This window comes from Panthera pardus, unplaced genomic scaffold, assembly GCF_024362965.1.
Source record: "Panthera pardus isolate Hobbes unplaced genomic scaffold, ASM2436296v1 HiC_scaffold_18, whole genome shotgun sequence".
Classification (NCBI taxonomy): domain Eukaryota; kingdom Metazoa; phylum Chordata; class Mammalia; order Carnivora; family Felidae; genus Panthera; species Panthera pardus.
This window is the reverse complement of record NW_026526743.1, coordinates 18,320,372-18,452,198: the sequence shown is the minus strand read 5'-3', so window position 1 is coordinate 18,452,198 and position 131,827 is coordinate 18,320,372. Positions and strand designations below refer to the sequence as shown.

At 51.4% G+C, this 131,827-nt stretch overlaps 8 protein-coding genes and 1 long non-coding RNA gene across 17 annotated transcripts; 8 read left to right on the top strand and 1 right to left on the bottom strand.

Moving 5' to 3' along the window:
- The first annotated feature begins 6,859 nt into the window (after positions 1-6,859).
- LOC109251515 (uncharacterized) lies at positions 6,860-9,053 on the top strand. 3 transcript variants are annotated; one of them, XR_002073553.2, is made up of 4 exons: positions 6,860-7,149; positions 7,852-8,011; positions 8,091-8,625; positions 8,857-9,053. It is a non-coding gene; the product is annotated as an uncharacterized LOC109251515 (long non-coding RNA). The 3 variants fall into 3 exon arrangements; XR_008423469.1 differs by having other exon boundaries at positions 6,860-8,011; positions 8,091-8,400; positions 8,501-8,625; XR_008423470.1 differs by having other exon boundaries at positions 6,860-7,978.
- Positions 9,054-19,228: 10,175 nt separating this feature from the next.
- Positions 19,229-26,185, bottom strand: FAM187B (family with sequence similarity 187 member B). The gene is made up of 2 exons (XM_019423180.2): positions 22,390-26,185; positions 19,229-19,638 (listed from the first exon to the last, which is right to left on the bottom strand). Exons 1-2 carry the CDS (start codon positions 23,157-23,159, stop codon positions 19,251-19,253), a joined length of 1,158 nt encoding a protein of 385 aa, XP_019278725.2. The 5' UTR covers positions 23,160-26,185; the 3' UTR covers positions 19,229-19,250.
- Positions 26,186-49,995: 23,810 nt separating this feature from the next.
- Positions 49,996-63,568, top strand: LSR (lipolysis stimulated lipoprotein receptor). 2 transcript variants are annotated; one of them, XM_019423067.2, is made up of 10 exons: positions 49,996-50,263; positions 51,458-51,802; positions 57,038-57,157; positions 58,845-58,901; positions 59,471-59,617; positions 61,802-61,963; positions 62,123-62,182; positions 62,282-62,413; positions 62,706-63,331; positions 63,422-63,568. In XM_019423067.2, exons 1-10 carry the CDS (start codon positions 50,155-50,157, stop codon positions 63,455-63,457), a joined length of 1,794 nt encoding a protein of 597 aa, XP_019278612.2. In that variant the 5' UTR covers positions 49,996-50,154; the 3' UTR covers positions 63,458-63,568. The 2 variants fall into 2 exon arrangements, with proteins under 2 accessions (XP_019278612.2, XP_019278613.2); XM_019423068.2 differs by lacking the exon at positions 58,845-58,901.
- Positions 63,569-64,660: 1,092 nt separating this feature from the next.
- USF2 (upstream transcription factor 2, c-fos interacting) lies at positions 64,661-73,979 on the top strand. 2 transcript variants are annotated; one of them, XM_053906421.1, is made up of 10 exons: positions 64,661-64,813; positions 65,078-65,124; positions 65,236-65,354; positions 65,490-65,609; positions 66,112-66,262; positions 66,387-66,474; positions 66,766-66,824; positions 72,836-72,930; positions 73,109-73,237; positions 73,329-73,979. In XM_053906421.1, the coding sequence occupies exons 1-10, from the start codon at positions 64,752-64,754 to the stop codon at positions 73,416-73,418; spliced, it is 960 nt and encodes a 319-aa protein (XP_053762396.1). In that variant the 5' UTR covers positions 64,661-64,751; the 3' UTR covers positions 73,419-73,979. The 2 variants fall into 2 exon arrangements, with proteins under 2 accessions (XP_053762396.1, XP_053762395.1); XM_053906420.1 differs by having other exon boundaries at positions 65,490-65,690.
- Positions 73,980-76,063: 2,084 nt separating this feature from the next.
- Positions 76,064-77,734, top strand: HAMP (hepcidin antimicrobial peptide). The gene is made up of 3 exons (XM_019423254.2): positions 76,064-76,311; positions 77,372-77,431; positions 77,516-77,734. Exons 1-3 carry the CDS (start codon positions 76,225-76,227, stop codon positions 77,618-77,620), a joined length of 252 nt encoding a protein of 83 aa, XP_019278799.1. The 5' UTR covers positions 76,064-76,224; the 3' UTR covers positions 77,621-77,734.
- A 3,746-nt stretch (positions 77,735-81,480) lies between these two features.
- Positions 81,481-95,166, top strand: MAG (myelin associated glycoprotein). Of its 3 annotated transcripts, XM_019423061.2 has the most exons (12): positions 81,481-81,590; positions 83,475-83,534; positions 83,993-84,061; positions 84,226-84,594; positions 86,071-86,367; positions 86,477-86,734; positions 87,859-88,119; positions 92,326-92,613; positions 92,951-93,047; positions 93,608-93,707; positions 93,964-94,002; positions 94,649-94,761. In XM_019423061.2, the coding sequence occupies exons 3-11, from the start codon at positions 84,016-84,018 to the stop codon at positions 93,988-93,990; spliced, it is 1,743 nt and encodes a 580-aa protein (XP_019278606.1). In that variant the 5' UTR covers positions 81,481-81,590; positions 83,475-83,534; positions 83,993-84,015; the 3' UTR covers positions 93,991-94,002; positions 94,649-94,761. The 3 variants fall into 3 exon arrangements, with proteins under 3 accessions (XP_019278606.1, XP_053762346.1, XP_053762347.1); XM_053906371.1 differs by lacking the exon at positions 93,964-94,002 and having other exon boundaries at positions 81,482-81,590; positions 94,649-95,166; XM_053906372.1 differs by lacking the exons at positions 81,481-81,590; positions 93,964-94,002 and adding an exon at positions 81,608-81,736 and having other exon boundaries at positions 94,649-95,166.
- A 14,753-nt stretch (positions 95,167-109,919) lies between these two features.
- On the top strand, positions 109,920-121,539 carry CD22 (CD22 molecule). 3 transcript variants are annotated; one of them, XM_019422960.2, is made up of 15 exons: positions 109,922-110,020; positions 110,196-110,237; positions 112,562-112,617; positions 112,840-113,217; positions 114,159-114,452; positions 115,559-115,825; positions 115,954-116,217; positions 117,246-117,503; positions 117,713-117,976; positions 118,054-118,317; positions 119,579-119,675; positions 119,820-119,895; positions 120,066-120,190; positions 120,369-120,453; positions 120,751-121,539. In XM_019422960.2, exons 3-15 carry the CDS (start codon positions 112,584-112,586, stop codon positions 120,880-120,882), a joined length of 2,538 nt encoding a protein of 845 aa, XP_019278505.2. In that variant the 5' UTR covers positions 109,922-110,020; positions 110,196-110,237; positions 112,562-112,583; the 3' UTR covers positions 120,883-121,539. The 3 variants fall into 3 exon arrangements, with proteins under 3 accessions (XP_019278507.2, XP_019278508.2, XP_019278505.2); XM_019422962.2 differs by lacking the exon at positions 115,559-115,825 and having other exon boundaries at positions 109,920-110,020; XM_019422963.2 differs by lacking the exons at positions 115,559-115,825; positions 115,954-116,217 and having other exon boundaries at positions 109,920-110,020.
- A 3,441-nt stretch (positions 121,540-124,980) lies between these two features.
- On the top strand, positions 124,981-126,746 carry FFAR1 (free fatty acid receptor 1). Its single transcript, XM_019423191.2, has one exon. The coding sequence runs from the start codon at positions 125,364-125,366 to the stop codon at positions 126,324-126,326; it is 963 nt and encodes a 320-aa protein (XP_019278736.1). The 5' UTR covers positions 124,981-125,363; the 3' UTR covers positions 126,327-126,746.
- A 2,460-nt stretch (positions 126,747-129,206) lies between these two features.
- Positions 129,207-131,440, top strand: FFAR3 (free fatty acid receptor 3). Its single transcript, XM_019423184.2, is given in 3 exon segments — positions 129,207-129,742; positions 129,985-130,925; positions 130,928-131,440. Coding segments are annotated over 2 exon segments (1,080 nt in total). The 5' UTR covers positions 129,207-129,742; positions 129,985-129,995; the 3' UTR covers positions 131,078-131,440.
- Positions 131,441-131,827: the final 387 nt, after the last annotated feature.

The window sequence follows — 131,827 nt, the reverse complement described above, 5'->3', positions numbered from 1 at the left end:
AGCTGAAGTCGGACGCTCAACCGACTGAGCCACCCAGGAGCCCCTAGTTGACCTCTTCTAAGTGCCCCTGTATGGTTGTTTTAATCGTTATCACGATAATGTTATGAGTGACATGCCTCACTCGGCCCTGGACCCTCCCAGGTAAGCTGATTCTATCTGTCCCACGCCAAGACCAGCGGCGCTAAAGCAGCTCCCCGGGCCCTGTGTTTTCTCTGTCATCAACCCCTGGTTTCTTCCACCGGTGCCTGTGGGCTGTTCCAGCTGCTCTCAAAATATATTCCGTGTGTGGGCTGATGAACTCCTTGCTTCATGGTTTGTAAGGAACATCAGTCCAGGGAAACGCTGAGCTCTACAGGTCTGTTTTTTCTTAGCGTGGTCGCATCTGACCCGCCAGGGGTTGTGGTTGTTGTTGTTGTTGTTTTTAAGTTTATTTGTTTATTTGGAGGGAGACAGACAGACCGTGAGCGGGGGACGGGCAGAGGGAGAGAGGAAGAGAGAGAATCCCACGCAAGCTCCATGCTCAATGCAGATCTTGTTTCGAGGCTCAGTCTCGTGACTGTGAGATCATGACCTGAGCCGAAATCAAGAATCAGAGGCGTGGGGCGCCTGAGTGGCTCAGTTGGTTAAGTGTCTGACTCTTGATTTCAGGTCAGGTCATGATCTCACGGCGTTCGTGAGTTCCAGCCCCGCGTCAGTCTCTGCTGATGGTGCGGAGCCTGCTTGGGATTCTCTCTCTCTCCCTCACTCTCTCGCTCTCTCTGACCGTCCCCAACTTGCACTGTCTCTGTCTCTCTCAAAAATAAATAAATAAACTTAAAAAAAAAAAAAAGAGTCAGAGGCTTAACTGACTGAGCCACCCAGCCACCCCCAGAAGTTGACTTTTAAACCCAGTCTATGGGGTGCCTGGGTGGCTTAGTTGGCTAAGCATTTAAGTCTCAGACTTGGCTCAGGTCATGATCTCATAGTTTGTGGGTTCGAGCCCCATGTAGGGTTCTGTGCTGACAGCTCAGAGCCTGGAGCTGCTTCAGATTCTGTGTCTCCCTCTCTCTCTCAAAAATAAGCACTAAAAAAATTTTTGAAAGACAACAGTTTTCATTAACAAAAGGCACTTCCGGAAGGGGCGGAGTCCTCTTCTGTGCCCCGCAGCTGTGTGCAATCTGTATCCTAAACCTAGTTGCCAGGATCCGATGGGAGAAAGTGTGAAAGAGGTCATTTACAAGAACATCTCCCTTGCACCGGGGTGGTAGCCTTGTGTGACTCGTGCTTAGGATAAAACCCAAACGCCCCGCCCTGCTGCAGGCCCTGCCTGGCCTGGGCGCCCGCACCCGCAGCCCCGTGTCCGCGGCTCCCGCCCTGCTTCCACTTGCTCTGCACTCCAGCTTCAGGCTCGGACTCACCTTCTCTCTCGGCACAAGGCTTTTGCACACGCTATGCCTTCTCCCTGAAACACTCTTCCCTGCATTCCTTATCTAGTTGAATCCTCACATCCTTCAAGTTTCTGCTCAAATTTCATGTCCCCAGAAAAGCCTTCTGGGAGCCCCTATATGATACGCTCTCGTGAATTCCTGTACTTTTCCTTCACAGCATTTACATGTTTATATGTGTGTGTGGTTATTTCAGTAAACTGTTCACTCCCTTTGAGAACATAAGCTCGGAGCACCTGGTGGTTCAGTGAGTTGAGCATCTGATTGACTCTTGATTTCAGCTCAGGTCATGATCCCAGGGTTGTGGGATTGAGCCCCACGTTGGGCTCTGCACTGAGCATGGAGCCTGCTTAAGATTCTCTCTCTCTCTCTCTCTCTCTCTCTCTCTCCCCCACCCCTCATCTACCCCCTCCCCTGCTCATGATCTCTCTAGCGCGTGCGCGCGCTCTCTAAAAAAAAAAAAAAAAAGAACGTAAGCTCCGTCCATGCGGGGAACTGACCAGTAGTGTGGTCACAAATGTTTAACGAGCAGCTATATAGGGTGTTCACCTTAAAAGTCAATTATTTTGCCAGCAAAATTGGATTTCTTTGGGAATGGCATAGATTGCAATTTGGAACGTGCAAACAATGGCAGAACCATAGGCAAGTCCAGAGAACAAAGGAGAGGAGTATTATTTTATGGAGAAAAAGGAGGAAGTCGGGAGCCATTGTTCTGAATGGAAGTCCATCGGAGAAAAGCAAGAGTGATAGTGGTTTCTCATTGGCTGAGCTTCCGAGCGGTCCATTTTTTAGGGCCTTTAGTTGATCATTCTTTCCTGTTGGGGATTCTTCCTTGGGGTCTGTAGGAATTGACAATTCTTCCTGCAATCGACATAGAGCAGTACGGCCCCCTTCCAGCCTCCCACTGGACTTTAGTAAGGTTTCCTTTTATTGATTTCCAAAGGGGTAAGGTGTGTGTGTAGGGGGACACTGATTGATAGCTTTTGATGACTGGTGTGGCCTGTCTCAAGCCACCCGTGTGATTTCAACCAAAATTCCTGAAAATTTTAATGATTCCCGCCAACTTGTATCAACCAGCTCCAGCACGCCACTGCAGCTGAAACCCCAGCACCCAACACACGTTTGTAGAATGAGTGAGTGAATGAATGAATGAATGAATGAATTTAATCCCACAGAAATAGCTTCCCCTATTTGTACCTATCCATGGCACATTCTCATCTGTCCACTGTAGATTTTTTAAAAAGGAAAACTGTGATGTTTTTATCAAGCAAAGTGTATTCAGCATAAAGGAATATTCTTTGGGTACAACCTTACCATTTTTTCCTGATGTTAAAACATCCTTTCTTGCACGTAATTAAAGCTTTGCAGACTGTGAGTAGTGACTCATTAGTGGTTCATGACATCAATTTAGAAGGTCATGACAAGCATTTTTAAAATGAAATTGAGTAGAAGAGAAGAGAAATTCCAAAGTATCAGAATTTGTCTTGGGCTATTAGGAAGTATTGTTTTGGGAAACTTCCGTTGTGAGCATATGTTCATCCTGACTTGTGATGTAAAGTGACTCTTTAGAGTCAAGAAAGTTTGAAAGCCACTGGGATTGAGAGCAATACTTTTTTAAAAAAAATTGATAAACTTTATTTTTAAAGCAATTTTAGGTTTGCAGCAAAATTGGGTGAAAAGTACAGAGATTTCCCATAAAACTCCTATGCCCACAGCCCATGCAGGCACAGCCTCCTTCCTGTTATTAACACCTCCCGCCAGAGTGGTCCATTTGTTACGATCAAACCCACAATGACACATCATCACCCAAAGTACATAGTTAACATTACAATTCACTCTTGGTTGTGTACATCCTATGGGTTTGGTCAAATGTATGACACGCCAATCATTGTCTTATCGTACAGAGTAGTTTGACTGCCCTAAAAATCCCCTGTGCTCTGCCATTTCTTTTTATTTTTTTATTTTTTATTTAAAAAAAAAATTTTTTTAACGTTTATTTTTGAGACAGAGAGAGACAGAGCATGAACGGGGGAGGGGCAGAGAGAGAGGGAGACACAGAATCGGAAGCAGGCTCCAGGCTCTGAGCCATCAGCCCAGGGCCCGATGCAGGGCTCGAACCCATGGACCGCGAGATCGTGACCTGAGCTGAAGTCGGACGCCCAACCGACTGAGCCACCCAGGCGCCCCTGCCATTTCTTTTTAGTGCTGCTCGATGTTTCATTGTCTGGATGGATATACCACAGTTTCCTGATCCATTCACCTGCTTAACAACATCTTAGTCACTCCCAAGTTTGGGTAATTGCAAATAGAGCTGTGATGAACATTGGCTGCGGGTGTTTGTGTGGACCCAAGTTTTGACCTCCTTGGGTTAATCACCAAGAAGTGCTCTTCCTGGGTCACATGGTAAGAGTAGGTTTAGATTTGTTAGAAACTGAAAAACTGTCTTCCAAAGTGGCTGGACCATTTTGCACTCCCGCCAGCAATGAGAGTTCCTGGTGCTCCACATCCTCGCCAGTATTTAGTGATGTCAGTGTTTTGGATTTTGGCCATTCTGAAAGGTATGTAGTGGTATCTTGTTTGGATTTACATTTCCCTGATGACACATAATGGTGCACATGTTTTTATATGCTTATTTGCCATCTGTATATTTTCTTTGCAGAAGTGTCTGTTCAGATCTTTTGCCCATTTTTTTTTTATCAGAGCAGTGTTTTTAATTTACTAGTTTTGTTTTATTTTCCATGTCCTTACTTGCAAAATTTTTCAAAAACAAGAACACTATATCAATATATCTATATCTATCGATAGATAGATAGATAGATAGATTGATATATATATCAATATCGGACTTCATATTTTTGTGGCACGTTTTACCAGTGTCTAAAAAAACAAAACAAAACAAAACAAAAAACCACCAAAGTCTAAACAAAACCACCCAGCTTTCCCGAGACCCTGTCTCCCATCCCTCAGTGACCTAAAGGGTTAAGCCCACTGAGCTCTGAGAGATGATAGAGATAATTGGTAGATAGATAACAGGTTGATAGATGAGAGAGAGAGAGAGAGGGAGGAAGGTGTCTGGCTTGGGGGCCAGGGAACTTCCTGTTCTAGACTACCCCCCTCCCACTCTTTCCCAATGCCCCTAGTTATAAGTGTTAATCCCAGAGTTGTGGGACCCTTTTTAGTCTAGCTGCCCCCACCTGGTGACAGCATGAGCAGGGCAGGGAGCATCATAGGGCTGACGCTTGCTGTTCCCATCCATCCTACATGCAGGGGACGGCCCTTAGCTGGCCCTTAAGAGCTAAGGTAAGGGTTGGAGGAGGGTTGGAGGTGAAGCTTGACTCAGGCCACTGGCAGTCACATGTCCTGCCAAGAAACCTCTCCAGATTGTAGCTGGCTGAACAAATGACGTTCTGAATCAGTTTTCCATCTGCTGCCTGGAGCCCTGCACTAGACACTTTTATCTGCGTGAGTTCATTACGTCTGCACCCCTGCTGTGTGAGCTGCGCCAGCACGCGCATCCATGATGGGGAGGAGTGATGGGGGGGGGGGGAGAAGCGTGGAGGTACTACGGTGAGCCTCAGTTTTCAGAGAACAAGGTCACACAGCCAGGAAGCCACCGTCACGGCTGGAATCTGAGCACTGGGGAGTCGTGTACAGGTGACCGCCGTGCCAGCCCTCTCCCAGAGATTTCACGACAGCCCTAAGGTGGTAATGATAGTCCTATAGTGGCTGACCCTTAGGGGGCACCTGTATGAGCCAAGCTCCATGCGCTCTGAGTGTCTCGGATACGTTGTCTTCAGAGGACGTGTCTACTGTTACGCCCGCTTTACCGAAGAGGAAATTGAGGCACAGAGAAGGCACAGTCACCTTGAAAAGAGCAGACAGGGAGTGCAGCTGAACCTTGAGCCCTCTGAGCACCTAGCCTGTGCCAGGGTGTGTGCTGGGCACCGGGGTGACAGCTGTGACCACAGCAGCCCCACCAACATGAAAGCCTCAGGGAAAAGGAAGTAAAGCTGGTCCCCGTGACCGGGAAGGAGCTGTGGGGCAGGGGGGCTGGTCCCTCAGTTGGGGTGGTCAGGGAGGGCTGCTTGGAGGAGGGGACCTGGCCGAGACCTGAGGGCTAAGAAGGAGCCAGCCTCGCAAAGTTCTTGGGGAAGGGTGTCTCAGGCAGAGGGAACAGCAAGCACAAACAAATGTCTCGAGACGGGAACAAAAATTTGGTGTGTTTGAGGAACAGAAAAAAAGGAAGTGAGAATGAGAAGGGAGAGCAGGAGGGAAGGGTGGGAGGGTGGGGAGGGGAGGGGCAGGGAGAGGGAGAGGAAAACAAGCTTTGGACAGGGGGAGGGTTTCTGGGTGGCCCCAGCAGCCTCAGAAGGGGAGGGAGGGCTGTGGGACGTGGTCTCCAAGGTAGGGTTCACTGTCACCCTCTCCTCCTGGCTCTTGAGGAGTGCATACACCTCTCCCCCTTCCCCACTCAGGCTGTCTGCCCTGTCCACTTCCCCTGCAGTATCTACAGTCTGACCCCAGCTCCCCCGTTGCTACAGAGCTCATGGCTTCCTTCTGAGCGGGAAGCCAGGGCTCTTGTATATAGTTCCTGCCTGTAGGCATTCATTCATTAATTCATTTATCCACTCACCCATAGAGTGTTGATTTGTCTCAGGTCTTTTGCTTTTGCAGGTCCCTGTGCCTGGCACATTGTCTTGTATTCCTCAGGGCTCTGCTTCCCATGGTGCCTCTTCCAAGATGCCTTCCCTGACTACCCCCAGCCAATTTAGCCCGTTATACCCTGTTAGCAACTGTACTGCTCTTCATGATAAAACAGGATAGGCTGGTGCTCCCAGGGGCTCTCTCTATATGTAAGAGATATATTAGCCCACTGGGCATTCATTTCCCTTCTCGTTTTCTTTTGGGAACCATCCTTTCCTTCTCTTTGTGCAATTTGTTGATGTCAGCCCCATTGCCCAGCTCCACGAATGAGCACATCACCCAGGGAAAGCCAATGAGAGACGGCTGCGGGACTTTTGCTGGAGCTACTGGAACGCTGAGTTTTGTGCTGCCGTGGTTGCTTACCTGGTAGGCTGGCAGGCTGGCACTGCCGGGGGAGGAGAGGGCCTGCCTGAAAACGAAATCAATACCGGGGGAAGAAAAGGTGAAAGAAGGAGAGATGTACAGTCCTGAGATTGTTGGAGCACCTGGATCCAGCCATACCTGAAACCCAAACTCCCTCCCGCTGGACTTTTTCACTGTAAGAATCAGTAAGTTCCCTTGGTGCTTAAGCTAGTTTGGGTTTCCGTAGCCTCCAAGATAACAAAGCCTCAAAGATATGCAGGCAGCCAAGCTTAGGTACTTTCCCCTTGAGGCATGTGGGCAGGTGTTTCCCTCGCTCAGAAGTCACGTCCCCTCTAGAGGCTCCTTTTCTACAAGGCCTGACTGTTTGGGGTTCGCTCCACCTGAGGCAAAAAAGCAGAAGCAAAGTGCGAGGCCAGAGGTGGGGTGCCTACAGAAACAGCCATGCGACCAGCAGCAGGAAGTGGGGATCTGCATTATTACTGTGCTAACCCATTTCCCCGCTTCTTGGTAGGCTGAGCCCTGATTGTCTTAGCTTGTTTATTAGCTCTGTCCATGTGTTTCGGGGAGGTGTCTAAGCCAGTCATAGTTCCCCAGTCTCCCGGTCAGTGACTGGTTCTGGAAGGAGCCATGACTCACAACTAGACAAGAACACGTGAGGGTAAGTCTGCTGGGAAGTGGTTAGGGGAGGTTTCTGGAGGAAAATGGTTTTGCTCTTAAAAAATAATGCGAGGGAAAGACGCTTCCCTTTTCCGCCTCCCACAGAAAGTACGGCGGCGTGGGGAAACACCAACTGATGGTGGGATTTTGTTTTCTCGAACTCTTAGTCTAAAGCAGAATCACGACAGAGTCTGTGTTTGGTTTTGCCCTCCCACCACGTGGGAGAAAAGGGGGGGGGTGCTAATAACACTCCCCTGGTTTAACAACAACAAAAAAACACCTCACAAATATTTAGCCTTTTCAAAATCTACATGCCCACTTAAGTATTATTCCCAGGGCAATAAGTTATTAAGTAAGACAAATCAGAATTACAGATTTTGGAAGGTTGGAGCTGCCTTTCACAAGACGTAGCAATCTCTGAAGTCTGTATGGCCTCCGAAAAGTATTTGCAAGGGGAGTTTTACGTTGCCGAGGAGTGTCTGATTTTCTGCAGCTGCAAAGAAAGATCATTTTTCTGCTTCTCTTTCTGCAGTTTCTTTCACCAGCACTTTGAAGAGCCTATAATCCTCAAAGCCAAGAGCAGGATTTGCACTAAGTCCCAAGAGCAAACCCGGAGAGGCTAAACACTTAAAATGTAGGGGGGAGACGGGCAGAGTAGGATTTTAGCAAAAGGAAGTATAAGGCTGTTGTGTTCTGCCTCTAGAGGAAATGAGGGCTGGCACAGTGGCAGCTATGTTGCCACCTTAAGGGAAGACACTGCCCACGTGCCGAGGAATCTTCGTTCGACACTGTTGAACGTGAACACCGTTCGCAAGAACACCGTTCAACAGGTGGGCTGACCGTTGTACAACCTCCCTACCTTGGTGAGATTAGCTGTTTGGGAAAATAATAAAGGCCTTTAGTTTTTAAGGTATTTGGAATCTCTTGTTCCCTTACCTGCAGCCAGCAGCAGCCTACGTGATACACCCAGAGTGCGTGGTGCACACGGGACGGCATGGGAACGTCAACAGTATGGCCCGTTCGGTGCCCAGAGCACTGCCCTCACCAGACACGGTCCTGGCTGTCAGCGTGAGAGCCCCCCCATTCCCTCCCGGCCCAGCCACTGCTGGCATCATAGTGTTGATTATGCTTTCCATAGTCTTCAGAGGGGAAGAGTCGTTATGTTTTAAACTCTAGCCACCAACCCATAAAGTTTGGTGAAGGTCACTCCCAGAACGTACGTGTCATCGACCCTGATAATTTGACAGTGAAGGTAAAAAAATATCAGAGCCATGACTGCCTTTGGGGGTGGGGTGGGGATGACCCAAGCAGGTAACTTTGTGGGGTGATGGAACTGTCGTTTGTGTCAATAGGGGTTGGTATGACCCGTCTATGTGCCAATCAAAACCCAGTAACCTGCGTTGAAGATCTGCGCATTTCATTGTATGCAAATTTCACCTCACAAAAGAACCGTGGGGAGCCTGGGTGGGGTGGCTCAGTGGGTTAAGCAGCTGACTTCAAAATTTTTTTTTTTTAACGTTTATTTATTTTTGAGACAGAGAGAGACAGAGCATGAATGGGGGAGGGTCAGAGAGAGGGAGACACAGAATCTGAAACAGGCTCCAGGCTCTGAGCTGTCAGCACAGAGCCTGACGCGGGGCTCGAACTCACGGACCGCGAGATCATGACCTGAGCCGAAGTCGGACGCTTAACTGACTGAGCCACCCAGGGGCCCCAAGCAGCTGACTTCAGCTCAAGTCATGATCTGAGCCAGTTCGAGCCCCTCGTTGGGCTCTGGGCTGACAGCTCAGAACCTGGAGCCTACTTTACATTCTGTGTCTCCCTCTCTCTGCCCCTCCCCTGCTCATGCACTGTCTCTCTTTCTCTCCCAAATATAAATAAACATTAAAAAAAATTTTTTTTAAAAACCGTAAGGATTGAATTCTAATTAGTGATATGGATGCTAAGATATTTAGAAGTTAAAAGTGCAGATGTCTGCTTGAAAATACTTCACTTTAACTCATTTAAAAATCCAGCAAAGAAATCATGTGGTTGAATAAATAGAGGATGGACAGATAGGTACGTGATAAAGCACATGTAGAAAATTGTTAACAAGGGGCCCCTGGGTGGCTCAGTCAGTTAAGCGTCTGATTTCGGCTCAGGTCACCATCTCGCGGTTTGTGGGTTGGAGCCCCACGTCGGGATCTGTGCTGACAGCTCGGAGCCTGGAGCCTGCTTTGGACTCTCTCTCTCTCTACCTCTCCCCCACTCGTGTTCTGTCCCTCTCTCTCTCTCAAAAATAAATAACATTAAAAAATTTTTTTTAACGTTAACAAGTGTAGAATCCAGATAGGTGCATGGGAGTCATGGTAAAATTCATTCACCTTCTCTGTAGGTTTGAAAATTCTCGTAATTCATTGTTGGGGGGGGGGTACAGGGAAAGCCTACGGAGAGTCAGGAAATTGAGTCCACTGCTGTGGAAGATGCTCAAATCAATGGTGGCTCGGGGCATCTGGGTGGCCCAGTCCGTCAAGAGTCCCATTCCTGTTACTGGCTCAGGTCGTGATCCTGCCGTTCTGTGTCAGGCTCTTGATTTCAGCTCAGATCATGATCTCAGGGTTCCTGAGATCGAGTCCCACAGCGGCTCTGAGCTGACAAGTGCGGAGCCTGCTTGGGATTCTCTCTCTTCCTCTCGCTCTGCCCCTGCCCCACCTCAAAATAAAGAAATAAACATTTAAAAAAATAATGTCGGCTCAAATCGGGCAGAAGCCTGGATCTTTCTTGGTGACGGCGCCCTTCTCTCCTGCTGGGGGGCCAGCCGAGGGTGTTGTCCTCAGTGGCTCAGAGTCGCCAGGTCCAGGGAGGAAAGGCAGGAAGGGGAAATGGAGATCTGTCTGTGGTTGGGACTTACAAAGCTAAGGGATGACAATTATAATAACGACAATAGCCAGCATACCCCCTTACGGGAGGCGCGGCCCTCTTCCAAGGGCGTTACGGGGTTCATCCCTGTGACCCTCACGACCTTGTGAGGTAGGTACCTGCTGTTGTTCTCATTTCCGGATGTGGAAGCTGAGGCCCAGGGACGGTGAGCCGAGTCATTTTGTCAGGAAGGACACGGCATGAAACGAATCCTCATCCCCCGGGGCAGGAAGTCAATGGCTTTGCGGGTGACACTGACGAATCAAAACCCAGAGGCATAAACATCTTAAGAGATGGGGAGATGGTGATGGAAGGGTGACAGGCCGCCGTGACTACTGCTTGTGTCTGGAGGGAGGAAGTGGTGGATGGTGGGTGAGGGAGGGGGTGGCAGGCACAGAGGCCACAGCTGCTATGTCAGGAAATGAGGGCGGGGGGCGCCTGGGTGGCTCAGTCGGTTGCACATTCCAACTTGGTCTCAGGTCATGATCTCACGGCTCATGAGTTCGAGCCCCGCGTCGGGCGCTGTGCTGACAGCTCGGAGCCTGGAGCCTGCTTCGGATTCTGTGTCTCCCTCTCTCTCTGCCCCTCCCCTGCTTGCGCTCTGTCTCTCTCTCTCTCTCTCTCTCAAATATAAACATTAAGTAAATAAATAAATATTTTACAAATTAAAAAAAAAAAAAGGAAATGAGGCCCGAAGGCGTGAATCTGGGAGCCGGCAGTTTCTGCTCGTGGGCTCCCCAGTGTCTGCCCGGCTCATTCACGTCAGCATCCACACCCACTGTTGGTATCCGGGATGGGGGTCAGCAAAATCAGCACCGATGAGCGAGGCCGGTGGAGCCGGACAGCCTGCCTGCAGGGAAGACCCCGGCTGGACGCACCAGACGAGGAGCGGCCCACAGGGGCACAGCCACAGGGGCCTCTCCCAGCATCAGGCCGGTTCTGCAAAAACCGCCAGTGAAGACAGCAGCACCAGCTGCCGCCACCAACACTCGGAAGCACATTTCTAGCCAGGCGCTGCTCTAAGTGTTACAGGGCCGAGAACTGATTCCAAACTCGGGTTCGGCTGCTCGCCGCTCTAAAGCCAGTACTCGAGACCCAAGTGAGGGTGGGAAGGCAAGGTTGCTTTATTCAGGAAGCGGGCAACCCGGGAAGATGGTGGACTGATGTCTCAAAACCACCTGCCCTGTCCAGGGGGAGCCGGAGGGTTTTAACGCGGAAGGCACAGGAAGAGGGCAGGGGCTTGCGTGCGGGAGAAGCTGGCGGCCAAGGCCATTCGTCGTAGGTCCACGCGGCCCAGAACGGACTCGGCATCAGGGACGGCTGTTTTCAAATGTGGTCATGCCTTCTCTTCTGGGGAGGTGTGGGCCTTCACTTCCCAAGGCCAGCGGTCTGCAAATCTCGAGGAAAGTTCTTAGTTCTTCTACAGAACAAGGGACTTACGTCCGCAAGCCAGGGGCTCGTGGACTTGAAGCAGGTTATCCCTTAAGACCTGCTGGGGCGCTGTTACGTAAGCACTACACGTGCATTAACTCACTCGATCCTCCTGGCGACAGGGACGGGGAGGGGACCCGCAGGCACAGGGCGGGATCCCATGAAAGGCCGTGGCACCGGGGATCCCCCGTGGGAACCTGCGGCCACGAAGGGTCACTGCAGCGTAACGTTAGTCAAACATCAGCTTGCCCGAAGGTGGACAGTTACGTGGCTCACTTCCAGTGCCCTCGGCTTGAATCTCAGCCGCAGGAGCCACATCTGCGCACAAGTGCAGAGCAAACCGCCACGGAGGAGCCACTGGGCACGCGCCTGCATCGGTAAAATGGCAATAGTAGGAGCACTTCGCAGAGAGTCCGCTGAGGCCGGCGAGCTCCTCGTGTGGGGAACTCAGGGCCCAGCTGGCCCTCTCTAAGGCCAGTTAGCGTTAGCGCTGTGATTCTTGCCTTGATAGAAGGTCAGCGAAGGAAGAAGGAAGGAGGGGAAGAAGGCAGGAAAGAGAGACGAGAGAAGAGCACATCTTCACACTGAAGGGGAAAGAAGGCAGTGAGGAGGGAGGGGTGGGATGAGAGACAGAAGAAGAAACGTAAAGCAGGTGGAATGTTCCCGAAGGTTCCCACGAACAGCTAAGCTTTGTCCTCAGTGGGGTAGATGGGTCCCGACCACACAGCCGAACAGGTTTTCTGAGCGGGTTAAGAGTCTTCCTGGATCCATTTCCAGCTCTGCCATGTCCCAGCTGAGGCGACGAGCAAGTGACCTTCTCTCTCTGAGCCTCAGTTTCCCCGTGCCAGCAGGTTGGGAACCTGAGGAGCCCATGTAGCCAAGCATGCTTGCTGTCTTTGTTAAGGGGCGGGCGGTGACGCCCACATTCTGCTCATGAGATGTCATTATATTCACCCAGTTCTCGGTTGACAAATCAAAAGGATATAAATAGCCACGTTCGGTTTCTCATAAATGCATTAAAAAATGACTTGGCGTCTTGCCCAGGCTCCCCGTCGGGGCGGTGGGCAAAGACTGTTTTGCAGAGATCTAGCTGGTGTCAAGGTCACGGGCTCAGAAGGAACTGCGGCTGCCCGGTGGCACCAGGTGTCGTCCCTCTCAGCCCGTGCCCTCTTTGGCACAGGCTCACGCCGCCACTCCGGGCCCTGGCAAGCCCTGCCCGGTGACTCAGGCCCGGCCACTGCCCGTTTGCCAGGACTCAGCCCTCTGGCCCAGCCTGCATTAGGTCAGTCTGTTCACAAGCGGGTTCTGGGAAGGCTGTGCCAGGCTGTGGGTGGAGGGGAGAGCAGGGAGACACAGACACGGTGAGGGGAAAGACTGGGCTGTCCTGGGGCCCCCCTCCACCTCCCTTCCTAAAGTTCTCAGAGGCTGACCTCACCCCTGGCTCAGAAGAGGGACGCTGGGGACAGCAGATACGGCTTCTGGACTCCACTGTCTGGATTCAGTTCCTCGCTGCCCCACCCGTGACCTCAGGCTTATTCACCCTATCAGTGCCTCACCTTCCCCATCTGCAAAATGGACGTAATAGCAGTGCTACCCCATAGGGTTGCTGGAAGGTTTAAATGGTTCAATGGATATTATTACCGTTATGTCCTGGTGCTCCCAACAATGTCAGGCACAGAGTATCTTCTCTGAATAAGGCTTGCTATTATGACTACTTTTCTGTGAAGTGGTTAAGAGCAAGGACTCTGGAGCAGCCTCGTTGGGTTCAGCTCCCGGCCTGGCCACTCATTACCTGTGAACCCTTAGACATGGATCTTAATCTCTGTGCCTCAGTTCCCTCATCTGTAAACTGGAGATGATGATAACCTCATGGGGTGTGAGGACTAAATAAGTTACCACCTGCCCAGTGCTTAGAACAGTGCCTGGCACACAGTGAGCTCTCTGCCGTTGTTTCTGTCGTTGTGAGAGGTATGCTCTCCTTCCACTGCGATGTAATCCTGGAGCTGCCCTCATCTCTTGGGAAGCATCTGCCTGAGGATTAAGGCAGTGCAGAAAACAGTGGAGTGAAGACAACGTGGGAGGACACTGTTTGAGCACCTGGATCTAACTGTGCCTGAAGCAGAACTGCTCTTGGACTTCTCCACTCCAAGAGCCAACACACTCCTTCTGAGCTTGAACCACTTTGCCTGGATTTCTGGTACTTGCAGCCAAAGGTGTTCTGACTGATACAGAAGGCTATTGGAGGCTCAAACAACACAGAGGGGGAACACATGGGGTGGTGCGGAAGCTAAGGAAAGGAACACGAGCGATACAGCTGGGAAGAGTTAGTTTCCTCCTCCTGGGTTAGAAGCCCAGCCGTGTTCCTTGCTGCCTACGTAAAGCGATTACAGAAAGGATGCAGCCCATCACTCCTCCCTGTATGCATTCTGCCAGTGTGACTTTGCTCCTCTTCCCATCAAAAGATGGAGTCTATTTTCTCACGCTTACAATCTGGGCTGACCTTGTAACTTGCCGTGGCCAATAAAACACAGAGAAAGGGATGCTGTGCTACTTCTAAGCTTAGCCTGTGCAGCTTCCGCTCGCTCTCCTGCAGCCTTGCCATGACCTCGTGAACGTGTCCAGGCTAGCCTGCTGCGGGTAGGAGACCGAAGGCTCCCCAGCCAACTGCCACCCAGCCCCTGAAGCAGAGCCATCTAGCTCCCGGTAGACCAGAAGAACTACCCAGCTGAGCCCAGCCTGTTACCGACCTACAGAATGGAGAGGTAAAGAAATAATCGTATCAAACCACTGCATTTTGAATGGTTTCTCCTGCAGCAGTAGATAACAGATCTTATTTAATCCAGCCTCGCCCTGGGGTCTTCCCCAAGCCTAACCTTCAAGGCACATGGATGGCAAGCCAAGGCCACTCTGCCCAAGTCCCTGGTCAAATGCTACCTCTGAGCTTGGGCCTCAAAAGGCCCTGCAGCTTCTGTCCACTTTCTTGGACCCTTCCCACCGCCTTGTGGACAAGCCTGGCTCTCTGCCTGCTGGAGGATGAGACCACGTGGAGAGCCCAGCCGCCCCAGCCCACTGTCGGCACCTGGTCCAGCCTGGACGGCCGACTCCTGCACACGTAAGGCACCTCAGCCAAGACTGGAGGGCCAACCCCAGGCCGCTGTTGATCAGAGAAGCACGAATAATCCCAGCTGAGACCCGAACTACCCAGCTGGTCGCTAGACTTGTAAGCAATCATAGACTCTTACTATTTTAAATCCCTGATTTGGGCGGATGTTTTTATTTTGCAGCCGTAATTGATACACTAAGTGTGTACCCGTAGGCAAGTAGATTTACCTTTCTAGCCCTCAGTTTCCTCCTGTGGGAAAAAAAATCACTTGGGATGGTCGTGAGGATGCTGTGAGCTCATGATCCTAAAGCTTTTGGCACAGTGCCTGGCAGAGACTAAGCACTCAACTAAGGGAAGTTGTTTTAAAAAGAGGTAAAACGAAGGGCAGACAGCTGACAAACACCCCCTCACTTTGCATCTCCCTGCCTTGTCTGGCCAGCTGTGGCTCATTCCAGAGATGACCAGTGGTCCATAGATTCCCAAGCCTTTTGTCCTTTTTTTTTTTTTAATTTTTTTTTAACGTTTATTTATTTTTGAGACAGAGAGAGACAGAGCATGAACAGGGGAGGGGCAGAGAGAGAGGGAGACACAGAATCTGAAACAGGCTCCAGGCTCTGAGCGGTCAGCACAGAGCCCGACGCGGGGCTCGAACTCACAGACCGCGAGATCATGACCTGAGCCGAAGTTGGCCGCCCAACCGACTGAGCCACCCAGGCGCCCCAAGCCTTTTGTCCTTCAATGTCACCAATGCAGAGATATTGGAGGTAGGGCTGAAAACCCTTGAGAAGGTAGTTTAACACCTAGCACCCCAAGGCCTTCCTGTCCAGGAAAGTACACAGTACTCAGAACAAGTTTTGAACGGAGACCTAGGTTCTGATCCAATCGCTGCCATTTTCCTGCCATGTGTCATTGAGCAACCAATGCAACCATTCTGAGCTTCCATTTCATCCCTGTAAAATAGCGATAATTATACTGACCTCCTAGGATTATGGCTCATTGATTTCTTCCTTCAGTCAGTTGACACTCTTGCTATGTTCCAGCTGTTTCAGGAGTAGGAGATACAGTGGGGAAACAACAACAAAAAATATCCCTGACCTCATGGAGCTCTCAGTTCAGTGGGTAAAGAAAAATATTAGCCCAACGGCGACAAAAGCAAGTGAAAAATCGCAGAAGTGACAAGTGTTTTGGAAGGAGAGTGTGTCAGTCAGGATAGGCTGCTTATGCTGTGGTAACAAACATCCCCCAAGCCTTACGGCTTATAATAACAAAAGTTTATTTCTAACTTATGTGCCATGTGTATTGTGGGTCAGCTGGAACTCTGCTCATACCTCGACCCGGGCTGGCAGAACACCCTCCATCTCAAGGGCTATGGGTTCTGCACAGACGAAAGAGGACTCCAGAGTATTTTGCTCTGGAATTAAGTGCTCTAGCTTAGAAGTGACTTGGATTACTTCTGCCATGATCTCATCGTTCGTGGGTTCGAGCCCCACGTCGGGCTCTGTACTGACAGCTTGGAGTCCGGAGCCTGCTTCAATTCTCTGTCTCCCTCTCTCTCTCTGCCCCTCCCCTGCTCATGCTCTGTCTCTCTCTCAAAAGCAAACATTAAAAAAGAAATTCTTGTTAAAAAGAAAGTATCAGCAAGGAGCTAGGAGGTCTGAACAACTAGATGGAAATTTGAGAACCAAAAAATACTTTAGCCAAAGGAAAAGGCTCACTGGACGGACGGAAGAACCCAGCAGAGAGGACCCAGGGAGGTGACAGCAAACTTGATCAACAGACGTTCTCCGACCTGAAGAGACGAGACGATGTGGGGGGGGGGGGCGGTGGGGAATCAACAGCCTCAGGGACCCGTGGGACAGCAGCAGGTCTAACATCCATGTCCCAGGAGACAAGAGGGGAACATGTGGCTGAGAAAATACTTGCCGAATCTAATCTGGGGATGCGGAAGTGAGGGAGAGCAAGGCCCGAGAGGGGCCCACCTGATGAACAGGCGTAGATGGGCCGGTTGCCGCTGTGCCCACCTGAAGGTCGGTGTCACTGAAGAGCCTGAGGGAAGGTGTTGGATGCGCCCCGGACTTGTGGCTCCCACCGCCATCCCTCTTGGGTAAGGATTGCTCCCGGGGGCACCAGCTGCCCAGCTGCCGGCCTGGCTCCTGAGGGGAGGCAACTGTCTGCGTCACCGCTGAAGCTGCAGGGGACCTCAGGGGGACCGGGGTTTATGGGGGGGGGGGGGGGCGTTTGTTGCCTACCGCTGCATAACAAATGGCGGTACACGAAGTGGCTTAAAACCACACACTTGATGGGGCGCCTGGGTGGCGCAGTCGGTTAAGCGTCCGACTTCAGCCAGGTCACGATCTCGCGGTCCGTGGGTTCGAGCCCCGCGTCAGGCTCTGGGTTGATGGCTCGGAGCCTGGAGCCTGTTTCCGATTCTGTGTCTCCCTCTCTCTCTGCTCCTCCCCCGTTCATGCTCTGTCTCTCTCTGTCCCAAAAATAAATTAAAAACGTTGAAAAAAAAAAAAATTAAAAAAAAAAAAAACAAAAAACCACACACGTGCATGATAGCCCAGTGTCCAGGGGTCAGGAGTCTGGATGCGGCTCCCTGGGGTCCTCTGCTCAGTCCAAGTGTTGGTCAGGCTGTGTTCTCATCAGGATGCTCGACGGAAGAACCTGCCTCCGGCCTTACTCAAATTGTTGGCAGAGTTTATTTCCTGGGGACCGTGTGACTGAGGCCCGGGCTGTCACCTCAGGTCCTAAAGACTACTTGTGGCTCCTAGAGGCCGCTCACGGTTCGCACCAAGCGGGCTTCCGCGCCATGGCTGCTGACCTCATCCGGCCAGCGAGCCTCTCTGCATCCGGGAGGCTAAGACAGAGTCTCATACAACGTAACCTCATCCAGGGGTGACATTCTGACCCCTTAACAGTAAGAATATGAATATGAATGTGGTTAGAAGCAAGTCACCGGTGCCATCCACACTGGACGGGAAGGGGAACCCCACAAAGCGTGGACACCAGGAGGTGAAAATCACGGGGGTCACCTTAGTGTCTGCCTGCCGCCGGGGGACGTGGACTGCCTTGGCTGTGGACTGTGGTCCTCAGGCCTGGGGGCAGCCTGTGCTTGGCGTTGGCTGTTCCACCCCCGGCTACCGCGCTATGTGCTGCCGCGGGTGCAGGAAACCGGGGGTTCTGGGGAGCTGGTCGGAGGGCCCCAAGGTCTTCCTTCACTCTCCCGTTGCTGGCCCCATCTCAAGTTTGCTGTGTGACCTCAGGCAGGGTGCTTGAGCCCTCTGTGCCTTGATGTCTTCAACTACAAAACAAGGTTTGGAGGCGCCTGGGTGGCTCCGTGGGTTAAGCGTCCGACTTCGGCTCAGGTCATGCTCTCACAGTTCGTGGGTTCGAGCCCCGTGTGGGGCTCTGTGCTGACAGCTCGGGGCCTGGAGCCTGCCTCGGATTCTGGGTCTCCCTCTCTCTCTGCCCCTCCCCCGCTCGAACTCGGTCTCTCTCTGTCTCTCAAAAATAAATAAATGTTAAAAAACTATTTCAAAACAAGGTTCGGAGGAACCCCAGCCTCATGGGTGGCTGTGAGGACATAAAGTTCATGAAGGGTGTGAGTTCTGATCATGCCAGGAAGTTCACAAATATTTGCCATTACTGTCATCATTATTCTCTGCCTCCGTTTCCCAACGGACCCTGTTTAGTTCTCCACGAATGTCCTCCCGATTCTGCAGGAACCTTTGCGTCTGTGGGCACCGTGTGAAGCCTTAAGTGTTTTGGCAACAGTGTCTGGTAAGCGAGGAGTGAGCTCTGCCCTCTGCTCAGGGGCAGAAGCTCTGTTCTAGAAGTTTCAGATCTGTCCAGTGGGATATCAGGGCAACGAGTTTTACGAGGCATTAATATTTTATTTCTCACTCTTGCACTCTGCGGAACAGTGTATATAATTTCTGGGAACAACTAGGCTTGGTGACTCCCGTGGGTCAGCTGGGCCAGGCCTGGCGCCTTGTCCTGGTAGAACGGGTCTGTCTCTCCTTCTTGGGGCTCTCTCTCCACTGCAAGAGCCAGGAGGGGTGACACAGGTCCGGCGGCCCGGGGCTACGACCCTGGGAACACCCTCTGCCTCGGACAGATATGGCTAAGCCTGAAAGCCCTCAGCACATCTGAGGGAGTGCGGGGCAAGGACGACCAAGGAAAGGCAGAGCCCAGTGCGGATCTGCAGGTCGGGGTGTGACCCCCCCCCCGCCACCCCCTCCCATCCTGTCTCAGCCCTTGTCCTCGGGGGAATGCAATAAGCTGCCTAAGGTGGCTACAGTTTACCAACTCCCAGAGACTCGCCCTGAAAATGGTGAGTTCCATCTCTCCCGTCCTCCCCGTGAAGAACACAAGACTTGAGCCAGGCAACCTGAGCTCAAACTGGAGCGCCCCCACCCCCCACCTTCCAATTACTGGACAGTAGTTGCCTCAGTTTCCTCATCTGCGGGACGGGGATTGCTAAGGGGTTAACAGAGCAGGACCTGGAACAGGGAAGAGCTCATCAGCCTTCGCTGCGGCCATGGGCCTGTTCTGCACCTGCTGGCACCGCCTCCGCCGCCCCCCCCCTCCCCGGAAGTGCCTTGGGAAGGACAGTTAAAGTGATGGAGACACAGGAGGCCAAGTGTCCTGGGCACAGAGGGCTTGCTTCATTTCACCAGCAGCACCTGGTCACTGCTTTTGCCCTGGGAAGGGTGGAAGATCTTGAGCAGCACCCCCAGCAGGCCCAGGACCATGCCCAGCAGCAGCAGCAACTTGAGCCCCTTGAGGATGGAGCTGGCCTTCCCCTCCTGGGTCTTCCCTTTCCCCCGGTGTGGCCCGCCTTCCTCTTCCCTGAGAGTCTCCGCCGTGCCTAGAAAGGGCACGGGGTTGAACCGGGCCATGAGCTCCTGCTGCACGAAGCACTTGTAAATGGCCGGCTGGAAGACCCGCAGTTGCTTGCCGCCGTTGGAAGGTTCCAGAATGGTGTCCAAGTCCTGGCTGGAGAGCTGGCTCTGCCAGGTCAGGGGGATGTTGTCGGCTTCCCAGAGGATGGGCCTGCAAAGGAGGACAAGGTCAGCTGCTGTGGCCCCGGGGGGTACGTGGGGGACTGGTGTCTGAGAGGAGATGGGGACAGCGGCGCCCTCCTCCCTGGGGAACAGCGCACAGGGCATGCCCTCCAAGAGTGCTACAGAGCAGGGGGAAGGTGGGGACGGGTGTCGGGGAGCTCAGAGCCCCACCCCCACTCAATCTGCGACAGGAAAATGCCTCTAGCTCTTCAAGCCTCCCATTGCTCATCTGAAAACCGGGGGGTGTGACTATACCTGCCTCTGAGGGTTACTTGGAGGAATCAGCAAGAACGCACCCCCCACTGCCCCCCCCCCCCCCCCGCTTTCCTGGCCGGGCCTCATTTTCCCCACTCTGTCTCTCACTTAGGCTGCCCCAGCCACATTGGCCTCCTAGGTGGTCCTCCAGCATGCACCTTCCTGCCTCAGGGCCATTGCCCTGGCTGTTCCCTCTGCCTGGAGGGCTGTGCCTCGGCACACAGGGCTGGCTCCCTCATCTCCTTTCAGTGCTGGCAACTTCTCAGCCCGTCGTGACCGAGGAACAGAAAGGAGACCCAACAGACGGCATTGACAGGGCCAGTCATCATGCAAGCGAAAACGAACACCCACTAGAGGGTGGGGCTTTGCGTCTGGACAGGCAGTTGCCCCGTAGACATCACAATGAGCCCGAGAGGCCGGGCCCACCAAGACCTCTGCACTGAGTTGGATCGTGTCCTCCCCAAATTCGTGTTCTAAACCTCAGGACGTGACCTTCTTTGGAAATTGGGGTGTTGCAGATGTAATTAGTGAAGACGAGGTCAGACTGGAGTAAATCCCTGGACCCTAAATGCAATACAACCTGTGTCCTTTTGAGAAAGGGAGAAGAGGGGCGCCTGGGTGGCTCAGTGGGGTAAGCGTCCGACTTTGGCTCAGGTCATGATCTTGCAGTTCATGAGTTCGGGCCCTGCGTTGGGCTCTCTGCCGACTGACAGCCTGGAGCCTGCTTCGGATTCTGCGTCCCCCTCTCTCTCTGTCTCTCCCCCACTCACGCTCTGTCTCTCTCTCTCAAAAATAAACATTAAATAAATTTTAAAAAAAGAAAGGGAGAAGAGACACAGACCCAAACACACAGGGAAAATGCCGAGTGATGACAGGGACAGATGGGGGGGTGCGGGGGGCTGCAGCAACAAGCCAAGGAAGGCCAAGGATTGCCTGCCACTCCCAGGAGCTAGGCAGAGGCAGGACAGATTCCACCCAGCATCTCATAGGGCACGTGGCCCTGGTGACGCCTTGGCTTTGGACTTCTGGCCTCCAGAACTGCAAGAGAATACATTTACATTGTTGTAAGCCACCCAGTGTGTGGTACTGTGTTGTGACAGCCTTAGGAAATGAATGCAACCCGCATTCTACAGACAGGGAGACTGAGGCCCAGAGCGACACCACAGGCCCAAAGTCACACAGCTGGAAAAGCGGCAGAGCTGGGATTGGAGCCCAGGTCTGGATGAATCCAGAGGCCAAGATGTAAACCTCACAGGAAATGCCACTCTACTCGGCTCCCTTGAGACCCGGCAACTCCTAAAGCCTCTGGGGATCTCCCTTGATTCTTATCTCAGGTCCCCAGTGACTGGCAGCCAGGAACCCCTTGTCTGGCAAGCGGCGTGGAGTGGGTGGCCCAGTCCAGGTAAGAGGAGAGGCTCCTGTGCCCTTTCCTGCACTTCTGAACTGGGTGGCGGGAGAGGGTTGTAGGGAGTAGCTGTTACTTTTATACTTAAAGGAGGAGGGGAAAAGGAGGAAGGGACACCATGGAGACAGGGTGAGAAGGAGAAGAGGTCAGAGGTCACAGCTGGAACAAGGGAAAGCAAACCAGATGGAGGTGGCAGGGTTCACACTGACAGAGCCTGTGGCTACAGAGGCCCCAAGGGGTTGCTGGGGCCCCCACCTTTCAAGGGAGGGGCCATCCCTGGCACGCGGGGCTGGAGGGCACAGGGACTCTACAGCCAAGCTTGCAGGATTTAGGGCCACCGTGGATACCCCCCCGGGCAAGGACTGTGCCTTCTGAGAGCTGCAGCTTCCTCATCTGTAAATGGCCCCTCTGGGGCCCACGGCTCTGGCTCTGGGGCTGGGATGCAGCCCGTGGCCAAAGTGCAGGGCTGTGAGTGGTTGTAATTCTTCTCACTGGGGTCATCAGCGCGGGCGGCTTAGGGAAGACAGGCCAAGGGGAGATTTCCCAGGGGCTCCAGGCAGGAATACAAGAACATGAGTGTGCGTTCTGCGAGGCAGACCCTGATGGGTACCCTCCCGGGGCAGCCTCCTCTCCTCGGGGCTCTCTGATCCTCCCCAATGAGCAGAGGTCTCAGGGTCCCACAGTGTTCTGAGCTTCCCCCGGCATAGCCTCATTAGTCACGTGGGCTTCTCCCATCCCAGCCCTGACCACCCCAGGCTGTCCACCCCCCACCCCCACCCCCAGGCTGGGGGCTTCCGCAGGGGTGTCTGATGAGTGCCACATCCACAGCATGGCCGACCACAGGAGCGGCCACAGAATCGGCCAAGCCCTCCCGAAGGGTCAGCGGTCCTGTTCTACCTGTGTGACTCAATTGTGTGTGGGCGCCAGGGGGCTCTTACCAAAGGCACATCTGAAGAGGCCAGCAGAGAGCAAGCTGACCATGTGGGCCCCCTCCCCTCTGCAGGAATTCATCATGAAGGCTCCCAGCCTGGGGCACCCTGGCTAGGAGCCAAGGGCAGGGCTGGTGCCTGTCTCCATCACCTGTAGACAGATCCCAGGGGGCAGGTGAGCCACACGGATCCCGACTCCTCAGTGATCTCAAAGTTGTCAAAGGGGACATAATCCGACATCAGTGCCGTGCACGGGACGTGGCAGGCGTCCACCTGCATCTCGGGCCGCATGCGGCTGGACCACACCTTCCTACCTCCCAGATACAGCCAGCAGGGCATGGGTTCCTGCAGGGGCTCCTCGATGTAGCAGTACCCCAGGCGTTTCCGCTCGCCCAGCCCCCCACAGCGGTTACAGTCCTGCCAGGGCTCCCAGCGGGTGAAGACGATCCCTTTGCCACCCAGACTCAGGCTCTCGTTCCGCAGGGGCTTCTGACCCAGTCCCTTGTGTGTTATGTGCAGGGTGCTGACATCCTGGAAGTCAATCTCATACTGTACCACTTGGAGGCCGTCCTTGTCCTGGCAGTGGTAGAAACCCGTCTGGGAGGGCAACGGACTCCGAATGAGAATGCCGCTGTCAGGTATGATTTCTATGTTGGAAGCACTGGAGAGTGTGTGGGACCAGCTGGTCCCGTCTTGCAGGAAGAAGTACCACTGTGACCCAGAAGAGTTGCAGGGCAAGAAGACGTCATTGTCCGAGAGGAGGGCTCTTTGGCATTGTTTCTCGTTGGGACAGCTGAAGGAGACATAGAACCCTGGCAAGGGGACAGCAAAGCTGAGCAGCAGCCACAGGGTGGTTAGCATGGTGGACTGGGACTGTGGCGGTGGGCAGGGCACCACGCTGGCCATTGTGAAGTCACCCATGAAACCCAGGCCGGCCCTGGGCAGCAGGCTGAATCGTAGCTCACCTCATGGCTATGTGAGGTCACAATCCCCATTTGACTGGTGACAGTTTAACAACTCTATCTAATATCTATTCCAAGCCCTCCACTCTGCTGGGATAGGAGGAAACTTAATTTGTCTATTCAGGATTTTCTCTACCATTCCCTGCTTTGGCATTAACGTGTCACATGTGAACGTTCAACACATTTTTCCTGAACACCTACTATGTTCTGTACACAATTCTTAGTGCAGGGGGTGGAGAGGTGAATAAATTCTGTCTGGTTACCATTCTCATTTCCTACCCCTCTCCCCCAGCCTCTCCTCCCCAGACATGCTGGCCTCCCTGCCACCTTCTGAAAACATCAGGCAAGCAAAGGGCTCCTGCCTCGGGACCTTTGCATGTGCTGGTCCCAGACTCTTGCCACAGATATCTGCATGATTCAACTCATCTTAAACAAGCAAATATTTTTCTCAGTGGTCTCCTTTCCAAACCCTTTCCTAAACTCCTTCTCAGCACTGAAATTAAAAACAATTATCGTGCAGGCTTGATATGCCATTGCTCACTCATTTCACAAGTTTCCTGAATGCCTCCCATGTGCCTTATTCTAATCACAGCCCCAAACAGGTTAGACAAAGCCTCTTCCCTCTTGGACTTACCTTCTAGTGGAACAGACAGATAATAAACAAATATATAATACACAATACCAGATACAGTAGATTCTCTTATTCATGGCGGTTATGTTCTATAAAGTTGCTGAATTCGCAAATACTGAACATTGTTTGTAGGAGACATACAGACTTAAGCAAGGTCCTACGAGCCTTTGGTCATAACATTTTCTGTCAACTGCTCAACATATAACTTTGCTATATGTATATTTTGGTTTAACGGCCTCTTAGTTAATATATATTGTTAATTAATTAACAATGAACTTGTACACAACAGCACTATTAACTCATGCCTGAACAATGCTTCTCTAACACACGTGTTTTCTTGACAAGACATGTCACAGCCTTCTTGTGCTTAGGGACACTGGCTGACATGTCAGCACTGCCTGGGAGCCATTTTAAATAGTGAAATCATCAACAAAAAGTACAAAAATGCAACAACAACAAAAAAAGTGGCACTAAGCAGACCATGAAAAGGATACTTGTTAATAGTATGATAGCTGAAACCAGAAGGCAGTGTCTCCCTGTTCAACCTCAGCTGGGAATGTGCAGTAAGTGATTCAACTGTTTCACTCCTCTTTGCATGTCCACAAATGACTTTGGAACCACTGTGGGGGTTGACCTGGGGCTACAAATAAATTTTAGCGAGCAGGTGGATTCACAATTATGGAACCCTCAGATAATGAGGACTAATAATCACTAAAGATAAGAGTAAAGCAGGGGATCGCTTCTCGGCCTTTTGGCTGAGATCAAGTGAAGAGTAAAGCAGGGAAATGGGCATAGAAAGTGAGGAGATGGACGTGAGCGCGAGCTCAAGGAGGTTGGTCAGGCCTGTCTGAACACTCACCGAGGAGGTGAAGGTGCACAAACACCTGAATAAATTGACATAAAGGGCCATGTGGATATCTGAAGGAAGAATATTCCCAAGAGATGGCTAGACCCTGACATGGCTGCCATATTTAAAGGGTGTAGAGGCCAGAGCGGCTAAGGAGCAGTGGACAAGGAGGAGAGTGGTGAGTGGGTGAGGTCAAAGTTTCATCCAAGTCTTTGCTAAGACATCCTGCCTTCCTCTACCTGGCTCCTTATGACCGGGGGCTCTCTCAGTCATGTCCCTGTCCCATGTGGAGACCTCTACAGGCTGTGTTTGGCATAAGCTGTACGCTTCGACTCTGGAACTGCTGCTTCTATACCCATCTCACCACCACCTTCACCACAGGAGTGGGCCACACATCTCCTCTGTTCTCAGATCTATAAAACCATTCAGAGTTTCTGTCTGCTCCCCAGGACCTTCTAAAATCCCTCTATCTGAGACACATTAACAGTCATACTTGTGTTGTTTCCCCTCCAGCTCTCTCCCTCTCTGTCTCCTCAGCCCAGGGGATCTTTTCTAAACACGTAAGCGGGGATATGGGGCCACCGTGAGATAGCCCACTTCCGATTTTCGCATGGTCTAGGTGAGAAGTAACAGACTGGCCGGATACAGCCTGAATAAATGTTTTAATTGGCCTCCCCGGTGGAGGGGGTTGGGTATTTAAATCAGTGGCCAACATGTAAAAGCCAAGAGATTTCGCATGAGAATCCAGATTCCCTGCGATTCTTTAATAATGTGGGTGGGGTTTCCGCTTACTACTACAACCGAGAAGCTTAGATCAACACTCTTACTAATAACAACTATAGATTTTAAGATAACCATGATTAATATGTTCAGGAGAGGACAAGAAGAGGATTTTGAACCGGTAGAAAAGAATCAAATGGAAATATTAGAACTAAAAAATGAAATTTGTGAAACTGAGGATTCTCTAGAAAGGTTAGCAATCTATTAAACACAACAGAAAAGAAGATCAGGGAAATGAAAGATGGGACCACAGAAAAATATCTATACTGAAGTATACAAAAAAAAAAAGTGCAAGACATATATAAGACATAGCGAAAAGTTCTAACATTCATGTAAATGGAGACTCAGAAGCAAAGGAGTGACAGGCACGTAAGTAATATTTTAAGGTACTGAATGAAAACTTTCCAAAACTGGCAAAAAACATCAAGCAACAAATTCAAGATGGCCTTCAAATCCCATACAGGATAAATATAAACGGAGCCACACCCAGGAACTTTATAGGAAAACACTGCTGAAAAGCAAAGAAGAAATAATAAAGATGGCCAGAGAAATGGCGCCTGGGTGGCTCAGTCGGCCGGGCGTCTGATTTCGGCTCAGGTCATGATCTCACAGCTCATGAGTTCGAGCCCCACGTTGGGCTCTGTTCTGACAGCCCGGAGCCTGGAGCCTGGAGCCTGGATCCTGCTTCGGATTCTGTGTCTCTGTCTCTCTCTCTGCCCCTCCCTGGCTCATGCTCTCTCTCTCTCTCTCTCTCTCTCTCTCTCTCTCCCTCTCAAAAATAAATTTAAAAAAATAAAAAAAATGTTTTTAAATGGCCAGAGAAGAAAAAGATACAAAATTTGAAAGTGATAATCCTAAGACCCTACACTGACTTTTAAAAAGAAATGATAGAAAAAAAAAAAAAAGAAATGATGGAAGCTAGAAGACAATGCAATGCCACCTTCAAAGCACTAAAAGTAAACGATTGCCAATCTAGAATTCTATATATAGATTTCTATAGACCACAATTAAAATATCTTCTAAAGATGGAGGCAAAAAATAATATTTTCAGGTGAAAACTGAGAGGATTTACCACAGCAGAGCACACTAAAAGTAATACCAAAGAGAATTCTCCAGGCAGCAGGAAACTGATCCCAAATGAAAGCAAGGCAACACAGGAATAAAAACTACCAGAAGAGTAAATATGTGGGCAAAATTAAATTAATATTTAGAGTATTTAAAAATAATGTCTTATGGGGTTTAAAATATATTTAAAATAAAAAATACTAAGCACAGGGGCGCCTGGGTGGCTCAGTCAGTTGGGCGACCGACTTCGACTCAGGTCATGATCTCGCGGTCTGTGGGTTCGAGCCCCACGTCGGGCTCTGTGCTGACAGCTCAGAGCCTGGAGCCTGTTTCAGATTCTGTGTCTCCCTCTTTCTCTGACCCTCCCCTGTTCATGCTCTCTCTCTCTGTCTCAAAAATAAATAAATGTTAAAAAAAAAAAATACTAAGCACAACAGATGGAAGCATAAATGGAGCTAAAAAGTTATAAGGTCTCCACATTGTTGAGGTAATGGTACAAGTACAAATTTATATTATATTATATTCTAATGAGTGAGAATTAATTTTGTAATCTCTAGCGAAATCATAAAAGAATGCATATCTAATAAGCTAATAGATGGGGAAATGGAATAATTAAAAAATACTGGGCAAAAAAAAAAAAATACTTGGTGAATCCAGTACTATGTTGAATAAAAGTGGCAAGAATGGACATCCTTATCTTTTGCTTGACCTTAAGGGGAAAGCTCTCAATTTTTCCCCATTGAATATAATGTTCACTGTGGGTTTTTCATATGTGGCCTTTGTTGAGGGCTTTTATCATGATTGGATGTTGTACTTTGTCAAATGCTTTTTCTGCATCTATTGAAAAGATCATATGGTTTTTATTATTTCTCTAACTGATGTAATGTACCATGTTGATTGATTTACAAATATTGAGCCACCTTTGTATACAAGGAATGAATCCCACCTGATTGTGGCGAACAGGATAGAAAACCCAGAAAAAACCCTACAATTATATGATCACTTAATCATCAAAAAAACAGGAAAGAAAATCCAATAGGAAAAAGACACTCTCTTCGATAAATGGTGTTGGGAAAACTGGTCAGCGACATGCAAAAGAATAAAACTGGACCACTTTCTTACACCATACACAAAAATAAACTCGAAATGGATTAAAGACCTAAGGGTAAGACTGAAACCATAAAAATCCGAGAAGAGAGAACAGGCAATAGTGCCTCTGACATTGGCCTTAGAACGTTTTTCTAGATATGTCTCCTAAAGCAAGGGAAATAAAAGCAAAAATAAACTATTGAGACTACCTCAAAACAAAAAGCTTCTACACAACAAAGGAAACAGTCAACAAAACTGAAAGGCAACCTACTGAATAGAAGAAGATATTTGTAAATGACATATCCAATAAAGGGTTAGTATCCAAAATATATAAATAACTGATACAACTCAACACCCCAAAAACAAATAATCCAATTAAAAATGGCAAAAAGACATGAATGGACATTTCTCCAAAGAAGTCATCGGGATAACCAACAGACACATGAAAAGATGCTAATATCACTCATCATCAGGGAAATGCAAATCACAACTGCAATAAGATATCACCTCACACCCATCAGAATGGCTAAAATAAAAAACCCAAGAAACAGCAAGTGTTGGCAAGGATATGGAGAAGATGAACACCCTTGCACTGTTGGTAGGAATACAAACTGGTGCAGCCACTGTGCAAAATGGTATGGAGGTTCCTCAAAATGTTAAAAATAGAACTTCCCTATGATCCAGTAATTGCACTATTGGGTATTCACCCTCAAAATACAAAAACCCTCATTCAAAAAGATATATGCACCCATATGTTTATAACAGCATTATTTAAAACAGTCAAATTATGGAAGCAGCCCAAGTGTCCACCAATAGATGAATGCATAAGGAAGATATGATATCTATACAATGGGATGTTATTCAGCCATAAAGAAGAATGAAAGTTTGCCATTTGCAACAACATGGATGGAGCTAGACAGTATAATGCTAAATGAAATAAGTCAGAGAGAGACAAATTATTTCATTCATATGTGAAATTTAAGAAACAAAACAAACGAGTAAAGGAAAAAAAAGGAGAGAAAGAGAGAGGAAAACCAAGAAACAGAATCTTAACTATAGAGAACTGATGGTTACCAGAGGGGAGGTAGGTGGGGGGATGAGTTAAATAGGTGATGGAGGTTAAGGAATGCATTTGTTGTGATAAGCACTGGGTGATGTATAGAACTGTTGAATCACTATATTGTACACCTGAAACTAATATAACATTGTATGTTAACTATATTGGAATTAAAATTTTTAAAAATACTTGGTAAATCCAAAAGTAAAACAAGACAAAAGGGCCAAAGAAGGGACAGAACATGTAACAAGCAAAGAGGAAGATGGTAAACTTAAACCCAACTATATCAGTAATTACATTAAATGTAAATGAACTAAATACTGCAATTAAAAGACAAAGATTTTCACACTGAATACCAAAACAAAAATCTAAATATATATTTCTTTTTTTTAATGTTTATTTTTTTTTTAGAGAGAGAGAGGCAGAGCACAAGCTGTCGGGGCGTGGGGGGTAGAGAGAGAGGGAGACACAGAATCCGAAGCAGGCTCCAGTCTCTGAGCTGTCAGCACATCACCTGATGCAGGGCTCGAACTCATGAGCCGTGAGATCATACCCGAGCCAAAGTCAGACACTCAACCGAGTCACCCAGGTGCCCCTAAATATCTACTTCTTAAGAGATTCATTTTAAGTAAAAAGATATAGAAAAGTTGAAAGTAAAGACATGGAAAAATATCATGCAAACACTAAATAACAGAAAACTGGTATAGTGGCTATACTAATAACAGAAAGTAAACGTTAAGGCCAAAAGTATTAATAGAGATTACAAGAGCCATTGTATAAGATGGTCAGTTCGATAGGAAGTTATAATGATCCTAAATTTGTGTGAAACTAAAAATATATGAAGCAAAACCTTCTAGCACTAAATGTTGAAATAGACAAATCCACAAGGCAATATGCAAACAAAAATTTAGTAACAATAAAGAATATTTGAGCTATATGATATAAACTTGACTTAATCATATATGTAATGTAGAACGCTGCACTCAACTTCAGATCACATATTTTTTCTAATTACATGAAATAGTTGGCAAAATCGACCGTATTTTAGATCATAAAACAAGTCTCAATAAATGTTAAAGGAACAGAATCACATTTTTGGTCAGTAGAAGTAAGTTAGACTCAAATGACAAAAAGATAACAAGAACATCACTAGATATTCGAAATTTGTACAGTGAAATGTCTAAACAACTAATGGATCAAAAGAGAAACCACAATTGAAAATATAAAGTATTTTTAAGTGAATGAAGATAAAAATATAACATTAAAACTTGTAAGATGCAAGTAAGTTATACCTAGGGGGAAATTTCCAGCCTAAATACATATTTTCAGGGGGTGGGGGATAAAAACTAGAGATCTAGGTAAGTATCTCAAACACCAGAAATCAATTAGATAGAAAACAAAACCAACAAACCAAAAGTTGGTTCTTTAAAAGATGAATGAGATTGATAAAGCCCTAGCAAGACTGATCAAGAAAAAAACAGGAAGAAGGCCTAAATAACAAATACTAGTAATGAAAAAAGAGATATTACTGCTTTCAGGCATAAAAAGATAATCAGATGATATTAAAAACAACTTTTGGCCAAAACTTACACAAAAATTTAGATAAAATGGATAAATTCATTGAAAAGCTTAATGACACTGTCACAAGAAAAATTCTGAACTGTTCTGTTTTCTATGAAAGAAATTGAATTTGTAATTAAAAACCTATGCACAAAATCCTTCTAATCCCAGAAAGCTTTACCACTGAATTCTTGCAAACATTTCTTAATGATTATGAAATGGCATCAATCTTTCAAAATCGCTCCAAAAATATAAAAAGATGAAACACTTTCAAACTTCTATGAGGCCTGCATCACCTTGACACCAAAACCTTATGAGGATATCACAACTAAGGAAAATATCAGGCCAATCTCTTTCATGAACAAGGACACAATATCCTAAACAAAATATTAGCAAATTTCTTCCAATGATAAGTAAAAAGAATAAACATCATGACCACACTGGGTTTATCCCAGGAAGGCAAGCTTGGGTTTACATATGAACATCAATCAATGTAATTCACCATAATAACACAACAAAGGAGAAAACCATATTATCCCCTTATTAGATGCAGAAAAAGCATTTGATAAAATTCAACACTCATTCATGGCTCAAAACTCTTGGAAAACTAGGAATAAAAGGGAATTTTATTAATTTGATAGTATTTCTACTAAAAACCTAGAGCAGTATTATATTTAATAGCAATAAGCATGTCTGTCATCAACCTCTCCACTCTGCATTTTACTAGAGGTAAGTGAATTTAGCAAAACAATTTGATACAAAGTCATATACAAATACCAAGTATATTTTTATATACCAACAACAAACAATTAGAAGGTGAAACTTAGAAGATATAATTTGTCTCTTTAGCTGCCCCTCCAAAGTTGACAGGCATGTGTTTCAGCCCTCCACTCACCTGCACGCCTGCCAAAGCTAATGGATGCACCCAGGCCCTGTGCTCTCCTTCTGTCTCATGAAAGCTGGCCGGTATGCCAACAAACCAGTTGACACAGGGGATTCCCCTTAATTGCCTGGTTCTGGTAGTTGGTTGTGGGGAGGGGGTGTAGGGCTTGTGTTTCTAGGCCCCAGTGGGACTGAAACAATTAGAGAGACAGTGCGGGTAGGCTACTATCCCTAGGGCACTCTACAGAAGACTGAAACACATCCCAGTCTTCCTGTGAAAAAGACCTATCTACCCATCCTAGAGTTTTGCCACACATCTAGAGGCTATGAAGGAGCTCTCAGAGAATGTAGGCCATGGGGCACCACCTCTGTGTTCTCCCTTGGCCTTACTACAGTTCACTGTTAACTTCCAGAATGGAGCTTATAAACTCATCTGGAGCCCTAATTTTCACATCTGTCACACAAGGGACACCTACAGATCAACTAGTTTAGAAGCCAGCAGGGTTTATAACTGTTGTCTCATAGGACTGTAAAAATTGGCATAATTTAAAAGCTGCTGCCAATCAGCCTGAAACTAGGTGTCGACTGAGATTCCTCCCTTTGAAACACTGAAAATTCTTGGCACACCCTCACCAAATGGGACCAAGCAAGAATAAGTCAGGCTGCTTGGACAATCAAAAAGGTATGAGAGAAAATCAAGAACTAGGGCACAGTTGAATGATAAAGGTTCATCTCCTACACAAAGTCACAAAGTCATTTCTTCAAGACTGGGAGAGGTAGCTATTTCACCTAAGATCTAGAAACAAACACATAAAGTTGAGCAAGTTGAGGAAACAGAGGAGTTTTTTTTTCCAAATGAAGGAACAAGATAAAATTTAGAAAAAAAAATTAATAAAATGGAGATAAGTAACTTACCCAAGAGAGTAAGTTCAAAGTAATGGTCACAAAACGATACTCAGGAGAAAAATGAATGAACACAGTGAGAACTTCAACAAAAACAAATAAATAAAATCTAAGAAAGTACCAAACAGAAGCCACAGAACTGGAAACAATAACTGAGCTGAAAATGCACAACAGGAGTTCAACAGCAGACTAGATGAAACAGAATAAAGGATCACTGATCTGGAAGACAGGGCAGTGGAACTCACACAAACAGAGCAGCAAAAAGAGGAAAAAAGAATTTTAAAAAGTAAAGATAGCTTAAGGGACCTAAAATACAACATCAAGCAGGATAACATTCACATTATAGGAGACTCAGAAGGAGAAGAGAGAGAGAGAAGGGAGAAGAAAACTTATTTGAATAAATAATGGCTGAAAAATTCCCTAAACTGAAGAAGGAAACATACATCCAGATCCAGGAATCCCAGAGGGTTCCAAAAAAGATGAACTCAAAGAGATCCGTACACCAAGACACATATATAACTAAAATGTCAAGAGATAGAGATAAAGATAATGAGAGAATCTTAAAAGCAGTGAGAGAAAAGCAACTTATTACATACAAGGGAACCCCCATAAGACTATCAGTAGAGTTTTCAGCAGACATGTTGCAGGAAGAAGGAAGTTGGCATAATATATTCAAAATGCTGAAATGAAAAACTTCCAACCAAAATACTCTACCTGGAAAGGTTATCATTTAGAATTGAAAGAGAAAAAGAATTTTCCAGACAAACAGAAGCTAAAGAAGTTCATCATCACTAAACCAGCCTTATGAGAAATGTTAAAGGAACTTACATATGCCAAAAAGAAAGGACACTAATTAGTAACAAGAAGTGTATGAAAGTAAAAATATCACTGGTAAAGATAAATATACAGTAAAGATAATGGATTAATCACAAAGCTAGTGTGAAGGTAAAAGACAAAATTAGGGGCACCTGGGTGCTCAGTCTGTTAAGCATCTGATTCTGGATTTTGGCCCAGGTCATGATCTCACAGTCATGAGATCAGCCCTGTGTTGGGCTCTGCACTGGCTGTGGAGCCTGCTTGGAATTCTCTCCCTCCCTCTCCCTCCACTCCTGGTGCTGCTGCTCATGCACATGCTTGCAATCAATCAATCAATCAATCAATAAAAACTATACCCACAATAATTAGTTAAGGGATACACAAAAATAAAAAGATGTAAAATGTGACATCAAAAACATAAAACAGAAGGGTGGAAGTAAAAATGTAGAGTTTTAGAATGTGCTCAAACTCAGCTGGCTATCAATTTAAAATAGACTATTATATATAAGGCCATTATATGTGAGACTCATGGTAACCACAAAACAAAAACCTATAGCAGATACACAAAAGATGAGAAAGGAATCTAATCATAAAGCTAAAGAAAGTCACCAAACAACAAGGGAAAAGAGCAAGAGAAGAATAAAGGAACAAAGAGAAACTACAAAACAGCCAGAAACCAATTAATAAAATGGGAATAAGTATATACTTATTAATAATTACTTTAAATGTAAATGAACTAAATTCTCCAATCAAAAGACATAGAGTGGCTGCATGGATTTAAAAACAAAAAACAAAAAACAAAACCCAGGTCCATTAATATGCTGCCTAAAAGAGAGTCACTTCAGATGTAAAATTACACAGAAACTGAAAATGCTAGAAAAAGATGTTTCATGCAAATGAAAACAAACAAACAAAAGGCTGAAACCTTACTTATATCAGGTAAAATAGACTTTAAAATAAATTCTGTAATTAAAGGCAAAGATGGGCATTACATAAAGAATTCAACCCAACAAGCTATAACATCTGTAAACATTAATGCACCCAACACAGAAGCACCTAAATATGTAAAGGAAATATTAACAGGGAAAAACTGATAGCAAAACAATAGTAGGGGACTTTAGTACACTACTTACATCAATGGATAGATCATCCAGACAGAAAATCAATAAGGAAATAACAGCATTAAATGACACATTAGGTAAGATGGACTTAATAAGTATACACAGAACATCCTATCCAAAGCAGTAGATGCACATTATTCTCAAGTGCACATGGAACATTCTCTAAGATAGATCATATGTTAGGCCACAAAACAAGTCTCAATAAATTAAAGAAGATTGAAATCATATCGGGCATCTTTTCCAACCCCAATAGTATGAAACTAGAAATCAATTACAAGAAGAAAACTGGAAAAATCACAAATATGTGGAGATTAAACAACATGGTCCTGAACAGCCGATGTGTCAGTAAAGAAATGAAAGGAGAAATCAAAGGATACCTGAGACAAATGAAAATGGAAATACAACATACCATATTCTATGATATAGAAAAAGTAGTTCTAAGAGGGAAGTCCATAGTGATACAGACCTCAAGAAACCAGAAAATCTCAAATAAGCAATCTAACTTTACACCCAAAGAAACTAAAAAAAGAAGAACAAATGAAACCCAAAGTTAGTAGAAGGAAAGAAATAATAAAGGTCAGAGCGGAAATAAATGAAATGGAAACTAAAATGACAATGGAAAAGATCAACATAACTAAGAGTTGGTTCCTTGAAAAGATAAACAAAGTTGGCAAACCTTTAGCTAGACTCACTAAAGGAGAAAGAGAGAGAGGTGGGGAGAAAGGGCCCAAATAAATAAAATCAGACATGAATGAGGAGAAGTTACAATCGATATCACAAAAATATAAAGGATCATAAGAGACTACTGTGAATAATTATACATCAACAAATTGGACAACCAAAAAGAAATAGATAAATTTCTAGAAATATAAAATCTTCCAAGACTGAATCATAAAGAAACAGAAAACCCCAAAAGACATTATTAGTATAGAGACTGAATCAGTAATCTAAAACCTCCCAACAAACAAAAGTCCAGGACCAGACAGTTTCACTGGTGAATTCCACCAAACATTCAAAGAAGATTTAATACTTATCCTTCTCAAACTCTTCCAAAAAAATTCAAGAGGAGGCAAACTCATCTTTTTAGATCAGCATTACCCTGATGCCAAAACTAGACAAGGATGCAGAAGAAGAAGAAGGGGAAGAGGAAGAGGAAGAGGAAGGAGGAAGAGAAGGAAGAGAAGGGGAAAGAGGAGGAGGAGGGGGAAGAGGGAAGGAAGGGGGGGGTAGAAGAAGAAGAAGGAGAAATAGGGGGCAGAGGGAAGGGAAGAAGGAAGGAAGGGAGGGAGGAAGAAAGAAGGAAGGAAGGAGGGAGGAGAGAGAAGGAAAAAGGAAAGGAAAGAAGGAAGGAAGGTGGAGAGGGAGGGAGGGATGAAAAGAGGAAGGAAGGGAGGGAGGGAGGGAGGAAGGGAGGGAGAGAAAGGAGGAAAGGAAAGGAAAGGAAAGGAAAGGAAAGGAAAGGAAAGGAAAGGAAAGGAAAGGAAAGGAAAGGAAAATAATTACAGGCCAACATCCCCAATGAACACAGATGCAGAAATCCTCAAGAAAATATTAGCAAAACAAATTCAACAATACATTAAAAGGCTCATAAGCCATGACCAAATGAGAGTTATTCCAAGAATGCAAGAATGATTCAACATCCACAAATCAACCAATGAATGTGATACACCATGTCAACAAAATGAAGGATAAAAGTCATATGATTATCTCAGTAGATATAGAAAAAGCATTTGACAAAATTCAACATCCATTTATAACAAAAATTCTCAAAAGTAGTTATAGAGGGAATGTACCTCAACATAACAAAGACCATACATGACAAGCCCACAGTTAATGTTATACTTAATGGTGAAAACCTGGAAGCTTTTCATCTAATGTCAGGAACAAGACAAAGATGCCCACTCTCACCACTTTTATTCAACATAGTACTGGAAATCCTAGACATAGCAATTAGACAAGACAAAGAAATAAGACATCCAACTTGGAAAGGAAGTAGTAAAACGATCACTATTTGTGGACAATATGGTTTTATATGTAGAAAACCCTAAGGACTTCACCAAAAAATTGTTTAAATAAACAAATTCAATAAAGTGGTAGGGTACAAAATCAATGTACAAAACTAAGTTGCCTTTCCATACATCAACTATAGTTAGAAAGAGAAATTAAGATAATAATCTCATTTACAATTACATCAAAAAGAATAAAATACCTAGGAATAAATTTAACCCACAAGGTGAAAGACTTATATACTGAAAACTGTAGTCAATGATGAAAGAAATTGAAGGAGACACCAACAAATAGAAAGATATTCTGTGCTCATGAATTGGAAGAATTAATATTATTAAAGTGTCCATATTACCCATATTACCTATAGATTCAAGACAATCCCTATCAAAACTCTGATAGCATTCTTTACAGAAATAGAACAAATAATCCTAAAATTTGTATGGAACCCCAAAGACTCCAAATAACCAAAGCAATTTTGAGAAATAACAAAGCTGGAGGCATCACACCCCAAGATTTCAAACTATATTACATAGCTATAATAATCAAAATAGTGTGGAATTAGCATAAAAATAGACACATAGATCAATAGAACAGAACAGAGAACCCAGAAGTAAATTCACACATATATGGTCAATTTATGACAAAGTATCCAAGAATATATAATTAGGAAAGGACAGTCTCTTTAATAAATGGTGTTGGGAAAAACTGGGCAGCTACATGCAAAGGAATGAAACTAGACCTTCATGTTACATTATACACAAAAATTAACTCAAATGGATTAAATGCTTAAATATAAGACCTGAAACCATAAAACTCCTAGAAGAAAACATAAGCAGTTAGCTCTTTGACATTGGTCTTGGCAACATATCTTTGGATTTGACCCCAAAAGCAATGCCAACAAAAGTAAAAATAAACAAATGGGACTACATTAAACTAAAAAGATTCTACACAGCAAAGAAAATCATCAACAAAATGAAAAGGAAACCTACTGAATGGGAGAAAACATTTGAAAATTATTTTCCCAAGAAGGGGTTAATATCCAAAATACATGAAGAACTTATACAACTCAATAGCAAAAACCCAAATAATCGAATTTAAAAATGGACAGAGCATCTGAATACCTATTTTTCCAAAGAAGACATATAGCTAACAGGCACATGAACAGGCACAGGCTCAACATCACTCATCATCAGGGAAATTTAAATCAAAACCACAATGAGATATCACATCACACCTGTTAGAACGGCTATTATTTAAAAGATAAGAAATAACAAGTGTTGGTGAGAATGTGGAGAAAAATGAACCCTCATGTACTGATGGTGGGAATGTAAATTTGTACAGCGACAATGGAAAACGGTTTGGAGGTTCCTCCAAAAATTAAACATAGAGCTACTACCTGATCCAGCAAGTCCATTTCTGGGAACTTGCCTCAAGAAAATGAAAACGCTGATTTGAAATGATATACACACCCTTATGTTCACTGAAGCATTATTTACAATGACCAAGATACAGAAACAATCTAAATGTCCATCAGTGGATGAATGGCTAAAGAAGATGTAGCGTAAATTCACGGTGGAATACTACTCAGCCATAAAAAAGAATGGAATATTGACATTTACGACAATATGGGTGGACCTTGAAGGCATTATACTGGGTGAAATAAGTCAGACAGAGAAAGACAAATACCATGATTTTACTTGTATGTGGAATCTAAAAAACTCAACAAACTAAAATTTAGAGAAATAAAACACAGATTGGTTTTAGAGGGGAGGAATGTTGAGGAGTGGGTGGAATTAGTGATGGGAGTCAAGAAGTACAAACTTCCAGTTATAAAATAAATAAATCATGGAGATGTAATGTACAACATGGTGACAATGGTCAATAATATTTTATTGCATATTTGAAAGTTATTAAGAGAATAAATCTTAAAAATTCTTATTACAAGAAAAAAATTTTGTAATTTTGTATGATGATGGATGGTAATTAGATTTATCGTGGTGATCATTTCAGTGTATACAAATATCGAATCACTATGTTGTACACCTGAAACTCATATAACATTATATTTCAGTTATACCTGTCTCTGTATAGAGGGATGATAATTGAAGAGGGGTTTGAAGAGGGATAATTAAAATAGAAGGTTATATTAGTTTCAGGTGTACAACATAATATACTACTGTATATAATATATATTTTATGTATGTTGTACATTATAATAATATGTATAATATATTTGTTATGTGTATGTATATATATAATATATGCCTGTGACTTGAATCAGATCTTAATATCAGGTATATTAAAATTTTGTCAACAGTCAAAACACTGTTTACAACCTTGGATTATTTTATTTCATGCACCAACTTATTAAATCATGCCTTATAAATCCATAAAAAAGACACATTTGTAATTGCATGAAAATCAAGTATTTAGAAATAAATATAATAAAACATGTAAAATCTCTACATTAATAACTGTACATTACTGGGAGAAATTTAACAAACCCTAAATAAAAGAAATATTTATGATGTTAATGGATCAGAAGTCTAAATATTGTAATATACTGATTCTACCCAAATTTATCTTTCAATTCAATGAAGTCCCCATTTATTAAAACATAGGGTTTTGGCGGGGATGGAAACTACAAGCTGATTCCAAAATTTTTATACAAATGGCTAAGACTAATCAAGACAGTCTTGAAGGACGAAGTTGGAAAATCTATACTACCAGATATCATGACTTATTACAAAGGGATAGTAATAAAAATACCACGGCATTGATGCAAGGATGCGTAAACAGACTGTATTCATCAGAGTTCAGTGAGGAGACGGAAACAACACTGGTGATGATGTTGACATGAATATGGGCCAAGGTGCTTGGTCTCTAGGTTTTACATTTGGTCACTCCTGAATATCAGGAGCCTATGAAGGCAGGGACTAAACTTTTTTGGTCACCCCTGTGTCCCCAGTAGCACCCTACCCAGGGCCTGGCTCAGAAGGGGCAAAAGTAGTTCCTACTGAATGAACATCTACCTGAACAAGCCAGTGAAGAGACCCCTTCCTGGACAGACTGACCATGAAGGCTTATGGGTGGGAGACAGAGCCTGCTTTTCCACTGGAAGGCAAACCCCTGGCCCAGGTGGGCTTAGGAAACAAAGCCTAGGTGAGGGTCAGATGCAGGGCTGATGCCCTGGTCCAGTCACCTGTAGATGGAGGCCATGGGGCAGGTAAGCCACATGTTGTTGGTCAACTTGCCCAACTGATATATGTCAAAGATGAAGTATGGCTGGTTGATTTCCTTAACGTGGTCACAGGGTACAAGACAGGCTTCCACCTGCAATTCGGGCCGCATACGGCTGTGTCGTGCCTTCTCCGCTCTCAGATAGAGCCAACAGGGCATGGGTTTTTCCTGGGGCTCCCCAATGTAGCAATACCCCAGGCGTTTCTGCTCACCAGGCCCCCCACAGCGGTTACAGTCCTGCCGGGGCTCCCAGTGGGTGAAGACGAGTACGTGGCCACCCAGTCTCAGGGTCTCATTTTGCAGGGGCTTTTGGCCCAGGCTTTTGTGCGTAACATGCAAGGCGGTGGGTGGCATCTTGGAAATCAATCTCATACTCTACCACGAGGGCGTTGTCATTGTCCTGGCAGTGATAGAGGCCTGTCTGGGAGGGCTGAGGGTTGGTCAGTTGAAGGCTGCCCCCAGGCAGTTTCTTTATGTGAGGCATTGAGGAGAGCAGGAAGGGATCTTCCCCTAGAAAGGAAGAGAAGCACCAGAGTGCTTTGGGATAGTCACACTGCAGGACGACATCATTGCCTGAGACTAGGGCCTGCTGGCAGAGACTCTTGTAGGCACAACTGATTCATATCTGGGCCCACAGAGTGGGGAGAGAAAGGCTAAGCAGCCACAGGGTGGCCAACACGGTAGCCTGAGACTACAAAAGGGTGCTGGGAACCATCCTGGGCATTGTGAAGTCACCCACAGAACCCGGGCATCAGCCCTGGGCAGTGGAATGAAACTGGGTCTGCTGCACTTCTAGGAGTACACAGACATCACTGGTCTGTGCCATTTCTAAAATCCACTGAGGAAACACTGCAAGGGCCTCCTGTCTTGCAAGTGGGGAGGACCGCTTAATTAGCACCAGATCTGCTAATTGAGGTGGGGTGGGGGTGCTTTCTAAATCTTTGTTCCCTGGGCTCCTGTCTCCACTCTCCAGAGAACTATCTTCTTTGCCATTATCATCCTTGGTTACATCTGAGGTGCCATTGAAAGAGGTGCCCTCCTTTCCACATGAACGGTTTCCTTGGCCTGCTTCCTGCCTTCCAAAGTTTGGGACCTAAGGATTCTCAGAGGCTCCAGCCAACTCCATTTGCAAAAAAAACCCACACCCACAGTTCTGTGCAAGGTGTGCCCCATCTCTTTCCCACGCTCTCCCTCTCTGTCTGTCACTGCAGAGGCACCGCATCAGGCACGCATCGGGAGCCATATTCTTCATTTCTCTTTCACTGAGCACTTTTGCCTACCTGGGGGTATCTTAAGGATTTTCTGGGAGTATCTGAATTCATTCAGAGTCTTTAACAATGGGTAATCAAGATTTAATTAGTGCTGCGCCTTTGATTCTATCTTTCACAAAATCTGAGTGCTAATTGGATTTTGCCTCTCAAGGGCCTTCCCAGATTTTGGCCAACTTTTGTGAACTTTCACGCATGCTCTTCTGTATTCCAGCTGCTTCCACCAAAGCTGCAAGTTCATGACGTAAATCATTTGCCTTTAGAAGTATCTCAGGCAGGGGTGCCTTGCCTGGGTGGCTCAGTCCGTTAAGCATCCGGCTTCTGGTTTCGGCTCAGGTCATGATCTCAAGGTTCATGAGTTTGATCCCTGCCTTGGGCTCTACGCTGACAGTGCAGAGCCTTCTTGGGATTCTTTCTCTCCCTCTCTCTGCCCCTCCCATGTGCTCTCTCTCTCTCTCTCTCAAAATAAATAAATAAACCTAAAAAAAAAAAAACTAGCTCAGCCAACAGCCTCCATCCTGCTGGTTTCAAATACATTTCTTGTTCCTTTTGTTGTGTTTGAAGCCAGTGCCATGTGTTTTTCTTTTTGGTTACAGCAACACCTCACTCCTGATACTAATTTCTGTATCACTCAAGATAGGCTATTTGCTTGTACAGCAAATGTAGCAATACCTCAGGCTTACACATCTCAATGACTTACAAAAACAAAGGTTTATTTCTCACTCAAGCTCCGCATCCATTGTGGGTTGGTATTATAATCACTCAGGGACCCAGGATGATGGAGCAAAGCCACCTCAAACATTTCCAGTTTCATACCAGAGGAGGAAAAAAGAGAGCTCTGTCGGATTTCACATCCATAATTAAATGCTCTGGACTGAAATGACACCTGTCACTTGCTCACAAACCACTGGCCAGAAATGGTTACATGGTACCACCAGTTCACCAATCCAACAAAGGAAATGGAATTCTACTATGCCCAGAAAACATTTAGTAGAAGGAAGTCAGTTTAGTAGAAGGAAGTCAGTTAAAACATTTAGTAGAAGGAAGTCAGATTACCACAGTTGATAGTTACCACAAGCAGTGTTCTTTTACATCAGAGAGTTAAAATCATTTGCAAAATCATCCCATCAGATCTCCTAAGGTTCCATTAGCCAAGATTAGGTCCCATGTGCAGACCCAAACCAATCCCTGAGAGAAAAGAGAATTCCCATGATTGGCTTAAGACAATCAGAATTTGTTTTCTAGGACTGGGGAAGTATAACCCTCTCTGACTACAGAAGTCATTGAAGACAAACAAAATCTGGGCGTTGTATACAGAAGAGACGTAGAAGAGAATGCTTATTTGGGGGGAGTAATTTTGTATACAGAAGAGATGTAGAAGAGAATGCTTATTTGGGGGGAGTAATTCTATACTATCTAGAAGATCAGAAGAATGCAGTGTAGCTAAAGTGGCAGTCACTCATATGACCTGGGAGAGGGGGAGGACATTTGGTATTTTGTGGCTTGGACAATGTCCCTGTCATGTCTGTTCAGACATGATTATAGCGTGATCTTGTTTTTGTCTTGGTTCATCACAGTCACAGAGAGGCTTTGTGTGATATTAGTATTCTGTTAGGTTGTTTCTGTTCAATAGCATACCATGACTTAGCTGTGAGTTACAGGCCACCTCCTAATGACACCAACACTGTGATTAGTGTCAGGTCAGCTACCAGCTATCAGGGGCTGCTTTTTCTCTTTCTTACAATTTAAGGAACTGCAATGAAGTCTCTTCCTGCAATGGAGGCCTGATCAAATGGCTTTCTCTTTGTAAACCTGTTTCCTCATTTTCAAACAGGGATTTTAATGGTACTGGCAATAAAGGGCACTTATGAAGATTTGATGAGATGTTGTAAATAAAGTGCTCAGCCACTGTTGTTATTGGCGAATGTGCAACAAGGACTTTGCCCTCTAAATATCAAGGTTCTGTGTTCTGACTGCAGATTACTGCTTCTGATCACAGAAGTGCAGACACAGAGGCAGGCCACCATTGTTTTGACCCCCGCTGGCTGAAGCAGCTTCTGGGAAATTTAAAAGGGCAGCCTCTGGGCTTTCTCCCCTTTTACCCCTTTTGGAAGCCAGACATTTATGGATTAGGACATTTGCAAGCAACCATACACACAGAATGTAGGGGAATTCAGAAAGTCATTGCATAAGTCCAGGGGAAAATGCAAACTCAGAAAAGATCTGAGATGACCCTAAACTTACACTTTGGGCTGATCCCCAGCACAGAGATACCTTAAAACAACAACAACTACCAGCAAGCCCTGGGGAGAGGGGGATATATGATATCCAGAGTTACCACATTATAAGATTCAAATGTCCATTTGAAACAAAAAAAAAAAAAAGTCATAAGGCATTAAAGAAACAGAAAAGTATAGCCCATTCAAAGAAAAAATTATCCCCAAGGAAGCCCAGGTGGCAGACGACTAGACAAAGACTTTAACAATAGTCTTAAAATGTTAAAAGAGCTTAAGAAGACATGGTGAAAAACAGGACAATGATGTATGAACAAAATGAGAATATCAATAGGGAGATCGAAAATATTAAAAATAGACATTCTGGAGCTGAATAATACAATTACTGAGATGAAAAATTCATTCGAGGAGTTCAAAACAGATGCGAGGAGGCAGAAGACAAAATCAGTGAACTTGAAGATAGGACAACCGACAGTATTGAGTCTGAGGAATAGAAGGGAAGAAGATTGAAGAAGAGTGAACAGAACCTCAGGGACCTATGAAACACCATCAGGCAGACCAACATACGTATTGTTGGAGTCCCAGAAGAAGACAGAGAGAAAGCTACTACAAAACTACATTTGAAGAAATATTGGCCAGAAACCTCCCAAGTTTTAAGAAAGACATGAATCTATAAATCAAAGAAGCTCACCAAACTTCAACAGCATTAACCTCAAAAGATGCATGCCAAGACACATTGTAACCAAACTGGTAAAAGCCAAAGAGAAAGGGACAATCTTGAAAGTAGCAAAAGAGAAGCAACTTGTTACATAAAGTGGTTCCCAGTAAGAGTTTTAGCTGATTTCTTGTCAGAAACCCTGGAGGCCAGAAGGCAATTGGTTGAAATATTCAAAGTTCTGAGAGAAAAGAATTTTTTTCAACCAGGAATTCTTTTTTTTTTTTTTTAATTTTTTTTTTCAACGTTTTTTATTTATTTTTGGGACAGAGAGAGACAGACCATGAACGGGGGAGGGGCAGAGAGAGAGGGAGACACAGAATCGGAAACAGGCTCCAGGCTCCGAGCCATCAGCCCAGAGCCTGACGCGGGGCTCGAACTCACGGACCGCGAGATCGTGACCTGGCTGAAGTCGGACGCTTAACCGACTGCGCCATCCAGGCGCCCCTCAACCAGGAATTCTATAAGTAGCAAAATCATCCTTCAACAATGAGAGGAAAATTAAAGCATGCCCAGATAAGCAAAAGCTGAGAGATGTTGTTGCCATTAGATCTGCCCTGAAAGAAATGATAAAGGGAGTCCTCCTAATTGAAATGAAAGGATGCTGGACAGTAACCAGAAGCTATAGGAAGAAATAAAGCTCTGCAGCAGAGGTAAATACATGGGCAATTATTAAAGCTGATATTATTATATTAAAATCCACTTTTAATTGTCTACATGACTTAGAAGAAAATCCATAAAAATAATTATTAATCTTTGCTATTGGGAAAACATTTTATGAAGATGTAATTTGAGACACCAATAATGGAAGGAGGTGATAGAGATGTACAGGAGCCCAGTTTTTATATGATATTGAAGTTAATTAAGCTGGTATAAATTCAAACTGAAGTGTTATAACTTCAGGAGCTTTTATATGTAATGTAATTCCCAGGGTTACCACAAAGAAAATTGCCATAGGATATATATATAATTGGAAATGAGAAGGGAGTCAAAACATTTTACTGTAAAAACATGAACTAAACACAGAATAAGGCAGTAATGGAGTAAATGAAAGGCACAAAGAGAAGGCTTTGAGGCATACAGAAAATAAATAGCAAAGTGGCAAAAATAAGTCCCTTCTCATCAGTAATTACTTTAAGTCAAAAGATGGAGATTGGTGGAATAGATAAAGAAAACATGATCCAACCATAGGCTGTCTACAAGAGACTCACTTTAGACTCAAAGACACAAACAGGATGAAAGTGAAAGGATAGAAAAGAATATTCCATGCAAATCATAACCAAAAGAGAGCCGGAATGGCTATGTTAATATCAGACAAATTGAAAATAGGTTTCAAGAGACAAAGAAAGACAGTATCTATTAATAACAGTTTCAGCACAGCAAGAAACCATACCCTATACATTTATGTACCTTAAAATATGAAGCAAATGTGAACAGAACTGCACAGAGAAATAGACAGTTCTACAATAATTGTTGGAGGCTTCAATATTCCACTTTCAATAATGGATAGAACAAACAAGTAGTAAGTAAGGAATAAAAGACTTGAACAACACAATAAAACAACTAGCACTGACAGACATATACAGAACACTCTACCCAACAACAAATACAAGTATGCATGAGTCATTTTCCGGGATATACCATGTGTTAGACCACCAACTAAATCTCAGTAGATTTGAAAAAAAAAAAAAATAGGTATCATACAAACCATCTTCTCTGGTCACAGTGAGCTTAAGTAAGAAATCAATAACAGAAAGAAAAACAGAAAATTTACAACTGTGGAAAATAAACACTCTAAAATAGTGAGTCAAAAGAAATCACAAGGGAAATTAGAAAATACTTAGAGATAAATTAAAATGCAATATACCAAAACTTAAACTAGCAGAAGGAAGGAAATAATGAAAAGTAGACCAGAATGAAATAAAATAGAGACGTGGGGGGAAGAGAAACAATGAAACCAAAAGGTTTTTTTTTTTTTTTTTAATATCAACAAAAATGAGAAAGCTTTGGCTAGACTGATAAAACAAAAGATAGAAGACACAAATAACTGAAATCAGAAATGAAAGTGAGGACACTACTACTGGCCCTACAGAAATAAAAAGAATTACAAGAGAATACTAGGAATAACTATCTGCCAAGAAATTAGATAACCTAGAAGAAATGGACAAGTTCCTTGAAACATACATCTACCTAAACTAACCCAAAAAGAAACAGAAAATCTCAACAGACCTATAATAAGTAAAGAGACTGAATCAGTAACCTAAAACCTCCCAGCAAAGAAAAGCCAGGGACAGATGATTTCACAGATTAACAAAACATTTAAAGAAGAATTAACATCAATCCTTCTCAAATTCTTCCAAAAAATTGAAGGGGGGGGGGATACACTTCATAACTCATTCTATGTAGCCAACATTACCCTGATACCAAAGCCAGACAAAGACATGACAAGAAAAGAAAATTACAGTTCATTGTCCCTTATGAATATAGATGCAAAATCACAAGAAAATATTAGCAATGCAAAACCAACAGCATATTAAAAGATACTAACTAGAATTTATCCAAGAATGTAAGGGGGGTGGTTCAACATAAGAAAACTAATCAAAGTAATATATCACATTAATAGAATGAAAGGAAAAGAAACACATGATTATCTCGATGGAGAAAAGGCATTTGACAAAATCAAATAAACTCTATTGACAAAAACCCTCTGAAAACTAAGAATAGAGGGAAAATTCTCAACCTGATAAAGAGTATTATGGAAATCCACAGCTACATCATACTCCATGGTGAAAGATTGAATATTTTCCTTCTAAGGTCAAGAACAAGACAAGCATGCCTACTTTCACTGCTTCTATTCAATACTAGAAATCCTAACATAGCAATCAGACAAGAAAAAGAAGTAAAAAGCATTCAAATTGGAGAGAGATAAAATTACCCCTAGTCACAAATGACATGATCCTGTATAGAAAAAGTCCAAGAGAATGCACAAGAAAGCCACCAGAGTTAATAAATAAATGAATTCAAGAAACTTTCAAGGTATAAGACTAACATAAAAGTCAGTTGTGTTTCAATACAACAGCATTAAACAACCAAAGAGGAAATAAAAAAACAATTCCATTTAATTTACAGTAGCATCTAAAAGAATTGAATACTTAAGATAAATCTAATCAAGGAAGTGAGAGGTACCTGGGTGGCTTACTTAGTTGAGCGTCTGACTCTTGTTTCAGTTCAGGTCATGACCCCAGGGTCGTGGGATCGAGCCCCATGTTGGGCTCTGCACCGAACATGGAGCCTGCTTAAGATCCTCTCTCTCTTCTCTCTCTGCTCCTCTCCTCCACTTGTGTGCAGCACACCTGCTCTCTCTATCAGATTAAAAAAAAAAAGAAAAAGGAGGTGAAAGACTTGGAAGCTGAAACTATAAAAGATTGTTGAAAGAAGTTAAAGAATATCTAAAGAAATGGAAAGACATTCAGTGTTCATAGATGGGAAGACTTAACATGTCAATACTCCCCAGAGTGATCTACAGATTCAATGCAATGCCTATCGAAGTTCCAACAGCCTATTTCAAAGAAATAGAAGCAAATCTTCAAATTCATATGGAATTGCCCTGAACGTGAATAGCCAAAACAACCTTGGGGAGAAAAAGAACAAAGTCAGAGGACTCACACTTCAAATCTTACTACAAAGCTACAGAAATTGAAACAGTATGGTACTGTCATAAGGGCAGATATAGAGACCAATGGAATAGAACAGAGAACCCAGAAATAAACCCTCATATATGTGGTCAACTGAGTTTTGACAAAGGTGCCCAAATCATTCAACGGTTAAAGGACAGTCTTTTCCACAAATGGTGCTGGGAAAACCGGATGACCACATGCAGAAGAATGAAGTTGGGACTCTTGTACCATGTACAAAAATTAATTCAAAATATATCAAAGATCTAACTTAAGATCTCTATAAAACTCTTAGAAGAAAATATTGGGGAAAATATTCATGACCTTGGATTTGGCAACAATTTCATGGATATGACACCAAAAGCGTAGGCAACAAAAGAAAAAAAAAAAAACAGATAAACAGAACTGCATCAAATTAAGAACCTTTGTTAAGAACTTAATAGTGTCAAAGACCACTGTTAAGAAAGTGAAAAGACAACCTACAGAATGGGGAAAATACTTGCAGATTATATATCTGACGAGGGATTGATACTTAGAATGTAGAAAGAATTTCAACTCCACAACAACACAACCCAATTCAAAAATGGGTAAATATTTGAACAGACATTTCTCCAAAGAAGATGTACAAATGGCCAGTAAGTACATGAAAAGGTGCTCACCATCCTTAGCCATTAGGGAAATGTAAAGCAAAACTATGATGAGATGCTACTTCGCGCCAACTAGTATGGCTATAATCGGGAAGATGGGAAATAATAAATGTCAGTGAGGCCGTGGAGAGGTTGGAACCATCCTGGGTTAGTGGTGGGAATGTAAAAGGTGCAGCTGATGTGATCTTGGCAGTTACTCAAGATTAGGAACTACCATATGACCTAGCAATCCTACTCCTGGATATATACCCTAATGAACTGAAAGCAGGTATCTATACACCAATGTTCACAGCAGCATTAGGTACAATAATCAAAAGGTGGAAAAGAACACAAGGGTCTAACAATAGACAAGTGGACACACAAAATGTGGCATACATTGAATACTTTAAATGGAAGCCATAAAATGGAAGGAAATTTTCGGTGTGATATATCCTACGACATCGACAGACCTTGAAAAACATTATGCTTAGTGAATAAGCCAGACATAGAAGGACAAATGTTGTATGATTCCACTTACATGAGTTACTCAGAATAGGCGAGTTTGACAAAGAAAGTAGAGAAAAGGTTACCAGGGGTTGGGGGGCAGGTAGGAATGGGGAGTTATGGTTGAATTGATAGAGTTTATCGGGGATGATGAAAAAAGGGTATAGATAGTGGCGATGAGAAGGTAACGCTATGAATGTAATTAATGCCACTGAACTGGACACTTACAAACAGGTTGGGGCACCTCGGTGGCTCTTGATTTTGGCTCAGGTCATGGTCTCTCCATTGGTGGGATCGAGACCTATGTCAGGCTCCTTGCTGACAGCAAAGGAGCCTGCTTGGGATTCTCTCCCTCTCTCTCTCTCTCAAAATAAACAACTAAACTTTAAAAAATAAATGCAAACGGCTAAAATGGTATGTATATTTTATCACAGATACACAAAAAACAAAGAGGCGAGGGAGGGTTGAAATTTTATAAGAAATGACCTTTCTGTAGAGCCGTAAAGGAGGCGGAAAGTCAAGTGGCCATCTGCAGGAAGGGGGTTCGGCCAGAGGGAGTAGTACAACAGGTCTGAGTGGGAGTGGGAGAGACACATTCCAGTATCGGGCGGGAGCCCGTGTGGCTGGAGTTGAGTGAGCCTGGAGGAGAGTGGAAGGAGGGGAAGCCAGAGAGAGCTCAGGCCGCGGTAAGTATTTTGGTTTCTTCTGGCAAGGGGAGCCACAGCAAGTTTTTGAAGAGCTGTACGTGATCCGACTTGAATTTTAACAGGATGCAGTGGGACAAAACATCCGAGGCCACTGCACCGGCCACCGGCCAGCCAGTGGCCAGTTCGCTACCTCCAGGGAGTCTGTCGAGTAAGCGCCTAGTGCTCGCCAGGAGGCGCTTCCCCGAGCCGCCTTCGGGGGGCAGAAGAGCCGCGCTGAACGCCTCGCGTTCGGGTGCCTCGACACACCCCACCCTCGGGCGCAGGTGGCCCAGACCCTGGGAGTCCTTACGCCGAAACCTATCCGTAGTTGCGCGCTTCCGCTCGGCCCTTTAAGAGCGAGCGTGTCCGGAGGCCTAACCTGGGGCGATGGCTGCCCGGGGACTGAACCGCGACTTGGGAAGGGAGGCGGAGAAAACTTCCCAAAAAGAATTCCAACTTTTCCTGGGCCTGATTCCCCTCGGGCGTCCCTAAGAGCGCAGAGCTTCCTTTCCGGAAACTTCACTCGGTTCTTTCAATTATCTAAGTGGAGGGCACAACAGGCCCGCAACGCCTCCGTTCTCCCTGGACGGGAGCCTCCCCCAGCCCAAAGCTCGCTAAGACTCGCCCCTCCCCGCAGGGTGTACCTAGGCGGGTCCATCGCCAGCCGGGCAGAGGGGTGTGCGCCGAGAGGGAACAGGTGCAGGGAGGGACCCGCCCCCCTCAACAGGTGAATCACCCCAGTTAAGCGTCGGTTCTCGTGAGTTACACTCTGCGCGGCTTCGCCAGGGCAGGAGAGGGCCGGACAGGACCCCCAGTCCGCAGGCGCCCTCCCGGCGGGCTGGTCACTTGGTTCCGACCCTCGGGGCCGGAGCGTACCTGGGTCAGCCCACTTCCGGGGAGGGAGGTGGAGGAGCCCCTCCCCACCGCCCACCCCCTGGCCCAGCCCTCTGCTCTCACCCAGTGTACCTGGGCTGATCCATTCCCCAGAGCGCGCAGGGGGTGGAGTGGCTCGGGGAGCCACAGTGGGTCCGGCGAGTTTCTCCCCGAAAGCTGAAGCGTGCTCCTCATCCACGTTATTTACGCTAATTAAAGTCCTGGAACAGGGCAGGGTGGGCTTGGAATAGGGACAAGGAACGGAAGCGGGAAGGGGAGGAGCAAGCACCCCTCCCAGGCTTGGTGCGCGCCGCGCCCCCTACCCTCTCGGTACCAAGTAGGGGACGCGCGGGCCAGACGCGCCCAGACGGCCGCGATGGCGCCAGTGGCTCGCGGGCTCTCCTGGGGGATGGGCCCTCACCTAGCCTTTCGGGGCTGGGGCGCGGTCGTCTTCGTGTGGCTTTTTCTCAACACCTTGTGCACAGGTATGGAGAGCGGGGCCTCTGGTCGGCGGAGCGGCGGGACGGCACTGTAGAAGGGGGATGGATGGAGTTCTACACAGCCGAGCGGGCTGGAGAGCTGGGGGAGGGGGAGCGCCGAGACTAGGATCTCTGGATCCCCAGGGTCTCGGGAAATCTGGGTGCCAGGGTGAAGGGAATTCCCCATTCGAGCCAAGGAACTCTCCCCCGCCCTAGTTCAGAGATAGCAGGAAGTGAAACTCCCCGGACCGCGAATCCTGGAGCGGCAAGGAGAAGGGGACCTTTTGTGATGTCGGGATGAAAGGACCACCCGATCACTGGCAAAGGCCGGGATGGGGATTTGGGCGCACCCCAAGATTTCTAAGACCTGGGGTAACGGAGAGCGGACACTCGAGGGCTGGATCAGACGCCGCCTGGAGAAGGAGTTCAAGAAACAGAGCCCAGGCTTTGGGTGGATGTAGGATTGGGACTCCCCAGGCCCCAGCCCCGTCCATGTTGCAAAGTATCTGCTTAAGGGTCTGGTGGGATGGACTTAACGGACTTGGTGTGAAACCATCTTCTGCTGGCAAGCTTTCACCTGGATCAGATGTTTGGGTGGGGATGTGGAGGGGACTTTATCCTTACCCAAGCACTTTTGGTGTGTTCACTTTTGAGATGGATTAGGGTCGGGTGAGGTGGGAGGCTGATGGAGACACTATGGGGGCTTTAGCTACTCCATGGCAAAAGAGTTCAGTGAAACAAGTCCAAAATTCCACTCCCCTCCCTCGCCCCCCAGTCACAAGACCCCATGGAACTTGGAACCTTTAGTGGTTGTTTTTGCAGTAGGGCCTTGAGTGCAGTGGCCTTGGGGTGGTCTTTGCGCCTTCCTGCTTAGGCCACAGAGAGAGGTCCTTCTCATGAGAGAATGGCTAAGGGAAGAGGGAGCCAAGGCCACACTCTAGGAAGAGGGATGGACAGGACGTGCCAAGAAATCTGGCTGTGTGACCTTGCACTTGCCACTTTAGCCCCACGGATCTAGGAAATGGGCATGATTATCTGAGCAGCCTCTCCGGTCCCAGGGATTAAGGAACAATGTGTGCTAGGCATTCTGTAAAACCATTACACTTGCAAGTGTCCCACTGGTGACCAGTGATGTTGCTCACTCCTGAGGCACTTCCCTGAGCTCACAGAAGCCCTTGCTGACTCTTCCCTTGCCCTCAGCTCCTGCCAGCGCCATCCAGGTGACTGTGTCAGACCCCTACCACGTGGTGATCCTCTTCCAGCCCGTGACCCTGCCCTGCACCTACCAAGCCACCACGACTCCCACGGCACCCATTGTGATCTGGAAGTACAAGTCTTTCTGCCGGGACCGCATCGCCGATGCCTTCTCCCCAGCCAGTGTGGACAACCAGCTCAATGCCCAACTGGCAGCCGGTAACCCAGGCTACAATCCCTACGTGGAGTGCCAGGACAGCATGCGCACTGTCAGGGTTGTAGCCACCAAGCAGGGCAATGCCGTGACCCTGGGAGACTACTACCAGGGCCGAAGGATCACCATCACAGGAAGTATGTTGGGCTGGGCAGGGCAGGGGACGGGGCGGGGCTTGCTTGGGTGGCGGTGTTGGCTCCCTTGTGCCCAACCTCGTGTCGCCCCCCTTGGAAGCTCTTGAGTACCAGTGTCTAAAAGGCTTGATGAAGGGAGGGATCCTTCCTTCCATCCATCCATTCATTCATCCGTCTGTGCTTTATTTAACAACAAAGATTTATTGAGCACCTAACGTATACAGGTGCCGTTTGATGCTGGAAGTTCATCAAATCCTTTCCCTTGTGGAGACCACATTCCAGTGAGGGAGACCAATGAGATAACATGTAGTGTCAAGTGCTTGGAACATAAAATTGGGTAATGAAGAGAAGCAGCGGTTCTAGAATGATACTAATACCAGCAACAATATGTAAAAATGTATATAAGTATGTGCCAAGGCCCTCATCCGGGTTCGTATGGATTAACTCATTTAGACCACACAGTAATTGTGTGAGATTCTATTGTCATTGTATAGAGGTCCAGAGAGGTAAAGCAGCTTACACGGGGTCACAGAGCTGCGATTCTAAGGCGCCCACTTTGGGTCTCATCTCCAAGCTTGTAATCCCTTTACTTGCCCAGGGTGGTCAGCAAAGGGCTCACCAAGGTGGTAACATGAGTAAGCTGACGGGGTGAGAGATTTTCATGGGTAAAGCCTATGACTTGCCAGGCACCTTACATACTTTCTCCTATGCAGTCCTCATGACCACATTTTACACTCTTGGCTTTGGGGCTCAGAGAGGTTAGAGTGGCTGTCTAGACACACAGCTAAGAAGGAGCTGGAGCTGGGATTTGAACCCCGGCAGACTTCAGAAGCCTGGTCTGTAACCATAATGCTGCCAGCTAATAGGAAATGCCTTTTGGGACTAAGTAAGGAGCAGGTAGGAAGTCATCCATTCATTCTTCCGGTATTTATCGAGCATCTGCTAAATGTTAGGTGCTGTGGATGTAAGTGGCGATCAGGACAGCCAAGGTCTCTGTGCTCAAGGAGGTGACATTCTAGTGGGGTGAGACTGGCAGTAAACAAGCAGAGAAAGCGAATTTCAGGGAGTACTAAGTGCTACAGAGCAAGCCAGCTAGGGCCACCTACTATATGGAATGAGTCAGGGCGCACCCCTTAAGACGTTTAGTGAATATGATTTTTGAAGGACCAGACCCTAGGGGTGCCCGGGTGGCTCAGTCGGTTAAGCGTCCGACTTGGCCAGGTCATGATCTCACAGTTTGTGAGTTGGAGCCCCCCGCGTCGGGCTCTGTGCTGACAGCTTAGAGCCTGGGGCCTGCTTCGCATTCTGTCTCCCTCTCTCTCTGCCCCTCCCCAGTCTCTGTCTCTCAAAAATAAATAAACATTAAAATAAGAGATAGAAGGACCAGACCCTAAAGAATCTCGGGGAAGGTGATGGGGCTGTAGTGGGCGAGGGATGAACGCTCAACCCATGTAATGGATTTACCCTTTCACTGTCTTAAATAAGGATTAGAGTTTTAATCTTGGGCATGGGGACAGAGCAGGGAAGGGAGCGTCCCTTTGCAGACCCCGAGAGACCAGGCAGGTGGTGGAGCACACTCCCTCGCTCTGTCTAGACCATGGACAGAAGGCAGGGTTCCAGAGACCCAGTCTGTCAGTCGTGCTTGGGGGAGGGACCCGAACAGCTTGCCCTGACTTTTCATGAGCAGCTCAGCCCAAAGCATCCTGCTGTTCTTGAGGTCAGAGAGCTTCTTGGGGGTTCAACCTGTACAGGCCCCTCCCCTATAACCCAGAGCCGTCTCTGGCCTGGACCAGGCGTGACTACCCAGCAGCCCTGTCCGGATACCGCCAAACTGAGAGTGTCCTTGAAGGCTGGCTGGAATCACGCCTCCTCTGCTGAGGCTAAAACTCCAGAGTGACCCTCAGGCTCTCCTGGGGTAGACTCTTCTTGTTCCAGAGGCCTAAGGTGCCTTGATGCGGGGGTTTCAAGCTGCCTTGACGCGCTCTGTGTCGTGTTTGATACAGGCAGTAATGTGTAAATATCCATTGTGTGTATGTCCTCTCAGGAAATCTGGGAGCCGCGGGAGCTTCCTCCATTTCAGCTTTGAGGATGGAGAAAAGCAGACCCCCTTTTGGTGTTCCTAGGGCCACCAGCTGTCCAGGTTTTAACTGGAAGTTGTCCTTGGCAAACCATAATGGTGTGTCCCTCAGCTCAGGGTGCCTCTGGCTACCCCTCCATTCCTCCTTGCTTTGGGTGACGTGGAGCGCAGGGATGGGAGCCTTGTTTCTACCTCGCCAGGCTGCCTGGGCACGTGTGCCCTCCCCCCCCCCCCCCCCCAGTAGCACTAGAAAGCCCATGGGACCCCTGGGGTGAGGGCTGCTTCTGCCTGATGCAGATAAGGAACCAGAGGCCCAGAGATGTGGAGGAGGCCCTGCTCTGTTCTCAACTGGAGACCCAGCACCTCCTCCTGGCACCTAAAACAATGAGGGCAATGCCCAGCCCGAGTGATGTCAGGACCACACATAGACCGGGAACAGGGTGCGCCTTGCAGGAAGGAGGTGGGCCCGGGCCTTAGAATTGATCAAAAGCAGCTGGAAAGCCATATTTTGTGTGGGTTTTGAAAACGTTATACAGCCTCAAAGAAAACATTGAGCCTGGGATCCGGCCCAGAGGAGCCAGGGGATTTCAACTCCTGGCCTGTGAACTTTGGCTGTAGCCGGGGGTTCCCATCCACCTCTGCAGCACAGGGTAGGGACCCGCCCCTCAGCTCTGGTTTTGGAGACTTGGTTGGAGTCTGATTTAAGGACACAGGTGGAAAAATGATGGGCCGAGAGGGTGTTCCGGAGAATCAGGAAGATTTGGGAGCACGTAGTTCAGCGTTTTATGAGGATTCAGTGAGAATACATGGAAAGGGACCCAGCACAGAGGAAGAGCTCAATAATCAGTGGCTAGATGTGTGATTGTGGAGGGGAGTTGTGTCCTCTACTCCCTCACAGCTGCTCGGAAGGTCACCTTACGTGTAAGGCTTCCCTGGCCACCCCTTAAATTTACACAACTCCCACCTCTGGCACTTTCCGTCTGCCTTCTCTGGTCGGGTTTCTCCGTACTCCTTATCACCGTCTGATACGTGGTATATTTAAGTTTATTTGTCTTTCTTTCCCAGTTAGGATCTGAGCTCCGTCAGAGCCGGGATTTATATCTGCTGTATGTAGCAGTGGTTCTCAAACTTGTCGGTTGTAGGGCCTCTCCACTCTTAAATACTTCAGAGAACTTTGCTTTTATGACTAGCAAACAGAGGAGTTTAAAAAATATTTAAAATGACAATAACCAATTTGTTATAGGTTAATATAAATAACATGCTTTCTTATGGAAAAAGAACCATATTTTCCAAACCCAAGCAAAAACCTTTAACGAAGAGTATGGCATTGCTTTAGTTTTGTATTTTTGCACATCTCCTGCAAGTCTGCCCGAGCAGGAGAAGCTGGCTTCTCAGAGCCGCTGCTGCATTCAGTATACTGTGACAGCACAGGCTTTATAGCCTCTGGAAAACTTCCTGGCAACGCACGAGAGATTGAGTGAGAAAGGCAGATAACACCTTAGTATTATTATGATGATAACTTTGACCTCAAGGACACCTCTGAAAAGATCTGGGGGAACCCCGGGGTCTGTAGATCACACTTGGAGGACTGCCTTTCTAGCACGCCAGTTGCCTCAGGTATGTCCGGAACATAGGGTGCATTTGGTGATTATGTGTTGAATATTGAATGAGTGTATCAAGTGCCTATTTGAATACAGCCATGTGCCCACAATGCTGGAACAGACAGCAGGTGCTAAGGAAGGTGGGCACGAAGAGGGAAGGGGTTCATTTCCAGGTCCTGGCCAAGGCCCCGTGCCAAGCACTGGGGACTCAGTAGTGGCCGAGACAGGCCGGGTTCTGCCTGCATGGAGCCCACATTCCCTTGGGCATGGGGTCACGGAGGGTCAGCCCCTGAGCTGGCTGATACAATTCAGCAGTCAGGTGGAGGTTACGCTTGCAGGATGGACCCGGCCCTGTGAGCGTCTGGGAACCCAGTGCCAGGCAGGTATGGGCCCAGCATCTTGGGCGACGGTGAGGAGGCCAGTGTGTCTGGAGTCTAGTGAGCAAAGGAGAACAGTGGGTTTGAGGCTGGTGTGGTAACCAGTGGCCAGATCTTGCCAAGGGCCTTGTGGGCTGGGGTAAGGTGCTTGGAGCGGCGTAGGAGGACCTCGGCAGGAGGGTTTCCTATAGGCGCGAGGTCTTTTGAAAAAGGAAGAGGGATCAGCTCTTTCATTACTTCATCAGTGGACTGATGCCCTGCTGGGTCTCAGGTGGTGCAGACTGGGGCACACACTTCGTGCCCTCGGGGCCCACATGGGGAAGGGCATTGGGTGTGCGGGTCAGGGAGGTAGGCAGGTCAGCAGGAGCCAGAGAGCCAGAGCAGCTGCGGTGAAAGCGGCCTGGACTCCTGGGGTGGGAGAGGGGGGTGCTCATTTCTGGCCTGTTCCTGTCTTCCATCCTTCAAAGGCCTCCTGGGGAGTCGCCTGGGGTCCCACCCCATCCCACGTGGGTGAATGGCCGAAGGGGTTTAACTAATTAGGGTCTGAGGAGTAGGGAGGAAACCGGATGTGCTGAAAGACTTTCATTACCGCCGTAATTGACAGGCTCCTGGCCCGTGTGAGCGTCCCAAGCCCTGGGCCTGACCTGGAATGTGGGGCTGGCGACTCGGGAACTGGGGGCGGCCCTAGTGTCTCTCACAGCCACTCTTTCCCAGGCCTGGGCGGCTCCCAATTCCTGGAATCTGGCCTATTTCTCTGCCTCGCCACCCCAGCCCCCTGCCCCTGGGTCTATCCCAGGCACTATGGTGGTTCTTGTCGGGGGAGTCCCCTTTGCTGTGAGAGGTGGTAAGACAATGGCTATAAATCTGCAGCCCAGGCTCTGGAATCAGACCATCCAGCTCCACCGCTGACGACTCTTATGACCTGGGTCAGATTAGGTGATCTCGCCAGACCTCTTTTCTCATCTACCGAACAGGAAAGGTAACAGGACCCACCTCACAGACTAGTTGAAACACCCCATGTTAGGTAGTTACAACAGAGCCTAAAAAGCACACCCTTGGTACGAGTCATTTACTGTTCCCGTGGTCCGTGTGTAGGCCTGCTCTCTTACCCTCTTCCCTGACATGCTCTCGGGGAGGCCCTGATGCCCTCCCCCGAGGCTCCCTCACCTGTCTCCTGTTGCAGATGCTGACCTGACCTTTGACCAGACGGGTTGGGGGGACAGCGGTGTATATTACTGCTCCGTGGTCTCAGCGCAGGACCTCCAGGGGAACAACGAGGCCTATGCAGAGCTCATCGTTCTGGGTGAGTGGGCTTGGGCCCTGCGGGCCCGGGAAGGGGGTGGGAACCGGGACCGGGGCCCCTTCTTCAGCCACTTGTGTATGTCTGCCGTCTGCCCTCCGCCTTCCAGCTCGCTCTCTGGACTCTGTCGCCTGCTTCGCTCTCCCCTCATGGCACCACCAGTCACTGGGGCTTCTCTTTGCCCTGCACCCCAGGCAGGGACCCCTCCCCCCAACAATTCAGATAAGCCAGAGCCACACTGAGAGTGGAGAGCGCTGGGGATTCTACCTCTTCCTGGTCTCTGTTTTTAAAAATCTCGAAATTCTCAGAGTTAATTGGCAGGGAGTGAGGAGGGAAGGCTGGATCCTGCTGCCATGCGTGGAAGGGATGCTGCCATTAGCCAGATGCTCTGTTACCGGCCAACACATATAGTCATGTGTGGCGCGTGCTATATGTGAGGCGTGTGCTATACGCGTGGCGCTGCTGGGCTGGGCGTTGCCATCATCACACGTGTGATGCAAGGAAACGCATGTGTGAATGAGCACACACATGATGGGGGACGTGCTCCAGGGTGTTCAGATCACAGCAGAGCTCACGTGTGGGTGACCCAGAGAACGCTGGCCTTTGGTCACATGCACATTCTACATCAGCATTTCCCAAAATGTAGTGTTAGGACCTGCTTAACGCATTAAACAACTATCGAGGCTCGCGAAGAGTTTTCGTGGACGGTTTTGCGGATTATTACAAACTGAAAGCAGGAGGTTTTTTTAAGCACGAGGCACGTGGGCACTCGATCCATTATCCTCAGAGCGATGAGGTCATCGCCCGGCACGGAGCCTCTGGAAAACCCCTGCGCACCTGCGGGAGATGGGGTGCGAAAAAGGCGAATGATGGCGTGGTGTCATTCTGAGAGTTGTAGCCTCGTGGACAGGACCACACTTTGGGAACCGCTGGCTTGCGTGCTAGAACCTCCTCATCGGGGCAGGTGGCACGGAGTATGTGAGGTCTGTGGGGGAGAGCTTTGTTGACGCACAGCTGGTGTGTGGGTGCCCCGGCGGTACGATGCTAGTGGGACACAGAGCAACCGGCGGCACCAGCTGGGCCATGGAATGTGCGTATGGGACAGAGTGTGAAATGAGACGGAACTCAAGGCCACGCTATGATTTTGATGGCCTGTTGGCACTTTTGCCTTCATGGGCCTCTTCCTTCGTATCAAAAATATGTGTTTTATGATTGCATTGCTGTAAATTCATTATTATATATTCAGTGTTACTATATTTTTTTCTTCAGATTTTAAAATAAAATTAAAACATTTTCATGGGCCCTCGGGCACTGTGCCTCCTCTGCCTGATGGAACAGGACTGTCCCTGTCACATGACATGGAGCCCTTTGGGGCGATAGGACCCGTGTATGTGGAAAAGATGGAGTGCCCACACGGAGGTTGAACCTTCAGAACCACGGGACCCTTTGGGGCAAGAGAATTCCCCATGGCATGAGAGAGTGGATAAATTATGTGGTGGAAGCCTTCTGGAAAATAGCACTCAACTGGTGGGGGGCGCGCGGCAGGAACTGTGTGCCAGGACCCTCCTGGGCTACCAGCCCGTCTGCTTCAGGACACCTTCACCCTGATGAGCCTGGAGCTTGGCTTCAGGGTAGGGGCAGGCTGGGCTGGCCCCTGCCAGCATAATCTGTCTTTCTTTTGTCCCTCCAGGCAGGACCTCGGGGGTGGCAGAGCTCTTACCTGGTTTTCAGGCGGGGCCCATGGAAGGTACGGGGTGGCGTCCCCCCCCCCCGCCCCCGACACCACTTACCGCTGCTAAGTATTCTCCCCCACCCTAAACACTGCTCTCTGTGGACCCCCACTAACCTCACCTGACTCCAACTCCGTGGCATCAGGTGACCTGGCCCTGGGATTTGGGGTGGGCTGGGCTGGCTGAGCATGGGCCTGGGGTGTAGGCAGGGGGCTCCTGTTGACTGGTGCCTGCCTTACTCTTCTAGAGACGAGGATCTGGGCAGCTGGCTCTCTGTCCCTTCTCTGAGGCTCCATCCTGTTCTTGCTCCAGCCAGGTCACCCCTCATTCTCTGCCTTCCCTGATGAGCCCAGTGCAAGCTCCCTAAATTCAGGACTGGCCTGGGTCGTAGAGGGCGGGCATCCCTCTGCTGCTGCGCCCCGGCGTCTGGCACGGAGAACCCAGCAGGGGGCTGCAACGTCCCCAGCAAGTTTCACAAACAGCTTCGCCCCACCCGTGACTCTGCACTGCCCCGCTGTGCCTGTGTCCGCGTGTCCCCGTGTCCTCCCAGGCCTCCTGCTCATGGCCTTTTCTCCTCCCTCCGCAGACTGGCTATTTGTGGTCGTGGTCTGCTTGGCTGCCTTCCTCGTCTTCCTCCTCCTGGGCATCTGCTGGTGTCAGTGCTGCCCCCACACGTGCTGCTGTTATGTCAGGTGTCCCTGCTGCCCGGAGAAGTGCTGCTGTCCGGAGGCCTGTAAGTGCCCCTCACACGCCCACCCCTGCAGGCCTCTCTCCTGGCTTCCAGGGGAGGAGGTAGCCCTCTGCCCGCTTCCCAGGACACTGTCACTGTTCTGGAGGGTTTGAGCAATCTGGAACAAAGTGGGCCAAGGAGGATCTGCTGTCTTCAATGCTCATTTAGATTTTCACTTATTTGGAGTTGTTTTGAAAGCATAATTTATGCACATGGTTAAAAAAAAAAAAAAGGATTCAGATAGTGCAAAATGCCATTCACTGGGAAGAAAAGCTGCCTTGAAAAACAAAATCTGCAATGAAAAAGTAAGACACCAGACAAGGTTTACAGCACTGTATAATTTACAAAATTTTAAAAGCCCACGTCCACAAAAGCACTCTGGGATTGACGCGGATGCCGTGTTTAAGGCCATCTCTAGCACATCAGAGTAGGTACGGCTGGGGACGGAAGGGGAGAGAGCAAACAAAACAGGAAGGGGGAAGCAAAGAGAGGGAGTCTCCCTCTTGCCACTGGCCCAGCTCCTCTCCTCAGAGACGTGAGCGCTGCCAGTTCCTTCTAGAGCGTCCAGGTACGGCAGTGCCCCTCCGCACTTCATGGTGAAGTGGCAGGCGGCTGTTGTGGGCTTAGGCAGGTGGAGATATAAGGCCTGGCTGGACAGGTCACCTGCTTGGAAGCCTAATGAGCCACCTCCCCTTGTGTGTCCGGTACTTAGCGCGGGGCTCAGCCTACAGAAAATGTTCCTCACCCACTAGCTGTCGGACATGTTGCTGTCAGCACTGGTAATGACTAAGGGCCAGGAAGCACCTTGGAGCCCTGGCAGTGAAACTGTGTGACCTCACACAAGCAGCACCCACTCTCCCGGATGGTTTCCTTCTTTGCCAGGTCCCCGCAGAAGGTGTTTGAACATGAAGGGAAGAGTGCGTGTGAGCACCCAGCACAGGGCTGCGGCTCAATCCACACTGGCTAATTTTATGACATTGAACTCGGCAGTGAGCAACCCGGTTCCTCAAAGTATTGCTGTCCTGAGGAAAATCCGCTGCTCTCTGGAGGCTGCTGGCCATCCTGTTTCTCTTGTCATTTTTAGTTGAGAGCTTCGTATTCAGGCAGGGGGTGTTAGCCCACATCACAGGTGATGAGAGACACCCCCAACCCCCCCTGCCGGGGCTGCATCCAGGTCTGCAATTACCCCACTAACTAAGGCTGGGGCCACAGTGGCAAATGCCTGTCCCCAGGCCATGTTCTTTCCATCCTGAGACCCTGATACCTCAGAGAACCCATGAACTCACTGCCAGGGGCCCCGTTCCTTTGGTCCACAACTGCCAGCTAGTAAGAAGTTGGTCCAGTTCCCATGGTTAGTTAGGGAACTGCCAGATCACCTGAGCTACCGAGGGGCTTCTCCTGGGGGTGCTGAGTGCTGAGCTTTCTGTTTCCAAACTGAATCAGAGGAGGGAGCTTTCTGTGCCTCCCATTTCCCTGTCCCAATCCCAGGGAGGAAGCAGCCTCCTGGGGCCCAGTGACTCTGACACAAGAGCAGCCACCAGAACTCAGCCTCTTGCCTGGGGAGGAAGGCAGCAAAGAGGATGTGCCCTTGAGCTGTCCAGCCTAGAATCAGGCGGGGGGTAGGGTGGGAGTGGCTGTGGCCCTCCGCCACTGGAGGTACTTGGTTTGCTGCTTGGCTGAGTCAAGTGAACGCTGAGGCTCCCACGCTCTTGCCTCAGACTGATTCCCATTGCATGTGGGCCTGGAGGACCCAGCAGCCATGCGAGGGGAGTGGGCATGGGATTCCTCCCCAGATGATGCATTTTCTGGAATGGTCAAGGGAATACTTGAATCCAGCTAGAGAATCTAGCACATGGGCTTTACCTACAGGGGCTCCTTTGCGCCCTACTGCTCTGTAAGGACACAGGCCCAGGGTGGCCACATCTCCTGACAAGGTGGTTTTAGAGAGCTGGGATTTTATGTAAAACCTTGTCAAATGTTGGCAAACCATCATACAAACACGCTGGCTTGCCAGATGGGGGCCCCCCCATCTGGTAGCATGTGCTACCAGTGCACACAAGTGCCTAGGGAAGCCCCATGGCTGGGGGATCGGGAAGAAGGTCCAGGCATATGTTCCTCCAGACCCTCTGACACAGCAAAAAGCGGCATGGCTCCTGGCCACCTTCTCATATTGTGTGTCCTTCCCAGTGTATGCTGCCGGCAAAGCCGCCACCTCAGGCGTCCCAAGCATCTACGCCCCAAGCACCTATGCTCACCTCTCCCCTGCCAAGACCCCGCCCCCACCAGCCATGATTCCCATGGGCCCCATCTACAATGGGTACCCTGGAGACTTCGACAGGAATAGCTCAGGTGAGGCCTGGGGGAGCCAGGAGCAGCTGGGCAGCGGGTAGGCTGGACATTTGGGTCCTAAGGGGTCTGGGGCTGGAAGAAAGGGGATTGGAGGCAGGGGAGAGGAGGCTGGATATGGGTTGCTCCAGGTAGACAGCCACTGACAGTCATCTCCCTCAGTTGGTGGCCACAGCTCCCAGGTACCCCTGCTTCGTGACACAGACAGCAGTGTGACCTCTGGTAAGAACCAACTGTTAAAAGATTGGACATGCCTTTAGGGGAGGGAGCTGGGTCTACATCTGCTCTTCTAAACTGATCACCTCCATCTCCTGTCCTTAGAAGTCCGCAGTGGCTACAGAATTCAGGCCAGCCAGCAGGACGACTCCATGCGGGTCCTGTACTACATGGAAAAAGAGCTGGCCAACTTTGACCCTTCTCGACCTGGTGCCCCCAATGGCCGCGTAGAGCGGGGTGAGTGGGAGCCTTGGGGTTTGAGGGGTTCCTGAGTGGGGAGGGAGAACCAAGTCTCCCTGACCCCTGCCCTGTGTATGCTTGTGGCAAATCCTGGGCACAGTCCCTCCTTCCTTGCCACAGCCACAGCCACAGTGAGAAGTGTACGGGACCCTGCATGTCAATACTTAAAAAGATGAGAAGTTTAGGGTCTTCTAGAAAGTGTATGAGCCAAATGGGTGACACTGCTGGGCCCTGGAGTTCCTGACCTCCCAGCAGTCAGTGACACACCCCCACCTCCCCTCCCCTACAGCCATGAGTGAAGTCACCTCCCTCCATGAGGACGACTGGAGATCCCGGCCATCCCGGGGTCCTGCCCTTACCCCAATCCGAGATGAAGAATGGAGTCACCACTCCCCTCAGAGTCCCAGGCGGTGGGAGCAAGAGGCCCCCATGGAGCGGCCAGGGAGTGGCTGGGGGGCCGGGCGGCCCCGTGCACGATCTGTGGATGCTCTGGATGACCTTACCCGGCCAAGCTCTGCTGAATCTGGGAGGAGGTCTCCCCCAAGTAGGGGGAGGAGAGGCCAAGCGTATGGACCTCCCAGAAGCCGAAGCCGGGATGATCTCTATGACCAAGATGACCCAAGGGAATTTCCACACTCCCGGGATCCCCACTATGATGACTTCAGGTCTAGAGACCGCCCTTATGCTGACCCTAGGTCCCGCTACCACCGCTCCCGGGACCCTCGGGAAGATAGCTCCAGGTCTGGGGACCCCCAATATGATGGGCGTTTATTAGAAGAGGCCTTGAGGAAAAAGGGGCCAGCTGAGAGGAGGAGACCTTACAGGGAGGAAGATGAGGAGGCCTACTACCCTCCAGCGCCTCCCCCTTACTCTGAGACCGACTCCCAGGCTTCCCGGGAGAGGAGGCTTAAGAAGGTGAGTGAACAGCCCTCCCTGGCTTTAAGACCCTTCCTGGACTCTCCTCCAGAGTCCCCAGCTCACACCCTCTTTTTTTCTCCCTTGCAGAACTTGGCCCTGAGTCGAGAAAGTTTAGTCGTCTGATCTCACGTTTTGTATGTACCTTTTGTACTTTTTTTTTGTTTTTTGTTTTTTAATTTGAGGGACTATTGATTATCTTGCCCTCCTAAGTCTAATAAAACTTATCATTACAAGGCCTGTGTCTAGAGGGATGTGTTTGTTTTGCTGCACGAAGTGGGTAGCCGGGAAGCTGCTGCGTCTGTGTGTGTGCGTGCCTGCGAGTGTGCAAAAGGCCATGTGTCCAGTTTTCTCTCAGGACTTGCCTCCTGGGCCGGGAGGAAAGAACCGGGTCTGCCTTCCTCCCCAGGCCGGGAGTACGTGCCCCACGCAGGCTCCGCCTGGGCTTGCGTGCGCGCCCCGGCCCCGCCCAGACGTGCGCATGCGCCCCAGTCCTCCGCCTTCGCGCACCTCCGCCCGGCCGCCGGGAGCGCGCGCGCGCGCTCCTCTCCCCTTCAACCCCGTTCACCTCCCCGCCCCCCCCCCCCCGACCTACTTTACTTCTCCAAACCCCGCAGCCTGCCTCGTCCCGGGCGACCGGAGCCCCTCCTCCGGGTCCCCTGGCGTTCCATCTGGGCCCGCGTTCCACCGGTTGGCCTGTCGGCGGGTGCCAGGCGGAGGCGGCGACGGCGACCTCGCGCCCCGCCGAGACCCGGGCCCGCGCGCGCCCGCCCGCCATCCGAGACACACAGCGCGCGCGCTCCCCGGGGGCTGCCCTCCCCCCGCGCGCGTCGGCCCCGGGCTCGCGCCGCCGCCGCCGCCGCCGCCGCCGCTGCCGCCGCGCGCGCGCAGCTCAAGTAAAGGAGGAAAAAAAGGGGGAAAAAATAGAAAGCAGCGGCGGCTGCAGCAGCGATCCGCCGCCGGACTGGGCCAGGCCGGGCGGCGGACGCGCGAGCCGGCGATCCAGGGGAGAGGCGGCAGCCATCCAGGGCGGGCCGGGTTAAAAAAAAAGTCGCGGCGGCGGCGGCGGCTGCTCAGGGAAGGAGGCCTGAGGGCCGCGTGCAGCGGGCGGGGGGCGGCCGCGCTGCGTCCCGGAGCCGGGAGCCGCCGGGAGCCGGAGGGCGGGCGGGCGGAGGCGGCGGCGGCGGCTGCAGGAGCAGCGGCGGCGGCGGCGGCGGCGGCATCTCCTCCTCACATGACCCCACTGTTTGTCCCCGTGATCAGCGCGAGCGGCTCCCGTGTCTCCTCCGTCCCCTCCTGCCGCGCGGCGTGAGCGCCGGGCTCGGGGCCCCCCCGGCCGCCCGCCCCCCTCCCCTCCCTCCCCTCCCCTCCCCTCCCCCCCCCCCCGGGCCCCGCGCCCCCCCCGCCCCCACCCCCCCCCATGGACATGCTGGACCCGGGTCTGGATCCCGCTGCCTCGGCCACCGCTGCTGCCGCCGCCAGGTAAGAATGCCGGACCGGTCCGTGCCCCCGCGCGCCCCGGTCCCGGCCCTTCGGCCTGGCGACCGGGCCGCCATGATCCCGAGCGGCCGCCGGGCCCAGCTCAAAATGGAGGCCGCGAGGGAGGGGGGCCCCGCGCTAATACCCTGGGTCCCGGGTCCTAGCGGTATCCCAGCTCCAGACCGGGCTGGGCGGGACGGGGGCCGTGCACCTGGGCAAAGGGGCGGGGGCGGCCCTGACCCCCTCTCCTTCCCGTCCTCCTCGCAGTCACGACAAGGGACCCGAGGCAGAGGAGGGCGTCGAGCTGCAGGAAGGTGAGTACTCGAGGGGCCCACCGGGTCTGCGGCCTGAGCCCGGGGAGGGGACTGGGGGCGCCTAGGCCGCGTGACCACTGACCATCCCCCCCCCCCCCTCCCCGACCGCAGGCGGGGACGGCCCTGGGGCGGAGGAGCAGACGGCGGTGGCCATCGCCAGCGTCCAGCAGGCGGCGTTTGGCGACCACAACATCCAGTACCAGTTCCGCACAGAGAATAATGGAGGACAGGTGAGGCTCCGGGCCGGGAGCCCGCGGGCAAGTGGAGTGTCGAGCTGAGGGTCCAGAGGGCGAGCTGGGAGGGGCTCGGACCTGGCCCCTGCCGGGACCCTAGAACCCATCTCGCCGCTTTGCTGCCCCCTGCAGGTGACGTACCGCGTAGTCCAGGTGACTGATGGTCAGCTGGATGGCCAGGGCGACACGGCTGGCGCCGTCAGCGTTGTGTCTACGGCTGCCTTCGCTGGGGGTCAGCAGGCTGTGACCCAGGTGGGTGTGGATGGGGCAGCCCAACGTCCTGGCCCCACTGCTGCATCTGTGCCCCCAGGTCCCGCAGCACCCTTCCCACTGGTAGGTGCCCACAACCCCTGGGGGGATGGAGAGGGGACAGTAACTCTCTTTTTGGGGATCCCCAGGGAGTGGGGCAGGTGGGACACAGATGCTGCCTTTAGACCCATTGCGTTGTGTGGGTCATATCCCCGTTCTGCAAGGTGAAATTTGGGTCAGGAGTTTTGAAATGTCATTTTTTGTTGTTGTTTTCTGTAAAAGGGGGATGAGAGTAACAAGAAAGACTTTTAGAGGTAAAAATGAGTCAACCCATCAGGTGATCACTGAGTATCTGCTGAGTTCCGGGGCTAGGAGACAGAGTGGAGTGGCACACAGGGGTTTTCCATTCGCCATAGAATGCAGTGAATGTCAGACACAGCAACACGGGAGCGGGTTGGGGAACAAAGATGGCTAAGGGTGGCCTCTGTGTCCTCCTACTCCCCAGGCCGTAATCCAAAATCCCTTCAGCAATGGCGGCAGCCCTGCAGCTGAGGCTGTCAGTGGGGAGGCACGCTTTGCCTATTTCCCAGCATCCAGTGTGGGAGATACCACAGCTGTATCCGTACAGACCACAGACCAGAGCTTGCAGGCCGGAGGTAAAGGGAGGAAGGGGCCAGGGCGGAAGGCAGGGGAGGCAGCAGGCCTAGCAGGGAGGGAAGCCCCCCCTAACCAGTTCTCACTGCCCCCCAGTTTTTGCACTAACCCCTGCTTTCGCTGCAGGCCAGTTCTATGTCATGATGACGCCACAGGACGTGCTTCAGACAGGAACACAGAGGACAATTGCACCTCGGACACACCCCTACTCCCCGTACGTGCAGGAGACCTGTTCCCAGGAGCAGGGGACCCTGGGAGGGCCTGGTGTGAGAGGGCCAAAGGAAGGGAAGGTTTTCTGGAATGGGAGCCAGGCAGTTGAGCACACGGCAGGCAGTCAGTATGTGTTTTTGGTCTGTTTCTGCTTCTTGAGTATAAGGGAGTTACCGTTTTTCTATTTCTGCATAAGAGTTTATTTTACACAGCTGATTCTCAAGTCTGACTTCTTCGTAGATGTTTAGGCAAACGGTACCCGAGATAATACGTGCCCGTCTTTTTCCTTTTCTAGGAAAATTGACGGAACCAGAACACCACGGGATGAAAGAAGGAGGGCCCAGCACAACGAAGGTAAGGCCGGGGTGGAGTTTCTGGGTCTCACGGGCACGGCCAGGCCTGGTGCTTGGTGTCACAGATCAGCGACGTGCTAGAAGTGCAAAAAAGGTGTTCGTTGAATGCCGGAAGAGTAGAAACGGGTGGAAGTTCGTAGTCAGGAACAGACAGGCAGGAGGTGTGAATTGGAATGTGTTTTGTCATCTTGGTTAGTGATCTCGAATTAACGGTCAGCATCTGAAATGGCGTGTTTCACATTCACATACGGATTTCCTGCCTGTTGAAAACTCGAGTTGATTTGAAGCCCCTAGAACTATCTTTCCATTGGTGACTGTCATTGACCTTAAGTCCCTCGTTCCCCTGCCTACCTGACTTCCAGAAGCTGTGCCTCTGGCTGGCCAAGGCTGGGGCATCGTGCCTTTTGTGAACACCAAAGCCCACCCTACGGTCATTTTGGCCCTTCATGATGTCCCCTAGTTCCCCACCCCGAGCCCTGCCTGCCCCCAGTCCGTAGCCACTGTCGTGGACGTGGTCACATGCAAGTCCAGGGGAACATATGTCTTGACACTTGTCTCTCAGCAAATGTTTCCTGAAGGTGGATTCTGGGCTGGGTGGCAAGCACGCCCCCCTGCCCCGTGCCAGGTCTGGAGCCCGGTCTGCAGTGTCAAGGAGGCTGGACGGAGTTCGGGCTGGTTTCTTCCCCGGAGAGATGGCCTTTAGGAGTGCGTGTCAGGCAGAGGGGAACGCAGGCTGGAGGGCAGGCAGAGTGGCCTGCGGCTGCTTCGGGGAGTACTGGTGTGGTCATAGCAGAGGTTCCATGCGGAGTGCTTGGGGGCAGGGTACCGGGGAGGACTAAGGAGGGCCTTGAATGTCAGGCGAGGCCCTGAGAGTCCCCACGGTGTTCAGCTGGGTTTGGGCCTTTGTACCTGTGATCGGAGCAGCTCATTGAGCTTGGCGTTGAGCATATCTGTACCACATATATGCCTGTGTCTTAGGCCTTCGGGTACAGTGGATGATAGAACAGATGAGCTCTTGGCTCTCCCGGTGTCCGTTCTGGTGGGAGAGACAGAAGTCACCCAAAGCTGCGGTGTGCCGTGAGGTAGTGTAAATCACGACAAGGAACATAAAGCTGCATGGGAGGTTGGAGGGTAACGGAGACAGCGTGCTCCGTAGGCCCCTCTGAGAGGTGACATTTGAGCAGAGGCCTGAATGGGCCGGCCAGGTGCCTGAGGATGCTTAAGTGCAGACGCCCAGGCCGAAGCCAGAACAGACTTGGTGTGTTTGAAGAAGAGCAGGAGTCCGAGAAGGAAAGAGGAAGTTGGAGTTTCAGGAGGGCTGTCCAGGACCGGGGTCACGCAGGGCCTTGTAAGAGGCCCTCCCGGCATCCCTGCTCCCGGGTTTTTATTCCAGCCAGCAGAGGGGTTTGTGTATGGACACTGGATGGCAAGGGTGATGGGACACCGGGGGCTGGGCGCATAGGAGGTAGGTAATTGCAGATGTTGGCTCGGGATAGGACAGGGCATGAGGTAGGGGAGCGCGTTGGGGAGATGATTCCAAGGCTGGAGAGCCAGGGCTTCACGATGGCATCAGGTCGCTTTGTAGGGAAGGGGCAGGTCTGAGCTTGGTTTGGGCTGCGGTGTGTCTGAGGGGCCTCCAGTAGGATCCCAGGCAGTCGTGGCCCTGCTACTTACTGGCTGCGTGACGCGAGGCTGCTTCTCAGCGTCTGTGCCTGTTCGGTGTTGTGTAGAATGGTGGCCGCGCGGCTCCCCCGGACGCTCATGGTGACTTCAGCCAGTACAGACACATGAGCCCCCCCAGCAGCGCGGTGTGCCGCCTGGTAAGGCTGCACCAGTGACTCGGGGATACCATCCAGCCCCCTCCACCCCACTCGTCACTCTCTGCCTCTCACTAGGTTGGTCTAGCTGCAAAGTCGTGAGTCTTTCTTGTCCTACGAAAAACCGTCTCTCTCATAACCCTGTCTTTCTCCAGCTGCATCCCGTTCTCTCCTGACCTGCACAGTATTTGACCCACCCTCTGCCCATCCTCCCTGTACCCTTGGCAGTCTGGCTCATTTCTCTACCAAAAGACGTCCATCTAAGGTCACTCAGGATGACCTCATTGCCAAATCCACTGGCTTCCTTTCCTGTCTGCGCTCCAAGCATCTGACCCTGCCTGTTCTCCTTCTTTCGGGAATGTTCCCTTCTGTTCTACCCGCTCTGGTTTTTCTGCACTCTCTGCTTTTCCTTCCCAGCCTGTTCTTCAGAGCACAGCATCCCAGTAGCTCCGGGAAGCATGTTAACGGTCTCTATCTCCAGGGCTGTCCTCTCAAGGTTCTGAACAAGTGGGTCAGAGGGAGGCCCAGGAGTCTGTATTTCAACAAGTTACCCAGGCGATTCTTCCCATTGGGCAGGGTTGGGAAACTGCTTTGACTGATGGTTTCCCTTGAGGTCTCGCCCCTCTTCTGTTGGCCTCGGGAGAGTTGAAACATTAGGCCCAGGGATGGTCAATATCCCCAAAGCCTTATCCCTTATTGTAGGTATCGATCGTTTCTCCAGAAAAGAGTATGTGACTTGAACAAGATGAGAACCACTCTTCAGTGTCCTCCCAGCACCCCCCCCCGCCCCCCGCCAACGCCCCGGCCCTGGCTGTGTGCCAAGCTGTCTCTATTCCATTCTTCTCTCTTGATCTCCAGACCCATAGTTTGAGCTGCCCATTCAAAAATCTTCATTTCTGGATGTCCTAGAGACCCCTTCGTACTCAACTTGCCCAAAACAGAGCCTGCCGTCTCCCCTCCCCAAAGGCTCCCAGGCAGCATTTCTCTTTCCAGAGTGGCATAAGGCTCCCCTGTGCTAATTACCCAAGCTGGAACCGAATGCCAGGGCCACTGTCCACTCTGCCCCCTTCTCCTTCCCTCATGTCTGCGAACCCTGAGATCCTGTGCCAAAGCGGACTTCAAATCAGATTCTCTTTCTCCTTTTTCCCTCTTTTCCCCCGTTTCTTGGAACCACAGGAGCCTGTCTCCAGGTCCCACGGGAAACTGGGTCCCGCGGGTCCTGCCTGAGGGTGGCCCGTGCAGCGCCAGCCCACTGCAGCCATGTCAGACTTTGGGTCCCCTGTTACCCGGATCCTCTGAGGAGCCAGAAATCCAGATCTCTGTGTGAAATCTGGTTTTTAAATGCCGGATGGGATTGCTTTTTTTTATTTCATTAGTTCCTACTCTTAACGTTGTTAATTCGTTCCATTATTTACTTTGGATTTAGTTTGTTTGGGTGTTTTTCCCTAGCCTTTTAAGATGATTTAAACTTTTCTTTTTTCCTAGCACAGGCCCTTCTGGTTGCAAATTTCACTCCACTGCTGCTTCAGCTGCATCCCATTTGGATACATTGGTTTTCATTATCGTTCAGTTTAAAATATTTTCCAGTTTTCCTTACGATTTCTTCTTAACTTCCAATCGTGTGGGTTTTCTGGGTAATTTTTTTGTTTCTGATTTCTAGTTTAGTTCTGTTCTCATTAGAAACATACTCTTATTATATTGCCCTGAAATTTGTCGAGCCTTACTTTATGGTCCTAAACGTGGTCTGTCTTGTGAAAGTTTGCATGTGCACTTGAAGAGAATGTATCTGCTGCTGTTGTGTGGAGTGTTTCCTCGGTCGGCGAGGTCAAGTTGGCTGACGCTGCTCAGGTTTTCTGTGCTGACTTTTTTGTCTACTTGTTCTGTCAGTTACTGAGAGAGGAGTGTTAGCGTCTCTAATTGTGTCTGTGAATTTGCCCATTTCTCCCCCCAGTCCTGGCAGGTTTTTCTCCTGAATTGTTTTCAACATTGTATGGGCGTACCTTCCATAGAACGGATGTGGCCTTGGTCTTAACGGTCTTCCACCATTTTAAATGTGCCAAGATGGTCTTCCTGAGCCACAGGCCTGACCACCTCACCACCTGCTTGATGAAGGGGCCTACACTCAAGGGCCTGGGCCCATAAACAGGGCATTCAAGGCCTTACAACCTGGCCTTTCCTACACCCTGCCCCACCGGATCTGCCAAGTATCTCCCAAGAATTGCCGTGTCGCCATTTCTGAATTTTTCACACCTGTCTGCCTAATGCCCCTGTCCTCAGAAACCAGCCCAAATGTTCCCTCTCCGAGTCTCTTCTGTAAAGGTCCACCACGCCCCACCCCCATGCAGAGATCGTTGCCTCACACTGGCATTCCCCAGGCCCTCGGTACAATCTTCGATGCCAGCACATCCACGGTGTCAGTACCCCCCGTTGATGCACATCTCAGGGATGCTGTGGGCACCAGCAGGGCAGAGACGGAGTCCGCCGTAGACTCTGGCCTCGCAGGGCACCCTGCACACGGTAGGGCAAGCAGGACGATTTAAAGAAGGAAACGCAAACTGGAAAAGCTGTGCCCGGCCCCCCCATCCCTGCCCCCTGGTGGCTGGAAGGGAGGAGTCCACGTGAGGTAGGGCCGCGGCACGGTGCCCGGGCTCGAGCTCGCCAGGCTGCGCGCGGGGAGACCAGGAAGCGGAGGAGCCACCTGCTGTGGAGTGGAGCGCGCTGCGGGGGGCCGGGGGGCGGCGCCGCCAGGCCCGGGCTGGACTCTGGGCCCCGCTGTGGTCCTTTGGCCGCGGAGTTCCCACACCATAGGACACGGCCGTCCTCCGTGGGGAGGTGCAGGTCTCTCCCTGGGACCCGGGTATTGTGCACTCACGCCAGAGCCAGGGTGGGGCAAAGTGCGGTGCCGGGCACGTTCTCAGCAAGGCGTTGGGGAACTCTTGTGGAAAGACGGAGGGTCCATGTAGGAGGGTGTCCTCACCCAGGCTAGGGTGGGGAGCACTCGGACGTGGGGAAAGGCTGGTTGGCAGTGAGCAGACAAAGCCAAGAGCCGGCGGTGGGATTTGCCTGTTCGTGGCCGGGCGTGTTCTTTGAGAGAACAGCAGGGTCAAGGGGAGGAACCGGCCTCAGAGGCTGTGAGGAGTAAGGGGCGTGATTCCGGCCCACCCTCCTTTCTCACTCCCCCCCCCACCCCCGACCCCCTCTGTAAACGCCTGTCAGCACCGCCCAGCCTGGAGACCATACCCTTTGCCTTCCTCTCCAAACCCCTCCTCCAGGCTTCATCTCCTCAGCAAACACCGACTGCTTTTGTCTGTGGTCTGTCCTGGCAGGAAGGATGAGGGTGTGTGATAGTTGTGGGTTGACGGAGGCTTTCTTGTGTGTCCACACCAGTGCCTAGTATTGTGCTTGGAAGGTAAGGAAGATTCTGGCACAGCTTTGCTTCGGGAGGCCCTGAAGTGGGGTCTCGGGCTTCAGCGCAGGCCGCCCTCAGGCAGCTGTTAGAAGGCCCTGAAGTGAGCCAGAGGGAGGAGCTGGAGAGAAGGCGCAGGCCCCAGCTGAATGGGGTAGCTGCCACTCAAGTCAGCTGACAGCTTGAGTGAGGTTGCCGAGTTTTATAGAGTAAAAATCACGCATCTGGAGTTTTTCAGGTGAAACCTTCCATTAGTTTGCCAGCCCTGGCCTTCGAGGTAGGGTTCACATCCTTTGCAGGCCCCTGCGAGCCATTCATGTCAGCTGGGGGGCTTGGGACTCGCTGCCAGGGCTCTGGAGAAGGATTTTAGCCGGGGGTGGGATATGGGCAGACTGATTGTAGAGATGAAGAGAAAACAAAATTACGGAGCCCAAAGCTCTAGGGGGTATGGAAAAATCAAACACCCCCCGCTCTGGGGGACCCGCGAGGGGTACTTGGGTCCCGTGTAAAGGAGCTCTGGCCCATTCTTGCCTCCCAGGCACACGAGCCACAGCTCCATTTCTCAGGATGCCAACTATTACGTGAAATTTCTTAATTTGAATTTCGGCTCAGATTTTTAGAATCTGCCGGGCAGGGGGGCCGGGGGGCGGGTGGGCAGAGGGGAGACTCTGTTCCTCTTGAGAAGCGGGGCGCGGGTGCCCGCGTTCGGGTCTCGGAACATCAGCGTCAGGGAGTGAGCCGCCCGAAGCTCTGCTGGCACGGCCGTGGACACTGCTGTTGCTCTTACAGTGGAGCGGAGGCGGAGGGACAAGATCAACAACTGGATCGTCCAGCTTTCAAAAATCATTCCAGATTGTAATGCGGACAACAGCAAGACGGGAGCGGTGAGTGCCCCCTGGCCCTCCAGCTCCCCGCGCTGCCGTGGGCCAGGCCCCCAGCCCCTGCGACGAAGTCTGCCTGACCTGGCCGCCCCCCCGGGCACAGGCCCTGTCCCGGGTGAGCCGGGGGGGGGGGGGGGGGGGGGGCGGCGCTCACCGGCGCTCTCGCCCCCCCCCCCCCCAGAGTAAAGGAGGGATCCTGTCAAAGGCCTGTGACTACATCCGGGAGCTGCGCCAGACCAACCAGCGCATGCAGGAGACCTTCAAGGAGGCCGAGAGGCTGCAGATGGACAATGAGCTCCTGAGGCAACAGGTGAGGGCCGGGCCGGGCCGGGGCTGGGGGGGAGCTGGGGCAGGGGCGGGGAGCCAGCCCCTGGCTCCTCGTGCCCTGTCGTGTGTGCCAGATCGAGGAGCTGAAGAACGAGAACGCCGTGCTTCGTGCCCAGCTGCAGCAGCACAACCTGGAGATGGTGGGCGAGAGCACGCGGCAGTGACACCCGCCCCGCCGCGCGGCGGGGGCTCCTCCGGCCGCCGCCGCCCCTTCCCCAGCCCTTAGCACAGAGAGGGACAGACGCCCCTCCCCCAGCTGCGTTTTTTTATAGTAGATTTTTAACAAAACGGGGAGAAACAATGCATTTCTGTGGATAAGCGCCCACCGCTCTCCTCAACTTGGGAAATGATCTCCTCCCTCCCCCTCCTGTCTGTCTCCCTCCTCCGGCCCCCACGGAGCCCCAGCACTTCTAGTGGTCTCGCCTGGAGGCAAGAGGGAGGAGGACGGAGCCCTGCCATATCCCGCTGCCTCCTTGGTCTCTAGAGGTACTGAGACAGGGTGCTTTCGGGAAGGAGGGGAGACTTTACGGGGGCCAGCCCCGGGGCCTGGACCTAAGCAGGGAGGCCATGTCCCACCCCACCTCTTGTTTCTGGATCCCTGCTCCCCTTTGAGTGTGTGTGTGTGTTTTAATTTTCTTTATGGAAAAGTGGACAAAAAAATAGAGAGAGAGAGAGAGAGAGGTATTTAACTGCAATAAACTGGCCCCATGTGGCCCCGCCTTGTCTGTTTGTGTATCTGTCCATCTCGGGTTTGGGGAGGGGGGCCTGGGGTCTGCAGAACTCCATGTTGTGTTCGTGGCTGTGTGCCCGTCCCTGCCATCCTGTACCCCCTGGTACCCAGTCTGTCGGCTGGATGGTGGAGAAATTAAGGAACGGATATCCTCTTTGAGGCCCCAGGTGTGCATATGTGGTGTGAAGGCAGGAGGTGCCAGGGTCAAGGACACGTCCCATGTTTTTGGAGGAGAGGCTGGGGTCTCTCCTGTCATCCGTTCTAAAAATAGGACTGGCTCCTGACCCTGCCCTTAGGGGTTGAAGCCCTCCCCTCTGCACCAGCCAATGGTGGGGCCTGGCCTTGAGCCCCCCACCCCCAGGAAGGGCAGATGGCCAGGAAGCCAGGCTTGGCCCGTCAGCCTGTCGCCTCACACTGTGGCTCTGGCGCCTGTACTGTGACCCCTGCCCCGGCTGATGACGAAACCTGGCCTGAGCGGAGACGCGGTGATGCCTGGCGGTGCCGGGGGACGCTGCCATGTCTCCCTGTGGGTGGCCGCACAGCCCTTGACTCTGCTTCGGCCCCACCCCCCACGCCGCTCCAGGGAGCCGGGCCTGCCAGCCTCGTCACCTCGCCGAGCTCTCCACCCGGTCCCATCCTGAATGTTCCTACCTGGTGTTCCCTCTGACAGCCCCGTCCCCTCCGCCGAGTGAAGGCGTGTGGGGCAGGAAGAGCCTAACGTGGACTGAATCGGGGGGCAGGTGGCAGGGAGCAGCCTTCGCCTCCCGGCCCCCACACGCCCCGCTTTTGTGGTTTTGAGTGGGCCTCAGCAGCAGCTCAGGCCCGGAACGGGTGTCCGTTCCTTGGCAGCGTCGTCTGTAGGCTCTTCTGCCGGAGTTGACCCTGAACGGTCCTAGAGTGAGTCAGGGAGGCGGCATGGCTAAAGGCCTGTCTGCGGAGTCAAGGTTGGTAGTTCCCAGGGCCGTGTGCCCGCAAAGACGGCCCAAGTGAGTAGGAGGGAGGTGGCCCCAGGCAGGCAGCCCAGGCTCGTCTCCATCCGGTGACATGCTGGAGGACCAGCTCGCCCAAAAAAGGCCCAGCTGTGCAGCGTCGGCCACCGTCTGTGGTTTGGCTGCTCCCACCGCGGCCGGTTTCAAGGTGCCAGGGGGATGTCCCGCGGCAGAGCCGGGATGAGATGCGCACCCTTCGCTCCGTGGAGCCGGTGTGAGCCAGGTCTAGCACGTCCCACTGTGGCCTGTGCTCGTGGGGAGGCAGGAAGGCCAAATGGTGAGAGCACGGGCCCCAGGGTCCGGCCGCTCAGGCCGGCCTAGCTCTTCTGACCAGGTGCGCTTGGGCACTGCCCCGAGTCCGCCCTCGGTTCCCCCTACAGAATGAAGAAAAGCAGCCTTGGGGTGGCCGTGGGCTCCCAGGAGGGAGCAGGGCCCGGGAAGCTAGGCCGCCGGGACTGGTGGCTAAGAAGGCGACGAGGGCCCCAAAGCACAGAGCAGAGCCCGACATGGGGCAGGCGGGAGCTGCTGGGGGCGGGCGGCAGAGGCCGAATGCAAAAGTGGGTCAGTACATCTGCCTGCGCATAGGATGCAGGCGTCTGATGGCAGCCGTTACTATCACTGCTGTCTCGTGGCCCAAAATTCTCGGGGACGTTCTGCAGATACATTTCCCAAGATTCGGAAAACCACATGCCTGCTGGGGGCTGGAGCCGACACAGATTCCTGCGTCTGGCCACCCCAGCGTTCCCTGCCAGAACCCATGCACGTGTGAAGACCGCCTGAAGCGATAGGAATTCTGCTGGACACCCGAGGGACCATAGTGACAGCCGGCCTCCCTGTGGATGAGGATATCAGGAAAGGGGGGAGAATAAGAGGTCACCTTCCTCCTACTCATCGAACTGTTCAACTTTGGGGGCAAAAGGAATTTTTTCTGAAGTCAACAGGGTGATGCTGTGTCAGGGAAAGTGTCTCCCAGGTGGCTGGCTAGAGGCGTGGGTCTGTGGCCCCGTCTGCCCCACCCCCTGGACACACCTCCGCTGGCTCAGGGTGACATAACACTGTTCCCTGTCGCTCTGTTCCCGCTTATCTCCCGTCTTGTCGGCGCCACCACCTTCTTGGAAATGAGTTGGGACAAAGGGGAGGGGGCTTAGTACCCCCGCCTCCCCCAGAAGGGCCCATAAAAGCAGCTGAAACGGGACCCCAGACACCACAGCAAGTCCCAAACCCGACAGCGGGACACAGCCAGACAACACGATGGCACTGAGCACACAGGTCCGGGCCGCCTGCCTCCTGCTCCTCCTCCTGGCCAGCCTGGCCAGTGGCTCAGCTCTCCGGCAAGAGGTGAGAGCCCAGGGGGCCCGGGCCCGGCACGGTGGCCGGGACCGGAGAGCCAGGCCCTGGGTGGTGGGGGGACTGCTGAGGGCAGCTGGTCCTCTTAGCACCAGGTAGAGCTCGGGGCAGGGACCGGGGTGGGGACGGCCGGCCGCCTGAAGTACAGAGATCGTGGCCTGAGGATCGGACTGGGGGCCCGAACTAGTTCCACAGTTACAGAGCACCTGCTCTGTGACAAGTCCTTTTCTAGTCAGTGGGGATCACACAGCGAACAAGGTAGAGGAGAGAAGAGCTTTGCTCTCGTGGAGCTGACGTCCCGGCCGGGGAATTCATCTGTGAACAATTAAAACATAACCAGGATAACTGTCTCGTCAATGGGATCCTGGATAACAGAAGATGGTGATGGCAGCAGAGTGGCCACGAGGGGTGAGGGGAGGACTTCCGATGGACCAGGGGCTGGGAGTCAAGCGGGATGGTTTGTGAGAAATGAAATTCGACCTGGGACTGGGTGACCTGGACCATAAGAGAAGGGGGCGGTAAGCGAAGCCCCGGGCAGAGGGCGGACGGGTGTCCGAGGATCGGAGGCTGTAGTAAGTGGAGAGGACGCGGCTTGGAGAGGAGACTGAGGGGCGGACTCCAAGTACTGACTTTCCTCCGCCTGCGAGGGCAGCTCTGCAGGCTAGTTTCTTTTAGCACACGCGCTGGCACTGGGGAGAGGGGCGGAGGGAGAGACTCTTGAGCGGGCGCCACGCTTTTAATCCGACCGATAAGGCGTGAGGCACGAACGGGATGGACGGGGCGAGACGCAGGGAGACTTGCTACAGGCGGGGGGTGGCATCCAGGCCAGGGAGGGTGATGTCCCCAAGAAGTGAGAGAGGGAGACGGATCCGGGATCCGTCTGCAGGAAGAGCTGCCCGAGGGCGGGGGAGAAAAGGCCAGACAGCAAGGCCACTCCTGGGATGCCAGCTGAGCCCCAGGACACCGACCACGCGGGGAGAAGCTGGTCTTTGGGGGCGAGTCTGAGAGCTCCACGTCCCCACCACCCTCACCACCCCTTCTGCTCTCACAGACAGGACAGCTCACGGACCTCCAACCCCAGGACACAGCGGCAGCCGAGGCGGGCTTGAAGGTGAGAGCACCTGCGAGTCCCTTCTGAGCCTCCCCGTCCCTTCCCTGCGCCCAAGCTCCGCTCACTCTCCCTTCCTCCCCGCAGCCCGTGCTCCAGAGGCTAAGGAGGCGAGACACCCACTTCCCCATCTGCATGTTCTGCTGCGGCTGCTGTAAAAAAGCAAAGTGTGGGATGTGCTGCAAGACGTAGAGCCTCCCCAGCCTGCCCCCGGACCTCCCTCCCCTCCGTATTTATTCCTGCTGCCCCCTGACTCTCAGTGAATGGACTTGGAATAAAATGGCTCGTTCTGTCTGTTGTTTTCCATCCCAGAGTGTCTGTTGCCCTTTCTCCCTGCCCAAGGCCACTGCCAGAGGCTGGTTCTGGCCCCTGTCTTGCAAGGGCCGGTACTCCGTGGGGCGTACGGGGTTCGTGCGTGCTGGGTTTGGCAAGGAGGCTTGGTGAAGGAAGTTTCTTCCCTGTTCTTCCCTCCCTTCCCCTCTTCAGAGGACCTAGAATTTACGTTGCTACAGCAGGGCTGGAAGTTAAGCCAAGTTTCTTCTCCTTGAAGTCTTCTTGAAACAGGGGTTACAACTTTAGATTCCCCACAAGGGTTCTCAAAGCAAGGTCTGGGGACTCCTCGCAGGGCTCCACAAGGTGGAAACTACGAAAACGTCACTTGTTTTTTTCTTTCACCTTCTTTGCGTCCCGGGCATACAAGCTCTGTGACACGGGATGACCCCATGGCTCTGACGGTAATGAGCTGTGCGCTCGTGTGCCCCCGTGCTTTAAAAGCGTCCCAGTCTCGATTTCTCATACATTGAGCAGCCATAGATACCACCCATGTAAACAAGAGTTGTTTTGGAGTCCTCGAAGATTTTGCAGAGTAGAAAGGGATTCTGACACCAAAGAGTTTGAGAAAAACCGACAACCTTCCGGACAGGCACGGCGAACGAGTGAGGGGTGGGGGGCTTGTCTCAGAGGAGCACGTGGGAGGCTCTGTGATCTCAGTAAGGACACACGGCACGTGACCCACATGGGAGAACGCCGTCCACCTCCATGAGGAGCTGAGTTCCCTCCCGTTGTTCTTGGGACCATATCCCCCTCGCTTTATCCCATTTCCCCACTGATAGAAACAGAGAAGATGCATTTCACTATCTTCCCAGCCTCTAAGAAAACATCAGCGCTAGCATGGTGATAAGGGGTCTTGGCCATTTGGGCCCAATGTTTCGCATCCATGGGGAGGCCCGGGTATCCAACAGGGGACCGGTAGATGGCTGTTGTGCCCAAAGATGGGCCAAACATGGTGAAATCTTCTTTTCGAGAGAAGGTGGCCATGCTTATTTTTATGTGAAATTTCCTGATTTTTTAAATATTGGCAGCTGATGAAAGGGATTTTATTTTTTGTAAACAACACTCTGTGAGCCCAACTAAACCCAGCCAGGGAGCCAGATCGGTCCTGTACATCGTCACCCTCTACCTTCTGCCTTGGAAGCCATGACAGGCTCGCCCTCTGGGAGTGATTTCCCTGAATGGAGACCAAAGGGTGGGAAGAGGAAGGTGAGGTAGACAGCTTAGTCTCCCATTAGCTGCAGGATCTCGCAGGCGTCTTCTCTCCACGGAAACCCCGCCTCCTCATCTGAAAAAGGAGAAGTGTCTCTAGGCTTCGGTTCATCGGGTGATTTAGCTGCTCACGAGTTATGAGTTAAACTGTGTCCACCCCCCGCCACATTTAATTTTTTTTAATGTTTATTTATTTTTGAGAGAGAGAGAGAGAGAGAAACTGAGCGCAAGCATGGGAGGGGCAGAGAGAGAGGGAGACACAGAATGGGAAGCAGGCTCCAGGTTCTGAGCTGTCAGCACAGAGCCCGACTCAGGGCTCCAACTCACGAATCACGAGATGATGACCTGAGCTGAAGTCGGACGCTCAACCGACTGAGCCACCCAGGCACCACCCACCCCACCCACACATTTAAATGTTGAAGTCCTAAGTCCCAGGATTGTGACCCGATTTGGAAATAAGGTCTCTTTATAGAGATAATCAAGTTAAAATGAGGTCAATAGGGTGGACCCTAATCCAATAGGGCTAGTGTCCTTATGAAAAGCAGGGATTTGGACACAGAGGCCCGTATACAGGAAGAATGCCATGCGAACATGAAGACTGTCACCTATGAGCCAAGGAGAGAAGCCTCGAGCAGATCCTTCCCGCCAGCGCCCAGGATCGAGCCTGCCAACATCTTGACGTCAGACTGCAGCCTCCAGCCCCGGGAGACAATCGATTTCTGTTTTTTGAGCCACCCAGCATGTGGTGCTCTGTCACAGTAGTCCTACCACACCTGCCTGGTTTGGAAGGCTCGGCCGGATCAGAGCGGCAGCTCCCCCTTTAGACACTCTCAGGCTCCCCAGCGCCCCACCCTCCTGTGGCCTGGGGACCCAGGGCTGTCTGTGGATGCGCCTGCCTGTACATCCTACCCGCCCCACGAGACAGCCTCCGGTGCACGCCTAAAGAGGAGCTGGACCCCCAAACGGCACAGGCACACGACCCCAACGGGGTTGGTGTTGAGGCTGAAGGCTGTGCCATATGAGTAGCCCAGGATCTCAGTGTCCTCCTCCAGAGCCCAGGCACCAGGCCCCTCTCTTCTCCGGGACCCAGGCGTTCAAGCCCCACCCCACTCTCAATGGGCCTTTGTCCCTGTCTGGGAAAGGCACGGGCAGAGTCTGACATCATGAAGCCTGAGGTGGGGGTGGGACTCCCCCTCCCCCTCTATCCAGCTTTCTCTGACTCCACACGCCTGGGTCTGAGGGATTTCCCTGGCCCTCACCCTCCCCACCCTGGCCGAGTTCTCCCTTGGGAGAAAGGACCTCCCCTCTCCCCACAAACTGCTCTGGCCTGAATGAGGACTGAGGATGCGCCAGTGTGGCTGAACAGCTCCTGGTCAAACCATCACTACACTTAATCGCGGCATCGCCAGCTCCCTCCGCCCGTCCCTCCCTGTATAAGCACCTTGCAGAGGTCATGACCAAAGAGGAGGATCGCTGTGGAATCTGGAATCTGCACACAGAGGGTCCTCACCCAGCTCATAGAGTAAACAGAGCCCCCGATAAGCCCCTCTGTGCACCAGGCGCTGTTCTATGGGACAGAGGATGAACTAGACAGACAGGTAGAAACCCTGCCCCCTGGGAGCTCCCATGCCGGCGCGGAAGGAGCGCCCCCAGAGCGCGGCGGGCAAGTGTGCGGAGGGCTCTGGAAGGACAGGGCAGCGTTTGAATGGAGGGGCCCGGCTTGGTGAGACGGGCAGGGCAGGCTTCCAGAGGAAGTGGTGTCCGAGCTGGGAGCCAACAGAGTGCACAGGCTGCGGCCAGTGGCAGAGTGGGGAGCGGGATGGGGTAGGGAGACCTGTCCGGGAGGAAGGAACAGGTAAGTGCAAAGGTCTCCAGGCAGAAGGTGCCTCTGGGTATCTGAGCAACACATTCGTGCACCCGCTCTGTGGTTAGGAAGCTTAACTCTGTGCCAGGAGCCATTCTACAAACAGGACAGACGGAGTAAGCAGGCAAAGCCCTCGTCGTTCTGGAGGCCAAGTTCTCATGAGAGGAGACAGTCAAACCATACGGTCATTTGTGATAGCAAGAGGAGCCTGGAAGGTAGACCAGGATGTGGGCACCCAACCTGCCCCTGGGAAGTGATTCAAGAGAGGGTGTAGGTGACGCTGAAGCCAAGAGCGGGCAGGTCCCGCCTGCTCCTGCTCACACCCTCTGTGGCCTCTTGGGACTGAGGTTATACCTGTTCTTGCCACTGACGTTCCCTAGACACTGAGGACAAGGCCTCCTGTTTCTTAGCCTGAGACTTCCAGGGATATCGGAAGGCCCTCTCAGGGACCCAGAACCAGGGCGCTCAGTGATGGAGGAGGGGGGACAAGGGGGGGCCGCTTCCCCCCCGCCCCGTCCCCTCCAGGAAGGAGCTGGTAGAACCCAGGCGTCAGGCTGCCCAGTTCCAGCGGTGGTGACAAGGGCCCCTTTGTGCCCCCCTCCCTCGGGGGCAGGGAGGAGCTGGGCCCTGGAGGCAGGCGGCCCCTGGCACCCGGGGGGAGGGGACGGGCTGGCAAGTGGGGGCCCGGACCCTGGGAGGCCAGGGGACTGTGAGCTGGGCCGGTGGAGCAGAGGGCGCAGAAGCAAGAGCATCCAAGTGAGTACCGCCGCCAAGAGGGGCCAGCGATGAGGTGGAGGGCAGAGGACCGGGACTGAGGGGGGCGGCGAGGGGCGCCCAGAAGCACGCGCCAAGGCCAGGTGCTCCGGGCCGTGGATGGTCACCGGCAACTGCCACCAGTTTAGGTTGGAGCAGGGTGCGGGTCAGAACTGCTTTGGGGAGGGGCTGGGACCGCAGCAGGGACAGTGACCGGGCTCAGGGAAGAAACCAGGGAGAAAGAACAAAGGGCCCCCTCAGCATCCCCACGGTGGAAGTTGTGCAGGAACGGCCGCCCGAGGGCTCCTGAGGCGCGGTGGGAGTGTCTGGGGCTGGATGAGGAACAGAAGGACGGGCAGGAGATCAGACACCTGCATCCCGCTGTCTGTGAGGGCGTGAGGGCGGCGGGCCGTGAGCGAGCAAGTTCTAGCACCCGGCACCTGACAGGTGCATGTGTGTGTGTGTGTGTGTGTGTGTGTGTGTGCACGTGCACGCACACACACGCTGCCCCTGGGTCCGCCTGGATCTGCATCAGCGTTCCTCAGCCTTGTTTTCGTTACACCCCACTAAGGAAAAATTGTAGACCTGGTTTTCCTAATCCCACTCCCACCAAGCAGATACACCATATGCATGGTGTATGCATATGTTTATGCACCGCGGCCCTTTCGAGACTCACACTGCATGGGAACCTCTAAGACTTTTCTGGCCCACACCCCAGGAACCAAGTTTTACCCCCCGTGAAAAACAGGTGGCCTACAAGCTTGTTTCACAAGTCGGCCCGGGGCCTGGGGCTGGGCCTCACCTGTGTCTATCTCCTGTGCCTTCCTGTCGCATGTGCAACGGTGGCATCAGCCACGTGGCCGTCAGCGCGCGTCTGGGCGGGTCTGTCCTCAGCCACACCTCATCGTGTGCGCAGGTCTGCGGGTCTTTGTGAGCCTGGCCCACAGGCGGGTCCACGCGCGTGCCTGAATGCCGTGCCCACGCCAGCCCAGGTGGACACGTGCAGCGGACACGAGGCGGGGCAATGCAGCATGCTTCTGTGACTGTGTGTGTGCCGGCACGTTCTGCGGGCGCGGGGGTCTCGGTGCCTGTCTGCGGGTGCGGGGCCCTGACCGGGGTGCACCCGAGTCCCCGCTGTGTGAGCCTGCTCCTTCTGGTCGGGTCTGGATCTGTCACTTTTCATACCGGCCTTTGCATGTGTCTGACTGTGCATGCGTCTGTGTCCGTGGGAAGAAGGGAGGCGGAGGCCAGGAAAGGCAGCCACTTGGAAACCTTGGCTTCGACCCTGAGGCAACCCACAGAGCCGCCGGGTGCCAGGGACTCACTGACTCCCAACCCCTGGTCCCGCCTGGTCCCGCTCAGAGCCCAGCCAGGAGTGCCGGACTCTTCTCCCATCCCACCTACCCGAGAAGCCCCCCGGGATGAGGCACCCTCACCCTGAGCGAACAGGGCTCTTTTGTAACCGGTCCTGGCCTCTGTTGAGGGTGGGGGACACCAGGGGCCGTCTGTGGGGTGGGAGAGGGCGGCAGGAATTCCCGCGGCATGCCGGGAATGCTGATGCCGTGAAACCCAGTCATTGATGGGCCAGGTCCCTGCCTGCCACCCCCAGGCCTCAGCCGTGGGACATCTGCTCCCTCACCCTACTCACCACCCTGCCTGCCTCCCCCCCCACCCCAATGCTCTGCCGCTCCCCCTTTCCTCCCCAGAGTTCTTTGCCATCACAGCTCGGGGTGGGCCGTGGCCACAGAGTAGCTGCCGGGCCGTGTGGGAGGGTCCCAAGCATCCACAGGCCGCAGAGCCCACACGGGCAGCCTTACGGCGGGTCGCCACTCAGAGCGGACCCCGAAAGAGGGCGGCAGGGGGGCACCTGTCTGACTCTCGTTCCAGGTTGGCTGGCTGACCGCTTCAAGTGAGACCCGAAGACATTCCCAACTCAGGGAGACGGAGGTGAGGGGCGGGGTTCCAACTTCTCTTTCCCCCTGGCTTCCCCCGCTTCCCGCTGCTGGCCCAGCCCTGGCTCTGTCCTTACTTTCTCCAGGTGCCCAGGGGCACGAGGACAAGGAGGCTAATTATCAGGGCGGTTGGGTGGTGAAGTCTGCAGACCCAGAGCTAGGCAGACAGGGCTTGAATCCTAACTCTGCCACTTGCGGGCTGTGTGGCCTTGGGCAGGTTACTTAACCTCTCTGGACCTCAGCTATAAAGTGTGGGTTATAATTGCACCTACCTCAAAGAGATCACATGAATTAACATCACGGAGTAAAGCGCTGAAGCCTCGTACGCGGTCCATGCCATAGAAATGTTTGCAACTACAGATCATAATAATACCAGCAGCAGCTAACATCTGAACAGGCCCCCTTCCTGAAGCCTTAATAGACGCAGCCCTCACCACCACCTCCCCTTTCCAGCTGTTGCTCGCTTGCTGTACAAAATGATATTCCTCACGACACTGCCTCTGTTTTGGATTATGATCTCAGGTACGAGGTAGGGGTGCTGGGGGTCCTGGGGCCCTGAGCAGGCTGGGGTTGTCTCTGTGGGCCCCTGGAGCCCTCAGGGCCGTGGAAGGCGACGGGAGTGGGGGCGGGGGCGGGGGGTCAGGGAGGCCGTGTCCCTCCGCCTCAGTGGTCCCGCTTGCCTGCAGCCTCCCGAGGGGGTCACTGGGGTGCCTGGATGCCCTCGTCCATCTCCGCCTTCGAGGGCACGTGCGTCTCCATCCCCTGCCGCTTCGACTTCCCCGACGAGCTGCGGCCGGCGGTCGTGCATGGCGTCTGGTACTTCAACAGCCCCTACCCGAAAAACTACCCCCCCGTGGTCTTCAAGTCTCGAACCCAAGTCGTGCACGAGAGCTTCCAGGGCCGCAGCCGCCTCCTGGGGGACCTGGGCATGCGCAACTGCACCCTGCTGCTCAGCAGCCTCAGCCCGGAGCTGGGCGGCAAGTACTATTTCCGCGGGGACCTCGGGGGCTACAACCAGTACACCTTCTCTGAGCACAGTGTTCTGGACATCATCAGTGAGTCCCCAGAGGGTGCGCGGGTGCTGCGGGCTGGGGCGGTGCACAAAGTCTTCCCCGGGACCTCTCCAGGGAGGTCTGGGCTGGCAGGTCCAGGGACTTCTCGGTCTGGCTGGGGGGAGGGGTGCAAACCCCAACGCCCACACGGACCAGGCGGTCGGCGCAGACTAAGGCCCCGGATAGTTTTATTGCCCTCAGAGGAATATGAGCGCTCTTCCTCTTCTAGAAACAACTTGGAGAAAAGCAGCGGGGCCCAGGGGTTTGGGGTGAGGCCTCTGGATGGATCCCTGTGTCAGCTGGGTGACTGGAGGCAAATTACTTAACTTCTCTGGGCTGTGCTTTCCTCTTCTGTAAGACGGGGATGGGAACAGCACTTAGAGCTCAACCAGTGAAGAGTTAGGAGTGCTCAGAGCAGCGCCTGGCACAGGGGACCCTGCTCTGGGTAGCTGGTGTTCCGGGAGAAGGCACAGATACCGCTCCCAGACGATCTGAATTTTTAAGAGAAACCAGAACTGTGTTTTTTCCATGTAATCTCCCAATTCCTAAACATTGGCTGCTGATTCAGATTTTTTTTTTTAATCCTAAATTTAGGCCAAATAAAATGCAGTTCTGGGCCAGATTTGGCAATCAGAGTAGGGCACGCTGCCTAATGTCTGAGAGGCCCTGTAGCATGGAGCCCTTAGATTCGGATTTCCCATCAGCACGGAGCTAAATGAGCCAGATCACAGCCGTGATGCAGAAAGAGACCCCACTGGCACAGCCAGACACGGACACACCTGCAGGACATACAACACACACAGACGCACACACGGAAAATAAACCAAAGAAAACACGGGAAAGGAGAGAAGGTTGTTTTTTTTTTTTTATGTTTATTATTTATTTTTGAGAGACAGACCGAGTGTGAGTGGGAGAGGGTCAGAGAGAGGGAGACAGAATCCCAAGCAGGCTCCAGGCTCTGAGCTGTCAACACAGAGCCCGACGCAGGGCTGGAACCCACGAACTGTGAGATCATGACCTGAGCTGAAGTCAGATGCTTAACAGACTGAGCCACCCAGAGAGAAGTTTCTTAGGGGATATAATGTCATAGCCAGAGCACAGATTATGAAGCCAGAGTGACAGGGTTTGAAGTTCAGTTTTACTCCACACTAGCTGTGGTCTCAGTAGAATTCCTCATCTCAAAAATGAGCAAACTAATATTACCCACTTAACTAGCATGGCTGGGAGGACTGGCAAGTCAAGCTGGTGTCATGGACTCAGGGCATTATTTTCATTATTGCACACCCGTGGTTCATTGTGGAGGACCTCTGGGTGACAGGTAACCGGGAGGAGAGAGGGTCGTAGGGAATTGTCTGCAAGGATGGGGAGGCGACCAGGTACCGAGAATGAAGTAGGACAAGGTAGAGGTGGCCCGTGGCCCGATGCTGCTTCCTCAGCCCTCCCTCCTCCCCCGGCCCCCACCACCCCTGTCTCATCTAGACACCCCCAACATCGTGGTCCCCCCGGAGGTGGTGGCAGGCACGGAAGTCGAGGTCAGCTGCATGGTGCCTGACAACTGCCCAGAGCTGCGCCCGGAGCTGAGCTGGCTGGGCCACGAAGGGCTGGGGGAGCCCACCGTGCTGGGTCGGCTGCGCGAGGACGAGGGCACGTGGGTGCAGGTGTCGCTGCTACACTTCGTGCCCACTAGGGAGGCCAACGGCCACCGGCTGGGCTGCCAGGCCTCCTTCCCCAACACCACTCTGCAGTTCGAGGGCTACGCCAGCCTGGACGTCAAGTGTGAGCCTGGGGGCGGAGCGGGGGGGGGGGGGGCGTGCGCGGTGGTCAGGGCCGGGAGCGGGGTCTGCGGCCCCAGCCCCCTGACCCCACACTGTGTCCCTGGCCTCAGACCCCCCGGTGATCGTGGAGATGAATGCCTCGGTGGAGGCCATCGAGGGCTCGCATGTCAGCCTGCTCTGTGGGGCTGACAGCAACCCGCTGCCGCTGCTGACCTGGATGCGGGACGGCACGGTGCTCCGGGAGGCCGTGACCGAGAGCCTGTTCCTGGATCTGGAAGAGGTGACCCCCGCGGAGGACGGCGTCTACGCCTGCCTGGCAGAGAACGCCTATGGCCAGGAGAACCGCACCGTGGGGCTCAGCGTCATGTGTGAGTCTCCTGCACGCGCCAGCACCGGCCCCGGGGCAGAGAGGTTAGGGGAAACCGGACTCACGCAGGGCCGCCGGAGTCGGGCCGGGCCCGGACCCTCCAGGCCATATACAAGGTGGAGGTGGAGATGGAGAGGAGGGCGTCAGGTCGAGGCGTTCCGCCTGCTTCCCAAAGTATCTGGCGAACACCTACTGTGACCACTCTCATCCCTGGGACAAGGTGGGGGACAGATGGAGCCCCGCCCCCCAGGGGAAGCCTGTTAAACTCAGCTTCCTGCCCACAGCCTTGGCTGCTCTGGGAGTAGATCTTGGCCCTGGAAATCTGCATTTCAAGATGAGCCCCATTGCAGTTCTAGTGGGAGGGATGAGGGGACCCCGGACCTCACCCAGCCCCTTGCCTACACAGTGTGTATTATGGAGTCCATGGGGAGGGGCTGGTCAGATGAGGTTCTTTGTTAGGAACCAAGGAGAGGTCATTCATTCATTCACTCATTCACAAATATTTATTGAGGCAAAATGCCCAGGGCTGTGGATAATAATAATGACAGCTACAGCCAAGATTTACTCTGAGTGCTTTACACAAATACTCTGCCCCCAGGCATCCCCACGGCTGGCTCTGACCCACCTCTTCTAGACCCAGGGAGGCCCTCCCTCACCATCCCAGTTAAAACTGTAACTCCCTGATTTCCCATTACATTAATTTTTCTCCAAAGCAGTTATCCCCATCTTGCCTCCTATATGTTTATTTACTTACATAGGGTCTACTCACGTGGTTGGAAGTCTTCATTTTCCCTTGTTCAGGTTACAGGAGTGCCTGCCACTTGGGTTCCCAGTGGCTCCTGTGAGGCTGGGACTCTGATTAAGCTCCTTTTCCAGAGGCCTGGAGACGTTAGGAGATGGGTCCACTCACAGCTGGGAAGGGGCAGAGCTGGGGTTCAAACACAAGTACTCTGGCTGCAGAGCCCGTGTTGATGTAAACAGGATAAACCAGGACAGGGGTCACCTGAGCCACCCTGAGCTGGTGCGCTCAGGTCAGGGTGGATGGGGTCACATTGGGGCTGGGAGTTGGCTGGCAGAAGAGGCACCCTTGGCTTCTGACCATCGGCCCCCTGTCCTGCCCCCCAGATGCACCCCGGAAACCGATGGTGAACGGGACAATGGTGGCCGTGGAGGGGGAGACGGTCTCCATCTTGTGCTCCACACAGAGCAACCCGGATCCTATTCTCACCATCTTCAAGGAGAAGCAGATTCTGGCCACGGTCATCTACGAGAGCGAGCTGCAGCTGGAACTACCTGCCGTCACGCCTGAGGATGACGGAGAGTACTGGTGTGTGGCTGAGAACCAGTACGGCCAGAGGGCCACCACCTTCAACCTGTCCGTGGAGTGTGAGTACCCGCCCCCCCTTCCCCTGCTGACTTGATCTTGACTTCCGGCTGGGCTTGATCTCCTTCACCTTCCCTGCCTTGGTGGATGGTCCGGTGGGGGTACCTGGATGACCGGAAAGCATCCGTGTATCCCAACCCAGGGTCAGCTTTGCACCAGCAGGTGAGAATGGGGAAGGGAGGGAAGCCGAATCCACAGCAAGAAATTAAAAGTCCCCCCTGAGAGTACTGTGTTCTCACATCCTGGGGCGTGCTTGTCACCAAAGAGATTTCTGGATCGTGTGGCCTTTTGCGTTCAACAGTAATCACGACCTCTGACCCCTGTGTTGCATTGCTGGGTACCAGGCGTTGCCGGAAGCTCTGTACAGGGATCCGCTCGTTTCATCCGCATGACATTCCCGTGAGGGAGGTTCTAGTCCTGTCTCCCGTTTCCGGAGAAGCAAACTGAAGCCCAGAGAGGTTATGCCACTTCCCCAAAGTCACACAGCCAGAAAACGGTTCAAATCCAGGCACACTGACTCCACTTTTCCGTACTGCCGTAGTTGACTTCATCCTCTGTTATTACATCAGAATACATTGATCAGACAGTTGTGCTGTGCAGAGGGCAGTGTGGCTCTGTGGGATGTGGGGGAGGGGACCAAGAGGGCACCAAGCTTTATTATCAGATACAGTGTAGCCAGAGAGGTGGGGTGGATGCACATAGAAAGCTAACTGTCTTCGAAATGAAACTCATTCCACTGGCAAGCAGCACCTCTCCCGACATCACCACCAACAGCCCTACCCCCACCCTGGCACGGGGCCGCCATTCAGGGCCGCGGCTCCCAAGTCAACGTTTCCGCTCCCTCTCCTGCCGCAACTGCCTCTGGAGTGTCATCTCCATATTTCCATCTGCTTCGTTTTTAGCTCCGGCCTGGCCCTCCGGCACTAGTCTCCAGACTTTTCCGCCCCTGGCCTCCGTGACTCCCCCTACCGTGGTCCCCACCACACAGGTTTGCCGGAAGGCACTGAGCACAATCCATACTCAATACCGTGTATGTGGCGATAATCAGTACGTGGCAGATACAGATTATTTCTGGAGGGCCACCTTCTGTGGCAGAGGGGTGGCCACACAGGCTCTGCTGGCCTTTCACCTCTGCGCACATTCTCTGCCCGCAGCGTCCGAGGTGATCGCGCGTTGTGGGGTCCTCTGCTTTCTCCATGCTTGCCCTCCTGGGCCCAGCTTCCTCCTGCTGCTATGCCCCCTTTCCCTGTCACACCCCCAAGCCAGCGGATCTTAGGTTTTAGAGGCGGAGAGCCCCCTGAGAATCTGATGGAAGCCGCGGAACGTGCACACCACCCCATCTCACATACGTTTGTAGTCCCAGACCCCTGCGCAGTAAGAGTGGCCAGCGGTCATGAACGGTCTGCTCTGGGCAGGGTTCTAACTTCCGCGGTGTTACTTTGCTGAGCCTTTGTGGCCACCTGTGAAGCACGTATGTGAGGGAGGAGAAAACCAAGGTCAGAATCCCCCAAGACCATGCAGCTAGGAAGGTTGTTTAGAGCCAGGATCCTTCTGGACTCTCGTCTGCTTCTGCACCCGTGGCGGCTTCGTGTCCCCAGAGCCCTTGGGACCCAAGGACTTGCTTAATCTGGCTCGTTCTGATAACGAACACATTGGGAGTGGAAGGCCTTCAATCTGCTGGAGCTGAGACGGAGCTGTGCCCCCCCCCCGCCCCCACCACCCCTGCTGAGCCCTTTAGGCTTCCCCGAGGCCCCTTTCTGTTCCCGAAGGCTTTGTCCTGTAGCACCAGGGGTTTCGTGCTCACTGACAACGGCGGGTGCTCCTAGTGCGGGGTTTCCTGGGGTTTCCCGAACCAGGGCCAGCTCGGCGTGGGACACGGGTGGTGCTCGCCTCCCCTGAGTGTTTGTGGGCGGGGACCAGTCTGAGCCGTCGGCACACATTGACCTATTTTGGTCTCACAACAACGTGATGGTGAGGGACTGTTCCTCACCCCGGTTTAACAGAAGGAGACTGAAGTGTGAGCTGGTCGGCATCCCAGCTCTGTCCCCACCTTGCTGCATGGTCCCGGCCAAGGGACTCCACCTTTGCTGCGCCCCTCCACTGAAAACTGGGTATGAGGGTAGTAGCTGAGCCCAGAGAAGGTTGTGAAGACTGTGGAGATTAGTGAGCCCCGCACAGTGCCTCGCCTGACATGTCCTATGGGCTCCGGAAGGCCGAGGCATCGCTTCCAGCTAATCTCTCCCTCGGACTCCAGGCTGGATGCCCGCCCGGCCTTTCCTGCCGCCGAGGTTTTGCTCGAACGCTCCCTCTGCCGGGATGGTTCTGTTGATCTCATCCTAAATCCTCGGGAGCATCGCGTTTGTGAGCCCGCCTTCAGAGTTCACGTAGCTCCTTTCGAGTAAGGACCAATACTCCTGTTTGCACAGATGAAAACTCCATCCTGGAGACCCAGGGAGGCTGAATGGCCTGATCGGGGCAGAGCTGGGCTTCCAGCTGGGCTTCCAGAACTCCCAGCTCTTTGTGGAACTTGGGGTCTGCGTAAGGTCAGTCAGGGTTTCCTAGGCGTCCCGGGCTGCCCGCAAAGCTGCGGAGACACTGAGCACGTAGGGGCAGAGTGGCGGGAGGCTGTCGTCGAGCACAGCGGCGCAGTCGTGCATGAAAAGTATTTTTAAAAAATGTAATAGTTCAGGTTTGTCATTGTTAATGTACCCTGTGGTGTATTAACTCGTTAACACTACGGCAAGCACAGTGCCTGTCTGCCTGGGCAAAATTTGGGCTATACGTGTTTAATTTACTAGATTTAGATGCATGAACACATTGAGGTTCCAGCTGGAATCATCTCTAGTTTGAATCCGGTCACGTGACACCTGGTCCATCACTGTGACTTGCTTTTTTTTTTTTTCTGGAAATTGAAAATAAGTGGGGGAATTGATGGCCTGAGAGTCTTTTGCCCACGTGTAAGTGGGTTTTGTTCGGGACTGAGAACCAGAGCTCAGTCTAGAGTGAGCGGACTCTAGTGCTGGATTCTTCAGTAGGGAAAAAGAACTTGGCAACATTCAGGGGCGCCTGGGTGGCTCAGTCAGTTAAGCATCCGACTTCGGCTCGGGTCATGGTCTCACGGTTTGTGAGTTCAAGCCCCGTGTCGGGCTCTGGGCTGTCAATGCAGAGCCTGCTTCAGATCTTCTGTCTCCCTCTCTCTACTCCTCCTCCAGCCTCTCTCTCTCTCTGTCTCTCAAAAATAAATAAACATAAAAAAATAAAGTAAAAAGCAACATTCAAGTTAACTAACTTGGATTTAAATTTTAAAAAAGCAACATTTGAGATCCTATTATAATATCATATCTTGGAGAATGAAAGAAACAACAACAAAAAAACTGGACCAGTCCCATTTTTGTAATACAAATGGCAGCAAAGGGAGGCTCAACACAGTGATCTTGGGGGGAGGATGGGGGCCGGTGCCAGTGGCAGTGGGGGGCCCCCAAGGGAGGGACGGTCAGGATGCAAGGGCGTTCTAGCGATCAGCAGGGGCACCTGCAGGACGGCCAGAAAAGGGAGCGTGGGGATTTCTATAGTTCCTACCAGTGTTCACAGAGCTGGGCTGCGTGAAAGGCGTGGTCTAAGTGTGGGGACAGAGTGGAGGCCGAGCGAGAGCCTGTCCTGATGGAAGTAAGAGACCAGCCAAATTGATCATCTAACATGGGTAGGGGTAAGTGCCGGGGAGCAGACCCAAACTCGCCGGCAATGCATAGTCAGGGAAGCGAGGTGCGGTTTCCATGAGTGGTAGGAGAGAGAGGCGTCATCTGAGCAGAGCAGGGGACTGAGTTCAGCCGATGTCAGGGAAGTGTTCCAGGCTGAGGGGGAAACGCAAAGACCCCAGGTGGGAAAAAGCTCCATGAACTTTAAAAAACAGCGAGGAGGCCGGTGCGACTGGGAAGGAGCCATGGCGAGAGAAGATTAGTGCGGCTGGGTCCTGCGGGGGCCTTGCAAGACCCGGAAATGAATTTGGATGTCACTGTAAGTGACATGGGGTGGGGGTGGGGGGTCATCACGATCTCATTTGTGTTTTGCAAGGTGAACGAAGAGAGGGTGCAAGAGATTCTGCAAAGGGGGAAGTACAGCTCATCTCTGACGCGGCCGCCGCTATCCTTGGCCCTCAGCCTCTGGGGGGCCTCTGGTCCCCTGAGTCCTGGTCTTTCTTGCCCCCGCAGTCGCCCCTGTGATCCTGCTGGAGTCCCACTGTGCAGCGGCCCGGGACACAGTGCAGTGCCTGTGCGTGGTGAAATCCAACCCCGAGCCGTCCGTGGCCTTCGAGCTGCCCTCACGCAACGTGACCGTGAACGAGACCGAGCGAGAGTTCGTGTACTCGGAGCGCAGCGGCCTCCTGCTCACCAGCATCCTCACGCTGCGGGGACAGGCCCAGGCCCCGCCCCGGGTCATCTGCACCTCCCGCAACCTCTACGGCACCAAGAGCCTGGAGCTGCCCTTCCAGGGAGCCCGTGAGTGGTGCGGGCCGGGGCCGGGAGCCACGGGGGTGGAGGGGGCTCCTCTTGGATCCACACTGCCCTCCCCAAGGCCGACCGAGCACGCGGCTTGATCAGGTGGTAAGGGTGCCCTTCCCGCGTGATACGGAGGGGCTGTCCTGAGTCTGCCTGTGCTCTCCTGGGTCCGCTCCTCGGCCCTCCGGCAGCTAAGCCCTCCAGGCCAGTCAGGGCGAGGACACCCCAGCTGTGTAAATGTTTTCGCTGTCACCTCTGCCCCAGCCTGGCTCCTAAGAACCCGGGTGTCCTCACTACCACCAGCAACCCTGAGGGGGCCTGGGTCTTCTGTCCTCAGACCGCCTGATGTGGGCCAAGATCGGCCCCGTGGGAGCCGTGGTCGCCTTTGCCATCCTAATTGCCATCGTCTGCTACGTCACCCAGACGCGGAGAAAGTGAGTGGCCTGCCGGGGCTCATCTGGGCGTGGGGAGTCTTCCCGGGGTAGGGAGGCGGGGAGGTCAGTTAGAGGCTGCGGGGGGGGGGGGGGGGGCGGGGGGCGAGGGAGGCCTCCCTGTCTGTGTGTGGGAGGGCAGTTCTGCTCTGAGAATGTTCCGAAGGATGGAGGAGAGAGCCTCCCGGCAACATGAGCCACCGCCATTCAGGGCGCGCCGGTGCCTGGGAGGGCACTTTCCCCTGATGCATCCCTGTCCCCTGCGTTCTCTGCTATGGGCCTCCTGCCCTCTAGGAGCCCTCCTCCTGAGCAGGCCGCAGCATGATGGGGGAATGCCAGCTACCCCTGGCTCGCGACCATGGGGTCGGCCCCAGGTGGTTCCAGGACCCTGGTGATCCCACACCTCATTTCTGGCAACAAAAACACTCCCGGCCCCATAGAGAGAAGGCTGGAAACAACTCTGGGGTTCCTTGAGTGAAACTCCTAAGGTGGATGGGGTGCAGAAATGGAAGGGAGAGGGAGGCCTGGGACTCTCCCTGGGGCTGACATGTCCTGCCCTGCAGAAAGAACGTGACAGAGAGCCCCAGCTTCTCGGCGGGGGACAACCCCCCGGTCCTGTTCAGCAGCGACTTCCGCATCTCTGGGGCGCCGGAGAAGTATGAGGTGAGGGCCTGTGGCTCCAGCTTAGCTGGAGTACCTGGGTGCCAGGGACACGGAGGGTCTGGGAGAGCCTGGGGGGCCAAGGGGCAGCAGGGAGGCTGGCCCCTCAGAAGGGGCAGGGAGGAAGTGCGGAGGGCTGGCTGCACCTGGGCTGGGCAGGGCGCTCGGGCTGAGGCCGTGAAGGGGGCCGAGGGGCTCCGCCGAGGGCAGCCCCCATCCTCCCCACCCGGGTCTGTGACTGCATTTCCTTCTCCAATAGTCCAGAGAGGTCTCTACCCTGGAATGAGCGCCCCAGGAGGTAGGTTCCGGGGGCCTCAGTGTGCCCGCCTCTGGGCCCTTGTCGGGCCGTGGGGTTGGCGTGCATGTGTGTGCGTTCTCGTCAGGCATCCAGGACGGCTCCTGGTCAAGTCCGGCCCTGCCCGGCACTCCTGGCCTTGTCTATTCTGTCTTGTTGCTGCTCCCTTCTGTCTGTGGCCGCTGCCCCTTGTCTGTGTCCAACGGGTTGGGGCGGGGATGGGGCACATGACAGGGAAGCCGAAGTCACACCTGCAGGATCTCGCAGACTGCGGAGGGGAGCCTCACCAGACCCAAACATAGGGGAAGGATGCACTGAGCCAGGCATTTGCAAATATTTGGAAAGGTGGGATCCCGAGCAGGTGGCTTTAATCTGGGAAGATGCTATGGGTTGACTTGCATGCCCCTCAAATCCCTATGTTGAAGAGGGCTTCCCGGAGACATTGAATTTGTAGGTGACTTTCGGGCTCAGCAAGGAAGAGGTGGTTGTGCGTCGGGGCACCCGTGGGGGCAAAGGCCCCAGGGTGGGACGAGAAAGGAGGTTCACGTGGGGCTTTGGGACTCAACTCTGGGGCCGTGCAGGCACAAGTAGCCGCAGCCTCTGGAAAAGGTGGAACGAGGGCCTCCTAACGGGCTGGTTCTGTTCCTAGAGCGAGAGGCGACTGGGATCTGAGAGGAGGCTGCTGGGCCTTCGGGGGGAACCCCCAGAGCTGGACCTGAGCTATTCTCACTCGGACCTGGGAAAACGGCCCACCAAGGACAGCTACACCCTGACGGAGGAGCTGGCCGAGTATGCTGAAATCCGTGTCAAGTGAGGGGGTGGGGGCAGCCCGCGTGGCCACCCCTCCCTCGGGACCCTCACCGGCCCCTACTGGCTATGGGCTCCCTTGCTCCCCAGAGCGGTGAGGGCTGGGGCAGGAAAGGGATGGGGCAGGTGACGGTGAGGTCCTGGGGGCCCGGCCTCCCCTCCTTCCCAGCTGCCCCCACCCTGCCAGCACCCACCCCGCACTGTGGCTCCTCTCTAACCTCCTTTAACCTCATCTGTCCAGAGGGGAGCTCCGTCTGTCTGTCCGTGTTATTTATTGCTGCCCCCTGCCTGGTCTCCTGCCCCCACACCCGGCCCCAGGGCCTGTACAGAGGGACATGAAATAAATGCCCTGAATCCAAATACCTATCTAGATACTGATGACTCTTTTTCAAATTTCTTTTTAAAGTTTATTTATTTATTTTGAGAGACAGAGACATTGTGAGTGGGGGAGGGGTGGGGGGTGGGGAGAGAGAATCCCAAGCAGGCACTGCACTGTCAGCACAGAGCCCCACACGGGGCTCGAACTCACAGAACTGCGATATGGTGCCCTGAACAGAACCCGAGATTTGGACACTTAACCGACTGAGCCACCCGGGCGCCCCGATCCTGATGATTTCTGATCCATCCTAGGGGAGCCAGCGTCGCCCTCCTCGCCCTCTGCAAGGCCCCGTGTGGCGACGTGGGCCCAGGAATTCTAGCCCTGAGCCCAGGCCAACTGCCCTGAAGCCGCTCCCACTCGGGGCTGGCAGCTGTGAGCTGAGTCTGGCCCCTTCGCTCACTCCCATTCCCTCCTGCGCTCTGCTGGGCGGGGTGACCGCAGGTCGGGGTGACCGCAGATCTTACCGTCTCGTAAGCCTGTGTTGGTTTGACTGCCTTCCCCCCACGTTCGTGCCACAGTCTGTAGCTTCAGCCTCTCCCACCTCACTCATTTGGTTCAAGAAACATTAATTAGGCACCAGCTGTGTACCAAGCCCTGTCAAGAAGCTCAGGCTATCGTGGGAAGGGATAGGACAACCCTGTGAAGGTAAGAACGCTGCGGCTCCGAGAAGCCAGGTGATTTCCCCAGGGTCCCAGGGCTAGGAAATGGAGTGGCCAGGCCCTGGACTCAGTTCTTCGTTTTCCATAACCCCTGTTGGGAACGTGAAGAGGTTAATTAATCTCCACTCCTAACAAGTATGACAGTGGCTCTCACAATGGTCCCTGTACCAGCGGCATAAGCGTCCCCTGGGAACCTGTCAGAAAGGCACATTCTCAAGGCCCCTTGTCAGTCTGCAGGAACTAAAAGCTCGGGGGTGGGGGGGCGGCAGTCTGTGTTTTGACGAGTCCTCTGGGTGATTCTGAGGCGTCGATGTTCGGGAACCTAGGGGAGCCGAGGCACAAAGGTTAAATCACGTCCTTGAGGTCCCCCAGCTGGTGACTGCACGGCCCCAACCTGAGCCCAGAGCCGGGCTCCCGCCACTGTGCGCTCCGCCATCTTGAAGCAACGGGGGCTCACGGGACGGAAGGTGCTGAGGGAGCGGGGAGGACAGGGCCGCAATTGGGCCGCGGGCCCTGGGCCGGGGCTGTTCTCCCTGCTCTTTGAAGAAGGCAGAGGATACCACAGAGGCCAAAGTCAAGGCTGAGAGGCGGGACTAACCAAACCATGTCCGGAGGGAAAGTGATGAGGCCGCCTCCGGCTAGGATGGCGAGCCCACTTGCAGGATCAAGAAGGGGCCGTGGGTGGTCTCGGGGCTGTGAGCAGTGGGGAGGGGACCGACCCCAGGCCTAGCCCGAGCCCCTTCCTCCCGGAGCCCTCTTGGTCCGGTAGAGAGAAGGACGTTGAACAAATGACCTCACACGTTGATGCCCGACTGCCACCGATGACGCCTGCTCCCGAGGGAAGTGCAAGGGGGGCTTTTAGAGCCCGGGACGGAAGTGTGCCTCGGGGTCTCAGGGGTCGGGGGAAGCGTCCCGATGACAGGAAAGTCTCACAGGAACACAGCATGTGAAGGCCCCCCCAAGTGGGAACATATTTGGCAAGATCCCGGGAGCCGAGAGGAAGGACGGAGCGTGGCGGAGGATGAGGCAGAGAATCGTGGGGACTTCACAGGAGCCACGGGGGAAGTTCCGAGCAGATCTCCTGCGCAACGCAGGGACCCCGCCCTGACGCACCTGTCCTCTGACGACAGACTCTGGCTCCGGCAGGTCTGGGCTGGTAGGAAGGCCCCTAAGGACTTCGCCCCGAGGAGCAGAGCAGTGTCAATAATGAGGGACTCCGGTAACCCTGTGCTGCCCAAAGGGCCGCCCGAGTGCCATGCTGGAGAGCAACTTCTACATTAATACTGATGTTTCATTCGGCATGGATCGGAACAAAAGGAAAGCGACACGCCAAACTGGTGATTGGGTTGTTTTTTTGTTTTTTGTTTGTTTTTTAACAAAAGCTTAGGATGAGGCTGTTTAAAAAATAATCAGTCAATTGGGGTGCCCGGGTAGCTCAGTCAATTTAAGCATCCAACTCTTTCTTGATTTCGGTTCGGGTCATGATCTCACAGTTTTGTGAGATCAAGTCCCACATCAGGCTCTGTGCTGAGAGTGGAGCCTGCTTAAGATTCTCTCTCTCTCCCTCTCTCTCTCTCTCTCTCTCTCCCTCTGCTTCTCTCCCCCACTCATGCTGCTCGTTCTCTCTCTCTCTCTAAAATAACTTAAAACCCCACTCATGCTGCTTGTTCTCTCTCTCTAAAATAACTTAAAACAGTCAAGTGAATTGATTTAAAGAGATGTATGAAATAAAGGACAGACAGAACAAAAGTCCTGAAGGTCATAGGCAGACCTCTAAAGTTTACGGAAAACGAAGTGATCTGATACAAAGACCGTCTCTTAGGAGGGACTAACATTCAGCGATGACACACAAGGAGGACCGGAATTCGGGATATCACACTCCACCCCTCTCCTAGACTCCCCCCAGAATTCATCTCTTCCATTGACACGTGGTTCCTGAGCACCTATTACGTGCCTACTAAGCATCTATTGAGCACCCATGCTGGGCTCCAGGGATATCACAGTGACCAAGAAGAAACTCCCTCCGACCTCATGAGGCTGACACTCTGTGGAAGAGACAGATGACAATCAGTCAAACAAGTGCTGGTTGGGGAGTGGGTGTGCTAAGAAGGAAAGTGAGCACGATTGGACAGGATGTGCTGTGTAGGGCTACCATCTTGGAAAGAGGTCATTTGAGTAGAGAGAAGGAAGTGAGGGAGGGGATTCTGGTCATTTGTGAAGAATGTGGATCCAGGGAAAAGCCAAGATCGTGTGCCATCTTGCACGCGTGGCAATGTACGCGTTATGTTTAGGAACCAGAAGGAAACCAGCATGCCTGGGATGGGGGGAGGGAGTTGGTGAGCCGGAACAGTTCCCCAAGGAAGCCTGATCACAGGCCTTATAGGACAGTTAGGACTTGGTCTTTTACTCAGAGCGATCTGGGTTGTCACTGGAGGATTATACACAGAAGCATATTAAGGAGGGGCTGAGGTTTCTAAGACCCCACTGTGGGGACAATGAACCCAGCTGATGGGCAGCTGTGGGCAGAGGGCTCAGGAGGCCAAGAGAGAGGAAGTGGAGACAGTGAGAGGGGAGAGGTCAGGACCTCTGTTGTAAAAGGAAATGACGGAGCTTGCTAGTGCTGGAGGAGAGGGAGAGAGAGGGGTTCCAGACAGCCTCTTCCTCAGCCACCGAAGACGGTGGAAGGAACAAGCTCGTGGAGAACACAAGTGTGCCCTACTCCAGCCGCATCAATAGGAAAGGCTGACGGCAGCCCGCCCTTGGGAAATTACAAGCTGAGGAAGAGTCAGAACCTATGACATGGTGACTTAGAGACATGGGGACAGAGGCACAGGATGACGTCTGGCTGGGCCAGCGTAGAGGTGAGCAGGTCTCATGTGGGCAGGGACAGCCACCGCGTGTAGGAAGGAAGACGCCTAGGCACCGGGCCAGGGTCATGACCACAGGCATCTCCTTTTCCTCTTCTCCTGCCACCTCCCAGGTTCCTCCTGGCTGAGAACAACCCATCCCTGGCAGCCCCCAGTCCTATCCTGAGGACAGTGCCTGCGGCAGGCAGCTTGTCATCCTCATCAGTGAAAGGGCTCCAGGCCAGAGCCTCCTTCCCTGGGTTTTCTTCCCCACCCTCCTCGCTGTCAACTCCAGCCTGTTCCCCGGACAGGAGGAGACAACCTCAGCCTCACAGGCCTCCCGGGCAGGGCAGCAGGCAAGCAGAAGACCCACCCCCAGAGTCTGGTCTGCCTGGAGTAGCTCCCCTGGGGAATGGGAGGAAAAAAATAGTTTGGTCTCAAAGGGTCTCTCTGTCAAGCCCCAACTCCAGGTCACCCATGAGGTGTTGGTCAAGCAGAGCGAGTGACAATATCCATAATAATAACAGCTCACTTTTACAGCACATTCATTTCGTGACAGCCACTGTGTGAAGCACTATATTTGCCCGTGATTTCTCACAGCACACCCATGAGGTCAGTTCTGCCAATATCATCATCTCCCTTAGGAGGGAAACTGAGGGATGTCACAACTGATAATTGACAGCACTTGGATTTGAAACCAGGTCTGTTTACCACATGCTTGTCATAAGGCGCTCACACAGCTGAGTCCATCACACGGGTGACCTCACTAAACCTGTGAGGAGGGCGCGATCACTATCCTCATGTTATGGTCCTGGGGAGGGGGCTCCGAGGGGGCACATGGCCAGGTGGGGAGTGATAGCCCAGGGCTCCCGGTAGCACCTAGTTGCCTGGCTCCACTGCTTTCCCCGAGGGGATGTGACCCAAAGTGCTGGCCATCCACCATAAAAGGAGAGGCACATCACCCAATGTCAATTACAGGAAGAATTGTCAATTACAAGCCCCATTGGAAGAATCATCAACAGGAAGGAATCACTGATAAATACAGAAAGTATTTAGAACACTTGGCCACCCAAAATGGAGACTATCTACCTCTTTGGAAGGAAAGTTGGAAAGAAGAGTAAAGGCACCAAAGTCATAGAGTTCTGCTTCCACCCTGGCCTTCTCCATAAGCCTTTGGTCTCCAGAAACCGAGGCACATCCATGAGTCTACTGCCCAGTTTCCTCCTGTTACAAGACTGTGAGCGATGCCCGGAGTTAGGCCAGCAGAGGTCTCAGGCACTCCTTCTAGGTGATGATTAGGGATTTAAGTCCCCAGTGGGTCCCCTGCCAGAGACCTTTGGGACCCTGTTCCCCAGCTGGAGCCCCCATTGAGATTGCTGGGGACTTTAATTTTTATTCTGAAATAATTATAGAATCACAGGAAGTTGCAAAAATAGAACTTTTTATTGTGAAATAATTATAGATTCACAGGAAGTTGCACAGATAAAACAGAGGTCTTGTGTGCCCATATTTTACACAATTATGGTACAGTATCAAAACCAAGAGTGTGACATTAGTAGAGTGTGTGTATACAGTTCCGAGTCCTTTTATCACATGTCTAGATGTATGTGGCTATCGCTGCAATCAAGATCCAGAATTACTCCCTTACCACAAGGCTTTCCCTTGTAGTCATGCCCACTTCCTTTGCCCCTGGCAACCAGTAATCTGTTTTCCATCTCTATCATTTTGTCATTTTATTTGGTCTGTTACATAAAAGGAATCATATGGTACATGACCTGTTGAGGTTGATGTTTCCTTTTTTTCTTAGTACGATGTCCTTCAGAATCACCCAAGCTGTGTGTGTCAATACCTTGTTCTCTGCTATTACTACTCCATGGTATGGATGGATCACAATTTAAGCACTCACCTACATGACATGCTGGTTCTTGCCAGTTTTTGGCTATTACAAATAAAGCTGCCATGAACAACTGTGTTAAGGTTTTTGTGTGGACGTCAGTTTTCATTTCTTGGGGATTAACACCTAGGAATGCAATTGCTAAGTCATATGGTGGTGCGTTTTGTTCATTTTTCCAAGAAACTCACCATCTATTTCCCAGAGTGGCTTCACCATTTTACATTCCCACCAGCAATGTGTGAATGATCCAGTTTCACTGTATCATCACCCGCACATGGTATTGTTATTATTTTTTATTTTGACTGTTCTAATAGGTATGTAGTGATATCTTACCAGGGTCTTGATTTACATTTCACTGATGGCCAGTGATGTTGAACATCTTTTTATGCGCTTATTTGCCATCTGTGAAACGTGTCCCTTCGGTGAAACATCTCTTCATGACTTTTGCCCGTTTTCTAGTTGCCTGTTCGATCCACTTACTTAAAGTGTATACTTCAGCGGTTTTATGCATATTCACAGAGGTGTGCAACCTTCACCACAATCAATTTTAAAATGTTTTATTTTAAGTAAACTCCACACCACATGTGGGGCTCAAACTCATGACCGAGATATCAAGAGTTGTATGCTCTACCAACTGAGCCAACCAGGCACCCCCAACCACAATCAGTATTAGAACATTTCATCAACCCCCAAATAAACCCATGTCTATTAGCAGTCACCCCCCATTTCCTCTCAGCCCTAGGCAATCATTAAATACTTTACGTCTCTATAGATTTTCCTTTTCTAGACACTCCATATAAATGGAATCATACAACATGTGGTCTTTCGTGATCAGCTTTTTTCACTTAATGTTTCCATCTTCACCCATGTGGTAGCATCTATCAGTACTTTATTTCTTTTTATTGCCAAATATTTCATTGTATGGATAGACCACATTTTCTTTATCCATTCAGCACTTGATGGACACCTGGGTTGTTCCTACTTCTTGGCTCTGATGAATAATGTCCCTACAAATACTTGTGTTCAAATTTCTGGACGGATATGTTTTACTCTTGGGTATACACCAAGGAGTAGAAGTGCAGAGAGATATGGTAATCCTATGTTTAACCTGAGGAACTGTTTTGAGATTCTTTTCCAAAGTGGCTGGACAATTTTATACTCCTACTAGAAATATATAAAAGATTCAGCTACTGCACATCCTTTCTAGCATTTGATATTGCCACTATGTTTAATTTCAGCTAAGAGATGTGTGGTAGTATTACCTCATTGTGATCTTAATTTGCATTTCTCTAAAGGTCAGTGATTGCTGTCCATTTTTTATATGATTGTCTTTGGTGACATGTCTCCTCATGTCTTTTGCCTGTTGTGAAAATTAATAGAAGGAAGCCTCACTAAAATGGAGCAGGCTAGAAAGGGGAGCCATACCGCTCAATGCCAATTACAGGAAGAACTGTCAATTACAGACCCCAAAAGAAGAATCATCCACAGGAAAGAATCCTCAATTACAGGGCCCAACAGGGGAAAGAAGCACATTGCATCTCCTACAAGAAATCAATCACCCCTGCGACTCAGCCAGTGAGAAACTGTCATCACCCTGGACTTGGGCTTTTCTCCAATGGACTTTCATTCCAAACAACACCTTTTAACTTCCTCCTTGTCCATAAAATAATGTTCCTTTCCTTTGTTGGACTTGCCTATACAATTGCATGTCCCAAATTGCAATTTTCTGTTATTCCTGAATAAACTAATTTTTGCTGGTAAAATAACTTCCTGGTTTATTTTTAGGATTAACACCATCTTCTAATTTGATTTTTTTTAATTGAGTTTTTTAATGTTGAGCTTTTATATGTGTGTGTGTGTGTGTGTGTGTGTGTGTGTGTAATCATATACATACATATATATATTCTAGATATGCAAATATTTTCTTCTAGTCTGTAGTTGGTCTTTTCCTTGTCTTAACAAGGTCTTTCACAGAGCAAAACAAAAGCAAAAACGAACACAAATTTTTAATTTTGATGAAATCCAATTTATAGATCATGACCTGAGCTGAAATCGAGAGTCAGATACCTGGGCGGTTCAGTTGGTTAAGCGTTCAACTTCGGCACAGGTCATGATGTCATGGCTCATGTGTTTGAGCCCCGGGTTGGGCCCTGTGCTGACAGCTCAGAGCCTGGAGCCTGCTTTGGATTCTGTGTCTCCCTCTATCAGCCCCTCCCCTGCATGCTTGCTCTCTCTCTCATTCAAAAATAAACATTAAAAAAAAAAAAAAAAAGTCAGACGCTTAACCAAATGAGCCACTCAGGTGCCCCTCCATGTTACCTTCTAAAAGTGATTTAGTTTTATGTTTCACATACAAATCTATAATCCACTTTAATTTTTGTACAAAGTGTGAAGTTTGGGTTGAGGTTCATGTTTTGCTTATGGATGTAACCAATCTCTTCACCAACATTTGTTGAAAGACTATGTTTCTTCCATTGGATTGCTTTTGCTCCTTTATAAAAAAATTAGTTGGCCATCCTTGTTTGGGGTCATTTCCGGGTTCTTTAGTCCATTTATCTATGTATTTATTCCCCCCACCAATACCACACAGTTTCGATTACTGCACATTACTTTATAATAAGCTTTGAAATCGGGGTAGAGTGACCACCCCTTTATTCTTCTTTTTCAGAAATGTTTCCTATTCTAGTTCTCTGTCTTTCTACATAAACTTTAGAATAACCTTGTCTAGGAGCACCTGGGTGGCTCAGTCGGTTAAGTGTCCAACTCTTGATTTTGGCTCAGGTCATGATCTCACGGTTTGTGAGATCGAACCTTGCATTGGGCTCTGCACTGACAGCACGGAGCCTGCTTGGGATTCTCTCCCTCTCTCTCTGTTCCCCTCCCCTGCTCATGCTTTCTCTCTCTCTCTCAAAATAAATAAACATTAGAAAAAAGAATAATTTTGTCTATAGCTACAAAAATTTTTTCTGGGATTTTGAAAGTAATTGACTTGAATCTGTTTAATCAATTTGAGGAGAATTGACATCTTTATCATGTTTAATCTTCTGATTCATGAATGTAGTATTTACTTTGGTCTTTTATTTTTTTCAGCAGTGTTTTATCATTTTCAGTATACAAGTCTTATATATGTCTTGTTAGATTTATTACATCTAGTTATGTCTTTTTAAAAAGCCATTATAAATGGAATTGTATTTTACATTTCAGTTTCCACATGATTATTGTCAGTATTAAAAAAGTGAGTAAATGACTAATACTTGTGTTAATTTTGTATTCTGCAACCTTGCTGAATTTCCAGTACTGTATTCAGTACAGTGGTGATTGTAGACACCTTAGGGTGGAAATATTCAGTCTTATAGTGTTGATAGGCCAATTTTAGTTTTTTTAAGTTAGTTGCAGATTATCAAGTGGAGGAATTTCCTGTCTATTCCTAGTTCTCAGAGAGTTTTTATTGTGAATGGGTGTTGGATTTTGTTAAAATTTTCCGCAACAATTTATATGATCATGTGATTTTTCTTCTTTATCCTATTAATATAAGATTACATTGTTTGATTCGCAAATACTGAACCAGCCTTGCATCCCTCAGACAATCTCCATTTGGTCATAGTATATAGTTCTTTTTGCATATTGCTGAATTCTATCTGCTAATATTCTGATAAAATTTTTTGCCTCTATATTCATGAGGAATATTGGTCTGTAGTTTTTCTTTGCATTGTCTTTGTCTTTTTGTTTGTTTGTTTCGGGGTAATACTGGCTTCTCAGAATGAGCTGAGAAGTGTTCCCTCTACTGTTTTCTGGATGATATTATGTAGAATTGGTGTTACTTCTTTACACATTGGGTAGAATTCTCCAGTAAAGCCATATGTGCCTGGAGATTTCTTTTTTCATGTTTTAAATTATCTCAGTAGTTATAGGGCTCTACAAATTACCTAACTGACATCTGGAGGGGTGTGGTAGTTTTTACTTTTTGAGGAATTGATCCACTTAATCTAAGTTTTGAAATTTATGTGCATAGAGTTGTTCATAGTATTCTCTTATTACCTTTTTGATGTCTGCAGGACCCGTAGTGGTATCCCATTTCATTATTTTTTTTTTTAAGTTTATTTCTTTATTTTGAGAGAGAGAGAGAGAGAGAGAGAGAGAGTGCTTGTGTGAGCACTTAAGCAGGGTAGGGACACAGAGAGGAGGAGAGAATCCCAAGCAACCCAGGGCTTGATCCCACGAACCATGAGATCATGACCTGAGCCAAAATCAAGATTCAGCCACTTAACCGACTGAGCCACCCAGGTGCCCCCATGCCCCATTCATTCTTAATGTTAGCAATTTGTCGTCTCTTTCTTTTTTTGTCAGCCTTGCTAGAGATTTGTCAATTTTATTGGTCTTTTCAGTGAAACAGATATTTAATTTTCTCTATTATTTCTGTGTTTTCAGTATCACTGATTTCTGCCCTTATGTATATTTCCTTCCTTATGCTTGCTTTGGGTTTATTTTTCTCTTATTTTCTAGCTTCTGGAGACGGAGACTTTTATTACTGATTTGAGACTTTTCTTCTTTTAATGTAACCCTTTAGTTCTATAAATTTACCTCCTGTGCTTAGCTGTGTACCACAAAATTTGATAAGTTTTATTTTCGTTTTCTTTCAGTTCAATGTATTTTTTATATTTCCCTTGAGATTTCCTCCTTGACACATATATTATTTAGAAGTGTGCTGTTTAGTTTCCAAGTCTTCAGAGATTTTTCTGTTATTCATTTCTAGTTTGATTCTATTATGGTTAGAGAATGTACTCTACAAGATTTCAATTATTTCAAAGTTTCTAAGTCTTGTTGTATAGCCCTAAATTTAGTTTATCTTGGTATATGTTCCATGGATTCTTGAAAAGAATGTGTATTACATCATTTGAGCATCAACTAGATCCTGTTGGTTGATGGTGTTCTTGCGTTCTTATATATCCTTGCTGATTCTAATGTCTAGTTGCTCTACCATTTGTTGAGGGAGGGATGCTAAAGTTTCTAACTGTAACTGTGGCTTTGTCTATTTCTCCTTTCATTTCTATTGGTTTTTGTTTCATGTATTTTTTAGCTGTGTTGTTTGGTACACACACATTTAGCATTGCTATGTCTCCTTGGTGGATTGACCCTTTCCTTATAACATCCCTCCCTAGCTTTGGTCATTTTCTTTGTTCTGAAGTTTACTTTTCTTAAATTAAGATATAACTGACATACAACATTAGTTTCAAGTGTACAACATGATTTAATATTTATATATATTGTGAAATGATCACCACAATAAGTCTAGTTAACATCCATCATCACCACACACAGTTATAATTTTTTTCTTTTAAGATCTACTCTCTTAGAAATTTTCAAATATAGCAGTATTATTAACTATAGTCACTATTCCGTATATTACACCCCCAAGACTTATTTTATAACTGGAACTCGGCACCTTTTGACCACCTTCACCACTTTTGACCACCTCCCCATCCTCTGCCTCTGGCAACCACCAATCTGTTCTCTGTATCTACAAGTTCATTTTGTTTGTTTTTTAGATTCCACATATAAGGGAGTTAAGGCAGTGTTTGTCTTTCTGTTTGGCTTATTTCACTTAGCATAGTGCCCTTAAGGTCCATCCATGTTGTCACAAATGGCAAAATTTCCTTCTTTCTTATGGACAAGTAATATTCCATTGTATATACACACATCACATTTTCCTTATCCATTCATTCACTGATGCACACTTAGGAGGCTTCTATGTCTTAGGTATTGTAAATAATACTGCAGTGAACTTGGAGGTGCCATATCTTTTTGAATTAGTGTTTTCATTTCCTTCAGATAAGTACCCCAGAAGTGGAATTGCTCATACATAATGGTAGTTCTATTTTTAATTGTTTTGAAGAACTCTACTTTCTTTTCATTAATTTACATCATTTTATTTTCAACTTGCCTGTCTAATTACATTTGAAGTTATTTTCTTATGACAGCATATAGTTGGGTCGTTTTTTTAACTCACTCTGTCAATTTCTGTCTTCATTTGTATTTACACCATTTACATTTAATGTAATTACTTACATGGTAAGGCCTAAGCCTGTCATTTTATTTTTATTTTATTTTTGCTCTCTCAATTTTTAATTTCATTGTTTTCTTTTTTCCTACCTTCATGTAGGTCTCTTGAACAATTTTTAAAATTCCATTTTGATTTATCTATAGTGTTATTTAATATATCACTTTGTATAGTGTTTTAGTGGTTGATCTAAGCATTACATTATATAGAACTTATCAAAGTCTACTGGTTTCAAAATTTTACCAGCTCAAGTGAAGTATAGAAACTTTACCTCCTTTACATCCTTTTACCCTCTCCCATTTATAATTATCTTAAATATTTCTTCTACAGACACTGAGAACGGCATTACACAGTGTTATAGATTTTGCTTTGCCAGACATAATTTAGAAAACTCAAGAAGAGAAGGAAAGTCCTTTGTATTTACCCATAGGTTTGCTCTTTCCATTTTCTTTCCTCCTTTCTGGTGTTCCAAAATTTCTTTTAAAAAAAAATCATTTTCTTTCAAGGGCGCCTGCGTGGCTCAGTCGGTTGAGCGTCCAACTTCGGCTCAGGTCACGATCTCATGGTTCATGAGTTTGAGCCCCGCGTTGGTCTCTGGAACCTGCTTCAGATTCTGTGTCTCCCCATGTCTGCCTCTTCCCTGTTCGCGCTCTGTCTCTCTCTCTCTCTCTCTCTCTCTCAAAAAAAAAAATTTAAAAAAATGTTTAAATAATTTTCTTTCTGTTTAGAAGATTCCCTTATAGCCACTCTTCTAGGGTCTCTGTTGGTTAAAAATTCTGTTAGTTTTCCTTCATCTGAGAATGTCTTGATTTCCCCTTCATTCCTGAAGGATAGATATACATTTCTGGGTTGATAGTTCTTTTCTTTCAGTATCTAAGAGATGCTGTTTCACTTTCATAACACCTTTCTTATCACCTTTTTGATACAAAATCTACTGTCATTTGAATGGGTTTTCTCCCTGTAGGTAATGCATCATTTCTCTGTGGTTGCTCTCAAGATTTTTTCTTTGTCTAATTTTTAATTTTTATAAGTTTGACTAGTATGTGTCTTGACATGGATTTCTTTGGGTTAATCTTGTTTGGGATTCACTCAGCTTCTTGAATCTGTAGATAATATGGTTTTTGTTTGTTTTGTCAAATTAGGAACATTTCAGCCATTATTTCTTCAAATATTTTCTCAGGCTCACCCTCTTTCTCCTCTCCTGAGACTCCAATGACATGAATGTTAGATCTTTTGTTATACTAGCCACACACGTCCTTGAGGCTCTGTTCTTCTTCTTCTTTTTTTTTTTTTCTTCAGTTTGTTCTATCTGTTTTTCAAATTGGGTAATTTCTAATGTTCCATGTTCCATTCTGTTGTTGAGCTCATTCATTAGGGCTTTTAATTTCAGTTACTGTATTTTTTAGTTCTAAAATTTCCTTTTGATTCTTTATTATTTCTTTGCTGACACTCTATTTTTTTCAATAGGTTTCAAACATGTTTGTAATTGCTCACTGAAGCATTTTTATGATGGCTGTTTTAAAATCCTTGTTAGATAATTCCAACATCTGTGTCATCTTGGTGTTTGTGTCTGTTGATTATCTTTTTGCATTCAGTTTGAGAACTTCCTGGTTCTTAGTAGGCTGAGTGATTTTCAAATGAAACCAGGACATTTTGGGTATTATTTATGGGACTGGATCTTATTTAAATCAGTGTTTTAGCAAGCTTCCCCTGACACTGTTCCAGTGAAATGAACAGGGGCACTGCCTCATTATTGCCAAATGGGGGTAGAAGTTCAGGTTCTCCACTCAGCCTCTCTTGACAGCTGGTGTGTGGGTGTGTGTGTGTGTGTGTGTGTGAAGTTTTCTCATTGCTGGGCAGGGGTGGAAGATCAGGTTCCCCATTATGCATCCATTAATACCATCTTGACTGGGAGAGGGAGGGGGTACATCATTATTGCTCTCCACATGGCTTTCATGCATATTCCATAGAAGTTGGGCTTATGATCACTGAGTGATGGTGAAAGTCCTGATTCTCCCCTAGACCTCCTCTTACACCACTCCAATGAGGCGTATGATGTCTCATCACAGGGTGGGGTTGGATGTTCAGGCTGCCCATGTGGTTTCTACTGACACTGCGGGGAGAAAGAGCCCAGAGGGGCTGGAGGGCCCAGCCCCACACTCAGCCTCCTCTGGCACCACTCAGATGTAGTATGGGGGCGTGGCCTGGCAAGGATGAAAGTCTAGGGTCCCACTCAGCCTTTGCTGTCAGGGGTAGAAGTGAAGCAGCAGGTTTTTCTGTGGCATTTCGCTGGAGTAGAGCAGTTACTGCATGAAAGATTTCTGTCTTTCTGGGCTGCCCCTTTCTTGGTTCTTTAGCTAGAAGAGCAGAGTTTTGCTGCAACTTTTTTTTTTTTTGTCTGTGCGCATTGTCATTTCCAGTTGCTTGCTTCTCCAGTATTCAGTCTGGGATAGATGAAGCGAAGAGAAAACCCAGAGAATTCATGGTCATATCATTCCTCAGGTCCCAAGGTCCCTAACCAGTGTGCCTTCTCTCAATCTTTCAATGTCTTCCTATGCTTATTTTATAATATCCAGAGTTTTTAATTGTTCTTAGCAGAAGAAATAGGGAAGAATATACCTTCCCATAACATTACTGTCTTTTGAATAAGTTGTTCCTTTTGTTTCTTTTTTTGTTTGTTTTTTAAATGTTTATTTATTTTGGGGAGAGAGAGGGAGACAGAATCCAAAGCAGGCTCTGAGCTGTCACCACAGAGCCCAACGCGGGGCTCAAATTCATGAACCGTGAGATCATGACCTGAGCCAAAGTCAGATGCTTAACCGACTGAGCCACCCAGAAGCCCCTCTCCTTTTCTGTTCCTTTCTCAGTGGCTGGTAGTCAGTAGAGTTTGATGATACCAGGGTGAAGATTTCTCAGAGACTTCCCTGACCATCTGTAGGATTTGAATGGCTTTGCCCGATGTCTGGGTCTGGTCTCAAGACACTCACAGACTAGAAGCCTGATGAAAGTGGTAAGTTTCTAGTCTCAAGACTTGCCCATTCAAGAACACTCCATGAAAGTTATCTTTTTTCCTTTTGATACTGTGAGCTCTTCCCTCAACCCTCGGGAGCTGCTGGAAAATCAGTGTAAGTGATCAGATTTCCCGACCATTCTGGCCTTTGGAGAGAAAGTAATAGGAATGAGAGTAACTGGATGGTGTCACTAAACTACCAACACTTTCATATTGCCTTGTGCCTTTTTCAGCAGGCTGACAGTTCTAATCTGCTTGGCTTAAATTATCAGCATTTCCTGAGAGCTGGATAGAGAGGAAGTTGTGGAGGGACTAGCTCTGAAACTATCTGATGTAGAAACTCCATACACTGAACCTAAAAACTGACCGTAGGTACTCGAGTGTTCCTTTCAAGCTGATTCCAAGCCCAAGTTGCCCTCATGGCCTCTTTTCCCCCCTCCCCACTTCACCATGCCTCTTGGTTGCCCTGAGAGTCACACAGGGGCAGGGGGTGGGGCCAAGGAGGGTGAAAATCCTTCGCTGTGCTTCCCCTTTCACTCTCAGATGCTGCCAAGTTCCCTGAAGAGGGAAGACACGAGGAAACAGGTAAAAATTATTTTGCTCTCTTTTGCATTCAGCATGCCGGCACGGAGCAGCTGCTGTGTGCCAGGCACAGTTCTTGGGGTTGGGAGCACAGCGGGGACCCCCCCTTACCCATGTATCAACAGGATGTAGACCCCCATCTTTGAGCATGCCCTCTGATGGCCTTGTGGAGTCTTCTGAGAATAGGATGGGTCACCAGATGCCCAGGAGGGAAGAATGGACTCAGGGAGGCGGGCTCTGAGATCCTGCAAGGCCCTCAGCAGGCCTATGACGAGCAGGCCACCATGGGTCTGGGTAGCATGGCCTTGTCCTGAGCCTTTGTGCCTAATGCCTATTTTCCCCAGCCTCCACGCCCCACCCTGTCTCAGCAGCCTTCCGCTTCCAGGTCTAAGGTCCCACTTCTTATGTCCCAGCGACTGCCTGGAGCTGCCGGGGGCGAGCATGTAGCTCTGCTCTGAGAAGTGCCCTCTCCCCCTCATCCTGGTGTTCTCAAGGCATTCCCCCATGAAGGTGCGGCTGGCGGCTGGAGGCTGGCGGCAGAAGGGGCACAACGGTCCGGCTACTGGAGGCTGGTCTTTGCCCCAGAGAATGGAATCTAGCCCTTGCCACAGCTCTTGTGCTGTGGCACAAGAACCCAAAGGGGACCCGCAGCGCATCCCTCAAAACGCTGACCCTGCAGCCCTGCCGAGTTTCTCACGGGAAACGTAAAATCGGTTCCATGGCTAAAGAAGCGTGGGCAACGTACTGCACCGTACTGTGCTCTGGCCCCTGTGTCGGCAGATGTGTGATGCACACACAGCTGATTATAAGGGACCAAAAAGACCCACGGTAAAGAATTCTGTTTACCTTCTTAACCCAGCTTTTCTCAAGTGGACGTGGCCTTGAAGGTGTTTTTGCGTGTAGCTCTGTTAGCACCTGCAGAGCTGGTGTCACTTCTACCTGGAGAGTCTGTCCCAGTTCAGACCCCTCACCCCTAACCCAAGCCCAAGCCCCGGCCAGGCCAGCAGACACTACGCCTGGGGACAGACCCCTCCTTCCTGCTCAGCAAGCAGGCTAGCTTCCCTCACGCCTCCGGGTACCAGACACCCAACAGCATTTGGCCTGAGCCATGCAGCCTGAGGAGATAAACAGCCCCAGGGGGTGAGGGGTATTTGATGCGTGGGAAATGTTGGCAGGGCAGGTGGGAGGGGTGCAGGTCTGCCCTGAGACCGGAGACACACTCTGCCACACATCCTGCTAACTCCAGAGGGACCCGCACGGAGGGGCCCAGTCATGCAAATTGGGGCTTAAATTTAACTCTATGTAAATGTAACTCTATGTAAAAGTCTAATAAGGTGGCACACAAACTCACTGATCAGAGAGGGACAGATGCGCAGGGCTGCAAACTGGGGGCCCTTGGACTGCCTTCAGCCCGCAGACTGGCCAGCACCGTGTTTGCTTGTTTGTTTGTTTGTTGATGAAAGCAGGACATTTCACAGGAAAATCCAGCTTATTTCTCTTAAAGCACTGGAAGATCAGGCAGTGCTGAGCTCACATTCCCACTTGGCAACAATTGGTTGGGACCGGGACAGTCATTGTCTTTACCCAAGGCATCACCTTTGTCCCCACCTGGTTGATTTATGTTTTCTACCCAGCCCCCAGGGGTATCTGAGTGGGACCCTTGGACCACATTCTCCGAAGTCCTTCCAGACCCCTCTAAATGCTCTCCTGGCATCACACTTAATTATTAGTTTTAAAGTTATTTTGCTCCTGGTCTTTAAAAATCAAGTTTTGATCATGGCTCTCCCCCATACAAGAACCTTCACTAGTTGCCTCAAGGTGAGCTTCAAGTTACCCCAGGCCTGGAATTCGAGGCACTCAGGAGTCTGGTGCCACTCAAAGCCTGAGAGCTTGGCAGGAAGTTTGTAAAATTATGGATGGATGGATGGATGGATGGATGGATGGATGGATAGAAGGATGAACGGATGGATGGATAGAAGGATGAACGGATGGATGGATGGATGGATAGAAGGATGGATGGATGGATAGAAGGATGGATGGATGGATGGATGGATGGATAGAAGGATGGATGGAAGGATGGATGGAAGAAAGGAAGGAGGGCTAGAAAGAGAGACAGGCTAGTCTTACAGAGTTCTTAGGCTGAGAGAATAGACATGGCATACCCACAAAAGGCCCCATGAACATCCAGAATTCACATCCTGCAAGGCAAGCAGACATGGTTCTCCTGGAATCAGGGAAGAGGGGTTGGAGTTTGGTGGGTGAGCAAGAAAAGCCATCTGAAAGAAGCAAGTGACCAGATGGCTCAAAGACAACTCTTCCCGGCCCAGGCTCCTGCCCAGACACAGCACCATGCATCTCCTCGGCCCCTCGTTCCTGCTCCTTGGTAAGGACTGTGGCCTAGGCTTGGGTTCTGGGAGTCTGTGGGAGCTAGAGGAGGAGGAAAGCTCTGGAGCGAGCAAAGAGTAAGTATTGGGGAGGAGGGGACAGGCAGGGTATGTGTGTGTGTACCTTCCTCTCTCCCTCTGTCTTTAAAGGGGATTCTTTATTCATTTGAAAGCTCTTATGCCCCTCAATAATGTTTTTTGATCACTGTGGTGGGTTCCAGAATACTTGGCCTTCTCTGACTCATCTCCATGGAAGTTTGAGCACCCCCACACCCTCTACACCTGGGATGGGGCCTGCGTCTGGATTCCCTGTGACTACAAAATTCCAGGGGGTAAACAAATGCTAGAAAACCTGACCCTGTACCACAACTATCACTATGACGAGACCCGCAAGGACTTCAGTGGGACCATCCTGTACGATACCGAGAAGGCTGGGAAGACTCTGCCTCACCGGGAGAGGGTTCAATTCCTGGGAGACAAAAAGTCCAACTGTACCATACACATCCACCCTGTGTCCGTCAATGACAGTGGCTGTCTTGGGCTGAGAGTGACAACGAAGAATGACAAATGGATGGAGAAAATAAACCTCAACGTCTCTGGTAAGGCCCTGGGGGATGGGGTTCTCTGCCTCGGTTTCGGGCAAGAAGGGAGGTGGAAAACACCCAGCCCCTGGGACGGGGTGGCAAGCCAGGCCGGAGGTGCCAGTGAGTGAGCAGGCAGCACAAGATAATGGGGCTGGGGTTGGGGCTGGGGCCAGAGCTCTGGTCTCTCCCCGGGCCTCCCACCTGCCACTCAACGCCCGCCCATTCCGGAATCCGGGTTCCAGGTGGCCTGATTTTTGACGAGAAGATGGAAATGTGGATTGTCAAGCAAAATCTCCCAATGCCTTAATGTTGGTGATTAATTCTAATTAGGCCTTCGTGGCTAAATGAGACACACGTAGGGGATGAATCAAGCACGGGCCCGGGGCCTCCACCCCACAGCCTGTGTCTTCCGTGGGGGTGGGGGAGGTGGGGGGGAGCCTAAGCAGCTACACAGGGGTGAGAGCTGTGGTTTCAGACCTGTCGTCTCAGGGTGGCCCAGCCCCGGGGAGAGCTGGAGACACACAGGCCCACTAACAGCACCCACTGAAGGAGCGCCACTCTGGAGGTCTCCAGTGTGGAGGCCATTACAAACGCAGGCTTGTCGGCAAAGCCAAGAAAGGCGTGGGGACCTAAACCGGTAAAATTCATTTGGGATGGGGGAGCCATGTCAAAAATGTTTAGGGAGCAAACATCAGGGAGGGGGCACGAAGTACGTATGAAATAGAATACGGGTTTCCTCAGGAGCGGCGGCATTCACAAGAGAGAGTGTTTCCGCTGAGCAAAAGTGATTCAAAGCAGAGAAAGGCAGCCGGGAGAGAGGTGCAGAGGCGGAAGGGACCGGCGAGGGGCTCCTGAGGGGTTACTGGGGCTGGGGGTGTGTAAAGGCAGGTGTGCGAGGTTGGCACACGGGCCCTCGCTCTCCCAGGCCCCCAGCACGGCCCCCTACTCTTTTGCAGAGACGCCTCTCTCACCTCACATCCAGCTCCCTCCAGAAATCCAGGAGTCCCAGGAAGTCACTCTGACCTGCTCGCTGAATTTCTCCTGTCCTGGGTACCAGATCCAGCTGAAGTGGTCCCTGGAGGGGCCTGCTGTCACCTCCACCCTCCTGACCACCAAGATCGTGTCCACACAGAGCAAGCTCACCTTCCAGCCGCAGTGGACTCACCACGGCAAGAATCTTTCCTGCCAGCTCTGGGACCCCCGAGCAGAGCGGATACTCTCCGAGGAAAGCGTGGAGCTGGATGTGAAGCGTGAGTGTCCCCCAGGGCCCCCCGGGGAAGGACGAGGGCCTTGTCTCTTCTCTTCCGACCCTCGAGGGCACCAAGGGTGCCAGGCACCTACACAGAAGGAAACAGGCATCAGGGCCGCATGCTCTCCACCACCCCCCAGCCCCCGACGGCCCCATCCCCACCCCACCCCCGTTATCAAGCCCCAGTGTTTCAGGGAACGGATTCATCTTAGCATCTGCTTTGGTCTATCTAACAGAATAAAATACTCGAATATCCTCGAGCCGTGACATGAAGTTGAGATCACGTGGTTACACGGGAGGGGGAGGTGGCGGGCGGGGTAAGAGGCGGTTTCACATCATTGTTCGTGCCTCATTCATTCATTTATTCAATAAATATTTACTGGGTGCCTCCCAGGTACCAGGCCCTGTTCTGGCGGCGAGCAAACTTCTTGCCCACTTGGAGCTAGCACGGCAGTGGGGAAGACAAACAGGAAACAGAGTAACAAAGAAACAGAGAACTTAACTGTAGGCAGGGATGAGTGTAGGGGGGGAAAATAAAGCCGGGCAAGGGCAGAGGGAGGGAGGGATAGAGGCTTCTCCGAGGAAGGTGAACCTGAGGGAAGGGAAAGTCTGGGGCACGCAGATGTTTATTTGCGAGAAGATTCCAGAAAGAGGAAAGAGCGAGGACGAGGGCCTCGAGGTAGGAGCTCGGTGTGCCTGCGACAGAGCAGGGGGCCCAGCGGGAGGAAAGGAGGGCCAAGGGCAGATCTCACGGGCTGCAGCAGGGTTTGGGATTGTATTCTGAGCGTGGAATCCACGCAATGGTTTCAAGCAGGGGAGTAACAAAGTCTGAGCGACGGTGTTAGGAAGGCTGCCGGTTGCCGGTGACTAGAACTTTGGAGAGCCGGGGGCGTGCGCAGAGCAGAGACAAGTTAGGAGTCTGTGAGAGTCACCTGGATGCTGGGGCCAGCCCACCCCCCGTGGACGAGGGTCACGCGAGTGGCCGCACACACGCACACGCTACGTTTAACTGCCGCTTTATCAGAATCAAAGCCCTGCAACTTCCCACCAAGATACACCCTCTGAGAGGTCCCACCCCCTCTCCCACTGCGCCCCCTGCTCCTCTAGATGCCCCAAAGTTGAAGATTGAGGCCACCCCCAGAGAAGCCATCGTAACAGAGGGAAAGTCTGTGACCATGACGTGCCAGGTCCTCAGCAGCAACCCCGGCTACCAGAAAATAGCCTGGCTCAAGGATGGGACCCTGCTGAGGGAGCAGGAGACACTCACGCTGACTCTGTCCACTGTGACCAAGGAGATGAGTGGAAAGTACCAGTGTCAGGCCTCCAATGAAATAGGCTCAAGACAGTCAGAAGAAGTGGACCTTCAAGTATATTGTGAGCCTCCTGGGAGCTGGGAGGGGGGCAGGCAGGGAGTTAGCAGGGGGTGGAACCAAGGCCCTTGAGAGGTGAGCAAGGGAGGCCCTGGCTCACCTCCCTCCTCTGCCTCTGCGGGCTTTTTCCAGATGCTCCGGAATCTTCCAGGGTTGAGATCTTGCCCTCACCAGCTAAGGAGGGAAATAAAGTACAGATGACTTGTGTGTCACCGGCCAATCCTCCTCCAACAAATTACACCTGGTATCACGATAAGAAAAAAGTACTCGGACAGACAAGCAAGACCTTCCAGATCCCAGCGGTCCTCCTCGGGCACGCTGGGTATTATTCCTGCTTGGCCGAAAACAGCCTTGGTACTGGACAAGTTGGCCAGGAAGCTGAGTTAGATGTCCAGTGTGAGTAGTCACAGGGCTTCTGGGTTCTAGAGGGAGAAGGAGGAAGGGAAATGGAGCACAGGGGATCCCTGGGTCCTCGAACGGGTGGCAAGCAGAGGCCGGGGTCTCTCAACGTGTAAGCCCCTGGGGTGGGTGCCTCACTGTCGTCCCCAGTTGTACACCCGGCACCAGAACAGGGTCTGGCTCGTGGTAGGTGCTCGGTAGATGTTTGTCGAATGAACGAAAGCAAGATGCCAGGGCCCCACGAGGGACACGGAGACTCGGCATCACGAGGCAGTGGCTGAGCCCCAGGAGGGGCCTGATGTGTCAGAGGAGAACTGGAGCAAAATGTCTCGTCACCTCCCCATCGGAGGTCAGACCCTGTTTAACACGGTGAATCGTGTCAGTGAGTCGAGCCCAGGACAGAGAGGATCCATAGGTTTGATCCTCGGACCCTGGGATGTCAGAGTCTGAGCCAGATACTCTGATGGGGACGCTCCAATCCCAAACATCTAGACAGTGTGTGACCCAGCGGCAGCGGCGTTTACTAAGCATTTGCCCTGCCCTGGCTGCTTCGGCTCATTTCGTCCTCGCGATGATCCTACAAGGTTAGGTACTCTTAGGACCCCACCTGATGGATAAGTAAACTGAGTCCCACGGCCCACGATCACTCAGCTCTAAGTCACGGCGTCTGCCAGTCTGGCTCCAGAGCTGTGCTTTTCCCCCAGCGAACGTCTGCACCGCAGCGAACTGACTCTGTGCCCCCGGCCCATGCGGAGGCCCGCAAACGGCGCGCCTCTCCCACGCACCACGCGTTCTCTGCTGGAGCTCTGCTCTGAGCTGCCACATCATCCTGCCTCAAACCCGGGCCAGGCCAAATGGCCGGGGTTTCTGTCCTCACGCAGATGCAAGAGGGAAGCACGAGGCTTCCTTCGGTTAATTTAGGAACCGTGTGAATGCGGGGGAGGGGTGGGGGAGAGGGAGGCGCCAGGGAAAGGTAGTGACGGACAGCTGACTTTCCCTCGCCCATCTCTCTGGTTTTCTCCCAGATCCTCCCAAGGAGGTAACCGCAGTGATTCAAAACCCCACACCGATTCGAGAAGGAGACAGTGTGACCCTGTCCTGTAACTACAATTCCAGTAATCCCGAAGTTAGCCGATACGAATGGAACTTCCAAGGCTCCTGGAAAAAACTATTACGCGAGGTGCTGATAATTGAGAAAGTTTCCTGGGACGCCAGACCAATCTCCTGTGCGGCCTGCAACCAGTGGTGTTCGTGGGCTCCCTCTGTCAGCCTGGATGTCCTGTGTGAGTGAGCGGGCCAGGGGATCGGAGAGGTGGGCCAGCTGGGGTATGGGCTCTAAGGGGGAGGGGACTGGGGCCTGGGCCAGAACCTTCACAGAGAACTGAGGGCTGAACGTCTGGCCTCAGGGCCCAGGGGAGAGGAGGTCCTGGGGGCGAGAAGAGGGAAAGGGGCCCAAGAGGTCAGCCTGACCCTTGAGGCCCTTGCTCTCCAGATGCCCCAAGAGATGTCAGGGTCCAGCAGATCAGCCCCCCTTCTGACATTCACTCCGGGCACCGAGTCCTCCTTGGATGTAACTTCTCGAGTAGCCGCCCCAGAGACGTCCGCTTCTTCTGGCAGAAAAATGGAATCTTTCTGAAGGAGGGAAGAGACCTGACCTTTGACGCCATCTCTCCAGAAGACGCCGGCAACTACAACTGCTTGGTCAACAACTCCGTAGGACAGACCGTGTCTGAGCCCAGGGTCCTCCAAGTGCTGTGTGAGTGGCTAGAGCTGGAGACAGACAGAAGAGCAGGTGGCCGGCCACCTGGATCCTGATTTCGCTTCTCCTTACAGATGCACCGAGGAGGCTGCGTGTGTCCATCGGCCCAAAGGACAAAGTGATGGAGGGGAAGAAGGCAGTCCTGACGTGTGAGGGTGATGCCAACCCTCCCATCTTCCAGTATAGCTGGTTTGACTGGAAAAACCAAAACCTCCATCATTATGATCAGATGCTGAGATTGGATCCCGTGAAGGTCCAGCACTCAGGAGCCTATCGGTGCCAGGCCATCAACCGGCTGGGCATGGGCCAGTCGACCCCCAGCACGCTCACTGTCTACTGTAAGGCTCCTTCCCTCTTCTTCTCTGACCCCTCTTTCTCCTTCCTTCCCCCGCCCCAGTCCTGGGGGCAACCTGGTGCGTCACTCCCAGGCACCCCCCTTGCCCCCCCCAACTCACCTTTCTTCCCCCCTTCTCCCCGTCACTCCTGACTCCCTCTAGGAGGGCTCCCTCTCAGGCTGCCCCCGCCTTCCAGACACCCTGAGCTCTTACTGGGTCCCTCTCTGTCTCTCTCTGTCTCACCCTTGATAGGCTGTTTCTTTTTATCTTTTGGGATTTTAGCTTTTTTTTTTTTTTTAAGACAAGGTAAAGCTAAAACAGCACTAGGGGGTAAATGGTAGCAAGACCCCTCTCCCTTCCTTCTCCCTGAGAACTCGACCCTCTCCCTGAAGGCCCTCACTCCCGGCGGCTGGTTGCTTCTCACAGAGCTGTTCTACACGCGCAAGACGCTTAAGTAGATCTAGGCCTATACACCCTTCGTCACGCAAATCGTGAGAGAGCCCACACACTGCCCTGGATGTTCTTTTGTTTCCCCACGTAACAATACCACTTGGAGACTGTTCTCTATCCGCACAGGTACAGGGTGTCTGAAGGGTCTGGAAACAATAGGGAAGATATTTAATTTGTTTATTGTGCTTTTGCAGATTAAACTTGGAGCCATGGTTTTAAATTTAGAGGATCGTGCCCTGCAAAGCTGGATGCTGAAGGGAGACAGCTTGAGCAGTGTTATTTGGAAATGCAGCGTACTGTATAAAAACCTGTTTCTGGGGTTTCCACTTTGCAGACACCCCGGAGACCTGCCTCTTTCCTTCAGGGCTGCCTTGTCAGTGTACTCCCATGCATGGAAGCGCTCAGTGCCTTCCCTACGGCCTTGTGTCGTCTCCGGCTCTGGGCCCCCAGGAAGGACAGTGGCAGGATAAATTTCTACATGGCGTTGCTACGTCAAAGAACAAGTGATTTTACATTCTGATAAGTAAGGCCAAGCGGTAGCCTTTACTGCGTACTCTGTGTGTGCACCTGTGTCCGTCACAAGACAGGTGTTTCCCAGGAGAGTCAGCCCTTGCCTCCTCATGGGGCCCAGGAGGCAGGGACTGGCTTCTCCCTTCCTCTGCATCACGTCCCCTGCGTGTGGAAGGGGAGTCTGGAAGGCAAGGACAGCGGCCAGGCAGAGAGGTTGAGGATTCCTTCCAGGCGGATGCTGCAGGCCAGAGGTTATCTGAGAGATGCGGTGTCACCAACTCATGGTCGCTCTTCCTCCCACCAGACAGCCCAGAGACCATCGGCAGGCGAGTGGCCGTGGGAGTGGGGTTCTGCCTGGCCGCCCTCCTCCTGGCCTTCTGGGGAGTCAAGCTTCAGAAAAGGTGAGCAACTCCCAAGGCCCGTCTCTCCCTGATTCCTTCCCTGGAGTGACTCCCGTTAGCCATCCTGTCGACCCCGCATGCCCGACTCCACGGGGTCCTGTTCCCATCCCCCTGAGCCTCACCGAGCGGGATTTTGTTTCTTAGCTGGAAGAAGATACGGAGCCAGCAGGGGCTCCAGGAAAATTCCAGTGGGCAGAGCTTCTTTGTGAGGAATAAAAAGGTAGGACATGGGAGAAAGATGAAACGGAGGGCAGACCTTAAAGTCAAGCGGAGACCAAGTGAAGATGGGATGCAAGGAGCACCGTGGGGAGGTGTGGAGGTCAGAGGTCAGGGGAGGGGGTCTTGGTGGAGAATGGAGCGGTGAAAGCCGAGACCCCGTCTCTCTCCCAGGTTCGAAGGGCCCCGCTCTCCGAAGACCCTCACTCCCTGGGGTGCTACAATCCGGTGATGGAAGATGCCATCAGTTACGCGACTTTGCGCTTTCCTGTCGGTGACGCCGACGCACCAATAACTGGGTACTGAGTGAGGGTCCTGGGAGGGAGGAATGGCTCGTGTCCTGTCTGCCCTCTTTGTGCCCAGCACGGGAGCCAGGCCCTGCTCCGGGGTGCTCTCGGGGTCTAAGGGAGCTGGAAGTAGGAGGGGAGTTCATGCGAAATACTTCATCTGCGGCCATCCACCTGCCCTCCCTCTCAGAGATGCAGGGACCCCAGAGACAGAGGGACCTTCCCCAAGCAGGGACGACACGGTCACTTACTCTGTGGTGCAGAAGCATCGAGTGGTAAGAGGGCGGGGCTGTGGAAGGTGAGGGTGGGGGAGGGTAGGGGACCTGGCCTCAGCTGTGACTCCCAGGAGGGAGGGACTCGGTGGCCTCAGTGGGGGCCAGGGCTGCTGGTGGGAGGGGTGCTCAGGCACAGGTGTCAGAGCCAGGGTAGCGCCTCCCAGTCGGAGACGCAGACCGCGGCCGGTGTGTGGACAGGAGGACCCCCGGGTGGAGCCAAGGAGAGGACAGGCAGAGAATGCAGACCAGGGGGGCTGGCGACCGGGAGGCCAACCTTACACCCCGTGCCTTTTGCAGGGAGACTATGAGAACGTGGTTCCAGAGAGTCCGGAAGACGAGGGGATACATTACTCCGAGCTGGTTCGTCTTGGGATTGGGGAGCGGCCTCTGGCCCAGGAAATGGTGGAATACGTGACCCTCAAGCACTGAGGAGCCAAACCCGCCGAAGCAGAGGCGCCAGGGGACGGCTGGGGCCAGGCCCCGCCCCTGCTGCTCAGCAGGCCCCAGCCTCCCCTCCACACACACGCGCAGGCACACTCGCACGGTTACCGAAACCCCAGCCAGTGCACAGAACCTCGTGCGTCGCCCAGAGACAGCATTCCTTCTCAACGCTGGGGGCCCTGGCCCTCCCAAAGGTCTGCTCCTGGCCCGCTCTCCTTTCCACCCAGAAAGTCATCTAAACACCTAGCCTGCACCATTCAGCCCCCCCTCCACACCCCTCCCCCGCCGTCTGCCACCACCCATCCCCAGCTGGCCGTGTCCCTGCTGGGGTCGGCTTGTTACTACACTTTTTTCGTCCCCTCTCCATCCCTTTGGCCCCCTTACCCCTGCTCTGAAAGTCCCCTCACTAATTCTATGCCTAATGTCTGCCTCTGGGGCCAAGCCCAGGGAAGGAGGGACAGAAATGAGGGGGAAAGACTTGCTGGCCCGCTGGTTGCTTCTCCACGTGTCAGCGAGGCATTCCACGTGGAGAGGATTACGCTGCTGAGCCCCACGCCTCAGGGGTCTTGTGGTCTGAGACACACGCTGGTGTGGACAGACGTGTCACAAACACAGAGCTGCACAATAAAAACAGCTCGGATACCACTTCAAAGAACCCGTGCCTGTGGAGTCAGGGTGAGGACGGGGAGATGAAGAGGGCATCACGGGGCCTGGGGAGAAGGCAAAGGAGTCAAGGTAACCTCAGGACCGAATCAGCGGACTGGGGAGTCTGTTGTCTTGTTGCAAACGGTACACTGGCCCGGCGGGCAGACAAGTGCGAGCCCGAGTCTTGACTCTTCTGCTTGCCCAGCTGAGTGATCTTGGGCAAGTTCACCAAGTTTATCTGAGTCTCAGTTTCCTCATCTGTAAAATGGAGGTGCCACTGCCTACCGTGCAGGCGGTTCAAGGGAGGAAGTGAAAGGGGCACCTGGGTGGCTCGGTCGGTTGAGGGTCCAACTTCGGCTCAGGTCACGATCTCTCGGTTCGTGGGTCCAAGCCCCGCGTAGGGCTCTGTGCTGCTGGATTGGACCCTGGAGCCTGCTTCAGATTCTGTGTCTCCCTCTCTCTCTGCCCCTCCCCCAGTCGTGCGCACGTGCTCTCTCTCTCTCTCTCTCTCTCCAAAATAAACAAACTTAAAAAAGAGAGAGAGAGAGGAAGTGAGGTACAATCATACGTATGCTGGAGTCACATTATAAGAAACTTAACACAATAGCCAAAAGTCCCTAAAAAACCAAATTCCCATCTTGTTTGCATCTCTTGAAGAATGTAAGAAGGGGAAGCCAATTCATCACTCACAGCTGTTCTCAAAAGTGACCCTGCCAAGTTCGGTCAACAGCCACAGTTGCCCAAGAACTTCTCGAAGGCCAGTCACCTTGAGAAACCTCACGACGTTTCTTTCACCTATCGTCACTGCCGCCAGTTCCCTATTATGTTCACGAATTCTGACTTTTCCAGTTAGGTCCTTCCAGCTTCCCCTCCGCTTCTCAGTTCCGACCTTTCTCTGCCTATTCTTTTAGAAGCAGAACCGGGTGTCTAATCAGTCAGCAAGAAGATGCAAACTCCTGGCCTGTGGTGGGTGCTCCAAAAGTTCCACCTTCCTTCCCTGCCCTGCCTTCCCATCCGCTCAATACCAGAATGTTCTCTGAGGAGATGTTCTTTTTTTTTTTTTTTTTAATGTTTATTTATTTTGAAAGAGAGCGAGCGAGAGAGAAAGTGTGAATGGGGGGGGAGGGGCAGAGAGAGAGAGAGAGAGAGAGAGAGAGAGAGAATCCCAAGCAGGATCAATCTCACAACCTTGAGATCATGACCTGAGGGGAAATCAAGAGTCAGATGCTTAACCGAGCCACCCAGGTGCCCCTGAGAAAGACCACGTTCTGGTCATCCTTGAAGTTGCGGCACAATGAGGCATTGACTTCCCCCATCAACTCACTTTGTCCCCAGTGTGATTTCTCGTGAGCCCCGTTAGCATTTCTGGAGGAAGGAGAGACTGCAAGAGCTATTTAAGTGAGAGGGTTTCTGTATCAAGCATGAGGTCCAGTATCATTCAACCATTCAACCATCTATTCAGCAAATATTTACTGAGCACCTGTCAATGCATCCAACAAGACCAGTTATTGGGGGACAAAAAAGATACGACATCACCCCAATCTTAGGGATCTCTAATCTAGGGTGCCCAAAAGGTTTTAGGGCAGGGTCCCCTCAAAGGACTAAAGGTGGCCCTGAACCTGAGGAGGCCTGTACAGGCTCCCTGGCAACCAGCGGGTGTCTCCTCATTCCGTCCGAGTCCGGCGGCTGACGGAAACCTATTTCGTGGCCAGCTGACTGAGAGACGTGGCTGTCACCAGGCGGTGCTGAGGTGTGCATGGCAGGTGACCAGGAAGCTCGAAAGCCGGGACTCCAGGATCCAGGCGGCCCTCCACCCAGCCCTGGGCCTCGCTGTCCTCCCAGGGCCCAGACAACTGGTCACCCGTTCAGTTACCGAGCCCCTACTATGTACTCGACAAGCAGTGGACGAGGCAGACAGACATCTTCACCCTCACTGACCGACGTGCCAGCAGAGGGGCTAGCGAATCTGATGTCGCAGGGTCTTGAGTGCTAGAATTGACACAAGATGAAGGCAGAGAGCCCGGAGCAGGGGAGAGGCCCATGTGGAGAGGGTCCGGGGAATGCCCTCCTCAGAGGCGATTCGGGCAGAGACCTGAACCGCCAGGTGGGCAGGGCCGAAGTAGAGCTCTTGATAATCCCACGTCTCCCTTCACGCCCTGCTTTCCTCCTCTCCAAAGGCTTGTCACGGGAGAGGAAATGGCCCTCCTTCTGATTTTTCCTTGGTTCTGTCAGCTTCCCAAAGACAAAATAACAAACAACAGGTGGCAAATTCTTCTACACCCCCAGGGAGGTGCTGGACCACATATGTAGGACGTGGACGGGAGGCGTTAGTGACTGAAGTCCGGAAAGGGAATTCGATCATTTCTTTGGAGGCGATTGCCAGGGGGAGGCTCACGCCATCCAGGCCTTAGTGAGTGCCTCCCAGGGTCCCTCCCAGTGCCCCAGAGACAGGCAGTGTGGGGACCGCAGCCCAGCACTTCAGCGCCACCAAATGAGGCTCGTCCCTTGCCTGTCCTCCTCCCCGCTCCTGCCAATGCCAGAAGGAAGGGTCAGAAACTACCGTCATCAAGCCAGAAGGGAGAGGAGAGGGAAAACAGAGAAGCCCTCTCCTCCCAAAATGTGCTCACCGCCTGTGTGGGTCCAGGGAGGGCAGAGGAAACACCTTGAAATGATTACTTCATTTTCCCACATATCAGTCCCCAGACACGGTGTGGACCACCAAAGTTTTTATCTACGAGTGAGCCCAAAAGGCTGGGGCCTGCCCACGGCCTCACCCAGGAGGAGAGAAGCCAGCGCCCACAGCGGGTCTGAACAAGCCATGGTCTGGTCGTACCCCAACAACCCTGCTCCTTTAAGGGACTAGCTACACACTCCTCACGCTGCCTAGAAAAAGCCCTCATTGCTGTCCCCTTCCTGTGTCTGCATCAGCTGTTTGGACCCTCACCTCTTGGCCTCAGCTCCTGCCTGAGATGCCCCATTAGCTGCTCAGCCAGGCTGCTGGTGCCTCAGGCTAATGGCCCTGCCACCCCGCCCTCCTCTCCCTTCCGGCTCACTGCCCATCCTGGACACCCTCCCTCAGGCCATCGAGGGGGACTCCTGAGCCTCAGAGACATCTGGCAGCACCAAGAGGTGAGTCCCTCTTTCTGTGCCTCCTCTCCCCACAGCGGTTTTTCCCCAGACCCCCCAGTTTACCTGCTTAGGATGCTCCCTGAGGTTGGTCAAGGTCATTCTCTGTGGCACTGATGGGACCCGACTTGCCCTGGCTCTGCCCTGGCGCCCCACCTCGCCTGCCCTTTACCACAGCCTTCACCTTACCCAAATCCTGACAACCACCCCCCCGACTCCACTGTCTGCGGGGCAGGCTCTCCATGGTCCTGGGGGTGTGGGGGGGGGGCAGCTGCTTCTCTTCCCAGGGAATTAGGGGAGAAGGGTGGACTCAGGAGACTTAGTCCTAGGAAAAACACACACACAGTGGGACCCGGCTCTAATTTTCTACCTTTTCTCTCCCCAGTCTCAGAAATCAGGAGGCTCTCCCTCCGATGGGACCTGCACGCTTCCATGGTGTTTTAAGAGAGGATACGGTGGGAAGAAAGCAGAGGACTGAGGGCTAGCGGTCCTCGCTCCTCACTCGGGCTCACCTGCTAACTGGAGCCGCTTCTCTCCGTGGGCCTCCCTCATTGAGACAGTTGCTATCTCACAGGACGGTTTCTAATACCCTAGCAGTCTGTGATCCCAGAAGCCCCCGATCCCCCCACCCCTCCACGGGCCTAGCCGAGGCTGGGGAGCGAGTGGAGGTCGGGAGCGTGGAGGCCAGCCCTGGCCCCATGGACCTGCCCCCGCAGCTCTCCTTCGCCCTCTACGTGGCCGCCTTTGCACTGGGCTTCCCACTCAACGCCCTGGCCATTGGGGGCGCCGTGTCCCATGCCCGGCTCCGCCTCACCCCCAGCCTCGTCTATGCCCTCCACCTAGGCTGCTCTGACCTCCTGCTGGCAGCCTCTCTGCCCCTGAAGGCGGTGGAGGCCCTGGCCTTGGGCGCCTGGCCTCTGCCGGCCTCGCTCTGTCCTGCCTTTGCCCTGGCCCACTTCGCTCCGCTCTATGCTGGCGGGGGCTTCCTGGCTGCCTTGAGTGTCGGCCGCTACCTGGGGGCTGCCTTCCCCTTGGGGTACCAAGCTGCCCGGAGGCCGCGTTATTCCTGGGGTGTGTGTGTGGCCATATGGGCCCTTGTCCTCTGTCACCTGGGGCTGGTCTTTGGGTTGGAGGCTCCAGGAGGCTGGACGGACAATACCAACAGCTCCCTGGGCGTCAACACGCCAGTGAACGGCTCTCCGGTCTGCCTGGAGGCCTGGGACCCGGCCTCAGCGGGCCCTGCTCGCCTCAGCCTTTCTCTCCTGCTCTTCTTCCTCCCCCTGACCATCACAGCCTTCTGTTACGTGGGCTGCCTCCGGGCACTGGCCCGGTCAGGCCTGAGCCACAGACGGAAGCTGAGGGCGGCCTGGGTGGCCGGCGGGGCTCTGCTCACACTGCTGCTCTGCTTAGGGCCTTACAACGCCTCCAACGTGGCTGCCTTCCTGCACCCCGACACGGGCGGCCGCTGGCGGAAACTGGGGCTCATCACGGGTGCCTGGAGTGTGGTGCTCAACCCGTTGGTGACTGGCTACCTGGGAGGGGGTGCCGGCCGGGCGACAAGTGTGGCGAGAACGAAAGGAGGGACATCCCAGAAGCAGCAGCCGCCGCTGGAGAGAAGGGGCATGGAGCAGGGGAGGCCGGCTGCTCTCGCAGGCCCCTGATGGGGACTGCGCCGAAGGAACTGCAGGGCGGCCTTGCCTGGAAGCACCCTTGGAACCGCTTATGGGAAGAACTGAGCCTGGCCGAAGACCGCATCCCAGTGGAGGGAAGACGGAGGCCAGGGGCCAGGTCACAGGAGGAAGGTAAGCTTGCCTCCGCATACATCAGCGTGACTCCCCACCTCTGCCTGTCCCTCTTCTCCTCGCGCCCACCTGCCAATGCTACAGAAATTCTCTTCCAGTCTAGAGGAAATGCCACACTGATGGTACGTTCGGGGGGATGCTGTTCCCCAAACATCTCCTAGGAGAGAATATTTTAATTTCTGAACAAGAGGAGAGGCAGGAGGCAAGATACTGACACTGTTATGCCGTTTTGCACTCACAAGAGGGCAGCACTGGAACTGTGAACAGGAAGTTGGTAGGAAAAGACGCCTCCGCAGGGAGAGAAAATGCTAGCCACACCAAGAAGAGTCCCTAACAAATAGAGTCCTTGATATGGGACAGTCACCAGGGCGAGTGTTTTACAAGTGTTGTCCCATTTCATACTCACGCAATCCTTTGATTTGGCTACGCAGCTGCCGTACAGATGGGCAGGTTGTTCACTGCACGAGAGTGCCAGGCAGACGGACAAACATTGACTAAAGTCTAGCCTGTGCTGTGCTCACCGATCCATGTGCCCGGCATGGGACTACTTCCATCCAGAGGAAGGAGCACGTTATTCTAATTTGAACAAAGATATCACCCACTCCTCAAGCAGGGCGCCTCGGTGGAGGGCGCTACCGCCTGGAGTGGGGTGCTTTTTCCTAATTTGTACAAAGGTGCTCCTTAAGTTAGCTATGGTCCTGGAGCCAAGTATTATTATCATCTTCATTTTGAAGGATTAAGGAATTTTCCTGAGGCTCTACAGCAAGGAAGGGGTGGACGCGTGATGCGATCCTTCAAGGCAGGACCCCCGAGGGTCAGGGGACATATGAAAGAACTTGAGGTATCAGTGTGAACGCCCATCCTTGTGGTCCACTTTGCAAAGGCAAACAGTGGCACCCTGAACCCGTGAGAGCAGGGAGAGGAGAGTGGTCATGGAGGAGACAAACATCTGGGCACCTGCTCTGATGAGGCAAGATGCAGGAAGCAGACTTGTTCCTCTAAAGGCGATCACGCCGTGAGCATAGCCTGTGCTACAGAACGGGTAGCTACGTGCCTGGCGTGCACGCGCTGGTGTATACAAGCTACCTCTTTTTATGCTTCAGTGTCTACAAGGGCAAGGGATTTCATTTGCTGATCTGCCCCCAGCACCTTAGAAGGGAGCTTGGCACGTAGTAGCAGGTTCTCAGGAAGTGTTTGCCGAACGAATGAATGCTCGCAAGAGCCTTCCAAAGAAAATTTCATTATCTGTTTTACATGAAAACAGACCAGAGAAGTTACCTAACTTGCCCGGGGCTCCGCAGAAGCAAGAAACAAGTTTATTCCCTGCACAGCGGTGACAGCAGAGAATTTCAGTAAAAGCCCGAACTCCTGAGCACAAGCGGCCTCACTGCGCCTTCCCATAAAGCCAGGGACGCTCTCTCCCACCGCTCCGGAACTCCAGCTGGTGCTGGGCCACTTGTTCCGGAGAATTGCACCTCCTCCATCTGGCGGTGGAATTTAGTTCCTCCCGAGGGTCCACGACGCCCCACGTGATCCGCCCCCCAGCACCCTGGTGACCCCCACCCCGTCAGCCCTAAGCCTTCTAGAGGCCGCACCCAGCAGATTAGCCTGTGCACCCGCCTTTCTGTTTGCCTGAAGGGCCTCCCCAGTGGTTCTCTGCCTCTGTTAGTCCGTACTACCCTCCTACCACTCAATCCCCTTAGACCTCACCACCACCAGACCCACAGCAGCAACATCCTTGTTTTGCTCACCATTTTTAACAACTTACTTGAGATAAAATTTACGTATCATAAAATCCACCCATTTCAAGCGTACACGTCAAGGGTTTTTAGTACACTGACTAAGCCTTGCACCTGTCACTAGAATCCAGGTTAGAACACGGTCGTCACCCCAGTAAGAGCCCTCCTGCTCGTTTACAGCGGACTCCACTTCCCCCTACGTCCCCAGGCAACCGGCAATCTACTTTCTACTTTCTGTCTCCATAAAGTCGCCTATCTTGGACAATTCATATAAACGGAAACATACGATATATGGTCTTTTATGTCTGGCTTGTTTCCCGTGGCACAATGTTTTTGAGCTTCACCCATATTCTGGGCGTTTCGCTCCTTCCTGTTGCCGAAGAGTATTCCATCGCGTGGATACGCCACATGGTGGATCCGTTCGCCAGCTGATGGGCCACCAGGGGATGTCTCTACTTTGGGGCCATTATGAACATTGCTCAAGTAGATACCTATTAGTGGAGCTGGGTTATTTGGTAGATTTATGTGAACTGTTTCAAGAAACCGCTTCCCAAAGGCACCCTACAATTTTATATTTTTACCAGCAAAGTATGAGGACTCTCATTCCTCCACATCCTCCCCGCCACTTGGTATTATCTAATTTTTTGCTTGTGGCCATCCCAGCGGGTACAGAATGGTATCTCATTATGTTCCATAAATATTTGAATGAATACATAAAGAAGAAGTCTCTGAAGCTGGACAGAGCTTCGGTTTGAACCCTGCTGGTGATGCTTAACAGGCTGTAGCAGGGAGTCACCTCCCCACTGTGAGGCGAAGGGCAGGTTGGCGATGCCCTCAGAAGCAGAGTGCCTGCCACGGATTACGTGCCCCCTCAATCATCATTATCATTATTAGTGCTGTTGTTATTCCCATCACCCCAGAGACAAGCCCACACCCATGGCTGCGATGTTGGCAGCTAACATCTGTTAGTACTTACCATAACATGCCCGCTTCCCTTCTCAGCACTCGACAGGCAGTAGCAATGCCTTAATCTAACAAAACCCTACGAAATTGGTACTGTGATTATCCCTGCTTTGCAGACGAGAAAGCAGAGGTCGAGAGTTTGGGTCACTTGCCCCAAATCCCAGAGTTAGTGACGGAGCCGGAATCGCACCCGGGCTCTGGCTCCGGAGCACGGGCCCTCCATCACTGCGTCGTGCTTCCTGCCCTTACAAGGCAAGTTGGATGACCGCCATTCCGGAGAAGCAGATGCAATTCAAGTGGAGCATCAGGGAGGGGGAAGATGAGGTCGGCTCGGGGCTGGGTAGAGCATCCCCTCCGAGGCAGCCGGAGAGCACGCCGCGGTGGAATTTGCTCCTCATTTTGCATACTTGCGCGGTGCTCCTGATGGAGCAAAAGGCATCTTTTGTGCGATTGCCCAATGGTGAATGAGGTCATCTGTCTTTATCAGTTCTGCCAGATAAATAGCTAACTATATTTCTCTAGAGGAGCCGGCGAGGTGCTGGGGGAAAAGCAGTTGGGTTCTCAAATAAGCAGGTGAGCACGGGGCTCTGGGGGGTCTGGAGGGGGAGCCTCGGCGCTTGCTTTTCTCGGGGAAGGGACAGGCGACAGGGTATGACCAGGAAGACAGGCAGGCTGACGCTGCTGAGGAAAGCATCAGGGGGGCAATGAGGGAGTCGGGGCGGTGACAGTGTTCCCTGCCAACGGTCGAGATGCTGTCGGCATGGGGCACCAAGGTCCCCACCCAGACTGCCACCTCCGTCCTCCTCTTTCTCCAGTGGCCATCACCATGGACACCAGCTTGGACCGGTCCTTCTCCCCCGGCAATCACTGGCTCTACTTCTCCGTGTACCTCTTCACCTTCCTCGTGGGGCTCCCCCTCAACCTGGCGGCCCTGGTGATCTTCGTGGGCAAGCTGCGGCGCCGCCCGGTGGCTGTGGACGTGCTCTTGCTCAACCTGACGCTCTCAGACCTGCTCCTGCTGCTCTTCCTGCCCTTCCGCATGGTGGAGGCGGCCAACGGCATGCGCTGGCCCCTGCCCTTCATCTTCTGCCCCCTCTCCGGATCCCTCTTCTTCACCACCCTCTACCTCACCTCCCTCTTCCTGGCAGCTGTGAGCGTCGAACGCTTCCTCAGCGTGGCCTACCCGCTGTGGTACAAGGCCCGGCCGAGGCCGGGACAGGCCGGCCTGGTCAGCGGGGCCTGCTGGCTCCTGGCTGCCGCTCACTGCAGCGTGGTCTACGTGATGGAATTCTCCGGGAAGGCCACCAACGGCACATGCTACCTGGAGTTCCAGAAGGACCAGCTGGCGATTCTCCTGCCCGTCAGGCTGGAGATGGCTGTGGTCCTTTTTGGGGTGCCCCTGCTCATCACCATCTACTGCTACAGCCACCTGGTGTGGGTGCTCAGCAGAGGCACCAACCACCGGCGGCGGAGGAGGGTGGTTGGGCTCGTGGTGGCCACGTTGCTCAACTTCCTCGTCTGCTTTGGGCCCTACAACGTGTCCCACGTCGTGGGCTACATCCAGGGCGAAAGCCCGGCGTGGAGAAGTTACGTGCTGCTCCTCAGCACCTTGAACTCCTGCGTCGACCCGCTTGTCTACTACTTTTCATCCTCTGGGTTTCAGGCTGACTTTCAGGGGCTGCTGAGGAGGCTGACGGGGGCCTGGGGCCCTTGGAGGCAGGAGGACAGCATGCAACTGAAGGACAAGAATGAGGAGGGGGGCAGCCGGGGGAGCTGTCCAACGTAGAGAACAGGAGGGAGACTCCTGGAGGGCTGTGGAGCAGGCTGGGCTGCCGAGGGGCCTGGCGGGGGGCTCTCGTAGCTCAAGTCGGGCAGGACCGGGGAGCAGGGGGTTGGGGACTGACGTGACTGAGCACCAGGCTGTGCTCACCCAAGCCCGGCTCTCTCGGTCTCACCCAACTGCCCTCGCTTCCCATCCCTGCCCCCTAGGGATTCAGCCCTGGGAAACAGGAGGAGGGCGGGCACCAGAGAAGCGGGAGCCCCCACGGCCAGCTCCTGGGCTTTCCTTAAGGTGACGGAGGAGGAATCGACAGCAGTGACGAAGGCCTGAGAGATGTGCCAGGCAGTGGAAGAAGCCACCCTTCAGAGCTGTTCCTACCCAGCAGGGTGAGAGTGGGGACACAGGCCAGGCTTCAGGGAGCATCCTGCTCTCACAGAAGGTTCCCATTGTTCAGTAAATTCAGACTTTTAGGGACATTTATGAAAAATCATAGTAGAAAAATTACCAATAAATTTGGTAGCAAGCAGAAGAGAATGGTCTTTCCTTATTCTTTTTGTTGTTGTTGTTGTTGTTGTTGTTGTTGTTGTTGTTTATGATGTACCTGCATCAGGTGGGATTGATGGATGGAAGGATAAAACACCCAGACTCTGGAGGGAAAGGGCTAAACCATAGGATGCCTAGATGTCGGGAGAGGATCCAGGTTGGAGGCATAAAAATACCAGCTCACTTAGGGGAAGGACTTGGCCTGACCCATTATCTTCTTCGATAACCCTGTGGCAGGTACTGTTATTAAATGAGCAAGTGAGAATAACTCACTTTATACACGAGGGAATGGGCCCAGGCAGGTGAAGCCTTCTACCTGAGATCCTACAGCCAGT

Excerpts from the sequence above, each read along its gene's own strand:
- LSR (XM_019423067.2), top strand. The coding sequence starts at position 50,155 with ATGGCGCCAGTGGCTCGCGGGCTCTCCTGGGGGATGGGCCCTCACCTA. Across the intron at positions 50,264-51,457 it reads TCTCAACACCTTGTGCACAG|CTCCTGCCAGCGCCATCCAG; the intron begins GTATGGAGAGCG and ends CCTTGCCCTCAG. Across the intron at positions 62,414-62,705 it reads CAATGGCCGCGTAGAGCGGG|CCATGAGTGAAGTCACCTCC; the intron begins GTGAGTGGGAGC and ends CCTCCCCTACAG.
- CD22 (XM_019422960.2), top strand. The coding sequence starts at position 112,584 with ATGCATCTCCTCGGCCCCTCGTTCCTGCTCCTTG. Across the intron at positions 112,618-112,839 it reads CCCCTCGTTCCTGCTCCTTG|AATACTTGGCCTTCTCTGAC; the intron begins GTAAGGACTGTG and ends GGTGGGTTCCAG. Across the intron at positions 117,977-118,053 it reads CAGGGTCCTCCAAGTGCTGT|ATGCACCGAGGAGGCTGCGT; the intron begins GTGAGTGGCTAG and ends TTCTCCTTACAG.
- USF2 (XM_053906420.1), top strand. The coding sequence starts at position 64,752 with ATGGACATGCTGGACCCGGGTCTGGATCCCGCTGCCTCGGCCACCGCT. Across the intron at positions 66,263-66,386 it reads CCAGAGCTTGCAGGCCGGAG|GCCAGTTCTATGTCATGATG; the intron begins GTAAAGGGAGGA and ends CTTTCGCTGCAG. Across the intron at positions 66,475-66,765 it reads CGGACACACCCCTACTCCCC|GAAAATTGACGGAACCAGAA; the intron begins GTACGTGCAGGA and ends TTCCTTTTCTAG.
- FFAR1 (XM_019423191.2), top strand. The coding sequence starts at position 125,364 with ATGGACCTGCCCCCGCAGCTCTCCTTCGCCCTCTACGTGGCCGCCTTT.
- FAM187B (XM_019423180.2), bottom strand. The coding sequence starts at position 23,159 with ATGGGTGACTTCACAATGGCCAGCGTGGTGCCCTGCCCACCGCCACAG. Across the intron at positions 19,639-22,389 it reads CCCCTGGGATCTGTCTACAG|GCCCATCCTCTGGGAAGCCG; the intron begins GTGATGGAGACA and ends CCTCCTTTGCAG.
- HAMP (XM_019423254.2), top strand. The coding sequence starts at position 76,225 with ATGGCACTGAGCACACAGGTCCGGGCCGCCTGCCTCCTGCTCCTCCTC. Across the intron at positions 76,312-77,371 it reads GCTCAGCTCTCCGGCAAGAG|ACAGGACAGCTCACGGACCT; the intron begins GTGAGAGCCCAG and ends CTGCTCTCACAG. Across the intron at positions 77,432-77,515 it reads CAGCCGAGGCGGGCTTGAAG|CCCGTGCTCCAGAGGCTAAG; the intron begins GTGAGAGCACCT and ends TCCTCCCCGCAG.
- MAG (XM_053906371.1), top strand. The coding sequence starts at position 84,016 with ATGATATTCCTCACGACACTGCCTCTGTTTTGGATTATGATCTCAG. Across the intron at positions 84,595-86,070 it reads CAGTGTTCTGGACATCATCA|ACACCCCCAACATCGTGGTC; the intron begins GTGAGTCCCCAG and ends TGTCTCATCTAG. Across the intron at positions 92,614-92,950 it reads GCTGCCCTTCCAGGGAGCCC|ACCGCCTGATGTGGGCCAAG; the intron begins GTGAGTGGTGCG and ends TTCTGTCCTCAG.